Source organism: Populus trichocarpa, chromosome 10 (assembly GCF_000002775.5).
Source record: "Populus trichocarpa isolate Nisqually-1 chromosome 10, P.trichocarpa_v4.1, whole genome shotgun sequence".
Lineage (NCBI taxonomy): Eukaryota > Viridiplantae > Streptophyta > Magnoliopsida > Malpighiales > Salicaceae > Populus > Populus trichocarpa.
In genome coordinates, this window is record NC_037294.2 from 11031536 (window position 1) to 11161060 (window position 129525).

General features: G+C 34.0%; 15 protein-coding genes across 29 annotated transcripts; 12 read left to right on the forward strand and 3 right to left on the reverse strand.

Annotated features, from left to right (window-relative positions):
• Nucleotides 1–518: 518 nt before the first annotated feature.
• On the forward strand, nt 519–6703 carry LOC7474175 (sulfate transporter 3.1). 6 transcript variants are annotated; one of them, XM_052456503.1, is made up of 15 exons: nt 519–1150; nt 1262–1469; nt 1631–1802; nt 1926–1991; nt 2373–2486; nt 2894–3010; nt 3598–3724; nt 3979–4265; nt 4356–4546; nt 4644–4729; nt 4831–4907; nt 5001–5814; nt 5914–5985; nt 6084–6344; nt 6422–6703. In XM_052456503.1, exons 1-12 carry the CDS (start codon nt 832–834, stop codon nt 5196–5198), a joined length of 1962 nt encoding a protein of 653 aa, XP_052312463.1. In that variant the 5' UTR covers nt 519–831; the 3' UTR covers nt 5199–5814; nt 5914–5985; nt 6084–6344; nt 6422–6703. The 6 variants fall into 6 exon arrangements, with proteins under 6 accessions (XP_052312463.1, XP_052312462.1, XP_052312461.1 ...); XM_052456502.1 differs by having other exon boundaries at nt 5001–5985; XM_052456501.1 differs by having other exon boundaries at nt 5914–6344.
• A 1134-nt stretch (nt 6704–7837) lies between these two features.
• LOC7474177 (U-box domain-containing protein 70) lies at nt 7838–12406 on the reverse strand. Its single transcript, XM_002315719.4, has 8 exons — nt 12056–12406; nt 11035–11128; nt 10896–10946; nt 10604–10777; nt 10162–10341; nt 9901–10020; nt 9018–9151; nt 7838–8273 (listed from the first exon to the last, which is right to left on the reverse strand). The coding sequence occupies exons 1-8, from the start codon at nt 12229–12231 to the stop codon at nt 8198–8200; spliced, it is 1005 nt and encodes a 334-aa protein (XP_002315755.1). The 5' UTR covers nt 12232–12406; the 3' UTR covers nt 7838–8197.
• Nucleotides 12407–22022: 9616 nt separating this feature from the next.
• On the forward strand, nt 22023–23679 carry LOC7498063 (leucine-rich repeat extensin-like protein 6). Its single transcript, XM_002314633.4, has one exon. The coding sequence runs from the start codon at nt 22127–22129 to the stop codon at nt 23393–23395; it is 1269 nt and encodes a 422-aa protein (XP_002314669.3). The 5' UTR covers nt 22023–22126; the 3' UTR covers nt 23396–23679.
• Nucleotides 23680–30370: 6691 nt separating this feature from the next.
• On the forward strand, nt 30371–31746 carry LOC7474178 (leucine-rich repeat extensin-like protein 6). The gene has a single exon (XM_002314634.4). It carries the CDS (start codon nt 30482–30484, stop codon nt 31580–31582), a length of 1101 nt encoding a protein of 366 aa, XP_002314670.3. The 5' UTR covers nt 30371–30481; the 3' UTR covers nt 31583–31746.
• Nucleotides 31747–34327: 2581 nt separating this feature from the next.
• On the forward strand, nt 34328–37166 carry LOC7474179 (40S ribosomal protein S3a-2). The gene is made up of 7 exons (XM_002314635.4): nt 34328–34481; nt 34591–34638; nt 34717–34822; nt 35634–35771; nt 35878–36063; nt 36437–36637; nt 36890–37166. The coding sequence occupies exons 1-7, from the start codon at nt 34471–34473 to the stop codon at nt 36980–36982; spliced, it is 783 nt and encodes a 260-aa protein (XP_002314671.2). The 5' UTR covers nt 34328–34470; the 3' UTR covers nt 36983–37166.
• An 8172-nt stretch (nt 37167–45338) lies between these two features.
• LOC7474180 (protein NETWORKED 1A) lies at nt 45339–53620 on the forward strand. The gene is made up of 5 exons (XM_024611179.2): nt 45339–45701; nt 46366–46455; nt 46546–46834; nt 47556–51667; nt 52127–53620. The coding sequence occupies exons 3-5, from the start codon at nt 46732–46734 to the stop codon at nt 53351–53353; spliced, it is 5442 nt and encodes a 1813-aa protein (XP_024466947.2). The 5' UTR covers nt 45339–45701; nt 46366–46455; nt 46546–46731; the 3' UTR covers nt 53354–53620.
• Nucleotides 53621–54964: 1344 nt separating this feature from the next.
• Nucleotides 54965–60241, reverse strand: LOC7474181 (protein tesmin/TSO1-like CXC 2). The gene is made up of 10 exons (XM_002315720.4): nt 59917–60241; nt 59135–59295; nt 58376–59042; nt 57142–57578; nt 56957–57025; nt 56241–56421; nt 56064–56159; nt 55917–55983; nt 55594–55765; nt 54965–55512 (listed from the first exon to the last, which is right to left on the reverse strand). The coding sequence occupies exons 1-10, from the start codon at nt 59971–59973 to the stop codon at nt 55173–55175; spliced, it is 2247 nt and encodes a 748-aa protein (XP_002315756.2). The 5' UTR covers nt 59974–60241; the 3' UTR covers nt 54965–55172.
• Nucleotides 60242–69166: 8925 nt separating this feature from the next.
• Nucleotides 69167–73247, forward strand: LOC7498064 (serine/threonine-protein kinase STY13). 2 transcript variants are annotated; one of them, XM_024610081.2, is made up of 6 exons: nt 69167–70471; nt 71007–71128; nt 71512–71717; nt 71804–71978; nt 72264–72402; nt 72858–73247. In XM_024610081.2, exons 1-6 carry the CDS (start codon nt 70141–70143, stop codon nt 72947–72949), a joined length of 1065 nt encoding a protein of 354 aa, XP_024465849.1. In that variant the 5' UTR covers nt 69167–70140; the 3' UTR covers nt 72950–73247. The 2 variants fall into 2 exon arrangements, with proteins under 2 accessions (XP_024465849.1, XP_002314673.2); XM_002314637.4 differs by having other exon boundaries at nt 69169–70471; nt 72264–72398.
• Nucleotides 73248–75651: 2404 nt separating this feature from the next.
• Nucleotides 75652–79526, forward strand: LOC7474182 (homocysteine S-methyltransferase 3). Its single transcript, XM_002314638.4, has 7 exons — nt 75652–76007; nt 77728–77784; nt 77876–78102; nt 78263–78392; nt 78506–78709; nt 78826–78897; nt 79199–79526. Exons 1-7 carry the CDS (start codon nt 75825–75827, stop codon nt 79340–79342), a joined length of 1017 nt encoding a protein of 338 aa, XP_002314674.2. The 5' UTR covers nt 75652–75824; the 3' UTR covers nt 79343–79526.
• Nucleotides 79527–80307: 781 nt separating this feature from the next.
• Nucleotides 80308–83807, forward strand: LOC7474183 (pentatricopeptide repeat-containing protein At3g22690). Its single transcript, XM_002314639.3, has one exon. The coding sequence runs from the start codon at nt 80379–80381 to the stop codon at nt 82914–82916; it is 2538 nt and encodes an 845-aa protein (XP_002314675.1). The 5' UTR covers nt 80308–80378; the 3' UTR covers nt 82917–83807.
• Nucleotides 83808–84699: 892 nt separating this feature from the next.
• Nucleotides 84700–86821, forward strand: LOC7474184 (pentatricopeptide repeat-containing protein At3g22670, mitochondrial). The gene is made up of 2 exons (XM_024610052.2): nt 84700–86543; nt 86620–86821. Exon 1 carries the CDS (start codon nt 84784–84786, stop codon nt 86476–86478), a length of 1695 nt encoding a protein of 564 aa, XP_024465820.2. The 5' UTR covers nt 84700–84783; the 3' UTR covers nt 86479–86543; nt 86620–86821.
• Nucleotides 86822–87931: 1110 nt separating this feature from the next.
• On the forward strand, nt 87932–90327 carry LOC7474185 (pentatricopeptide repeat-containing protein At3g22670, mitochondrial). The gene has a single exon (XM_002314641.4). It carries the CDS (start codon nt 88156–88158, stop codon nt 89860–89862), a length of 1707 nt encoding a protein of 568 aa, XP_002314677.4. The 5' UTR covers nt 87932–88155; the 3' UTR covers nt 89863–90327.
• Nucleotides 90328–92268: 1941 nt separating this feature from the next.
• Nucleotides 92269–94082, forward strand: LOC7474186 (pentatricopeptide repeat-containing protein At3g22670, mitochondrial). The gene has a single exon (XM_002314642.4). The coding sequence runs from the start codon at nt 92313–92315 to the stop codon at nt 93972–93974; it is 1662 nt and encodes a 553-aa protein (XP_002314678.3). The 5' UTR covers nt 92269–92312; the 3' UTR covers nt 93975–94082.
• A 1644-nt stretch (nt 94083–95726) lies between these two features.
• Nucleotides 95727–104758, reverse strand: LOC7474187 (DExH-box ATP-dependent RNA helicase DExH16, mitochondrial). 6 transcript variants are annotated; one of them, XM_052456328.1, is made up of 17 exons: nt 104159–104758; nt 103819–103900; nt 103516–103648; nt 102684–102805; nt 102372–102562; nt 101780–101920; nt 101088–101210; nt 100717–100794; nt 99736–99904; nt 98449–98561; nt 98278–98358; nt 97600–97665; nt 97392–97456; nt 97128–97173; nt 96930–97046; nt 96210–96301; nt 95727–96129 (listed from the first exon to the last, which is right to left on the reverse strand). In XM_052456328.1, the coding sequence occupies exons 2-17, from the start codon at nt 103880–103882 to the stop codon at nt 96012–96014; spliced, it is 1719 nt and encodes a 572-aa protein (XP_052312288.1). In that variant the 5' UTR covers nt 103883–103900; nt 104159–104758; the 3' UTR covers nt 95727–96011. The 6 variants fall into 6 exon arrangements, with proteins under 6 accessions (XP_052312288.1, XP_052312289.1, XP_024467013.2 ...); XM_052456329.1 differs by having other exon boundaries at nt 103516–103645; nt 104159–104492; XM_024611245.2 differs by lacking the exon at nt 104159–104758 and adding an exon at nt 104022–104095 and having other exon boundaries at nt 103516–103645.
• An 18239-nt stretch (nt 104759–122997) lies between these two features.
• On the forward strand, nt 122998–128413 carry LOC18102510 (type IV inositol polyphosphate 5-phosphatase 7). 4 transcript variants are annotated; one of them, XM_024609735.2, is made up of 14 exons: nt 122998–123685; nt 123778–123862; nt 124345–124413; nt 124497–124584; nt 124689–124793; nt 124887–125568; nt 125686–125879; nt 126170–126278; nt 126402–126550; nt 126727–126964; nt 127190–127262; nt 127648–127719; nt 127809–127986; nt 128084–128413. In XM_024609735.2, the coding sequence occupies exons 2-10, from the start codon at nt 123796–123798 to the stop codon at nt 126947–126949; spliced, it is 1686 nt and encodes a 561-aa protein (XP_024465503.1). In that variant the 5' UTR covers nt 122998–123685; nt 123778–123795; the 3' UTR covers nt 126950–126964; nt 127190–127262; nt 127648–127719; nt 127809–127986; nt 128084–128413. The 4 variants fall into 4 exon arrangements, with proteins under 4 accessions (XP_024465503.1, XP_024465500.1, XP_024465501.1 ...); XM_024609732.2 differs by having other exon boundaries at nt 122998–123650; XM_024609733.2 differs by having other exon boundaries at nt 122998–123650; nt 127809–127912.
• The last annotated feature ends 1112 nt before the right edge of the window (nt 128414–129525 follow it).

A 129525-nucleotide genomic window follows, 5' to 3' on the forward strand; every position in this document is an offset into this window, starting at 1 on the left:
ATATATACAACAGTAAACTGTAAAACAAATGCAAAATATAAAAGATTTATAGAATGTAGAAATGCGTATGGGACGTTAATGAACGCAAAAACTCTTGACTTGTACTTCTTTTTTATTTTCTAAACATGAAAAATCCTCAAGAACTTCACCAATTCTCCATTTATTTTTCTTCGTGACCTTTTTTATTTTGATATAGTTTCTAATGGATGTCATTGCTGAAATTTTCCAAGAAAATATTTCCTGACAATTTAACTAGAGGATTACAGCTATATGAAAGTAAGAAAAAATAATTTAAATATTTAACTCCAATCTGAATAATATCCTGAAAATCAGAGGCATGGCCACTTAGTTTTGGAAGAAAAACGAGGAGAGTCACTAGCTAGTAATGGGTCAAGGTTTTGAGGGCGTGACACGTTTTCATCCATGCGTGGGCCCCATTAACCATTTTGCATATTCCCTCAGCTGAAGCCCTCACCTCCCCCGACCTCTTTATATATAGAGGCTTTGCTAACCAGCTCTTCAATACTATCAAAGCTATAACTCGAGCGCAATATCATCAATACAATATTAAGCTCTTCAATTTCTTCCTTTTGTCTCTCTATCCTCTAGCAACTTACGTTAGTTCTTCAATAGCAAGCAAAACTTGCTTTACGTCACCGAACTTAGCCAGCCAGCTAGCTAGCAGCATTTGCACCCTAGCCAGGACACCAAAAAAAAGTTGAACTATCACCGTCTCTCTATAAATCATCGATCATATTATACCCAAGATTATCCAAAACATCGACCATTCCTTGTGAGATAGATAGGCCAAACAATCCGATTTAACAAATCATGGGTAATGATTACTACTATGAATGCCCACATCCCGTGGCAATTCCTCCAGCAAAACCATTCATTGAGTCAATAAAATCGGGTATCAAGGAGACTCTTTTCCCTGATGACCCTTTTAGGCAATTCAAGAATCAGCCAGCATCTAGGAAATTCATTTTGGGATTGCAGTACTTTGTACCTGTCCTGGAATGGGCTCCTCGTTACACCTTCGAGTTCTTCAAAGCTGATCTAATAGCTGGAATTACTATTGCCAGTCTAGCAGTTCCTCAAGGGATAAGTTATGCAAGTCTTGCTAACTTACCTCCAATCCTTGGACTATGTGAGTGATTGAATCTATTCATTTCCTTTTAAATATTGTTGGTATATATATAGCTATGCTGATAATGTTTGCTTTTTGAAAATTGGTGCTCACAGTTTGCTTAATGTGTAGATTCAAGCTTTGTGCCACCTTTGGTGTATGCCATGTTGGGGAGTTCAAAAGATTTGGCCGTGGGTACAGTAGCTGTGGCATCACTTCTCATATCTTCCATGTTAGGGAAGGAGGTTAACCCTAATGAGAACCCTAAGCTCTATGTTCAGTTAGCTTTAACCGCTACCTTTTTTGCTGGAGTTTTCCAAGCTGCTCTTGGCTTTTTAAGGTCAGTTTTTTTAACACACCAATCTAAAACTGTCCTCTCCAGCTCCCTCGGTACTTGGGTTTTGTCTTATTGCGCAAGTGTTCAGAGACATCTCTTAAACATAGCATGATTCATGCATGTTTTCTTTTTCGCAACCATGATTTTAATTTGTTCAATTGCAGGCTTGGGTTTATTGTGGACTTTTTGTCCCATGCAACAATAGTGGGTTTCATGGGAGGGGCTGCCACGGTTGTTTGCCTTCAGCAACTTAAAGGGATCCTTGGGTTAGTTCGTTTCACTCATGGGACTGATCTTGTATCGGTTATGCGTTCAGTCTTTAGCCAAGCACACCAGGTACATATTTCTTGCTAGCCTTGGCTTTTGTCTGCAAACTTTATAGCGTATCTTAACCCACTTCTCATTATTCCTTCTATTTTAAAAATAATGATTATATTATTGTGGTGGTGGTGGTTGCAGTGGAGATGGGAAAGTGGCGTCTTGGGTTGTTGTTTTCTCTTCTTCCTCATTCTCACAAGATACGTTGTAAGCAATCCAAAAATTCTTTCACGCTTCTAATTAACGTGTAAAACGTTCACATCATCTCTCTACCTCCTTGTTATTGTCAACATTTAAGAAATTTTAACACCTCGATCCACCAACACCAATAATTATATAGGACACATTTGGAAGTTTTTCTTTAACAATAATAAGGTTGCTTTCACTATGGAACATAATTCATATTAGAATCTTGAATTTCATGATGAAAAGTATAGTTCCTTGATATTTTTGTATTTATCTTGACCTTGATTTACAGTATTAATCTAACAAATTAAGAAACTGTCTATTTTTTCCCCCTTTTTATTTACAAGATATTAATTTAATTTGTTTTTGCACTCTGCAATGTTACAATTTGATGACAAGTAGAGCAAGAGAAAGCCAGGCTTCTTTTGGATAAGTGCGATGGCACCCCTGACATCTGTTATCGTCGGGAGTGTTCTTGCTTATTTGACCCACGCTGAGCAAAACGGAGTTCAAGTGGTGAGTTTTCTCTCATCAACGCATAGAAATAATTTCTTATACATGCACATTTTAAGATTTGGAGTCCCAACTCCTCTATTCACTACAAATTTTTGGAAAAAGAAATCGCTCATATAGTAAAAATCTTTTTTTTTTCTTTTTTGAGAGAGGGATAAAATATCAATGAACCGTGTACAGCTTATAATCCCTAACTAAGCTTCCGATAATATCCCACCAAAAGGAATAACATTCTTTGTTGGATGGATTCATTGTTATGGGTACGATGGTCAAGATCTTACCTGCTAGGTAAAAGGAAAGAAGTTCAATGTTATCGTCAATTAAAGTCATGATTTTGTTATAAAAAAACCATGATTTTAATCTTTAAAAAACTAATAAAATGGAATGTTGCATTTGTTTGTTTTGTCCAGATCGGGCACCTGAAGAAGGGATTGAATCCGCCATCTGTGTCTGAGTTGGCTTTTGGATCTCCATATCTGATGACAGCTATTAAAACTGGAATCATAACTGGTGTCATAGCTCTTGCTGTAAGTAGCAGTAGTAGTACTGGTTTCTCCATCCTCACTCACACATATACATCAAACTCCACTCCCTCACATGCTCCCCATTAACCATCAGCTCTCTGGCATGCGTACGACATCGTCAGTGCACAAATTGGCCTTAGTCTGTGGACACATAATCATGTTGTGGTGGCCAGGAATATTATGCATATGATCACTAGTCGATTTAAGGAATTCCTCAATGAATAAGTTGATGTACACAGCTTGAATATGTATGTAAAAAGAAAAAGGAAAAAGGAAAAAGGAAAAGGAAAGAAAAGTCTCTTGTTTAAGATTGTGGTGTAAGATGATTTTGAAAGTGATTTTTCATGAAAAATAATATATATTTTTAATATCAGCACTTTAAAAATATAAAAAAAAATACCAAAAAAAATTAATTTTTAAATTTTTTTAAAAAATTAAAAATGTTGTTTATCCACACTCCTAAATGATATTTTATTTAATCGCCTAAGCTCGATGATATTCATTTATTTTCGGGTTAATACATCGGGTCTAAAGCCCAAAAGAAGAAAATTAAAATAATTAACAAAAAGGGTGGCTTGATGGATATTCAGGAAGGAGTAGCTGTTGGGAGGAGCTTTGCCATGTTCAAGAATTATCATATTGACGGAAACAAAGAGATGATTGCTTTTGGGATGATGAATATTGCAGGCTCTTGCACCTCCTGTTATCTCACCACAGGTACTGATTCTATGCTGTACAACAAGTTAAGGCCCAACCCAACGGGACTGAATCATGGATCCATTGGGGACTGGTTTGGTCTAATTAAGTTGCTTCACTTGATTTTAAGCCCCTTCGTAAATACTCGATCCAATGAGTAAACTAGGCAAATACTTTCCTAAACACTGATTTTTATGGTTATATTCAACTTATTGGTAATGCATAAGCTCCTCTTACAAACAAATTCTATTGATTTGGATTGGATTGGATTGCAGGACCATTTTCGCGAACTGCGGTGAATTTCAATGCAGGGTGCAAAACTGCAGTCTCTAACATAGTCATGGCAACAGCTGTGATGATCACGTTGCTATTTCTAACACCTTTGTTCCATTATACCCCCCTAGTGGTTCTCTCCTCCATTATCATTGCTGCAATGCTCGGCCTAATTGATTATGAAGCTGCAATTAGCCTCTGGAAAGTTGATAAGTGTGACTTCATTGTTTGCATGAGTGCATATTTTGGTGTTGTCTTTGGCAGTGTGGAAATTGGCTTGGTCATTGCTGTGAGTAGCATAAACACCAGCCAGTATTTATTCCCGTGAAACAACTGTTAGGTTGAATATTCCTGATATGATCAGCATTTGCCTATGCAGGTCGTAATTTCTTTGCTAAGGATGCTCATGTCTGTAGCAAGGCCAAGGACTTTTCTTTTAGGCAACATTCCCAACTCCATGATTTACAGAAGCATAGACCAATACCCAATTGCAAACAATGTTCCAGGAGTTCTCATTCTCCAGATTGATGCACCAGTCTACTTTGCCAACGCAAACTACTTGAGAGAAAGGTATGCAAAATAATACATTTAGATATTAAACGATAAAATGTTAAACAATTTGCACCATCACTCGAATCTTCTTTGTTATTTAAATTTTGTTGTTCAGGATATCAAGATGGATATATGAGGAGGAAGAAAAGCTAAAATCCACAGGAGGATCAAGCTTACAGTATGTGATACTAGATCTGAGTGGTAAGTGTCTTAACTAATCATAATCAGCCTAGCCATCAGACTTATCTTTTGCCCCTGTTAGCTTAATTTGACCCTAATGTTTCCGTCTATTCAACCCACAGCTGTCGGCAGCATAGATACAAGTGGGATCAGTATGCTTGAAGAAGTAAAGAAAAACATTGATAGAAGAGATCTCAAGGTACAATTAAATAGTTTTCAGTCTTCCATATTTTAGCTTCTGTGCAACCAGTCCTGGGTTATTAAAGTATGGATTACTTTGCTGTTGATCTAGCTCGTACTGGCGAACCCAAGAAGTGAGGTGATTAAGAAGCTAGAGAAGTCAAAGTTCATGGAAAGCATTGGTCAGGAATGGATCTATCTTACAGTAGGCGAGGCTGTGGCAGCATGCAATTTTATGCTACATAGAAGCAAATCATCAAATAATCCTGCCACAGAAAAAGTTGAGCTTGACGCACACGATAATGTCTGAGGTAAAAGTGGAAGAATTGCCTGGTATGCTTATGGGGTCCAATCACAGCTTTGGTGTGATGGTTCACTGCTGAAGAACCCCTCCTAATCTGATTGATCCAAGCATTGAAAAACCAGATGATTTTGTGGTGCAGTGGTTACAAGTTAAAGGTCTAAAAAACTTTGTGTATCTCCTTACATCGAATATGATAGCATGTGGTTCTTTCTAGAAATTATAACTTGTTAGTTCACATCTATGCTGGCTCTCTATTCCCTTCACATTTGATGTTTCAGACTAGAATCAACGTTTCAAACCCATACTAAAACCGACGTGGGCCTCCCCTGCTGATGCATCAACAGTGAAATCATGACATAAAATTTGGTTGGAAATTCTACCAGAGTAGCATAGTTTGGACAAAATGTGAAAGGTTCTGCCTATCCACAGCACTAACAGGAAAAGAAAACGCTTGTGCCAAAAATCTCTAAAAATTATGACTGGCGTTGTAATCCATACACACTTCGACAATTTAGTATATCGATAAGTCCTAGTTTGAAGCTGCTAAGAGAGTGGAATAGATTAGAGCTCGCAGCTGGTGTTTCCCAAATTGGTACCATGTGAACAAGCTCTAAAGAACAAGGTGCCCCGTTGAAAAACTAGCTTCTTTTTTATTTTAGATAATCTGCTATTCAACGGATTATTTTGACTGACCAAATACTAACAATAAATAATGCTGCAGAAGGATTAGGTGTTGAATAGCACAAGGGGTTTCCCAGATTGTGTACCATGTGAACAAGCTCTAAAGAGCAAGGTGCCCCTTTGAAAAACTAGCTTCTTTTGATTTTAGATTATCTCCTATTCAACGGATTATTTTGACTGACCAAATACTAACAATAAATAATGCTGCAGAAGGATTAGGTGTTGAATAGCACAAGGGCGATCATTTTAATAAAAAAATAATAAAAAAAAAAAACTACATGCCCAAAAGGCCATTCTTTCTGTCTTCTTAATAAATTCGTTCTCTCCAAGGGACCGCAATTGGAAAACAGGTGTTCTTTCAGACCCTACCTGGGCTAGTTCTCTGCTCATGGCCAAGAAAATGAATCTTGTTTCTCTTGTGCTCCAGTTGCTCTTCCTAGTCTCTCTCTTGTCTGGAGTAACTCATGGCAGGTATTTACTTTCCATGAACCATCATAATCCTACATGTTCAAATTTCCATAGATGAGACACTGAAAAAACGTGAGTAGTGCTTACAGGTTCAACCTGAAGGAAGAGTCCCCAGGAGCTAATGGCAGAGATGACAGGCCAAGACCACCATCCCCGAAAGGATGGGATTCGGGAGAGATATCTGCACCCCCATAAAGTAAAACGAAGGAAAAAAATGCTGCAGCAGCAACCCTACGTGCCTTGCAATAGTGGTACGCTTATCTTGTTTCTGTTGAGTGATTTTAGTTTTATGGGTTTTAAAGGTTCGATGTAGTAGCTTACATTTGGATTTTGCATAATAATGGTGGCTCATGTCCTGTACATCTTGAAGTGCGTGTTTAGCAGTGTGGTTGCGGATGTTTTTCAAATAACTTTTCGTGCCAAAATACATGCCAATAATATTTTTTTATTTTTTAAAAATTATTTTTAACATCAGCACATTAAAACAATTCAAAATACACAAATCATATTAAATTTTAATAAAAAAAAAATTAATTTTTTGGGAACACAGAGCCGCGTTCCCAAACGTTATATTTTGTGCCTTACTAAAGCTATAGTATCGGATGGGCTATGGAGAACGTATTGGCTGCGAGAAATTCTAAAAAATTACGCCGAATCGGACATACACAATTCCAGCCGATCACTGATTTCATGCTCTCCAGTCTCCATCCTAGGCCTACTTGTCTTCAACCAATTTGATTCTTTGAAACCTCCAACAATTGTGACTTGATGTCCACCATTATCTAATAAAAAAAAAGGTATTTATGCAAACCAGGGAGTCACCACTGCCTTTCCAGACATACACAGATTGATGATAAACATGGCTTCGCACAGCAAGGTGATTTTTAAAATTTAATTATCCTGGAATAACAATCACTTTAAAATTCAATATTCCAGAGAATGGTGACGGAAGTAACCTCTCATCTCCCATTTCATGTTTGGTAATACAATGTAAAATATTTTTATAAAAGTACTTTTTAATTGAAAATACACTATAAAAATGTTTTTTTCATTTTTTTTTTTACTTTAGCACATCAAAATCATCGAAAAACATTAATTTTTTTTTTTTAGGTGAAAAACATCTAAAAAAAACACTTTGAAAAACAGGTTAACCGCATTAGCAGACGGATATGACACATATTTAGATGTCACTTGATTCATTTATTGGTGCTAACGAGTTATGACACAAGCTAATATAATCTTGAAAGCAAAGAGGTTTGAATCCATCATTTTATCCGTTATCTGAGCAAAAGGATAGTAGAACAAAGAACTAAAATGCACTGCTACAATAAGTTAAAAATAATATTCCTATCAACAATCACAGCAATAAACACGGGGCTGAGAAATGGACTGAGAAAAATGATATAGCTCAGGAAAAAAGACTCAGAAATGGCGCCTGTCATTCATAGATATGCATTGATTACAAGAAAATAAGTTTTGTGCTACTCATTTGCAAATTTTCAAGGCATCAACATTAGCATTTTATACCCAAGATGGAGAATAACTCGCTCAATTTACAAGCAATGCAAGGAAAGCAAACCATAGAAGAAAGAGCATCTAGAAATGCAATAACTCAAAAGAAGCTCACAAGATACTATTAAGAGTTCAGAACTAAACAAATGCACATTATGGCTAACAAAAATCAACTTCTCACATCTGTTTATCAGCTATCACGTCTAACCAGAAACTTCAGTGCAGCATCAAGGCAAACAAGAAAGGCTTGTCGCTGTCTGTTCTCAGTTCATATATAAACTTCCCATTGAAGAGGGCATTGTATTGTCCTCCAGTAGATAGTCAACAAAATACAAGTAAAGGAATTAAGGATTGGTCAGCTTTTCTTTGAATAGACGTGGAAGCACTTCATGAGCACCAATATCTAGAACCTCTGGATCCCTGGCAAATAAGGTATGCAGAGTTGGGCATGTATAAGGAAAAAAAAAGCATCGCTATTGACTAAAGAGAGAACCATTTCAAACAAAGTACAATGGCATGTATTAAGCATTAAAATGATACCAGATGACTTAGCATATTGCACATGTTTTCCTTTTCTCTGAAGATGAACTCGGGGTAAGGAAAAAAAAAAAAGAAATTTCCTTTTCAACAAAAAAGAGAGCATGAAATAAATCATCACCATTGAAATGGTGACCCCCAAATGGAGATGATTTATTGTTGTCAGCTGTTCCATGTCCAGTTTTTTTATATCTAGCATGATGCTAAAAACTACAAGTCAGAGCTAGCTAGAGAACATTGTCACAGTGTGTGAGTTCATCTACTTCCCAATCTCCTTCGTATCCACAAATATCCTAATTCAGCCAGTTTAAGCAGCTAAGAACGGGAAATGTTAAATATCATATATTTATGGATAAAACACATAGCATGTGGGAGGCCTGTCTGTCCAGATGATTGACTGCAATCACTGGGTGTACAATAAAAAACTAGGTGATTGCGTTCGTGAAAGAGTATATGATTTTATATGCAACAATAATCATGAAACATGTACATGCACCGGGGTTCAGATGTTATATCATTTATACACAATTAAGCCATCTATAGAAGGATCTATATCTATTCAAATAAAAACTTCAATAACAAATTAAAGAGTAGATATGAGAGAAGTGGAGAGGAGAGGAGAGAAACCTGCAAAGTGTTTGCCCCTTTTCATTGGTGCTAGCAATAAACCATATTTTTCGCATTAAATGTGACTCATATTGAACAAAGAAACCATCATGCTGCCCATACTTCCACTTTCTTGATCCTTGACCTTTCCAAACCTGCAAAAAAGGCATGCAATGAATAAGACCTTGTTGTTGAGTACAGTATTATATCCCACCACAGAATAGGCAAATCAGCTAGGACTGGTAAAACATAAACAAAAGTGACATAAATAGTCTTAGAATTGAACAATTTAAGTATTATATATTTGATTATAAGCAAGTCAGGCTCGTCTGTCTTAAAGCCATAAAGCCATTGAATCATTTGCAGTGCATCTAATATAGACTTGATATAATTAGAAAACAGCTTGCTTATTAATTAGCAGCCTACATGATACATCACCACTTGGGTTCTTCAATTTTACCATTAAAGGTTAAACTCAAGCAAACTGCATACAACACCTTACTCGCCCAAGCTCATTGACTGATTCAGCTGTGACAGCATAAGCTGATGTTTATGAAATCAAGGATCATTTACAAATCTCAGCCCGTAACAAAGAGAAATATAGGACCAATAAAGGACGGTAAATGAGAAAGTAATCTAGCACCAAATACACTACTTAAAAAGAAAAATATGAAAGAAGAGAAACCCTAATATTCCATGTCCGCAGCAAGTTCCTCTTCAAAGCCATGTCATCCAAAGTCCTAAAGTAGATACTATGCCTAGGATCATTCTTATCAATTCCCAAACCACAAAACCTACATATGAACACATCTCATTATGTGCATGTCTGGTGTCCAAGAAAAAGAAGGGCTTGCTTCTTGGGAAGACCTGTATACCCAACACATGCGAAGAAGCAAATCATTACCTGTGGGTAGGATATGATATTTTTTGGCACCACTAAGCAAGCTGCCTTGGAGAAAGAATCATCCGCATACTGCCTTAGAAATGAGAAACAATTGCTGTGTGAATGGGGCGATTCAAAGGCCTGCAAAAAGAAACAAGGTAAAGGTAATTGCTAGAATCACGAAGAATTCTATTCATTTATATCCTCTTTTTACAAGTACATATACCATACATCAGAGAATGATGTCTCCAAAGAAGATAATACAGTTTCAAAAGTGAATACCTTATCAATATTAACAACTGGAGCATATTTATCAGTTTGTGTCTTTTCCTTGTCAAGAAGAAAGTAGACTCTAGGATCCACTTTAGAAGCTTCATGCCATGATTTCACAGCTGTCTCCATGGTCTCAACAAGAAATGAGAACATATCTTTAAAACATTCTTCGGATCCAAGCTTTTCAAACTACAAAATAAAAGGCTAAATTAATTTTTTTTAACGGAGAGTATTATCACATGCACAGAAAAGCTTAAATAATTAATCTTCTACATGAACAAGAAGAGAAGATGACAAATGAGGTTATCCAGATTCAATCTTCCATTAAAAGGAAATATGGTGAATGGGAAATGACCACTTCCAAAATGCATCTCACTCCCACATACGTGTTTCAAATTATAAGGTGAAAAACTTGGACATCATGACTCTTTGCTAGATAAAATACACTCACCATTTCAGATTTCAATGTTTCCAAGTGTTTTGCCATGTCAACATTGGATCTCATGCTCTGCACCTCTTGAGCTCGTTTTTTGTCTCTGGCCAACTGGGATATCCTCTTGATCTTTCTTGATACTTCAGTGCTCTGTGGATTGTGTTGTAAAGCTATTTGGAAAGTAGCCAATGCCTACATATACATGAGCAGTCAAAATGTATCAGCAACAAATCAAAATCCAAGCAATCTTGTCTAAACAGCTACCAAATAGCATGAAAAGCGAACATGATCCTTTAGAGTTCAGACATACATCATCATACCGTTCCATGCCCTCCAATACACACCCTTTCCTGAAATATCCCTGAAATTGTAACAAAAAGCCACTGTTATAGAAAAATCTTAGGAAGTCAAGTAGACCAAATGATAAATGGTTGTGCATGTCTGTGCACCTTTTCCCATTGAGGGTTCAATTTGATAGTTGTCTCGGCATCAGCAAGTGCTTTATTAAGCTTGACCAATTGCAAAAATGCTGCAGCACGGTTGCTGGTGAATGATAGAATCATAAAAAGGGAAAGAAAGATTAAGGGATTTGAGTGTTCGAAATATCATTGAGCATAACTAAACCTCTGATAGACAATTGTAGTTGATGGATAAGCATTAAGAAAGCCAGTCAATTATCATAATAGGATTGAGAGACTATCAAGGTTCAAAACGCATTGAACATTCAACTAGAGCTCTTATAGACAATTACAGAAGTTGCGTAAACATAAAGAAAACAAATGAACTACGATAACAGTATCAAGAAAACCATATGGATTCTAATTTAGCAAGCACAAATGTACTCTATGATTCTGGCATGGTATTCATAAATTGCATAACTGTTATTGGGAATAACAATGCCATTAAGCAAGACAAGAGAATAATCCATTGCAAAACACCTAATCTCAACACAAGAAAGCGGGCCTAAAGAAATTATTTGGAAAGTTAAAAAGTTTGTTCCCTCGCCATACCAGTTCTGCAAAATCAATTCGCTATGCATAATACAAAATGTTAGAGATGGACAGAAAACACAAAAGTGCAGCTTTAACACTGCACGATTAAACATTTCTAACTCAGGTATAAGGTCCCTATCTTCGAATTTGATGAAGATTAATATAGAATTACGAGCACAATAAGATACTATGCTGCATCGCACCTAATCATCATTAATACAGTGAATGAAGGCGAGCAAAAAAATTAAGAACAACCAACTCCAACTAGTTCTAAGAAATGGCAAAGCATCAAACTTGAATTCCTAACGAAACTTGAACCGCAACAATCACAAACCAGCCAAAACCAACAAAAATATAACTGAACACCTAATTGAAAAATGAATCAAATTTCACTAAAAATAAATGAAGAATGCATTTTGATAAACATAATGATTGACCAAGCCAACAAACCCTAATTTGGGGGTCACTTTTTTTTTACCTATAAAGAGTGGGATTTGAAGGGTCAAGCTTAATAGCCTGAGTGTAAAGAGCAGCAGCTTTGAGATAGTTCCCTGCTTTAAAGAATTCATTGCCTTTGTCTTTCAATGATATCTCCTCCTTGACATTGCTTTCTTTGGACCCTGTCGTAGCCGATCCTTTCTCTGCTTCAGCCATTGTTACCGGGTTCTTGCTAGAGTTTATGTGAGCGAGATCTTTGGGTTTTTTTTTTTTTGAAAGTTTGTAATACTCAGAGAGTGTAGAAGGAAGTGAAGCTGAGTGATTCCTGTCGACGGGTCACGCTGGTGATACCTGTGCAAAACTTAGGTTACGTTTCATTTCGAATCGATTTAGGATTAAATTCCAATGAGGCCTGATTCAACTCCAATAATTTTTTTATTTTTATTTTAAAAATATTATTTTAGTTTCTTAAATATTAATAAATTAATATTCGATAAATTACTAATTTTAATTAAATAATGGCTCCAATAAATAATATGTGATTAATTAATAAATTTTTATTATTCCAAAATATTAATTTATAAAGATTTAATTAATATTGTTTTATTTAGAAAAATAAAAAACAAAATAGTGTGTTTTTTTATTAACCTAATAAATTAACAACCCAGACTCACACAAATCACACACCATAGTAGGTAGTATTTAAAAAAGCTAAATGTTTCATTGTACCCGTTAAGAGAACACTGTAGATTCCCAGAGGTGTATCTTTTTTTTCTGTCCTAGTCCTTTTTTTACTTTGATCCCTCAATTTTTTTTTTTTTTAATTTGATTCTTTAACATTGTTTTTCTATTGATTGGTCATGATGATTTGTTTTTATATTTATTTACAGATAGTGTCACGAGAATATTATGTTGCTCAATTGATGCTTGGTTTGGCAAAATAAAACTTAATTTTATTAAATTATAAGAATTAAAGCTTCAGTGACTAAATTTAAAGTTTCAAGAAATATCGAGTTCTAACATCAATGTGTGGTTTGCACATGCAAGTTAAGGTTTTTTTTTCCAATCCTTGGACTTTTTTCTTCTTCTAATTTGACCATTTCAAATTAATTTTATTTAGGATTTGACTTTGTAGTTTATTTTAGTTACCTTGATAAATGGATCTTGTAGTATCGAAGGAAATTTTTTATGCTTGTTTGATACTTGATTTTGTAAAATAAAATAAAATTTGGCTAATTTAAAAAAAATAATTTTGAGGGACCAAGATTGAAACTAAAACAAATATAAGGACTACAATAAGCGGGCAAGAAAAATAGGCTAACGCATGTAATGTGTAGGAAGCTTCCATCGTATTTGGACGACGTATGAGGCATCATACAATGGCCAAACAATGTCTTATATGGCAACGTTGGGAGCAACTCGATGTGATATTCTTGGTGGTCAGATGTGTGTACTTGACAACGTAGTAGTGAGGCTCCAATTAACTTTTTTTTATTTTCCTCCCTCTTTTCATTCTTTTCCTCTCTAGTTTTGCACTAGCCTACCAACATTTAAATGTGTCTTGTCATTTATTTTTTCTATCAAATCTGGTTTTCATTCACTTCATTGTTATTTGTTTGTTTTTATCCTTTTTTTTATTGATTTTTTTCTACAATTATGTCCCTCATCACTTGGTTTCGTTTAATATTTATATCGAATTTGATCATCATTTTTTTTTATTGATGTTTGTTTTGTTTTGGAACCTTTTTTTATTGAATTATTTTTTTCAATTACATCCCTCAGCTTTTAGTTAATTAAGAGTTTTTCTTCACGATTTTTTAAGGTTTGCCTTATATGAGACTAATCACAGGTGTCCAAGATTAGTTCAGGTTGACTTTAGTTTTTTTTAAAGTTTTTTTTTTTAATTTTATCATTCAACATCTAATTGGTTGGGAATTGATTCTCATGCTTTATTTTTCACTTTTCTTTCTATAGGGTTATCTTAATCTTATATTTTAGGTCACAAACCTTATGAGTTATCCCAAGATGACTCGGGTATTTGTTTCATTGCTTTTAATTTTATTTTTTTTCTTTTGCTCTTCAACATTGGATTATTTGATAATTAAGTTTCATAGTTTTATTTAATTTGCTTTCAATGGGGTTACATCAGTATCACAATCAGGTCGCAGACTTGACATACCAACTCAAGTGTGCTCGAGTCGGGTTTTCATATCCTTTTTGAAATTATATTTTTTTTCTTCAACCTCATCCTTTAACAACTGATTTTCTAAAAAATAAGCTTCAAATTTGTTCTATATTGCTTTCCATGGGGATATCACATTCTTATTTATTTTTTGCTTCATTATCAAATAAGATCAAGAAAACCTTTTAAGAGTATTCAGAGGATATTTTTCTGTGGTATTTGCAAACGATCATTTTTTGAGTTTGTCGTTGTCAATTATTCTTGGCGGTTTATTTGTTGTCGTTGTATTTTTTATTCATATTATTAAATTAGTCAAGTCAATGACTTGGATCTTGAATTTTTTTTTCTTTTCTAGGAATGCTTGGGTTGCTTAAGCATTTTTTTGTAGTTCTAGAAAAAAATTGACTCGACCCTTGGTGTAACGCATTCCACCTATCTAGTAAGAAACTTCACACATGGTGGCATAAACACAATAGACCCAAAACATCGTGCATGCGCTCACATTTCACTATGGACTTAATGTGTCAATTTTTTTTTCATTATAGTCATCAAACTTTTTTGAGGTCGATTGCATTCTTTTATTGGCCAAATTGAATCCCAATTGCTTCAAATTTGTCGAGAAATGACAAGATTGGAAGAAAGAGAACAAAAATGAAAAAAAGAGAGGAAAAAGGTGGTTGTTTCAAAAAATAATGCGAAAAATTCACCTTGCTCCTCATAATTCACCTTACTCCTCATAATTTTTAGGTTATAAATATTCAGTCCCTTGAATTTCCAAAAATGCAATTTTAGTTTGAAACATTATTTTTCTTATTTTAAGACCCTTGGTTTGAGAGAGAAGAGAGAGTGATGAGATTCTCATTAAAAAGAGAGAAAGTCTCAGGTTATAATGATTTTTGTCATGTAAAAGATTAATTTTTGTGTCGACGGGTTCTTTTTGACAAGCGGAGTCACCTAAGTGTTTTCTTTCCTTCCCCTCGCCTGAAAGGGTAGATTTGAGCTTGGAAAGTTTTTTAATTTCAGGTTTCTAGATTAATTTTTTGGTTATTTGATGCCACAAACGAGTTTATCAAGGTGTATAGAGTGTTTTATGAATTTTCACGTCAAGATGAGTTGGAAATTTAGTTTTTAGGTAAACAAACACCAACCTTGATTTTCTAGTAACCAATGTGTTTGAAATCTTAGAGAAGTAGGCAATGCATTGATTGCTTTTTTTTTTTAAAAAAAAAAGAGCAGATCATAAGTTGTTCATCCTTTAAAAATAATAAAAAAAAAAATAGTTAGCTCAGGTGTGCATGTTTAGGCTGCAATGCCAAAACCTATAGGCTTTTTAACGCCCTGTCGTGTAATTGGGCCACCCAGGCTAGCGCTCCTGGACTTCTTCTTTTTTTGCATTTAGTTTTTTGGTCACTTTTTTCTTTCAGTCTCATCATTCAATCTTAGTCTTCCATTGAACTTTTTAAGTATTCACAAATTTTTATGGTGATTTTAACATAGTACATTTTATTTTTACTTAGTTTACAAATAAAAATTTAACATTTTTTTATTGGAGTTTTTTTTTGTAGCCCTGCTTATTTTTTTTTCTTTATTTTTGTTCAATCTCTTCCCTAAGATTTTTTTATCATCATTTCATCAAATAGAACACTAGTTCCAGTAAACAAAGTTATTGAATAGAATCGAGTCTTTAACTCATGTTTTGAAATTGAATATTTACATCCATATTTATCTCTCAAACTTTGAAGATGGTATTTGGTTAAATATCATTTAGGTTTTCTTGATTTTTATGTAAAATGATAATATATTTTTTTATATGTGCGACATTGCATAATATTTCTCCCTTTGATTTTATTATATCGTTTTCATGTATATGTTTATTTCTATTATAGTTTGATTAGGTAAAAAATTGATTATCATACATAAAGTTATTAAATACAACCAAAAACATGGTTTGTGTTGCCATATCAAATATCTTGAACCATACTTGTCTCTCAATTTTTCCAGTTAAGCTTTTAGTTATCGTTAATGACTTTTTTTTTCATTTATTAACACATATGATTCTTCATTAATTTAATTAAATGCAAGAGCCAACTTTTCAATTTACAATCAAGTTTTTTTAATGTTAAATAACATGTTAGAAAAACATGCATATTTATTTTTTTAAAAAGAAAAGAAATTATCCGACCAAAGGCTAAGTGCAAGTCAAATACTAACTATAACAAACTCTAAACTGCGTGGCATATTCACTGGAAAAAAAAAAAACATTATTCAGCTCTCACACTTCACCATGGGCTTACCATGCTATTTTTATTTTTATTTTGGTCATTAAAATTTTTTTTCAGGCAATTTCATCCTTTTTGGGGACAAAATAAAATCTAATTCCTTCAAATTTATCGAGGAGTGACAAGGTTGAAAGAAGGGGGGTTTGAGTGACAATGGCAAAGAACATAGATGCCCATTTTGAAATTGGGTTAAAAAATTTAATTTGATCCTAATTTTTCAAATGATAAACTTATGGTACCTAAATATTTTGAAATTTTAATTTTGATACAAAACTTTGTTTTATTTATTTTTTAGTCACTAGTTTGAGTGAGGGAAGAGAAAGTGGTCGGATTATGGTGGTCAAGAGAGAAAGTCTCAGCTGACACTGATTCCAACTACGAAACAAACGATTTTGGTGTTAATGGATTTCATTTGACAAAGAGAGTTCAGCTTGAGCGTTCTTTTCCCTAAACCTTGCATAAGATGATATATCTGAGATTTGAAAGTCTTTTAGTACTAGGTTAATTATGGGTTTTTAGGCTGATTTTTTGGTTGTTTAAGGGCATTGATAGGTTTGTCAAGGTCTATATGGTGTTTTAGGTTAAAAACAGGTTGAGTATCAAGTTTTTTTTATATATATACAAAAAGGGGCAAATGACAGGTTGTATGCCCCTTGAAAAAAAAAAACTCAACTCATTTGCGCGAGCTTGGGCTTTTTTTAAGCCTGGATGCAATAAGCCACCCGTGCGCCTAGGCTTTTTTTTCGTCCATTTATTTGCTTTCAATTTCATCTTTAATTATTAGGTTTTTGTTGAGTGTTTTTTTTTCTATTTTTGCAAATTTCTACGATGTATTTTAATAAATTATGATTTGTTTTTTACTTAGTTTATGAATATGCTTTTTTTTCTTATCTTATGAGGCATTCTTGTTGTGCAGCTCTACTTGATTTTTTTTTATTTTCAGTTTTATTAGATCACTTTTCTATGTGTTTTTTTTATTGTTTTATTAGAAAAAAATTGATTTCAATAAACAATGTTATTAAATATAATGAAATCTATGACTTGTATTTCGAGATTAGATATCTACATCCATATTTATCTATCAGCTTTCCAATTTATTCTTTGATTTTTACTTGGTTTTCATATAAAATGACAGTATTTTTATCTATTATATATAACCTTGCATAATATTTTTTGACTTTGATTTTATTCAATTAATTTCATATGTTTGTTTGTTTATATTATCATTTGATTAAATAAAAAATTAATTTTTATAAATGAAGTCATGAAACACAACCGGATAAATGATTTTTGTTACAAGAATAAATATTTTGATTTACATATATTTCTTGATTTTTTTTATTTTTGTTTATTTATTTATCGAAACAAATGATTCTAAGTTTATTTAATTAAATATATACATAATTTTTTTTATATACATTTTAAATTTTTTTATATAAAAAAAATACATTGAAAAAACATATTCGTTTTCTTTCTCTGAAAAATCTATCCGATTTGTAGCACATCACAGGTCAAGTCATAACTTTATCGGGGAGTAGTGGACTCGGTGCAGAAGAATCTGACCGTTAATTACAATTTCTTTTTTCATTTTTCTAACATTAATAATAATATCCCTCAAATAATTGACAAGGGCCGAGGCCCATTAACTAAATATGAACGGTGCTAGTTTGGGTAAATGTTGAAAGCTCTAAGCAATCAAAGCCACTTAGAATCAATCTAATCAAATGAAGAGACGAGACCACAGCCCTCCTTCGTAATACAATAAAACGCAAAACTCTTAATTTAGTCCTAAACTTATACCCATTTTCAATTACATCCCAAATCTTCAAAGTTTACCAATCAAGTCCCAAGAACTCTTATGTTTCTGAATTTCATTCTCTTATAATTTGTTTTTAATAATCAAAGTCTATTATGTATACTTTACGCACTAAAACGGTTTAAGATTTTTAACCTAATCTGCATATTTATATACTAAAACATTATTTGAAGAACATTTTATGAAAATATTCACAGCATTGATTGATAGAAAGACTCCATTTAAAAATCTTTTGACAATATCGTTTTATAAATTTTATAAGTTTGACTAGTTTATTTCTTCGCGCTCCACCCTAAGCCGAACTATGTTTCTAAATACATAACAAAAAGTCATCAAGCTCCGGAAAAAAAAACATTTAAATTTCTTATCTCGGATAAAGTCATGATCATTTAACTATTTTAATTCACAATAATAATATCTAGTTTTTTTAATGATAAAAATCTCATTTTTATTGTTTTAATCCATAATAAACAAATGCATATCTACTATTTTAGCTTCTTTTGTTAATGGGAAATGAGTATATAGGTTTGGAACTAAGTTATTATTATTTATTTAAAATAAAAAGGAAAATGAAACCATTCCATCGACCAAGTCCTTGCCCGTTTTAAAAGATATTTGAAAAGAATTAAACGAAGACGTAAACAAAGGGTGAGATAGAATACCGTCCATGATACATATTTAATTTTCTAAACTGCCCATTTCCTCGAATCAAAGCACAAACATCCAATTACGAAAAACAACAACAACAACAACATATATCTGTTGACCTTTTCCTTTCTTTCCACATCCCAACCACTATATGCATAGGCAAGACAGCAAATAAAAACTTTAGGTTCTTCTATTACATTAATATTGATTCGGGCACCAACCTAAGCATGCCAAGAAACAAAGAAAGAGACTGTCTGCTTCGGTTGACTTGTATCTAAACAATCAAAACCACGCATGACTTTGCCAAAATGTGTTTGGTGACATTATTTGTTTCTTAATTACTGCATTAATTGATTTAATTAGGTTCTTCTTTTCTATTATATTCCTAGTTTCCAAATCGATCTGCTTTCAGTTATTTTCATCTTTTTCATCAGAAAGAGAGAAGAAAAGGCTGACACTTCATAAGACAGCTGACATTGCTTGTTAGAAATGTGGATTAATGTGTTTGGTATGTGCATTGACTTGGCCATAACATTCTAGAACTAATTTAAATTAATTAAATACATGAAGGTTTATTTTCTGAATATCAATTTTAAACCAAGTCTGCTTTCTAAATTTAGTCTCATTACACAGTGGATTAATTTGCTAATTACTAGATCTTAAGATATATACTACAAAAAGATGTACAGTTGACTGGCTGTGCATACAGCTTATATATACACGTATAAACAGATTAGATTTTTAATTTAAACCTCATTTGAAAAGGAAGAAAAAAAGTTGATTATTTAAATGAATTGGTGAAAAAACTATATATATACACGAACGAGTAAGGCGGCCGTTAGGGTATTATTTTAAATTACATGAAGGCAAACAAAATGATTGGCTTCCTAGCTTGTCTTGCTTCCATTCCTGCTTTCTTGCGTTCCTCCTTATGGCCATCTGTTTGAAGGATATGTTCATTTTCTAATGGTTTCTTGCTTCACTGTTTTTTTTTTTTTTTTGCCTCTCCTTATCCAAACTAATGATATATACTTGGCATGGACCTATATCCCTTTTCGATCCTGTCTACGAGTACATTTTTGTACAAATTAATTTCTTGCGTGTAGTTTTTCTTGTTTTGATCTTTGAAGCGTGTTTCCTTTGCAACCTAACCTTGTTGTTGACTTTAGATCTCGCTCTCCATATGGTTTCAACTTGCACAAGTGGAATTATATAAAACCAGATATTACAGTCACGAGCAAAAAGAATTCAAGGACAAGGATTTCAGTTCAAACATCCTTAAATGGACCTTGGCAAGTTTCAATTTGACAGCTCTTAAATCCCACCTGCTCTATAATTAAATGAATTTAATCAAACAGCCATCGATCTTTGGCCTGGCTAAGTCCCATTGTTAATACGAAAGCCTTCTTAATTTGTACAGTTAATAAAAGTCCAATTAAACTCAACAATTTATAACGAGAGGCAGTAGTTAATGACGAACAACACGAGCACATAAATGCTCGAGAGCAGGAATTTGGTATACATGTCTGACACAGAGGCAGCCTAGCGGTGTTTTGTTCCTCGAAACATGCATCCAAACTAAAGGGAGTTAAGATTCAGACTCGATCCAGTCGGATCCTTAATTATTTCCTCCCATTCGAAAGAGAAATAGCATTAAGCATGCATATAGTACTGAGCTGGCTACTGCAATTGCGAATAATCGTGTCATCAGATGCCTTCTATACAAGCCAAGAGGATGAACTTCGTCGTGACAGTTTTTTCCATTTACTATTATGCACCAATCGATCAGCTGGAAAAGTGGCATCTTCAAATCTGTACAATTGATAGGCTTTAAAATTCACTCTTGGCCGATCTTATCCTTGATCTTACACGCATGCATACACAAGAAAAGCTTTCGTGGTCCCAAATGCAAGTCCAGCTTGTCACTGATCAATCTTCCCCAGACAATCACTTCTGCATATATATGATTACAGTATTCTTTCTTACAATAATTTCACATGGATTTACTTCGTCGTCCACATATACAAAATGTTATGCCAACAGAAATCTCCAACTTATGGTACTTATTAATTGGTGTCTTATTTTCTTAATTAGACGAGTCTCTTTTCAAATTTCCAACCACCAATATAATTAGAAATATTGATTTTCATTTGTGTGTGTATATGATGGTAAGATTTGTGGATAACCAACCGCAATCTAAAATATATTTAAAATATATTTAGGGTATGTTTAGAAATATGGTAATAATTGTTGTTTAAAATGTTTTTCACTCAGAAATGCATTAAAATAATATTTTTTTTATTCTTTAAAAATTATTTTTGACATCAACACATCAAAAAATATTTAAAAACATAAAAAAATAATTTTAACTAAAAATATATTTTTAAATTTTTTAAAAAACAAAATTTTAATTGCATCATAAATATTGCGAGCAAAAATTAATTTCTTCTGAGACAAGAATACGTTATTTCTAATACATACCCGATGTATCTTCATGTTTCACGTACACATATATTTAATTAGCATCCACTGTGCTGATGTATTATTGATCATATTGTTTTTAGCCCACTTGCACTACCTACAGCCCCAGTCAATAGATTAAATTAAGCTGAAAACTTCATACTATTGCAAGTTTTCTTGAGCAGTCTCTTTCCAAACTACCATATGTATATTAACTTATAATAATCGAAAATGGTAAACACCGTGTTTTTGGTGAGATCAGGCACCGAATTCCTTCCAAACAAAAACCATAATTAAGAAACTGATCAATATTGTCATCAAATTACAATATTTACCGATAGCTATAATGCCTGCCAGTGCACTAGAAAGAGTAACAAAAAAAATTAAGTATACCTAGCTAGCTAAACACATATCAAGAAAATTCGTGTTACTTTCTGAAATCAATGATCAATGAAGTCAAATTAATCAAATATTAAAGCCTTTTCGTATTCCTGATTATCATATATATATATATATATATATGACCTCAACTAAAATGAGACAGCCAGAAGTCTTAATTACTAATTCCCATAGTGCAAGTACACGTTATTTTATGGTATAAATCATTGATAAAACCATCCTACCTTGTTCAACAAATCCTAATATATTCTTCCCTCTTCCCTCAACCTCTCGATCGTTCCATAAACCTCGAGTACTTCATCACTTGTTGCCATTTCCTTCTCAAAAATGAAGAACCCATGTCTCACTCTAGCCTTCTTGGGCATCCTCGGTATCATAGTATTCTTCCCTAAACCCTCTTATCAACTCTCTGTAGATCTAGATCTTCCGCCCATCCCAAACCCTAGACTCCTGAAGGCTTACATAGCTCTCCAAGCCTGGAAGCATGCAATCACCTCCGACCCCAAAAACTTTACCTCAAATTGGTGTGGCCCAAATGTTTGCAACTACACAGGAGTCTATTGTGCACCAGCCCCAGATGACCGTGACACCTTAACAGTTGCTGGTATAGACCTAAACCATGCAAAAATAGCTGGTTCTTTGCCAGAAGACCTTGGCCTCCTCACTGACCTAGCTCTCTTCCACATAAACTCCAACCGCTTCTTCGGCTCCATCCCTGGTAGCTTTTGCGAACTCAACCTCCTTTATGAGCTTGACGTTAGCAACAACCAATTTAGTGGTAAATTTCCTTCTGTTGTTCTTTCCCTGCCTTCACTCAAATTTCTTGATATAAGATACAATGAGTTTCGAGGCAAGATCCCTTCTAAACTTTTTGATAAAAATCTTGACGCACTTTTCATTAACAACAACAAATTCCAATCATCCGTACCTAAAAACTTAGGCAAGTCTCCAGTTTCGGTCATTGTATTGGCAAACAACAATTTTAATAGTTGCTTCCCTTCAAGTTTGACAAAAATGGCAGGGACCCTTGACGAGATAATCCTGACGAACATGGGATTGACTGGTTGTTTGCCATCAGATATCGGGTTGATGAACCAATTGACAGTTTTCGATGTAAGCTCCAACAAGCTTGTGGGTTCACTGCCAGAGTCTATAGGAGACATGAAAAAGTTGGAGCAGCTGAATGTGGCACACAACATGCTTTATGGTGACATTCCACGAAGCATATGCTTATTGCCTAGGTTGGAGAATTTCACATACTCTTACAATTACTTCTGTGGTGAGCCACCAGCGTGCCTCAAGCTACAAGCCAAAGATGATACGGAGAACTGCATACCCTATAGGCCTTTGCAGCGATCACCTCAGGAATGCAAGTCCTTCTATGCTTTTCCTCCCAGCTGCAGTGCCTCCGGGTGCTCACCCCCACCCCCACCTCCTCCTCCTCCTCCTCCACCACCCCCACCGCCTCCACCCCCACCGCCTCCTCCACCTCCACCGCCTCCACCTCCTCCTCCTCCTCCTCCACCCCCACCCCCACCTCCTCCACCCCCACCCCCGCCTCCGCCTCCGCCACCACATAAATTTTATTATCCTTGACCGTCGTAGAGACTTTGATTATAAACAGGTTGATTTCTTTCTTTTCTTGAAGGGGAAAAAAAAACAGTGATTTCTTGATTTCTTCTACTGGCCGATCTCTTTTGATAGCTACACCAAGGGAAAAAAGAGGGGATGTAGAATGCTTGATTTTGTTTCGCTTTCATTTTCATTTACAGGAAAATAAAAGGCTCAATTGCGTTGTCGTTATTAATTGGTCTGTATATTAGTATATATATTTCTTGAATTGAAAAAGTTATGCTTCTGTGACGCAGGATTTCTTTTAATTTCTTTCTCTCTCCCTCTGTCTTTTTTTTTTCATGATTGAGGATTAATTAGTAGAAAAACATACATGGTGTTGTAGGCGCGGACATAGCTTTGACCCCCTAAATTTGTGCCAAACTTGTGTATATATGTAATTAACACCTGCTAGCTAGCTAGTTGAAAATTGAAGATTTAGCCAAGTCCATATATAATATTAGTGATCACAAACTAAAATGTAGTTAATTATGTACCAGTTACGTGCATGAATCTTGCTAGCACTCGTCGTTGAGCCGATAGTGATTAAACAAGCAAGCATTAGTTATCTGCAGGCCACCGTAGAAAGAGAAACTAAATTCGACGCTTCATTAGTATCAATGCATGTATCTTTAGGACTGTACGGACGTACGTGGTATTGAATCATATATATATATACTAGTTAGAGAATAATAGGCTTTATAAGAAATATATTTCAAACTGAAGCTATATTGTTTTATCACCATATCAAAAGTAAAAAGGCAATTATATATATATATATATATATATATATATATATATATATATATATATATATATATTCAAGCTCAAGCAACAGTACTACTTATTAACCATATCAAAAGCAAGATCGATCCCTCATCATGATATACTTAATTTTACCTCTAAATTAATTTTGATCCCGTTTTAGCTTCAAGATAAAACTTAACGTGATGAGAATGCATGTCTAGACGATAGCAGACAAGAGAGAGGAAGAGATTTTGCACTTGGCTTTCTTCATTACAACTCAGACAACCAGCCTTCCTTGCCTCTAGCAACTAAGGCACGAGTTATATCACGTGACTTAAGAGGAAAATCAAGTTCTAGCACGGCCTTTTTCCTCCAAGATAACAATGGCCACCTAGACTTTAGTCATAGCCCGCACGAGAGATATAGTTCTTTTCAAAATAAATTTTATTTTACTTTATTATAACAAGAAATTTCAAAATATAAAAGATATTTAAGAAAAATTTAGAGTTTATATAAATTTAAATCTATAAATATTCAAAATAAAAATTTATAGTAAACAGACTTTCAATACAAATATAATAATACAATTCTAGTATACATACAATTTATATATTCAAATTTCTAATTAATATCAAATTAAAATCCTAGCATATATATATATATATATATATATATATATATATTAAGATAAAGAATTATACTTGCTTGTTGAAACCAAATTTTTATCATTATCAAAGGATAAATTCTTTATCCTTATAGATTTATTTCTCCTTATTTTATGCAACTAAACAAGGTTTTCAAACTAAAATAAAATGACACAGTTATACTAAAATATAAAAAGAGAAGGAAAACACTAAAAATGAGATGAGAAAGACAATGTAAAAAAACTAGAAAAAACCTATTTGAAACTCTTCATTCACCTATTTTTTTATAGTGGATTTTGATTCTAATAATAAAAATAATTAGTTCTCATTATTATTAACTTTTGATTAGCCACTATAAATAAATAAAAATTAAAGCTCGATGTTTTGGCCATAAATCCAAATTTTTAAGCTGAAAAAATTGTTTAGATTTGTAAAAAATATTTATGGAAGAGACTGTTAATATTTATAGACTGGATTGAACAAAATAATATGCTAATATATATATTTTTATATGGATCAAGCCCAAGTATAAATTTTAATTGGCGAAAATAATTTTTTGTAACCCAAAATATTATTTTACAATAAATCAAAACTTATACCCAAGCCCAACCCAAAACCTGAGCAACCAAAAACTCACTTTGCTTATGTCTTCTTCCTCTAAAAACTTAGGTGCTTTTTAGGTTTAATTTGAACTTTTTAACTCTTTTATTTAATAAACCAAGTTTTGTTTTTTAATTTCTAAGTGAGATAAAAAAAATTTAGAGTTTTGAATTTTACCAAAACTTATCAGTTCAAGGGATCTCTGAGATCAATTTCTCATTCACTCATAATTTATTTAAATTATGTCAATATCCCATTTTAAATGACTCGTGTTAAATATTAAATTTCAACAAATTTTTAACCTGAAAAAATAAGAGAACCCTACTTTTAACTTAACATCAAATATATCTATGTTCTTAAGTAAACTTTTCCAACAATAGTGAACATAGTGAGTGATACATGTTTAGGATTTAAAATATGTTTGGTATTGTTGTAATTTGTTTTATTCTTTGATATTGTGTGGTGGGGAGAAAAACGTATTTGATATATTCATTGTTGTGTTGTGCTTGTAATTAAATATTAAAGCAACTAAATAATATTTTGTTAAATTATTTTATTGTGCTTTTAAATTAATGTAAAATGACCAATAGATGTTGTAACATATTAAAAATACTCTTAAAAATATATTTCGTTTATATTAAATGTGTGATATGACTTCTTAACCTCATATGACTTATGTAAATATTTTTTATGAGAGTAATCCTTGATCAAGAAACTAAAAAAGGGTTAAATAGAATGATAATATGTATAGACATGTCATTTCAATAAAATCAATGATAATAAAAAAATAATTTTGAAATAAAATTATATAAACCAATTAATATCGCATTTTTATTATATGTAATTAAAAAAATAATGAAAAAACTTATTATTTTAATCAAAACAAAAGTAAAATCCACAATAAACAATTGTGTTTTTTTATTAAAATTAAGTAAGAGGTACATTGCTTTGTCTCAATTAAAGCTCTTTTAAAATGATAATTGTTTTGGTTTCAAAAGCAAAATATATATTAATTAAACATTGTTTTTAAATAAAAAAACTAAACATAATTATGCTTTAAAAACGGAGTAATATTAAACAAGCACTGAATGATGTTGAAATAATTGAGATATTTTCTCAAAATTATTTAAATATTAGTTAATATATGCATGTATCAAACAACTTGATCTATTATGGAGGGAAATTAAGCAATTGACACACAATCTGCCACTGCAAGGGAAACCATTACTTGACCACGTCTTTGTTATACTTTTCGTCGAATCATAAAAACTACTCTCAAAATCTCTGAAATCCATAAAATAAGCTCAATGTCTACGGCACTTCCAGAAAATTCATACTTTATTCGTCAAGATAAATAAATAAAAAAAACGCTTCTTGGTTTCGAAAAGACAATAATTCTTGACTTTAACATTCAAGTAATATCTAACTACTCTCGCATTATATATATATATAAAGCAACTACCAGAACGCGTACGAGGGGACAAAAAGGAAAACAAAGGAGAAAAACAAATCCACTTTATTATATACCTTTCAACAATCAAAATGGAGTTCAGTGCTTTCATGGCGGAGCAACTTCAAGCTAATTCTTATCTGGGTAATTGTCAAATGTCTGCACTTGATAAAAAAATATAATAATAAATAAGATATATTTACTATTTATATTTTATAAAAAAAAATTTGTTTTTAATTAACAAGAGATCTCAAATACAAAATGAAAATTGCTCCATCTTCCACTTATAAACATACATAAAAAAATAAAAAAAATATTTTAAAAGGCATCATTCACCTTAAACTGTTTTTGTTTTAATACTTCAACTTTTAAATTAAAATAACTTTATATTTGTATTGTATAATCTGAACATATTGTTTGATATTCTTTTATACACTTCCTTTTTTCTAAACTATACTTTCAAATAAAAGTTTTAAAATATATAATGATTTTATGATTAAAAAAAATTGTTTTTTTCACGGAAACCATTTTAAGTAGCTTACTATAATATTAAAATATTTAATGAATAATATATTAATAATCATAAATAAATTAAATAATGGAAATTTTAATTAATAAGATGTACTAATCAATGCAAAATATTGAATTTATCAATGTTTTTAGTAATTATATTAAAAAATATATAATAATAAAAAGTAAAACTCCGTGTGCATCAAAGAGCCGTTTTAACTATTTTCTCTAATTAATTATAGCTTAACTAGTATTTAATTCTCCCCTTGCCCTCCAAAAAGATCTCGATTTTTGAAAGCCAAAGTTAAAACAAAAGGAGGTGCAAATTCTCAAAATTAGGGATGATAAAAAAAATCAAAAAATTGAGAAAACTAAGAAAATTAAAAAAACCGAACTGTGAAAAAAACCTGATTAAACCAATTAAAATTTTAAAAAAACCAACTGGTTCGATTTGGTTTTGATTTTATAAGACTCAAACCGAAAAAACCGGACCGAACCCAAACCGGAAAAAACCCGAGCCAAACCGGTACTTTTTGTCCTAAAAAACCGATCAGTTTGAACCGGTTTTGGTTTTTTTTTTAAAATTTCAACTTGATTATTTTTTTTATAAAAAATTAACCGAAACCAAAAATAATTATTCTCTGCTAAAAAATAGTGGACTCTAACCTATATTCAACAAAGTGGTTGCTCAAGACAGTACAAGAGAGTAATTATCAATGATAGTTGCTCCATCAAGAGAAAGATATAACGAGAGAAATTCCTTTAAAACCCACCAAAAATGACACTATTTTCCCTACATACAAGAGAGTAATTTTTGTTCTGTCTCTTTTTTCTCTCTCTCTTCTACATTATGTTCTTCTCGAAGGTAATGCATATGCGAATTTCTTCGTCAAAAAACTATTTGTTTTTTAATCCCTTTGATTATTTGGCAGACCACTAGATGAGCTCTCCTTTTTTCTCTTGGCGTATGCTTATGATGTTTCTCACCTTAAAGTTTGGTTGTGTTTTTCTTTTTATCTGTCTGCCGGAACAAAACAAAATGATCTTCTTATGTGGTGGTTCTAGATTAGATTCTAAGAGTTTAATAATCGTGTTCCAAAAAATTATCCTTGTTTTCGATTAAATTATATATTTTTTTAATAATTGTATCCAGCTCTTAAATAAACTCAATAAACCCAAATTAAAAAAAAAACTAAATTATTTTCATCAACATATTCTGGTTTCATTTGTTGTTTTGCTGGAATTTCTTGCCGTGATTTTGTTTTCCCATTGGTATGTATTTTTTTATCATATTTTTATTTACTTTTTAATATATTTAGAGGTGAGTAAAAAAATCAATTAAACTCAGAAAATTAGAAAATAAATAACCGAAAAAACTGAACTGTAAAAAAAAAACTGATTAAACTAATTAGAATTTTTAAAAAATCGACCGATTTGGTTTTAGTTTTATAAGCCTGAAACTGAAAAAACTGAACCGAACCCAAGCAAAAAAAACTGAAAAAAACCGAGCCAAACCAAAAAAATTGGTTTTTGTTCTAAAATAACCGAACCGAAACTGGTCAGTTTGAACCAATTTCTGTTTTTTAAGGGAAAAAACCGGTTTTATTATTTTTTTTTAATAAAAACCGAATAAAAAATGATCATTCATGTATGTACATGTGAAGTTAATATAACGTGCCCATGTGATCATTAACTCTCATTACTGTTCTTTTCCACTGAGCTTCTTTAATTCTTTCCATTTTGTGTGTAGAACCTGAACTCTAGAGCTGCCACCGCCCTGTCTCTCATGAAAATAAATATTTCCTCTCAGGTTAAGTTTTCGCGGTGCTTGAAATGGAGTAAGGGTCATGGTCCAAGCAAATGAAAGTAACTAGTCCTACTATGATACAGTAGAAGAAATTAATGGGCCATGCAAGCCAGGCGTGCTAGCTTTTAAAGCCCACCTACTACCCCATGTGACATTAAACCCACAATCTTATGTGTGGTTAAAATCCTTTTCATAAGGGCATTAGGGCTGCTGGCTCCTGCTGGCTACTGGCTGCTGGCTGCTGGCTACTGAAGAATTATATATTCATTAATTTGAATTAGTTGAGATATATGGAATTTGACCGACTATTTATATTAATAAAAAAATAAAAAAAAATCGTTTTCATCAAGATGCTCTGCGAAATTCGAAAGTTAAACTTCAATATCATAGTCAAATACTGTATGGCGATTGTTTTCATTGAGATGAAAAGGAAACTGTGTAGTGAGTTTTTCAATCTTCATAAACCTTTAGAAAGGGATTGCAGAAGCCCTGGGCATGGGAGCAGTCACGCCGGGGCTCAACAACTCAAACAAACCCGGCCGTTGGGTTTTACTAGTGTTCGTTGGGAGTTGCAACATTTGTGGAGCCATTAGAGAGCTAAGAAATCTAGATACCAGACAACTTGGCACCTGGTATGTGTCTTCTTGACAACGATAACATGATAGCATTGAACACACGGCAAGCTCTGTACTTTTAATATCATCACTTGCTCTTTCTTTACTACCATAACAAGAAAACCATGTCGTCCGAAGTATACAGCTCATCGTCATCTTGCCTCAACAGATGCTATAGACCAACTGGTTGAACATACATAACCCAAGTAGCTAAGCGCTGCTTCGAAGTTTTTGATGACATGATCGACTGGTAGATTGACACTTTTCTGGGATGATTAATTCCCACTTCAATTTCCAACGACCAAGATCTATTGATAATGTTCACTGCTAATCGAAACTCGGAACAATTAATGATTTTAACATTATATAAACTTCCATGTGTAAATTGAAACGATTAATTTGTTTTTTACTGAGATCTTCATTCATAATCTAGAGTCTTGCATCACATCGATTTGATATTTAAATAGCTGCCGATCGAGTAAAATATTTACGAGAAAATTGATCAACTAGACTAAATTTTACAGGCTATTAATATTATAAAATTAATTAATACCCATTATTGCATTGCCCTCAACTTATATAAACCTTCCAAGCCTCTATTCAATACATGAAGCACTGGAGTGCTATAGTACCTGTGACTTTTATATTTACACCACAAGAAAAACAAGCAATTATCACCGGAGGCATATCCTTCTCCAAATGAAGAGCTCATATCTCATCAATCTAACCCTCTGGAGCATCATCAATATCATGCTCTTCCTGTCCAAGGTCAATTCACAAACTTTTTATCCACCTGATTTTCCCATCGTAAGCCCTCAACTCATGGAGGCTTACATAGCTCTCCAGGCTTGGAAACAAGCTATAACCTCTGACCCCAACCATTTTACGGCCAACTGGCATGGGCCACATGTATGCAACTACACTGGTGTCTATTGTGCCCCAGCCCCATATGACCCTTTTATCTTGACGGTTGCCGGCATAGACCTAAACCACGCCAACATAGCCGGTTTTTTGCCTGAAGAGCTTGGGCTCCTTAAAGACCTTGCTCTCTTTCACATAAACTCCAATCGTTTCTTCGGTGTCATCCCTGATAGTTTTATCCATCTCAAATTTCTTTTCGAGCTTGACATCAGTAACAACCGCTTTAGTGGTCCGTTTCCAAGTGTTGTTTTCTTCTTGCATTCGCTCAAATATCTTGATGTAAGGTTCAACGAATTCGATGGAAAAATCCCACCACAGCTTTTTGAGCTAAAATTAGATGCTCTTTTCATAAACAATAACAGATTTCACTCAGCCCTGCCTGCTAACCTGGGAAACTCTCCAGTTTCAGTGTTTGTAGCAGCCAACAACGACATCAGAGGCTGCATTCCTCCAAGTTTGGCAAACATGGCAGAGACCCTTGACGAGATTGTTCTCTCTAATATGGCGTTAACAGGTTGTTTACGACAAGATATTGGGCTGCTAAGAGGCTTAACAGTTCTTGATGTCAGCTTCAACAATTTAGCTGGGCCTTTGCCAGAGTCAGTAGGAGCAATGAGGAACCTGGAGCAGCTAAATGTGGCACATAACAAGTTTTCCGGGCAAGTTCCTAGCAGTATATGTTCCTTGCCTAAGTTGGAGAATTTCACATACTCGTTTAATTACTTTTCTGGTGAGTCACTGGTGTGCCTCAGGTTGCCGGGGAATGATGATAGGAGGAATTGTATTCCGAATAGGCCTTTCCAGCGCACACCGGAGGAATGTAGTAACTTTTATGCACATCCCATTAGTTGTGGTTCCATTCAGTGCCTCACTAGCTAGCTAGAACTCCAGCACCAGCGTATGTAACCACCGCTTCCTCCACCAGCAAAGCCACCACTGCCCTTGTAGGTGCACTAATATTACTAGTACTATTGTATTTGACAAAATTACTACGACTGATATGATTAATGATAATAAAAACAGAGTGCGTGCTATTAATTTTATTGGATCTGCAATTATTTATGGAGGTGACAGGTTCAAATTTGAAACCTGCAATATTGAAGTAGGCCCGTACAATATATTGCCAGTAAATTAAATGTTCACACCTATCTTAGCCAAACATTTAGAAATACATTCAGAAATACAATAATTTTTTTTTGTTAATAAATGGTATATATATATATATATATATATATATATATATATATATATATATATATATATATATTAAGAGAATTACAATAAAAAAAATGAATGAGAAAAAAATCAAGAGATACGATGACGTGTCGTTTTTATAAACAAATTTAAATATGTTAATTAAATTTATTGGTAAATCTATCAGTAATATTTAATTTATGACCTAACGAGCGATTCTCCTCTCTCCCTCTCTCATTTCTTTTTCTTTCTCTATTTTTTTTTTGCAACAAACACCACAACCCTCCACCCAATTTTATCACAAATCAACATTTCACTACAAATTTCAGCTATTTCAATACTTAGTTTGTCAGCATTCATGTTCTGATTCAAATTTTATTGAAGATTCTCCATTTCAAGGAAGCAAAACTACTTATTTTTTATTTGAACTCAATTTCAAAACGTTCATTTTTAATGTATATTTTTGTAGTATATGAATAATAGGGTCCGTTTTATATTTTATCAATTTTATTGTTGAGTTTAAATTTCCAGTAAATGTTTAGAAATTTAAATTTATATAGATAATTAATAGTGAATTAGTTGTACTATTAAAATAGTTTGAATAAGTTTGAGTTAAACCAATATTCTGTTATTTATTTAGTTTACATAATTAATTAATACATGTTGTCATCAATATTCTATATATGTTTGACATAAGTAATGAATGGTCGTTCATGGATATATCGAGATTCGCCTATAAGGTTGTGTGGGATGAATTATTGTAATAGAGTTCAGGGTTTTATTAATTGTACATTATCTAATATGAGAAATATTAGCGGAGGCAATATTAGATGTCCATCTAATTTGAACTTCGCAAATTGATATCGAAGATAAGATCACATATGGATGTTACATCACCATACATATGCTCTTTCTTATTCACCCCACGGTTCAGACGAAGACCCCCCCTCCTCCAGCGTCTCTATTTTAGATTAATTGTATTTGAAATTATAAATGTTTAAATTTGTAATAAATATTTGAATTTATATCAATTTATTAATTTATGTTTTTGTTTAATAGATTTTTTAAAAATATATATTTTTAAGTTGTTTTAAATTCCAGAGAGTTAGAAAAAAAAATTACTGCAGATATCATTGTCATTGTTTACTCACTGCGGAATAACAAACAACCTGTTTGACGGTTACATGTTAAATTCATCGACTGATGAAAAAAATCATCGATAGAATGACATATGATTTCTTTGTCTATGATATACTATATTCAACGATGGAAGTATCAACAAAATGAAGTAGGTAAAATTTTTTTTGACTCGCTTTATCTGTTAGTAAATTCATATGTAAAATTATTACTGATGGACTCACTGACAAATTACAAATCACCACTAAGAGTTTTTCCGACGAATCATTTTTGTCCATGATCACATCAACAAGGTTTTTACTAATAAACCATCAGTATAAAATTCCATCAGTAAATTTACATTTTTTTAATGTATTTTGATCTATGCTACGTATTAATTCTTATTGTTTTAATTTAGTTAAGGAAAATATATTACAGTAAGAACAATACGATTACGACATGTTTAAGGAATTGAGTTAAAAACCTGCCTGCAGCTTTAGAATAAAAGGGGCCGAGTTAAAATGAAAATACAAATTAAATAGTATTTATATATGTCTTATATGCTAATCAATTAGTCATAGCAGATTATTATTTCACATAGTATTTTACTTTCAATTTAAACGGTCTCTTTATCTTACAATCTAATTAAATCCAAGCAGGCTTAGAGTGATATAAATACAATCTAATTAAAGCACTAGTAAATTACTGATAATGTGTCGTGATAATGAAATGGTCTAATAATAATAATAGTAATAGCAATAATAATAATAGTGATAAAAATAATGAAAATAATAATAATAAATAATAATATTAATAATGAAATGATAATTATAATATTTATAAAAAATAAGATGATAATTATAATATTTATAAAAAAATAACGAAGATAATGATGATAAATTTATGCTAACCTGATTAAATAATAATAATAATGATTGAAATAGTTGTATAATGAATATATTGTTGTTGTAAAATATTTTTAGATAAATAAAAAATATTATGAAGGGAGAAAATGTGATAAAATTACTCAATATGGTGACAATTAACAAACTCAATATGAATGAATTATAATAAAATATATTTTTTTAGGTTAGAAAAAAAAAAAAGCAGCACCCACCTGAAGCCTGAAGGTACTGAACGAGCCTTTTCAGGTTACCCGTTAAGGTCCCTTAAACAATGCTGTTTGGATTTATATAAAACTGTGGGCTTGTAACTTTGTAACCATTTCAAACCATCTAGCCTAGTCAGGGATGGGCTTTCTGCAATTCTCAAAGCCCACAACAAACCCAAAAACAAATGACCCTAATTAAATGACCACACCATCCTCACCAAAATAGCTATATAAAATAAGGCAGCAGCAGGTAGGGTTTGCGAGTTTTCCCTTCCCCAGCCGTCCATCACTATTTCACTGCTACCCTGCAGCTCGCAGTTCCTCGCGACCACCACAAACTCCAATCATGGCCGTCGGGTACACTTCCCTTCTCTCTTTCCCATTCAACACATGGAGGCTTATGTTTATATGTTCAGGGTGCCTGGAAAATATTTTATTGATGAATTACTCGTATGTTTGTCAACAGGAAGAACAAGAGAATTTCCAAGGGAAAGAAGGGAGGAAAGAAGAAGGCGTGAGTATTGCAGACTAAACTTTGTGTCTTTCTAGATCTGCTGTTTGATTAATTATTGTTGTTTGTTTGTCTTTACAGAGCTGATCCATTTTCAAAGAAGGATTGGTATGATATCAAGGCTCCTTCAGTTTTCTCGGTCAAAAACGTCGGCAAGACTCTTGTTACTCGTACTCAGGGTACCAAGGTATATAACGTTTTTTAAATTTATGAACATTTTTCTCTTATTTTTTTTTCATAGTTTTGCATAATTGTTTGCGTTTTTTATGTTTGGTCGTTGGGTTCTCTTAGAAAATGAGAGTGCATAATTTGGGGCAAGGTTTTTGTTTAAATTCATAGATTCTAGGTGTTCTACATAGTTTTAGCCTGTATAAGAGGTCACGATGATTGCCATGATAGAGAGGCGAGTTTCTAGCAATTTGTTACTTTGTTAACGCGTTGATTGAGATTTTGTTGGTTGGAGCTCATTTTGCTCAATAAATCTAAGTTCAGTGGCAACTTTGAGGTGGCCTGCTTAAAAAATTAAACCTTGAAAGCATGGAAGTACAGTGTATGAATGGCATATGGTTTGTCCACGACACACTTCTTTTCCTGTAACAATTTATCCCCACTTGTAGAGAAATATTAGTCGTGAAGATTTGACTCTTGAAATTTTTGAACCTTTTCTCTTGTCATGTTCTCTTCCGAACTGCAATGTGCTCTTTTTTTTTTCTACCAGTTCTATTCACAATTTAATTTCATTCATTCTTATCTTTTTCCTAGACTTGCTGGCTCATGTCTAGAAGGTCATCTTTAGTTGTTGTGTCATTTTCTTTGTAAATTAACTAACAGAAATTTGTTTGTTCTAGTCGCATTTCTTGTGCTGTATTGGGATTTTGCATTTTTTACTTATGGTCGACGTGAAATACTACAACTGTATTTTTTTTATAGATGCTTGATCATTGAGAGGTATCCATGTGTTGCTGATGTACTAATGTGTACTCTGTGGTCTGTAACAGATTGCTTCAGAAGGTCTCAAACATCGTGTTTTTGAGATCTCACTTGCAGACCTTCAGGGTGATGAGGATCATGCTTACAGAAAGATCCGTTTGAGAGCTGAAGATGTTCAAGGAAAGAATGTTTTGACAAACTTCTGGGTATGATTATGGAAGTTGTATTTTTCTTACATTATTATATTTTAATTCTATTGACAATGTATTAATTTAACATTGCAAGTTCTAATCCTCTCCTTAAATATTGCAGGGAATGAATTTTACCAATGACAAGTTGAGGTCTTTGGTGAGGAAATGGCAAACTTTGATTGAAGCTCATGTTGATGTGAAAACCACTGATAACTACACTTTGAGGATGTTCTGCATCGGGTTCACTAAAAGGCGTCCCAACCAGATCAAGAGGACTACCTATGCTCAGTCCAGCCAAATAAGACAAGTAAGAATATCATATCATAATATGTAGTTGCTCACTGAATTTATGTATTAGGAACTTAAGTTTGTTTTTTCAGGGCACTATGTATTTCTTGTTTTTATTTAGTCTTTGCTGCAACAAGATATAGAATGTCCTTTATGAGAATCTTTCTGGTATATATTGGTGGTTGTGTATTACGCTACTGATTTGAAATCTGAATTATTTAGTGGCAACCAAAATAAAGTTATTTCATCAAGAGTTGTATATAATTCTTGCATTTGTAATGATGGATACGGAGACTGGAAAGTATTGATTGAGTGAAAATTGTGCTGAATTAATTTGCTATTTGCTGTTTTGTTTCTGCTTATGATGTGAGTATGCTTTTGTTTTCTCTCAGATACGTCGCAAAATGAGGGAAATTATGACAGCCCAAGCAACTTCTTGTGATCTCAAGGAATTGGTCCGCAAGTTCATTCCAGAGAGCATTGGCAAGGAAATTGAAAAGGCAACTTCAAGCATCTACCCTCTTCAAAACGTTTTCATCAGGAAAGTGAAGATCTTAAAGGCCCCAAAGTTTGACCTTGGAAAATTGATGGAGGTTTGTCTCTATAGGCTTCGTATTACGTGTTTGATGTTTTGATCACCAAAATTATTCCAAAGATAAATTTTTTCATCAGCTTTCTGTCTGCATTTAAATCTTTAGTTTTTATGTATATAGCCAACAATGGCAGGTGTTCTATCATATGGTTATTTTTATACTTCTGAATTTTGTGAACTTTTTAAGCAATAGTATATTTGGTTCTGGCTGGTTGTTATATTGCAAGCTTCTAATATTCTTTGCTATGTGCAGGTTCATGGGGACTATTCCGAGGATGTTGGTGTGAAATTGGAAAGGCCAGCTGATGAGCCAATCGCCGAGGCCCCTGCTGAAACTGCTGCTTGAACTTGAAGGGAATTTTTCTTAGTTGTCTTGCCCTTTTTTGATTTTTTACCAGTTCTCCATAACTGTTTATTTTAAACTCTGGATGATAGTTGTTCGATGCACTAGTTTATCTGAGATCTAGAATGTTTTCATCGAGGACTTGATCTGTGCTTTAATCGAGTAGGCTTATATTTTGCCTGGCAAACATTGCGATGCATAGTTGATCAGATTGTTTGCTCATGTATTTGTGATTTGCCTAATTTGGTTTTTTGCAACCGACTTGCTTGTGAATTGCCTAACGTGGTATGATGAAAATTGTGCCTCATTGGCAACTTTGCAGGTTGGAGGTCTCTCCTTATTGTCAATGGTAAACGTGATTATTAGTCTTTCAGAAGTGGAGAGGTTTGGAGTTTTATTCTTTTTCATCCTTGGCTCGAATCACGTACAAACAATTTTTATTTCTCTGCTTTCAACTAACGAATGTTTAGAGCCAAAATCGAAAATTGAGGAATCTAATACGAAGGACCAGCCCTAATAGTCCCACAAAGAGAACCAAGTTTGTAAGGAGACTTACTTTAAATGCAAGGGTTTCCTATGCAAGATGACAGTTGAGTTTGGCCTAGCTCAAGGTCAAAGACACTCTCTCTGGCACTATCTTTTCCGAATCATTGCACCGAGGAGTGCATTACTTGGAAATAATCCTCAGATTACCATAAGCTTATCTGGGGTTCTCTTCATATTTACAGGACGCTACTTGTTTTTTATTTTATACATGGATCAGTCGTTTTTCTCTTGTAGTCTTACAAAGAGAACATGCCAGTGCATTCTGCATAGGAGTAGATTCCACAAACAATTCGGGGACTGAAATAGAACTTGCTTGGGCTACCGTTTGTTTGTTCCAGTCTTGCATGGGCTGGCTCGATATGTATAGTGTTTGGAAGGAAAAATATAAGAGGATTCAAGGACAAGATGAAGCTGAACTGAATACTATTGTAAATTATATTTCAGATTTGCTCGGCAGAACCTCTTCAAAGCAAATGTTTTGTTAGAGGCTCAGTTTAATACTAAATATTCTAATATTTGCAGAAACGAGAATCTACAATTAGTTTCTTTTGAATCTGTATTTTTTTCCCTTTGTAACTTGTAAAAACTTTGTAACAAAATCTATTCTTAGTTGATTTTGATTGATGAAAACTTGCATTAAAAAAAAAAAAACTATTAATGATCCAAGCCTGCAGATTCGACCTAACTGAGACTTCATGATTAATCATACGCAGTACTGTAGTATGACACTGAGTTTATTGATTTGCGGTGCTCGTGACCACGTGTCAATACTTCACCTTTTTTTTTTTTTGCTAGATGGATCTTGATAAAAAAATGAAATTAAAATTTGAAATATCTATAAAATTAATTATAAATCAAATAAAACAATCGTTGAGACAATTAGAATAGAGAATCTAAACTTCTAAAAAAATGAAAAGTCGATTAGAGATTCCCTGTTCCTCATTCAAATCTAAAATGAAGACCAAGTTAAAATTGAAAGGAAACAATGAAAAAAAAAAAAAAAACTAAGATCCAATTTGTTTTGTTTGGTTCTTGACTTGTGAGTCTAGGTTAATTTTCAAAATAAAATTACAAAGTTTAATTTGTTTCAATTTTAAAAATAAAAAAGAAATTCAATTCTATTAATTGGATTTAGAGAAGTATATGAATTAAATGAAATTAAAAATGTAAAAAAATGAAGATTTTTTCCTCTTATATCTCGTTAAGCCCATTACTCTCTCCTGTTCTGTAGCCCAAACTTAATACATTCTTGAGTATTTATTGGACATTAGACCCATTGCTAGTTTAGAATTACAAGAATTGTACACTCGATTATTAATTATCATATGTCATATATAATGATTTTAAAAGTGTTTTTTTTTTTTGAAAATATACTAAAAATTATATATTTTTTTATTTTTGATATCAGCACATCAAAATTATTGTAAAATATAAAAAAAACCCATCAATTTAATATTTTTTCAAATGAAACGTACTTTTAAAATATATTCAAAAGCAAAAGCTACTATACTCATAAACACTTTTAGTTGCACAAATGAGATATTAAAGTATATTGAGCAATTTATGTTTTTTTGGATTGTTTTTTTTTAACAATTGTATCACCATTCTTGTTTTAGGGTGTGTTAGGAAGTACGGTCAAACCGCGCTTTGGAAAATTTTTTGATTTTGATTTTTTTTAAATATTTGTTTTTGGTGTTTTTGAATCATTTTGATGTGTCAATATTAAAAATAAATTTTAAAAAATAAAAAAATATATTTCCGGATAACAAATATGTTCAAAAGCAAAAGCTTGTAACACACTTCCATATAGCGCCTTAGCCTTGAATAACAAGAGAAAATGTGATATTTAGCACCGCATTCCCCCCTCTTGGTTAGAACCAAATGTACTCAAAATTTCGTGTTAGAAGATCTCATGGAACAAAAGCAGACAATTAACTGTTTTTATTTTCCTAATGCGGTGAAGTCAATTGAGATGGGAAACTTACACATAAAATCACGTTCTACTAGGATATCAATTACAAATTATATTGCACGTAATCAAGCTTTTGAGATTGATTTTTTTTGTAACAACAAGAAACACGTGCGAAGGGGATGGCACAAGAGGGGCTTACTCTCCATATATCAAGATTAATGGCAAGAAATCAAGAGTTAGCTCTGATTAATTAAGCGCTTAAAAGAGAAATGATGATTAGCATTTTTTTCCCTTATCCTTGCTTGCGAGACGAAGTGGTAAAGAGTTGCACACGGGTGAGACACGGTGAGCCATGCTTCTCCTTACAAATGTGACAATCTTACGTGGGGGCAATGAGTTTTGTGGCAATTTCACTTGCTAGCACAAAACCCAGCAAAAACTACGTAAAACTTTTCATCAGCTTTTCAGAATCTTGGGAGGCCAGGAAACATGGGTGGCATAGCTGGCTGCTCCACTAAAAAACAGGAACATAATCTGGATTTATCTTTTCTTTGGGGCCCATTGCATCTCCTATTTGCTCTCTCTCTGCGTTTGCTTTTCGTTTTTTTCAAGATTTTGAAGACAAATTCGTAGTTATAGTGGTGGGCTCCGCTGGGTACGGTGTTAGTGTGAATGAAGAGATGGAGGTAGACGAGCTGAAGGTCTTCCACAAGATCCATTCACATGTACAGGCTAGAGAGTCCTGGTAGCTCTTATCTACTTTTCTTACACAATAATTTAGGAGAGAGATGCAGACAGATCACATCACTTGGGTTGGTGATTTCGGAGCTCTAGTGCCTTAAAAGCATGGTAGCTATGGTAGGTGGTGGCATCAAATATTACTTTGAATATTGGCTATACAGTTGAACTATACAATAATTTACATGTTTTGTCCATGGAGGAATTGTCTCAGCATGATAAAAATAGTGTTCCCACTTTAAAATTAAAATTAAAATTATGATCTATTTTTTTTTTCCAATAACAACAGACACTGCCTTGATAAAATGGCTACCTGTAGCTTTATTTGAAAACTATATGATATTACCGGCAAAGATAAGGAACACGATAATTTTCTATTTAGCATGAAACACCGCCCCTTTAATATTTGCCTGTCCCATCACCCATCACGCTGATATGCCTAGGTAACGCATGCCACTGCTTTTTTTATTTTTTATTTTTTATTATTTTTTGGCCTTTTGATAATGATGCTCTAATCATATTCAGATTGAAAACGCTGTCGTAGAATAATAATACCCCAAACATGGAACAAAAATTTATCAGAGAGAAACTGAATCTAATTCGAAATTTTATATAATACGATTGGTTAAATATTTTGAGCTGCATTTTTCTAGAGAATTATCTTCAGCTAATAGTAAGATGTTTTTTAAAATATTTTTAAAATACAAAAGTAAACCAGCTTTAATTAAATTTAAATGTGATAGTATTTATTTCAGGATTACTTTAACTAAAAATAAAGATTAGCATGAGTACAACACTAAATGACAACAAATAAGATGCTGTTTGGGAACATAGTTCAAATGGTATTTTACAGAATTATTATTATTATTATTCTTATTATTATTATTATTTTAATATGTTAAAGTTAAGAATAATTTTTTTTTAATTTTTTTTAATATATTTTCAAACAAAAAACCATTTTAAAAAATAATTTATGCACATTCTATTACACTAACTACTAACGCCGCTTAACACAGTTTCATGGATCTAAGTGATGCAATTTTTAATTATCTCCAAAAAAAAATAAAATGAAGAAGAAGAAGAAGGTGGCAATCATACGCCTTTTGATTCCCTTCGTCGTCTGCAATCATTTTTTTTTCGATAATAAACTGCCATGCATCAACAAAAATTCTAAAAAAAAGGACAAACAAAAGCGTATACATTCTTGTAAAATAAAAATAAAAAATGAAGCAGACTCTTCATGAAATTCTGCAGTCCCAATATTAATTACTGTCAAAACTTCACCTAAATTAATACTCGTACCGCCATGCTTTCTCACCCAGGTGAGGAATGGAAAGAAGTCAGAATGGTGGCTCGTTCCATGACAACCCCCACAAATTAACACGCACACATCCTATCTCATTGAATAACATGCGTTCCAAGAAAAAATGAACATCATTTTGATGATTATCTGAAATCCACCATGGAATTTTAGTTTTTGAATGTCTGGATAATGAATGATTATCTGTTCACGCATATTAATCTTCTATTTCTCACAACTGCTGGTGTACATGTTTGATGCCGAGAATAGGTAGTAAAAAAATGAAGATTTGAATCCCTACATGAGTTGTACAAAGAATATTTATAATATTTATACCTTGAATTTTCTTTATTTTATTTGAGGGATCATAAGTTTTTTTTTCTTTTCATTCAAGTGGGGAATAAGACCATTACATCAACATTAAAATTGATGTATGTGTCTCCTTAAACGACATTAATGTTGATATGTGTATCATGTGTCTGTAGAAGACGATCATACATCATTCTATACATAATATTAATATTGATGAGATCAACCCTTATAATTAATATTAATATTGATTGGCGTACGAAGGACTCTTATATGACCTTTTGTCTATCTAGAATATAGAGAAATGATGATTATAGATTTTTATGTTGGTTGCTTGGATTCGAAGAAACCCTAGGTCCAAGGATCTTTGAGCTTAACATCTTACCGGACTCGCAATCACTTGAGCCTAACTTAGCTCAACTCGAATGAGTTGGATCTGATATCTTGCTAAACCCGTAAATGCTTGAGTCTGCGCGTAGCTGAGCCCGAGAGAATTAGATGATCTGACATCTCTCTAGACCCTTTTCTCATGGGTCTTGATTTTTGTCAGGTTTTAATAGTAGATATTTTTTTTCCTCAGTTTCTTCTAACATGGGCATTGGGAATGAATGAATTTCAGAATGAAATACATTGATACATCACATTTGAACATATAAACGAAATTAAAGAGAAAAACAAGAGAATTAATTCAGCTATTTTACAATGGTCTTAAATTAGCTAAAATCCCCACTTTGAAAATTGGATTTTTATTTTTCTTTTGAATGGAAGTATCGTGTATCTTCTAGTTTTACTCTTGATGCAGCCACCTCCTCCGCTAGATTGAGGATTTTGAAAGAAACAAGGTGTATTTGAAGCTCAATAATGAATATTTCTAGTGTTTTTTATGTGATTGATTGGGTTGATATCAAGTGATGACAGAGATTGTACAGATTAAACAGCCCATCTCTCAATCTAACAACACACATCACATTAGAACAGATAAACAGGACACCCTCCTCCACTTCCAGGACGTGGCCAATCCAAAATCAAAATCATGTTTTTCTATCTTAATGATGATATTTTCTTTTAACGACAGCTCAACTCCTCGATAGAATGAAAGATAAACAATCCCACCTTCATAATTCGTTTATCTGGGCTGCTTACATGCCACCCTCCTCTAATTCCCTTTTTTTTTTTTTAATTTATTAAATTTATTTAATTATCATGGGCCATGTGAAACTACTAACAGAAGCAATCATGTCACCGTTAGTTTATTGTTGAAAGTTATTAATATAAAAGATGAGAACGGGCATGAAATCAAAATCATAATGGAGCAACCTTCAACAGCATTTTATAATGTCATGTCCGGTACTGATTGAGATTCAATTAATATGTTAGTCCTAGTCCCCACTGTCACGGGTCATACCAATTTTTTTTAAATGTAGAAATGAATGCCAAGGCCACTGGAGTTGTGTGATTAATTTTGAAATTTGTAGATTTGACTCTTTATTTAGTTTAAATTTTAAATTAAATTGTGTGAAAGATGTTTTAATATAAATAGATCAACTTCACGAGTTCTAATATAACCGAGACAACTCGCAAACCAGATCATGGATTCCACGAAGTTTAATAACTTGATTTTTCTTCATAATCATTTTGTATTTAAATATATGTTGAAAAAATAAATTATCACAAAATCAAGCATCAACCCAATGGAGGGATGTTTGCTTGAAATCACAATAATCTTGTAGAAAGTAAAAGAAAATGAAATAAATTATAAAGTTTAATTTTCAATCAACTCAATATTGAATGATGAAATAAAACAAATCAATTAAAAAAAATTAAATCGAAGTAGTTTTAAAAATTGAGGGTCTAAAATGAAAGAAGAAGATGAAAGTGTCTTGCGTGTGCAAACACGAACTAGGGCACAAGGAAAGCTTGTAACATTTGAACGGCACATGGTCATTCCTCCATACTCCAATCAATGTTTTTTTTTATTTCATTGAAATCATCGCAACATTTTTTTTCTTGTAAAGTGGTGCGTGGTGTAGAATGAGGTCCGGTGGCTCTGACACCCTCCTTATTTTTTTCTTTTTCTTTAGCTTTTTTTTTCTCTCTCTCTTTTAGCTTCGGTTTCCATGTTTCGCTTATGCTATTCTCCCCCTAGACTTTAATGTTTTTCCATTCTTCAATTTTAGTTCCTTTACTCGCAATCTTTAGAAAAATGAAGAGTTTGGACAATATCTTGAAAAATCTACCATCAATCTGATATCAGGATAATTATTTGATACAACAATGAGCACATAAAAAACAAATAAAAAAAATTGTCAACAAAAAATCCTAATCAACACAACATCGAAGAGAGAAAATAAAATAAAAAAATTAATAACTAAAGAAAACAAAAAAAAATGAAGGACTAGACTTGAAAGCATTTTTTTCATAAAAAAACAAAACTATGTTTTTTAAAAAAACTCAATAACCAAAGCAAGAAAGAAAAGACTAAAACGCAAAAAAGAAAGAAAGAAACTAGAGTGGATTACTTTAATCTTAATAATTAGTTGAATCTCTAATCTTTTGTGCCAATAAGTCAATGGCCATCAAGTTTGCTCGAGGAGCACGTGTTCTTTCACACTAGAGACTTCTCAAGGCTCGATCCACATGAAAAATTTACCATGGCCGCATTTCATCACACTATTGTGTGCAATTGCAAATGTTGGAAAAATGATAGTAAATCTATAATTTAAATACCAACGTTTTACCAGAAGACAGGGCATGATTTCTTAATTATTACAGAATTTCTAAACCAAGTGATAATTTTTCTTTTCAAGTTCCAAAACTGTTCAAACTAGAAAGATGTTCCCTTCCTATATATTATTTACATTCCTGGCATGCATAAATCAGACCAGCATGTTCTTACGAAGACCTCAAGTTGCTGGTCTCTTGAGATCCTGCCTGATATTTGCAGATCTGTTCTTGCTCAGCTCCTTTCAGCTCAACATCTTCTCTTACGTTTTTCACTTCTGTGTATACTATTTGCCTGATATATCACCTTGAAATATTTACTTCAAATTAGTCTCTTAAACAATCTAAAATAATGAACCATTTGACACCAACAATTAAATAGTTAAATGATAGTATATATTATTAGAAAAAAAAACTCGGAATGGATGTTTCATACGAGTAGCATCACACTCCTCACAGAAATTCAAATTGAAACCTGAGACCTTCCATCGTTAAGAGATTAATGAAACCGAGTGACTGGTTAATAAAGGTTTCTTTAATGTCGAAAAGCAAAAAAAAAATTCTAACATTAATGTACAGTGCTGTACGAGAACAAGGCAAGAAAGTAGACAGATTCAGGAACCCAAGAAAGAACATCATTGAGATCTTAAGCAATGGCAGATTAGTTATTATAATAATTTTCTTTTCTTTTCCATGGTAATTTTGCCATCTCAATTTCTCTGAAAAAGGTAACGACAAAAGACCGCAAAGAAACTGCGGAATGTGACCGTTCATCTGTATCCTCAATTAAATCAAATCTTAACCACAAATTAACAAAGATAATCCCACTCTTAATTCTCGTATTCCTCGTTCCCTAAACTACACTTATTTACGTATGAGGATGACATAAATCTTCTCTACTGCAAGTGGAAATATCCACCAAAAAAAGACTTTTAAGTTTTTTACTTCACCTCACCTGCTGCTTCATTCTCTGCTAACTTTCTCTTTTAACAATTATTGACAGTGTGAGGATACCAAATCTAAAAGAACATAATGCACAAGTCTCATTCCAGAGAGAGAGAGGGGGGGAGTGTGTGCTTGTGAGATTGATAGAGAAAATGGGGTGACTAGGAAGACATGTAGCTGGGGGTTTAGTATCACAGCCGCTGCCGTCTGCCGATCACAACCCCATTATTCTACCGGGTTTCATTCTTTTGGTATGTTCTTGATCTGTGATGTTCATAAAGGATTATTTTTTTTGCAGTCTTCGTAGGTGCCCATTTGCTTCAAGTTTGTGTCTTTTGTGTTCTTTTGGACGGTAGTTGGTAAGTTTGTTCCTTGCTCATCAAATCCCAGAACTAGAATTCTTCGCCCCTCCTCCCGTCATCAGATTTTATTACTGAACACAAAGGATCTTTTTTGTGTTTTTGTAACTGTAGTCTTGCTTTCTTTTGGTAAGCTCTAACTTCCAAGTCTCGTAGATATCTCTTGAGTTCAAGTTGATATCAGTCTACTTCAAGATTGTGCTTTTCTTTTCCTTTAAATGGTAGATTGAGTTTCATGAACTCTTTCTGGGTTTTGGATCGCTGGGTTGGCTGTTCAGTTGTGTGTTTCTTCTGTACGATTATTTGCATCGAGACTATTGCTGGGCCAGTATTGGTCAATCATGTGCAACGCTGCATACTACTATCACTTGCATCCTGGAATTTGGGAAATCAAACAATGCAAGCTTGATAATTTTAGTATCTGACTCCTTGCATTCTCCTGTTTTATTTTCTTTTCATTTCTTCGAACTGCTTGGCTCTATCTTGCGTGGTTGTCTTTGCAATGTATGAGTTTGGAAGATCTGATTTTCCTTTTATTTCATTTATGGATTTGAAGGTTATTGAAGCGTGGAGTTCCATTCGCAACATAAACCGTGATAAGAAAGTTCCATTTGCAACACAAACAGTAGACTGTTTCATTGAGCAGGTAGTCTGCATATCAACTGTTTATATATTTTTAGAACACGTAAAGAAAATATTAAATTCTGTTGTTACTCAATGATCTTGGTCTGTGTAGGTTTATAAGAAAGGACATATGAAGTGAAGATCCTGAAGGGACCTTTAGTTATTGAGTGGCTGGAAGCCTGGAATAACTTAAATTGTTATTCTGGCCTGGATCCACTACTTGGGTTTCTATTGCTGGTACAAAGACCAGGCTTTTGTAAAGTCCAAGCCAGTTGCTTTATTGTTCTTGGCTGGAGTCATGGCAACACTATTACATTCTGAGTCCAGACGATTATATTCTTGGTGGTGGGACAGCCACATTAGTCCAAAGAATTCAAAATGGCTTCAAGAAAATCTCACAGGTCTCCATTCTCTTCTTGTATCATTGTCATATAACTTGAACACTGTTTGCTTAATACATATGCTCGGTGTGGAAGAAGTAATACTTGAATGTTCTTTTGACTGCTTTCTATTATAGATATTAAAGTCAACAAAACTTTGCTGATTCAAGAAAAAAATCCAATTATCATAAATCTCATACATGGGCAGTTTCTTCCTTATTAGTTAAAGCCTCATCATCAACTGAAGGCAAGTCTGGTTTGAATCGTAACAAATGCATGAGTATTCTTTCTATTGCGATGCACATAAGAGCCTGTTCTCAATTACAGCTAGCTGGTGTGCGCCTGCATATGTTTGCTTGTGTTCATCACTATCCTCCAACCAATTAAACCTTGAAGTCGACTGTCCACCATCCTTCACATATCTATTAGTTATCCCACGTTAATTTCTCTGAATGCAAAAGATGCCCCGGATTTAGTTTCCATAAAATAATTACCCATCCACATCATTCAGGGCATGTTTAAAAAATGTGGTTATGGAAGTGGATAATCAAATAGCACATCATGCTTTGTTCTGCATCAAGAACATTTTAAATGCACAGGCTCATATTCTAATTGCCATAAGTTCTAAAAGGTCACAGGGCGTTTAAATACTGTTCATCAATAACAACCAAGCTGCTGTTTGCATATATCAATGACTGATTTATGGGCCACATTCTCAATGAGCATGGATTTGTTTCAACAGATATGGATGCCAAAGTCAAAGCAATGATCAAGCTCATTGAAGAAGATGCCGATTCTTTTGCAAGGAGGGCAGAAATGTACTATAAGAAGCGTCCTGAACTGATGAAATTGGTGGAGGAATTCTACAGAGCTTACCGTGCATTAGCCGAGAGATATGATCATGCAACTGTGGAGCTCCGCCAGGCTCATCGAACCATGGCAGAAGCATTTCCCAACCAAGTATCTTATGCACCGGGTGATGAGTCACCCTCAGGCTCTTTTGGCCCTGATGGTGAGCCGCACACCCCAGAAATGCCACATCCTATCTGTGCATTTCTTGACCCAGATGGTTTGCATAGGGATTCATTTGGACTCTCTATGGAAAGGAATGGGGGGTATCCTGAAGAATCAGACTCTGGAATAAACAAAAAAGGTTTAAAGCAGCTCGATGAGTTGTTTATGTCACGAGAAGCGGCTTCTCAAGTTTCAAAAGTCGCAGATGGAAAAATGAAAAAAGGCCTGAAGGTTCATGAAGCAGCAGAAACTGAAGTTCAAATCTTAAAGAAAGCTCTTTCAGAGATTCAAACTGAGAAGGAAGCTGCTCTTCTTCAATACCAGCAGAGCTTGCAGAAGCTATCCAGCTTGGAGAGAGAACTCAAGGATGTCGGAGGTCTTGATGAAAGAGCAAGCAGAGCAGAAATTGAAATTAAGATCCTGAAGGAAACTCTTGCTAAATTAGAAGCCGAAAGGGATGCTGGTCTTCTTCAGTACAATAAATGCTTGGAAAGGATATCTGCTTTAGAGAATGTGATCTCTCAAACGGAAGAGGATTCCAAAGGACTCAATGAACGAGCTATTAAAGCTGAAATAGAAGCTCAACATCTCAAGCAAGAACTTTCCGCATTAGAGGCTGAAAAGGAAGCTGGTCTTCTTCAGTACAACCAATGTCTTCAACTGTTATCCAGTTTGCGGAAGAAAATCTTTATTGCTGAGGAAAATTCTAGAATGCTTAATGAGCTAACCGAAAGAGCAGAAACTGAAGCTAAAGCACTGGAGAAGGCCCTCGCTAAATTGAAGGAAGAGAAAGAAGCTGCAGAACTTCAGTATGAGCTGTGCTTAGAGAAAATAGCTATGATGGAGAGTGAAATTTTTCATGCTCAAGAGGATGTCAATCGATTAAACAGCGAAATTCTGACGGGGGCAGCAAAATTGAAAACTGTAGAAGAACAATGTTTCCTGTTAGAGAGATCAAATCATTCTCTGCAGTCAGAGGCAGAGAATTTGGCACAGAAGATAGCAACAAAGGATCAAGAACTTTTAGAGAAGGAAAATGAGTTGGAGAAACTTCAGGCTTCACTGCAAGACGAACAGTCACGTTTTATTCAAGTTGAAGCTACTCTGCAGACCTTGCAGAAATTGCACTCTCAATCTCAAGAGGAGCAGAAAGCTTTGGCATTTGAGCTTCAAAATCGTCTCCAAATCTTGAAGGATTTGGAGATATCCAACCATGATCTGCAGGAGAACCTCCAGCAGGTTAAGGAAGAGAACCAGAGCCTCAATGAACTGAACAGCAATTCCGTTATTTCAATAACAAATTTGAAAAATGAAATTTTTAGCTTGAAGGAAATGAAAGAGAAACTTGAAGAGGATGTTTCCCTACAAGTGGCTCAGAGCAATTCCCTACAGCAAGAGATTTACCGTTTGAAGCAGGAAATTGAGTGTTCGAACACAAGATATTGGGCCTTAATGGAGCAAGTGGACTTGTTAGGTTTAAGTCCAGAGTGCCTTGGTTCATCTGTGAAGAACTTGCAAGATGAAAACTCGAAGCTAAAAGAGGTCTGCAGAAAGGACTCAGAAGAAAAGGAAGTTCTCCATGAAAAGTTGAGGGCAATGGATAAACTTATGGAGAAGAATGTGGCATTGGAAAGTTCCCTCTCAGATTTAAATCGCATGCTGGAAGGGTCAAGAGAGAAGGTTAAAGAGTTGCAGGAGTCCTCCCAGTTTCTTCAGGGAGAAAAATCCAGTCTTGTTGCTGAAAAATCCATCCTGCTTTCTCAGTTACAGATTATGACTGAGAATGTGCAGAAGCTCTTGGAGAAAAATGACTTGCTGGAGAATTCTCTCTCTGGTGCAAATATTGAGCTCGAAGGTCTGAGGACAAGGTCAAGAAGCTTTGAAGAACTCTGCCAGACGCTAAAAAATGAGAAATCCAATCTTCAAGATGAAAGAAGCTCCCTGGTCTTGCAGCTGAAAAATGTTGAAGAGAGACTGGGAAACTTAGAAAGGAGGTTTACAAGATTAGAAGAAAAATACACTGGTCTGGAGAAGGAGAAAGATTCCACACTTTGTCAAGTAAAGGACCTGTGGGGTTTTCTTGGTGTAGAAAAACAAGAGCGTTCATGCTATATACAGTCAAGTGAATCTCGACTGGAAGATCTGGAAAACCAGGTCCATCAACTAAAAGAAAAAAGTAGGTTGAGTAAGAAAGATTTCGAAGAAGAACTAGATAAAGCTGTAAATGCTCAGGTTGAGATCTTCATCTTGCAAAAGTTTATTAAAGATTTAGAGGAGAAGAATTTATCTTTATTGATTGAGTGTCAGAAACATGTAGAAGCATCCAAATTCTCAAATAAACTTATATCAGAGTTAGAGACCGAGAATCTTGAGCAGCAGGTTGAAGTAGAATTCTTGTTAGATGAAATTGAGAAGCTTAGAATGGGCGTTCGTCAGGTTTTGAGAGCTCTTCAATTTGATCCGGTTAATGAGCACGAAGATGGGAGTCTTGCACATATTTTGGACAATATCGAGGACCTAAAAAGTTTGGTCCTTGTAAAGGAGGATGAGAATCAGCAATTGGTGGTTGAGAATTCGGTGATGTTAACTTTACTCAAACAACTGGGATTAGATTGTGTTGAGCTCGAGTCAGAGGAAAGCATGCTTGAGCACGAGTTAAAGATAATGGCAGAGCAACATACTATGCTGGAAACAAGTAACCACGAACTGCTAGAGATCAACAGGCAATTGAGATTGGAAATGAACAAGGGAGAGCAGCAGGAGGAAGAATTGAAAGCTCAACTTGAAACCCAGCTTGTGAATCTGACAAGTTTGCAGGGTTCTTACCAGCAATTGAAAGAAGAAAATTTGAAGGCTCTTGGAGAAAACAGATCTTTGCTTCAAAAAGTTTTGGACCTCAAAGAGGAAACGCATGTACTTGAAGAGGAAAACAGTAGCATTCTCCAGGAAGCTGTAGCTGTCAGTAACATCTCATCGGTGTTTGAGAGCTTTGCAACACAGAAAATCAAGGAACTTGAAGCCCTTTCTGAAGATATCAGCTCTCTAAATGTGATTAACAGAGATCTCAAGCAGAAGGTTGAACTGTTGGGGTATAAACTGCAAACAAAAGAAGCTGAAGGTCTACATCTTAACAAAAGAATTGAAAATTTGCAGCAGGAGCTACAGGAAGAAAAGGATTTAACAGATCAATTAAACTGCCAAATTTTAATTGAAACAGATTTTCTTCAAGAGAAAGAAAAAGAGCTTTTCCTTGCGGAACAGAATATCAAGGCTACAAACAACTTAAATGCAGAATTTTGCACCACTATCGAGGAGCTGAAGAGGCAATGTGAAGAATCGAAAATTGCAAGAGATATCATAGAGAAGCGGGTTCTTGAACTGTCGCAGGTATGCACTGATCAGAAAATAGAAATTGAATGCCTTCATGAAGCAAAAGATAATATGGAGTCAGAAATGGCTACGTTACACAAGGAAATCGAGGAAAGACGGACCAGGGAAGATAACTTGAGTTTGGAGCTGCAAGGGAGAAGCAATGAGTCTGAACTCTGGGAAGCTGAGGCTTCATCATTCTACTTTGATCTTCAAATATCTTCCATCCATGAAGTTCTACTCCAAAACAAGGTTCATGAGCTGACTGCAGTTTGTGGGATTCTTGAAGTAGAAAATGCCACAAAAGATATCGAGATTGAAAAAATGAAAGAAAGGTTTGGCATCCTGGAAAGTGAAATTCAAAGAATGAAGGCTCATTTGTCTGCATATGTTCCAGTCATAAATTCGCTGAGAGAGAATTTAGAATACCTTGAGCACAATGCGCTTCTACGGACAAGTCGAGGACAAACGGTACTGTTCTTTCTTAAATATCAACTACTAGAGCAATTCAGCATATCAACTCCAAGCTAGATATGTAGATATTTTATTTCCCTTTTCAAGTGGCTTAACAAGAAGAAGATGAATTTCGACACCTCAATAAGCCCTTTTTAAGTCCAACCAGGGCAGATATATCTTCTTCTTCTAAAAACTCTTATCATCTGACTTGAAAGATACAAGGTTTAATTTAGATTAGAAAATATTTTTCACATCTTCTCAGCACAAATTTCAAATATCGAATTTTAAATTATGGGCTTATTCTCTTTGTTCATAGCAAATTAAATATAGTGATGTGTCTGTGTGTGAGCATGTGTTGTGTAGAATTCAAGCATGCTGAGCCAATCATTTAAGCTGTTTCCTAGTCTTGTTCTATTCAACTGTTTTATGTAGATGGTGTGCATTCTGATGATTGACTTCTTCGTATGTATACAGGGAGTAGAAACGACTAGTCAACTTCATGAAAAGAGCCCTGAAGAACTCATAAATGATGAAAGCACTGCAGAAACAGATGGAATTTCAGATTTGCTGAAGATGAAGTCTAGAATTAAAGTAGTTGGGGAGGCTATGATTAAAGAAATGGATAGGCTTGCAGCTGAAAAGGCAGTGGTGAAGGAAATGGATAAGCTTAAAATGCCAGAAATGGGAAACACTGAGAAACCCTTAATAAAAGGCGCTGAACGGTTACAGTTGAGATGTTGGTCAGCTGCAGAAAAGGATGTCAGGAAGGAAAAAGTGGAGCTTGCAAATGAGCCCGCTGATGCATCTAAGCCACAGAACAAAAAGCCTGAAGTTTCTGAAGTGAGGAATGGGATTTTGATGAAAGATATTCCTCTTGATCAGGTCTCAGAATGTTCATTGTATAGAAGCAAGAGAGAGCATCCTAGGAAAGATGATCAGACGCTTGAATTATGGGAATCTGCTGAGAGAGACTGCCTTGATCCGATGGCTGACAAACAAAACCAGGAAGCTGCCTCACTGGAGAATGCCACTGCACGTCGTCAATTCAAAAATGCCAAACGAAAGAGTCAGGATCGCTCTTTGGAATTGCAGATTGAGAAGGAGGTGGGCGTTGACAAACTAGAGGTATCAACTAGCATCACTACAGAATCTAATCAAGAAGGAAACGGAGGAAAGATCTTGGAGAGACTTGCTTCCGATTCTCAGAAATTAATTTCTCTTCAAACAACAGTGCAAAATTTGAAAAAGAAAATGGAGTTGATGAAGAGAAGCAAGAGAGCCAATGATCTTGAATTTGAAAGAGTGAAAAGACAGCTACAAGAAGTTGAGGAGGCTGTTCATCAGTTGGTTGATGCTGATGACCAGCTAACAAAGGATGCTGAAGAGAGCCCCTCGTATTTGGAGGGAAACACTTCAGTAGAAGTGGAAGAGCATGACTCCATGCGCAGAAAAAGAGTGGCAGAACAAGCACGGAAAAGGTCTGAAAAGATTGGAAGGTTGCAGTTTGAGGTGCAGAGCATCCAGAGCATTCTGCTAAAACTGGAGGATGGAAAGAAAAGCAAAAGCAAGCGCAGATTCTCTGGAAGTAGAACAGGCATCCTCTTGAGGGACTTCATATACAGCAGTGGCAGGAGAAGCAGCAGAAGGCAGAGGAAGGGTTGCTTTTGTGGGTGTGCAAGACCTTCAACTGAAGAAGACTGAGGTAACACGACTTTAAGGAAAGCCTGTTGTTAATTGTTATTGCTAGCTACAGCTCTCTAAGTATTCCAAACTACATGTATCTTAAGCGATTAAGTTAGAATGAAGCTATTCATGTTAGCTTAGTAGAAACCTGAGAATAGGCTGATCTAGCAAAGTAATAAGCTGTTTCTCCAGCATTCTTACCATTGTAATCTCAACTGAACTATGCCACTGCAATCTAAGCTTCTTATATATACATATATCCAGAATGTCTCGTTGGCAATATCATCCTAGCGAGTTGAAATTGAAAAGTTTTCAAAAGACATTTAAATTTGTTTTGACAGGAAAGCTCCTGTTTAGACTTCCACTCTTCAGTTATTCGCAAATGGTTATCATCAATGTTTAGAATTCTACAACTTAATCATCAGTACTGGATTGAATACTTCCCCAACATGGTCCAAGTCTTCATTTATCTTCATGGTCTTCTGCGTACCGAATGGATATCCTTGCTATCTTCTGCGTACCGACTGAGTTTGTTGGCAAGTTGACTCGATGCTGCTCACACAAAGATAAAAACAGGGAAGAATTACTTCCCTCGTGTAAACCATCTATGAGACGAGAAGAATTATCTACAACATTTGATTTCATGTACTCAACCTTTTGGTTTAATGGGATCGACCATGTTTATTAACACTTTGAACTCGAGGGCCAGGATTGCAGACTGGTCATCGTGCATCCGCTGAGTCCATAAGAGCCACGTCTAAACAATTAGCAAAGGCTTCAAAACCTGCGATGGATAGACTGTTGTTTGATGTGCTTTATATTCGAGCTTGTCTCTTTGAAATTGGACTAAGTTTTTCATGTGCTTCCTGTCTTCGACCTCTTTTCTTATCTGGGCTTTATGCTCCCTTTCAAGTGCTTCATTGTTAGACAAATCTAACAAAAGAAAAGGGATGCAATCTGAGTTTTTTTTTGTAAGGTCTTATCAAGGAAATATAAGGAAAAAAGGGGGTATATTTGAAAAATAATTTTCAATGTTGATTAGAATTCATGTAGCAAATGAGAGGGGATTTGTTTTTGTTAATTTTTTTATAAATTAAAATCCTTTTAGAATTCAAATAAATATCCTTAAAAAATCTAAATGAAGATATCGTAAGAATCGAATTTAATTTACAGGTTACAAATAACTTGTTAAGCTTTCAAGTCCTCGGAAGTTTTTTTACTAAAAAAAAGAGGCTCGAAGCAGGGATGCAATATTTGATTCATTGAAGGGTCATCTTTACCAAGAACTGCTTAACTTCTGAAAACTAAGAATGGTCTTCTTCCAGAAAGAAAATGACTTACTCTCTGTGCAGCATATCTCCTTTCTTACACATGTACATTCTCTTTTATCTTTGCCTGGAGAAATTTAACCCACGATGAAAGTTATCCATGAGCATAAACGGATCTATCAATTAGACTAGTTGATAACAGCCCAGAAAAAACACGAGGACCAGAACCACCGAGCTTAGATTGCTAATGCTGCAGAACTGGATTCTGTTTTCAGGTATGAATTTCGAATTTCGATCTACTAACCCATGAAGTCTTGGGAATAACGTTCAATTACTCGTAGTCTTTGATAACACAATGAAGTGTTGAAAATCAACCTTTATAACAGAAGATGAACAAAAATTGAAAAAGAAATACAACATTATACAACGGCAGTTGGATTTTATGACCACAAGATAGCATTTTGTTATACAAGCAGAGTGGAAAAACTAACATACGACAGAACTACCACCTAACATGCCTCTCAACGCTACAAAGGTTTAAAAAAATTTCATTCGAGCTAACATTCATTTCAATGCTGGGGAGTGAGAGAAGGAAATGAGGGTATGGATTGCAGTATCAACTTCCGACCACTTCGAGGACCGGGGGATGATCCAAAGTTATTTTGAGGAGGAGAGACTCTCTTGCTGTTGGGAGAAGAAGTCTTAATGCCAGAGCTTGGAGAGTGGTTTTCTTGAAGGATCTCAGGAATGTCATCATCCGGGACATTCTGGCATTGTTTCTCAAACTTTGATTGAGGTCGAAGAATATTTGGTTTTCCATTTCTTTGGCCAGTATATAATCCACAAGATGATCCAACGCCAAGAAAGGATCTTGGTGGTTTGCCCTTGGACGAAAACTGAACCAGTGGTCTGGCATCAAATTTCAAACATCATTAAAAATCTAATGAAAAAATTTAACTTTTAAGGCGGTAAATGGTTCAGAAAGTAAACCTGCAAAACCGTAATGGTGTTGTGGGAAGAGCAGAATTTGGATTCTGCTCATCATTATTCTGGATTTCAGTTTTCTGTAATATTTTATCAACCCCATTCTTCACACTTGCTTCTGTTTCATCTTCTGGTTCATCTTCCATTTCCATTGAAGCAGCTCCTGAATTCGGGAAGTCTGGCACAAAACATTTAGAATCAATATTAACATCAAAAACAACAATTAATTTATTTATTTGTTAAATCATTTAAAGCCACAACATGATTAGAGAAAGGTTTGTGTGTACTAAGTAGCAAATATGTATGAAAGCAAACGTTCGGGTACTCACCATCCTTTCTTCCAAATACATTCTTGCATCCTTCACATCTGCAGTTAATGGAACATCCAACACCACCCTTCGCAAGAGAACCATGATATGAGGAATCGATTTTTATTAAAAAATAAAAAAGCATACAGAATATGCCAAGAAAACTACCTGATAGCATTCACAGTATTTCTTTAAGCAAGTTGATTTCTTGCAGTTGCATCCTCTTTTATGCCGGGCAGAAGCAGGCGTTTTGATGGACTCATCCTAGTTTGAAGAAAAATTCAAGTTAAAAGAAAAGTTCGACTGTTGCCTGAGCAAAAGGTGAGATCAGATTTAAATTATAACCCTAATTTCAGGTGCAGATTCAGAGCTCCTAATCACTTTGGGAGCAAATGCAAGTGGGTTGCGAGACTCGATCTGCTTGCGAGTTGCAAGAACAGTATCTTCATGAATAGGCTTGTTGAAGCAATCTTGACATGCGCATGGCTCGATGCAGTAGACACCAGCAGCAAAACATTCACAGTAACTGCATGGAGTGCATATGACATGAATATATGATCATAATGACACCACGTAAAGGAAATGTATAGACATGAATATATGATCATAATGACACCACGTAAAGGAAATGTATAGACATGTCAAGAGCCAAAGAAATTGTGGAGAGGAAAGAAACGGGGCAGAAAAAACTGAAGTATCCACCTCAACATACTAAATTAGAGGATATCGTCAAATTTGAAACTATATGATCCAAGTCTGAAACTTATTCATGGTAAGGGCCCTTGGATCAGGAAGCTTCATTGATAAAGATTTTTTTTTGTTACCTAAAGACAGCTGCATTTACTTCCATGGATAAGAGAATTCAGATAAGATACAACAGCAGTCAAACTGTGACATCTTGCTCTACACAGGATAAAAAATGCTAATGTGTTTAGGCCTACGTCAAGAGACCTCCAAGTACTGAGATCTATTTTTGAATAGCACATATGATTATATTTATTTGGGTCACAAGCTGGAAACAAGATCCCTGATTGAATTAAACTTCACAGCTAAGAACTTACAGTTTCAAACACTTAGATTTTTTACAGTTGCAACGCTTGCAGGCCTCAGGTTCTCCTTCCAACCTACGCCTGGAAATACAATTTAAAAAGCATAGCATAAAAACGTGAGAAGTGCATAAACACAGAAAAAGTGTAAAACTTATGAGGTGATAACTCTACAAGAAATATATAGCCAAAGAACATGCCTCTTCTTTTTTGGGCTAGTCTGGCTGAAATCTTCCACAAGCGGGACAACATTTTCATTGGGGTCATTGTCTCTTTCAGAAGACACTAAGGTCAATGATTCATCAAGTTCTTGATCAGTTGTTCGGGAGTTAAAAGAGGCAGCAGAACCAGGCAAAGTAATGGAAGAAGAGAAAGTTTCAAGCTTGATTTTTTTGCTATCCTTGGAATTTATTGCCAGAGCATTTAAGTGCAAACCAATTCCAGGTAAAATGCATCTTGAAGAATCACCACCGGGCTTAACAGGTACCAATTGCGTATTTTTAGGGGTAGTTTTCTCATCCAACTGCACTAACACTGAACTAGAGCTTGAACCATCATCCATGTTCTTCCTACGGCTTCCAACCTTCTCAAAGTCAAGACAGCGCCTTCGCATGCCACGATGCAAATTAGAAACAGCCTACAGAAAAATAAAACAACTCAACTGTTTTCAGACCAGTCATAAAGTTCCTCAAAAATTAAGAATTTGAGAACAAGAAGAAAACAATTTTGCTCAAGTAAAAGACAAGCCTTCAAAATTACAAAGGGGTCAGGATCTCAAAGAAAAGAAAACTTTGAACAACGTGTTTCTGAAGTTGCAGAGCTATAGTGCCATCCAGGAATTGAACATGCAATGGAATTGATGATGCAACTTCAGGATATCATGCCACTTTAAGAATTACAGCTGAAATCTTGGTACAAGTTTATTCATCACAGATTGATTAATGGCGCAAATATTTGGTTTGCCAATTCTACATCTCTGCATAATTGTTATATTTTATATGATAAGCTGCTAGATGGAATTTATGATGAATGTAGTGGAGCATGTCATTACGAAATTGAAAATGGTTTGGGAGGACATTCTTTAGTACAAATTACAAGGTAGCAAATAGGAAAGGCTTTCTAGGTTCCCTGATAATGCTGTGGTTGAGAGAATAGCTAACTGACTCTGTGTACTTGGGTGCAGTATGACCCGATTGTTTTACACTTGCCTAGTTACCCTGAGAGTTGCAAAGCACAAATAGGTGCCAGTGCTCCCTTTTAGGATGTTTATAAATAATTCTTCCTGCAGGGTTTACAGTTACTCTAGTAAGTAGATGGGAGTTCATGCTAGCATAACAAAAATAACAACTAAGCATTCAACAAATAAACAGGATGCATTCCATCAATTAGATAGGTGCAAATTATACAGCAGAAACAGGAGTTGCATCTTTTTACCTTAGAAGCATTACTAATCATGTATTTGTTTGGATCCTCGTTAGCAGCAAGATTGTCCTGTGTCGGGTCCATTTGTGTCAGCTCAATGGTTTCTCCAGGTTGAGTGGAAGGGTCTCCCATCTCATTTTGTTCACCAGAACCAAAGGGATTGACTATTTGCGTTTTGTGCACCTCATTAAAAGAGGTGCAAAATCCTACAACAGGGTTTGGTGATTTCTGAAAAAGTTCCTTAAAACCGTCTGCATCAATGGGAGAATTAAAAATTAACAGATCAGCGGCATCTGATATCAAACTTTCCCAGTCACATTCTGTAGCCTCTTTTTTACTCTCAAGGAAACTTTTATGAGATGCCTCGTTTGCAAATGGAACAAGTGACAATGATGTGCCAGCCGATTCAGACACCATATCTGTCTGAGTACCACAACGACTGTCAGGGCTTCCACAACCATATTTTAACGTTTGTGGCAGTTCAGTTGCGAACTTCAAATGTTCACTAGGAGGTTCAACTGAAGACTCTCCAATGGACATCCCAGGATCAAAATTCTCCTGTAACTCAGCCGAGTTATCATACAGCTGAGCCGCATCTACAACTACCCCTTCATCTTTACAGACTTCGTTCCCATTTCCGGAGGAAAACTCAGGTTTTGAGAGATCAGAGTAGTTATGCCTGAAAACAGAAAGGTAGAAGTTGGACAAACATACATACGCTTTTCTTGGTGTCTAGATTGATGAGAATGGTCGAGAAAGCAATTCGATTACCTTTTAAGGAACCTAGTTTCCTTATGAGAGCTGACATGGGGCGAAGTGAAAACGGATGGAAGGGATGCAAAACTAAGCGAGTGGAACGTTTGAGCAATGTTTATGGACTTCACTGGCTTGATAGGAGAAAGACTATTGATATAGTTAAAAACAGGAGAATCCTGCAACCAGTAGCAAAAAATCATCTCAAATCATTGAGCAAAGAAGCAACCAGATAGAACAAATACAAAATCCCAACTTACTGATCTAAAATTCAGCGAGAATATCATTTCAAACAGAAGTGGAAAAAAAAACTTATTGATAAATAAAAATACGGTGTTCTTTTTACATTGACCATAAAAAGAAATAAAAAGAGAATGAATTTTGTAAGACTCAATATAAACACCACATAGATCCTAACAAATGAGGAGAAATTTTTTGTCTTTCACAAAAATGAGTGTAAACTAAGATCTCGAGCTTGAAATGCCACTTCGTTCTCTTTGTAGTTGAAGAGGCATGAAGACAATACAAAGAAAGAACCAGATTGCAAAGATTGAACTTGAATTAGAGATCTAAACCACATGAAACTCAAAATTCAGACGAAGAAAACTAACAGGACAGAGGATTGAATCGAACAAGACAGGAGTACCAGAACAACCCAGGTATGTCTTTTTTTGACAAATCCAGGTAAGTCAACTCACTAAGACACCAAATCAAAGGGCATGCATTGAATCAAATCACCCAAAAACCCCATTCACCAATGCAAAGGGTCAAAGAGGTCAGAAAAGGAAGGAGAGATGCACCTCGAATTTAGAAAGAGGAGTGGTGATCTGGGTCTTCTCTGGGGTATCCATTGCCATAGAAGAAGCTGCTCCACATAGCTAGAGAAAGAAAAGGAAAGAAAGCAATTCACACAAACAGCTACTGTTTTGTTTTTTGTTTGTTTTCTTTTTAGTTTTTGTGTAGGCAGAGAGAAAGAAAGAAAAGAGAAAAGGATTCAAGAGAAGAGGCGGGAGGGAGTGGATTATTCTCGTAGAGATAACTTTATTGACCCACTCACCTCACCTCACCTCACCTCTATACTCTCAAGTCTCAAGACTCTCAACTCTCGCAAATCGCAACCCACCAGACCACCATAGATAAAAGCCATGAGGCAGCCCCACAATGCCAACAACTGTCTACCTATGTGGTAATTTAGTACTCGCTGTGTGTCACTGTCTTGTCTCTGGCTCTGGTTCTGTTAAAAAAACCTACGGAGGAGCGACTCCCTCGCCTTTTACTTTTCAAAAAGTAACGTCTCTCTCTTTACTATTGTAAGATTTCTCTTTTTCCGTTTTTTTATTGGAAATTATTAAAGCTGTTTTACTTGCGGTCTGCTGCCATTGACTAACACTGTTCTTGCGATTCTTTTGAAATTAAAATATAATGATGAAATGGATTTTGTATTCTAGTTTAAAAGCTCTGAGAAATAAAAATAAAATAAAAAAACAGAAGAAAAAAAATAATTCGAGGTGATTTTTAAAAACAACAAAAAAGAAGAAGAAAATGATATTAATTTGCATTTATAACCGGTAGGTTATTTACAACTAAAGCTTTTTATTACCTCCATTATGGTGGCCATAATTGGTCAGATCCATCAATAATTGAGATGATAAAAACACATCTTCCAAAATCATCTAAACAGAGATTAAATAATAAATTCGTGACAACCATATTTTATAAAAGAAAATGATGGTTTGCCTATGATTTTGATATTGGTGTTTGCATCATTTTTTTTAATGGAATCTATAGAATTGTACGAATATTGAAGATTGTATCGTTATTTTTTATCTATATATATGAACTCGGAATTCTCACTTTTTTCTTCGAAATGTATTTAAAAATAGCTTCGTTTTGTGCTTCTCACGATTTAATTAATTATTATGGCAACATAAAGTGTCGTTGCATTAGGTTTTCTTTTTTGTGCTCCATTAATTAGAATTCGGTAGTATATATGTTAATGAAGGGGAGAAGATTGATCGAACAAAACGTCTAAGATATTGAGAGTTGGATTATTGAGGCAAAAAACAAGAGGCATTAATGGTAGATAGCAACTCTCTCGTATTCTTTGTAGGTAGCCCCGCCATGCCAGGCCATTTAGGGCTTCATGAAGCCTCTGTCAGCAAAAATAAACCCTCCACCTCTAATCTAGTGAAAGAGCGAGACTTTAGCTTATCGAAGCGTGATTTAGTTTTTTGAGGGTATCAATTTATGAGCAAATTTCTAATTAAATTGTGTTTTTAATGTACTTTTATTAACTTACCTGCCTTGTTAGAGGAGTTGTACACGATCGATGTGCAATCAAGTTCCAACCACGTACTGTCTATTGTTTTTTTTCCGACCATTTCTGTTCTCTAATTACCTGCAACAACCTCAAAGTCCAGAAATAAAATGGGCCATTTATTTTATTGTTGTTGTTTTTTTTTTTTAAAAAAAACTATGATTTGAATTTGGAATTCTAGATTTTTAAAGACATGTCTTTAAAATAGTTTCACTTTGTGTTTTTTTAATATAATTTAATTATTTCAACAACATAAAATGAATTTGAGTATGGAGGCCACCTATATTTCACACCCAAACCTTCAAAGTTAAAGAAACTTCAAAAACTTTATTTCCTCTTTACATAAATACAAGTATCGTGCATGTTTATCTGAGAGATAGATAATAATCATGCTTGCAATGGTAATTGTGGCCATGAATAGAAGAAAATGTTCGGTTAACACATAGGGTTAAAAGCTTATTTATTTATATTGTAAATAGCTACTTTTTACTTTTTATATATTTGTCCACGCGCGTATGTGTGTGTATACGTTTTAATATCTAAAAAAATATTAATTTTTTCATTTTACAATAAAAATAAAAATTCACTGATTATTTGACTATAGGTACACTAAAATTAACATGGAAATATAAATTATCATTATAATTATTTGAGACATGCATGTGAAAATCTATATTTAGTTTTTAGACATTTTTTAGTGAATAGTAAAATTTTATGGTCTTGCTAAAGTGAGGAAACACATCAATACGTAGCGTGTTTGACAGTATGGTTGCGGGTGCTTTTCAAATAACTTTTCATGCCAATGATGTTTTTTTATTTTTTAAAAATTATTTTTGACATCAGCACATCAAAACGATCCAAAACGTACAAACTATATTAAATTTTAGTAAAAAAAAAATTAAAATTTTTGGAAACGCAGCCATACGTAAACTTTCGAAGCCAGTTTTTTATATTATTATTTTTTGTTCGTAGTAAACTCAAAAGTCAAAACGATGACAAGGAGATACAAACGGGAGCTCTCCGAATCTTTCCCAGATTTCAACACTAAATTTATTTACTACAGAACCAGTACCTCGATGGATCATCATCGCCACAGGGTCAACATGTTGCATGTGATGTTCTTGATGTTGCAGGTTTCACCTACAATGTGCCATATTAATCTGGTATTTTAGCAGCTGTACATGTAGTCTTGAACTGGGAAACATATGTTTCGTCGAATATCAACTAGGTGAACACAACCTTCCCGTGACCAAATATTGAATTTTATTGCAAGTCTAAAAATCCCTACCACCCTGCTGCTGGCCCTTACAAGTGGCTGTGTGATCATGTGGAAATTAACACTATACTATTGTCCACAATTTAATATAAGGTAGGTCCATCCAAAGGCTTGTAGCCTTACTAGTCGATATACAGCACCGTTGAAAGGATCATCGTGGCTGACGATAGTGACAGCTGGAGATATTAGGCTTCGGCGCGCAAAGATTTCAAAAGGTAGGTTATTTGGTATTGGCCGGTTTCATGTCCCCCACGGGTAATAATAGACCTTAACCGATTTTCTACCCATAACACTCCTTTTAAAAGAATTCATTTAAACCTTTTATTAAATATGGAGAGCAAAAAAATTTGACTCGGCCGAGGTGTAATACGAGACACCCATATATGGCCTGTATTTCTACATTCCAATCGGCAAATTATTTCAAATTATACTCAGGATCGAGCAAGAAAGCATCAACTGATCAGGACATTAATTATATGGTTTGTTGGCCCTTCACATCAAAGTTTTAAAACCTCTCAAGTGATTATCATCTACTCATATTTACGCCCCTTTTTATGTGCTGGGTGAGTTTGTTGCGCATTGAAAAGGTAATCAACTCGAGCATCTATATATCATCTCTTATATTTATTTACCTTTACAAGCCGTTCACTTTCCCAAAGTCGGGTGTCTAGCAGTAACAGCAGGGGAGGGTCTTTTGTTAGGGTACATGTGGTCCCTTAAACGTGAAGAAAGGCGTGTCACGTGAGACCCCATCCTCGCATGAAAGCCCAGGCCTAACAGGGTCAAGCAAATTAAAGCAAGAACTTCTTGAAACAATGATACATCCGAAGATGGTTGCGGTTGAATTAATTAGATTTTAGATTTTTTTTTAAAATTTACTTAAGTGTTGCAAATTTTTTTCCTATTAAAAATTTATGTGATAGTTAATTTTAAAATCTTAAAAAATTAATTAAAATACATGTAAGGGAGTCCGGTTATCCATAATTAAATATATATATACACACACGAACGAACGAATAGAGAAATACATTGTTTTTTGTTCTTTCCCAACTCCCCACATTCTCTGGAATATGAACTTCATGCCCAAAATCATGGTGTCGACTAACATGCGTACTTTATAGCATGTTCTTGCTGGAAAAACAACTTTGTTTTCACTTAGTTATCTGACACGACATTGACAATATTGTTAGCATTGAAATTGACACCCATGTAGAACACACAGCGGGAAAGAAAATCAGTGAAAGCTAGCGGCAAGTACGCTACACTTGTTTTTATATATATATATATATATATATATAAGTATAATAATGCTATAGTAATTGTGTATAAATTAAGAAAATGACTCCACAGTTTTTAAGACCTTATGTGAGTGTCAGATTGTGGATTGATAGAATAAAGTTTGGTTGACCAACTATTAAAGACTTTAATTGTTTAATTTGGGATGCTCTTGCAGTTTACAAGCGACCATAAGAAAAGTCACAGTCAAAGTAATCTCGTTGAGGCAGTGTCTTAGTACTGCTTACTGAATACATACAGAGACGGGCAAGTTCCTCGTAACATTTGCATCTTTTCTTGTGAAGCGGGCATTGCTAGAAACTTTCTCTGGGTTTTGAGTTTTTTCTGGTACTGACTTCATTAATTAATGTTCTAGTTATGTGGTTTAGTCAGGATTTTGGATTTTTTCCTTTATATTTTGCTGAAGGAACTTTCCTAATTCCCAGAAACACAAGGTCGCCGGAAGAGGATGTAATGGAGAGCTAACTTTAGTCAGTATAGGCCGTAGTGAGCCAGCTAGTAGCAGTAAGATTAGGAGTGGCTGTCTATTTTCTGCCTGCTAATCACCGCATGTTTAGTTTGGTCCTGACATGGCAAAATGGAAACCCATAATTATTAACCCACCCTACTCCTAATAATGCGTGTTTCTGCCCATGTTTTTTTTCTCGAGTAGGAGAGGTCCACAGTTAGATTAGGCCTCCCGAAGATGTGCACTGCACTCATGGCAAAATCAAGATTGCAAGTGCCAGTTATAATCACGCTGTAGTTTTTAACGTAGAGTTGGATTATTGGAATCCCATCTGCCACCATCAAGTAGCTATTTGAATTTTGAAGGGGACATTTTTATTCTCTTTTTTTTTCCATGTTTTTTCCTGAAACATGTAACCTCCATTTCAATGGACTTGGAATGCTCTCGGAATCCTTGAATGTCCGCTATGAGTCCTATAATATTGGGCCTAGTCTATAAGAGGTCCATCAATAGCATATCTGTCCTGCGAGTTCTATCATCGCAACTGGAAAACCTTGTTGGCCCAGTTTCGAAACGAATAAACAGAAAATACAAGGCAACCGTGGATTAAATACAAGTTTGAGAACCATCAGACTGCATTCCAAAGGCCACCCCCATGTCTTGAAGAAAGAACAGGAAGCATGCCATTGACCTATCATTGGTTCCTTATGAGCACCTTGCTGGGTTTGCTGCAACTTCAAAAAATGAGTGTTTTGGTAGGCTAGCCCGCTAGAGGATGTAGCGGTCTTGGTCATGTATGGAGGAGGGTGTGAGGTAGCTGATGCTATGATGATGACTCAGGGTCTTGGACTCCGCAATCCTATCCGATATAAACACCAATTTTCGGATGGATTACCTTTGTTGTTGTTGTTGAATTTGTGTCCCGTTGCCTGTTGATAATACAATAAATAAATAAATAAAGTTTGTTGAAGCTGATGATCAACCTAGCTTCATGTGAAGCTCAATTGGGGCACGTCTAACCAAGCTTTTTTGGATTGGATTGGTTAGGCATGGCCCAATTGAGCTACCATTTTCTCTATATTTAATTCTTTTGTCTTCATCTCGTTTCACTTGGTTTGCAACAACTAAGCTGAAGCTTGGTTTGGCTGATGTCCAATCAAGCTCAAACTCTAGTTATTTTTAGTTTATTATCCATAAATAGTAATATCCATGATATTATTCAAGAATAATAAATTGAGATGAGCAAAAAATAATCCAGTCAGATCGAAGTTTGAACTCGTTCATAAATAATATTTTTTTACTAGTATCTTTTTATTTTTTTTCTAGATATTTTACATATATTTTTCAATATTATATATTCTTTGAAAAAGAAAAGAGGATAATTCATCTAAATAACATTATATAAAGAACACTCTCAACAAATAGAGATCATACATCTTTTCTCTACACAAAAAATACTATTTTTATTTTTTTTAATTTTTACCTATTTATCATTTAAGAAAGAAGCTTAAATACTAATTTAAATATCAGAATGTATCTTGTTTTATGAGGAACTTGTTTTATAGGTATAACTCGGACCAAAAACTCATCATTCAAAAAGAGTCTGAATATTTTTCTTTGAAGTTTTTTCATGATTTTTTCATCTATCTTTACAAACTTAACTGGAAATCCAAGTTTATTTTTACTTGAGCAATATGATATTACACATGAAGAAAACTCATGAGTATCATTCTTCCTTTTTTTTTTACTTCTACCCCTGGTTCAGGACCCAAAAATACATGTCATTTAATTTTATATAATTACATATAAATTAAAATTTGATTTTACTTATATATATTAGATTTATTATTAGTCTTGCTAAACATAATTAATATTTTAATTGGTTTAGCACACGAAGTTATGTTATGTGATGACTTTTGATATTTCATTATGTAATTATTCATTTTGATATTTAATTAAATTCATGTACATAATAGGTGTATGAATTTTAAGTAGCACTAGATATAGCCATGGCTGTTATATAATATCCACGATTTAAAACCACGCCTCGTCTTTATATTTTATTTTTTGAAATGTTCATATTTAAATTTTATTTTTTAATATTTCCTCTCTAATTGTTTCATTCCCTACCAATCTCAACGTGATATTTGGGATAATAAAATCAAGAGTTAAGACTACAAAACTTTGGCCTTATGTTCTAATAGGAAACAGATAAAGGTCAAGCACAAATCCACCCTTTCAAGAGGCAGTAGACATGGGAGAATCTCAAATCCTCTCACTAATAAATCTTAGATGCCAGTAAAATTGTGTGGTTATTACTAATTATGAATGCCAGATGCATGCCTGACTATGTGGGAACGAGCTTGTTTTGTGTTTTTAGACTGAAAACAAACATGAAATATTTAATGTTTTCGGAGCAGTTTCAATGATCTTGTATGGATCAAAACCATTAAAAAAAAATAAATCAATTTCATACGAAAGCACTGGGAAAAAAAAGCATATGGAATCGTGTAATTGTCGATAGAATTAAGTTATAGTTAATTAACTTGATTTCCAAAAAAAAGTTAAATTTAAAGAAAATGTAAAACATAACTTGGGTCAAAGTAGAAAACATAGGACAATATACGTATCACGATTAGAGGTCCTCCACTGCCACACATCTCGTTCATTTTTTTTCCAATCGAGTTTTTGTCTGAATCTGTTGAAGGATACATCCCCAGGTAAAGGATGCTGGCTGCATAAACAGAAGACAACTTCTCGCAACTCAAAATGCCTTTATTTACTTACGCCATGCTTGATCTCCCACTGTACTTGCCTTGATTTGAACCAGGCTCGTCAAACTCTAAGAACAGAAGACGAAAATAGAGAAACAATTCAGAGTTCAAATTAATTTGTGTTAAAACTCGTCTGCTTGGGTGTTTGTATGCATGGATATTCTTTTTACTTAAGTTGTTGACAGTTGTATATTTAATTTATAAGCTCAACCTAGCATACATTAAGTACAATATGTATACATTTCTCTCGTTCGAGGACATGGATATAATTACATATAAATATATATTTTTTTATTAATATGGATGTTCGGGTCAATTTACATATATCTCAATTATTCCTATGAATCCTAAAATTAATCATCATATAAACTTCTAATGAACTAAAATAAACTAGAATTTATAATTATTAAAAAACAAATTTAAAATTTAACCGGATACGTTACACTCAAGATTTGCATAAAAGTATTCTTATGCTATGATTCATTGCCGCTTGTTAACAAAAACCTTAAACTATCCAAGCCTTGTTGTTGTTTCAGTAAATTAACAGCAACATCATTATCATAATATTGGTCTTTACAATGAACTTAAAGGACGGCAGAGTTCGGACATGAGTCCAGCCGAATGTTAGTTATTGTCGTGTTAATTTACGACATATGCTCATTGTTCGACTTCGATAGTGACAACATAATTAAGATCTCAGGTGTAATTGCCCAGCTTCAATATTCACAATCCATATTAATTAAGTACGCATAATTAAATTCATGTAAAAACTCTTAACGGACTTCTTAATTACTTTTTTACTTTGATAGGTTGATTTTAGAAGACTTGAAAATGTTTTTTTTTTCTAACTCCTAATCCAAATAGGACGATAATCGATAACAACTTACAAGTCAGAGAGATGTAGCTCAAATTCTACGATTAAATTTCATCCTAGCTACTTTCCTCGTTCTAGAAAAAGAAAGTTCTGGTAGGATTAATAAAAATGGCGTTATAATTAATATTATAGAATATCACGATTTAATATGCTAATTAAAATTTTAAGAATCATGGGATTTTCTTAATAAAACAAAAATGAAAGAAGCCAGAAAAACCTTTGGGCTAGATAAACATAGCATTTGCAGAGAAATCCTTGCTGGTAAGATGCGTTTTGGTGGCTCCGAACATCCACGGTGTTGATTGTTTTCGGTAAAAAGGTTAAAAACCACTTGTTGTCCCTTCACTTTTGACATTTGGTCTAAGTGAACACTTTACAAGTAATTTGATCAAATAAATCCTTTTGCTATTCCACCTCTAATTCGAAACGGGAGGTTCGATGTGATCAATTCATTTGTGGAGGGACCAAATTGACAAAACACCACCGCCTGTAAGTTTTAGCCAAAGAAAATGTTTACTCCAATCACGGGAAAATTTAATCCTCCGGTCCTTTCAGGATCTTGCAATTCTGATCTCTGTTGGATGGTGCCTTTTGGCCATTGACTCATCACAAGAACATGCCCAATTAAGCGCATTGAGGGTCTTGGCCTGGCGGTGGGAGGGGCTTGTTCCTTTCCGCTGTTTCTGGGTTTGAGCCTTCATGTGCACGCTTATCACCCTTGCGGTGCTTTACATGTTCACTGGATTTGCAGGATGTTCAGTGAGCTATGGGATTAGTCATGGTGCGCGCAAGTTGGCTCGGACACTCATGTAAATAAAAAAAAACTTATCCCAGATAGAATCAAAATCGATTTGGAGAGGTGATGGCCATTTTAAGAATCATGGTTGTATTTAGCCACCTTTAATTTGATTTTTTTTCTTGAAAATATATTATTTTTTATATGATATATTAAAATAATTTAAAATTATTAGAAAAAGATTAATTTGAAAAAATAAATGTTTTTTATTTTTTAAAAAATACAAAAACAAAGCTTTAAATACAGTTTTGTATGTTAGATTTTGAAATACTCTCTCTCTCTCTCTCCAACCATCCACAAGAAAAGCCATAATTTTGCCAGCCAACCCCCGTGCTTCTCTCGTACTTCTCTCTATTTGGTTAACAACAAACAATCGTTTTTTTGTTTACTATTTGCTCTTTGAAATTCTATCCACGAAACCCTTCTTCTCTTCTTCCCTTTATAATTGCGTGGAAGAAAACAAAGGGAATGTTGATGATGGTGGTGATGAATATGACATCATTGAGCTTTTTCCGACTCTATCCTTGCTCTCTACATTACTTTTTAGAGCATTCAAAGTCAACTTTATCGTCTTTTCTCTGAAGTTTTCGCTCTTTTTTTTTGGGTTTATGGGTTTTGCTTGCTTGCATGCGTGCTGTTTTTTTTTTACTTAAAGGTTTGGTTTTTCAGAAATTTTGCTAGCTTTTAAATTCTGGTTCATTCTTATTTTATTGCTCCTTGTTTAGATAATGGTTGGAATCGGGTCGTTTTCTTAGGGTTTTCTTTTGTTTGTATTTGTTTGTAGTTTTGCTTCGTTAGGAGACGTGATATGAATATATAGTTGGTGATGGGGAATTGGGTTTTTGAACCAATGTAAGGGTCAATTCATAGACCGCAAAACAAAGCATTTTTGTTATTCTTTTTTCTGATTGGTGGGCAATCTATTACAAATATTGTTCTTTTGGTTATTAGGTCAATATTGTAGGGAACTTGAATAGGATTTTGGGTTCGTGAAATTGGGTTTCTTTTTGTTCAAGATTTTTCGTTGTTGTCTTTGATTAGTAATTCAATTGGTAATTGCATAAGGATCTTGATAATTTTTCTGTTCTTGATCATTCAAGTTTTGATCAGTTAATGCGAATTCGAGGGCAATGAGCATGGTGATGAAAAACTGATTTTTTTTCCTTTTACTATTCTTGGATTTTCGTCTAGAATTTGAGGTTGTCTTTGGTATTCACGGTTATTGCATTGTATTTGGTTCTTTATGATGGATTCAAAAACAAGTGGTAATGCTGGAGATGTCATGGTTGCGAAGAAACCGGATAACCAAGAAGGTGGTGCCAATTCAAATGTGAAAGGTATAGGAGGTGCGAGTAGCAAAGATATGTATTTTCGAGCTGATAAAATCGATCTTAAAAGCTTGGATGCACAGCTTGAGAAGCACCTGAGCAGGGTATGGTCAAGGGACATTGAAATCCAAAGGCCTAGAGAAGAGTGGGAAATTGATTTGTCTAAATTGGATATAAGGCATGAGGTAGCCCATGGGACTTTCGGGACCGTGTATCGTGGTACTTATGATAACCAAGTTGTTGCTGGTAATTGCTTTCTGTTTCCCAGTCCTCGCTCTGCATGTCTGTGTTTTTTTTACGCTTATGTGATTGTTCTTATTGTTTTGATTCTCAGAGCTCTTAATTTTAATTTTATTTTTTGGTTTCTGTTTCTGTAAAGGTTATACTGGGGAGTAAATAAGGATATCTTGTTTTTCCTATCCTCCAAAATCTTTATATGAGTTGCCTTTATACTGCTGCTTGTTAACATGCCCTAAATTTTGTAACGCCTTTGAAATTTATCATCTTTTTATTATTGACTATCATGTGATTATTTTAGGATGTTTATATGGCTTCTCTGTTCTTTCCTTGTCTTTTTCAAGAAATCGTTGGAAGTTCAGAAAATTATGCCATGCTTTGTCTGGATTTGGTTGTTTGATACTAATGCCTGCAAAACCTTTTCTCTACAACTCTTGATAAGCAATGATGAAATTGCAGCCTGTTTCCACTAGAGAGATTAGTAGCATTCAGCACTGCGTGTGTTGATGTTGAATTCTCACTGAACTGTTGTTGGATGTCATAGTGAAACTGCTGGACTGGGGGGAGGATGGTATGGCCACAGCTGCTGAGACCATGGCTGTCCGGGCATCATTTCAGCAAGAGGTTGCTGTTTGGCACAAGCTTGACCATCCTAACGTTACAAAAGTACAAAATTATTCTTAAACTTCTTGTGTTCATTATATTATGAGCATCACATAGCATGGAAGTTGGCTTTTTTGGGTTGTGCAATTTTCCATGTTGTATTACCCTACCAATAATTACATAATGGATTCCTCTTGGCAAGCATGTTTTCTTGATACTTTGTTATAAATGTAGTTATCGTGTGTGTCTTACCATAGTGGAATTCATAAACGAGATGTAAATGTTAACTTATATTAACAAAAAATAACTTGCCACTTACTTAGAAGCCCTTTTAGTTGAATCCATATGCTTGGAGGATCATCCTCCCAGCCATTGTAGACATCATCATAAGCTTATCATTCATGTTATTTTTATTTCTGATGCTTTAAGTTCCAATTTTCTAACAGTTTGTTGGAGCATCAATGGGAACTCTCAACCTCAAGATTCCTGCCAAAAACCCATCTGATGATAACATCAATCTCCCTGCTAGGGCATGCTGTGTTGTTGTTGAGTATCTCCCTGGCGGTACACTAAAACAATACTTGATAAGAAATAGTCGAAAGAAACTTGCTTTTAAGGTTGTAATCCAACTTGCTTTGGATCTCTCTAGAGGGTGAGTTTCTATTTCCATTCATTTTCTTTTATTGAAAAAATTCCCTATAAAAATTGTAGTTACTGACTAGTGTTACTAATTTGCAGTCTTAGCTATCTACATTCAAAGAAGATTGTACATCGTGATGTCAAGACTGAAAACATGTTACTAGATTCTCATAAAACTCTTAAAATTGCTGATTTTGGTGTTGCCCGTATTGAAGCTCAGAATCCATGTGAAATGACCGGAGAAACTGGCACCCTTGGATACATGGCCCCTGAGGTAATTCATGCTTTAATGAAACCTTTTTTTTCCCTAGGCAGAAGTTTTTTATAAAGAAATTTTGTATATTATCAGGTGATTGGTTATTTAAACAAGTCTGGGATGCATGTAAATGATGTGTAATGATTACTAAGTCAATTCTTGTGGCATGTTCAACATGGACTCCACAACGGCATGCTTTGCTGTTAATTGTAAATTTATAACCGTATGGACATGGAATGCAATTGAATTGGCATGTTTGAATTCTTATTGAATCACACCTTTCTAACCAGATACTTTATGCAGGTTCTTGATGGCAAACCATATAACAGAAGATGTGATGTCTACAGCTTTGGCATTTGCTTATGGGAAATTTATTGTTGTGACATGCCTTACCCTGATCTTAGCTTCGCTGATGTCTCATCTGCTGTTGTTCGACAGGTAGGTTAGTAATTTAGTAAACAAGTCACATGCCTAGTTTTTATTATTTTTGTGTTTATGGTTTTTTTTTTCCTGTTATATGGTGGTGACCTGAGGAGGTTCAAAGTGAATGTTATCTCACTGTTCATGATTATGGATTTAGAACTTTGTGATCATATTGTTTATCTACATGCCATATGATTTGCCTCTTCTTTGCGAGGTAGCCCGTGACAGCAGTTGATGAATTGGTCCCTTTCTTCTTTCAAATTTTGGTGATGGACATGCTTTTGTAATTAATTAACTGTACAAGCAAGGAAAAGGCTAAGTTTAGTTGTAAACTGTAAAGCTCTTGAGAGAGCTGATATCCTGTTGTTAAAATAGTTTTTTCTTTTACTAAAACTTTTTACGAGACCTTAAAATCTAGCAACCTGCCAAAGTTCATATATATCGGTAATTTATACTGCATGATTTTATTGGCAGAATTTGCGTCCAGATATTCCAAGATGCTGTCCAAGTTCTTTAGCAAATGTCATGAGAAAATGCTGGGATGGAAATGCGGAAAAACGTCCTGAAATGGATGAGGTGGTGAAAATGTTGGAAGGGATTGATACAAGCAAGGGAGGAGGGATGATACCTGAAGATCAGAATTCCGGCTGTTTCTGTTTCAACCCTGTTCGCGGTCCCTAAGTTGTGCTCTTTCCCCTTTCCTGTTTTTGTCTCTCCCTCGTTGGTTTTGTAACCAGTTGGAGTCGTGATCTAGCTCTTGGCTTGATTGGTTGCAAGCTTTTTCTTCACAGGAATGAAAAACATGTCTCGTGATTGTGCATGGATAGTGAAATAAGGTTTATTGAAGTTTTAACCTTTTGCTTATTACAAGTTATCGTGCTTGTTGCATGCACGATGTGTTGGCATTGCAAGGGCTTAGCCATTCATGTGTGATATCAATTACATGATATGGTAGATTTGTTGGGATGTGCGTGAATGGTTAGTGACATGGAACTGGTCGTTTCGAGGATGCAAGTCTCTGAACACATTCTGTGGCAACAGCTCTTACCGCCGTTGCCTTTCCTGGATAAAATCCAACCCCACCTGCAAATCTTGGGCATTGACGGAAGCTTTTTGGTACGAGCCATTCAGATAAAATCTGAATGGCCTTTTTTTTTTTACCTTTATTGAGCCTGAGTAGAGCTCATATCTCAACTTTGAGCGTCAAAATATGGCTCTGGTTAGTATAATAAAATGATCTAAAATTAGTGCGAAATCCCAATCCCAATCCATTAGTGCGAAAACTTTAATCAATCGGTATTTTCTAAAGGAGAGTGATCTCCATTTTGCCTCAACAAGATAAGCTTCTTATCTCTCTCTCTCTCTCTCTACATTACTTGTTTGTTACTACACAAGTTCTTCAAGAATTTCCAAAAATAAGTGGGAAGTCCAGTCGAACCAATTGATGTTGCCCGCCCACCACTCAAACGGACAAATTCGTGGTCATTTCAAACACCGCTTTCTATGATAATTGACAGGTATGTTAATCCAAATCAAACCCTCTGATTTTTCTCCTGCCTTTAATCACTGACATTGTTTGATATGGTCCTCCTGCTTGTACAGAGTACTAAAAGGAATGTCATTTCCACATCGATATACTGTCTTGTGTGTGTATATATTAACAGATCACTAAGCTTCGAGGGGGGTTTTATTGAACTAAATGCACAATGCATTTCATTATGGATTTGCATGGTGAAATTTTTAATTATAAAACTTTTTTTTAACAACTTCATTCTTTTATGGGTAAATTGAAGACCATCTTCTTTCAATTTGTTGATGAAAGGCATGATTAAATGTCTGGGGATCAAAGTTAAAAGCGGAGAGAAACTAGATTTTTCAAATTGATAGATTTTTAGTCCATGTAGTTTTTTAAAATTTAATTTTGATATAAAATTTTATTTTTAAATCCCTGAATTGATAAAAAAAAAGAGAGAGACGTCGGATTTTAATGAAAAAGAGAAAAACTCTTTTAATATCTTCGTATTATCAAAATATTCAATATTGATGTTAATAGGTATTTGGAATGTTTTTTTAGGTGTTTTTGAATTAAAATAAATTTTTAAATATAAAACACTTCCGAACTAATTTTCCACCAACAAAGGAACGCGAAAATCTGGGTTGCAGAGAATGTTTTGTATCCAGTTTTTTTTTTTTTTTATATATATATATATATATATATATATATATATAAAAGGTTTACTAAAACAATTTAAAGTCCAAACGGATGTTTTTTTAGGTTCAGACGCATTGTGCCTTGGCTGTTTTTAGGTCCGCTGTTGCTGATCGCAATCAATCTGTGAGTCACTATCACCGTTCATGAAATCTTGCGTATAACAGTGCTGGAATCTTTGTTTTTCAATTGCGCAAAAGTGGAGTCTCTCTTTCTCCATTTCCACAGTTTCACCTTTAAGATAAGGATTTCACCTCATCTATAAAGATTTCTTTTTCTTTTTTTTTGGACGAAACATGGTCAAAATAAAACCTCAGTAACTGGACTGAATTTAGATCAGATTCAAGCTGTAATCTCCACAGCCTTAAGATAGAGTTTGAGATAGTATTTTAAATACTGTTTAGTAAATAAATGATTTTTTTATTATTTTTAAATTACTTGGATGTTCTTGTATTAAAAATAAATTTTAAAATATATATTATTTTAATATATTGTTTTTAAAAAATATTATAAAAAACCACCAATACTACCATACGAAACGCTTATTTAACCTAGCGAACCTGGACTTTAAACCGGCTGGATACATGCTGTCGTAGTGAAATTGGAAACTGTGTCTAGTTTTATATTAGGCAAATAATAAAAAAGGACATGCTCCTCCAAAATTATAGGACAGAGTACACAACGTCCCTCTTCCTTAATTTATCTATCTATTTATTGTTAATCTTTTCATGATATCTATTTAATCACTTTTTCTCTTTTCTATTTTAAAAAAACAATTGGGGGAAAATATAAAATGGAAAAAAGGAATAAATAATTAGTTTTTAACATAAAAAACCAATTAAATCAGGGATTAATTTATAATTTACACTGGATCTGGTGCAGTTAATTTAGGGATGAATTGCGGAGATGGTCCTAAAAATCCTCCACCTCTATTTTGCACGTCCTTTCCATCCAGCAAGACACGTCATTCATGGTTGCAAGATAGAACGACTCGTCGGTTTAAAGTATAGTAATTAATTTATCAACATTTACAAGTACTATGGGGGCAATACAATAACTTTGACAGCTTCACTTCCACAGTTCCACTTCTCTCTATAAAATGGTTGCAGGAATTAGGAACGCATTAACTTGGTGCTTCCAGTTTCTTCTGAGCAACCAAAGACGTGCTGGCAACTCGCCGTCCCTCGCTTAACCTCTTGTTTCTTCCGTCTTCATCATCAATAACTAACAACATGGAACTGGGAAACGTTGAAAATTCGTCGACGACGTTGATGACGGATTTCCTCAAACAATGTGGTGGCTATGCTGTTGTTGACGGCGGCTTAGCTACTGAGCTCGAAAGACATGGTGCTGACCTTAATGACCCTCTCTGGAGTGCCAAATGCCTCATCAGTTCTCCTCACCTCGTTAGAAGGGTACCCTCGATCTCTCTCACTCTCTCTAAATGTATAAATAAATCTTACGCCTTTCTCTGCGCAGATTAGTCGTTTTTTTTTTCCTCTTTTAGTGAAAATAAGAGAAAAATTAACAAAAATGTCGAGGCTATTAAAAATAGAGCACTTCGATTTTTTTACAAAACCAAAATACAAAAATTAAATTTTATATTCAAATACAATTTTTTTATTCAGAAAATTGAAGAATTTATTTTTTCAAATTTTATGCTAGCTTGAAAAATATATATTTAGAAGTTTTTCATGGTTTTTTTTATAACATTTTCTCTTGTTTTAAATAAAGAAAAGAGAGAAATAATATATGTGTGTGTGTGTATATATTGTACTCAAGCGCCTTTTAATAATATAAGAAATTAAAATTAAAATTATTTTATTTTCTTGTATTTTTATATTTATTTAATATCATAAATTTAATTTTTATTATAAATATAATATATATCTTAAGCTAACAATATAAATTTCTTATGGTAATTCTTAATTTAAATAAAATAAAATTAACATCCTATATTTAGATTATCAAAAATATAAAATAATTATTATAAATTATGATTATGAATTTTTTTAATAAAAAATAGTTATAATCTTGATATATTTCTATTTTTTATGAAAAAAATTCATCTTCATGAATAAATCTTAAAAAAATAGAAAAATAATGAAAAAAATATTTAATTTAATGAACAGACCTGTCCATTTTAATTTTCTTTCTTGTTTTCCTTTTTCAAGGCTTCAACTTTCAATGTCTTTCATCGGACAAATATGATTCCTTTTGTCACGTGTTAATGTTGATGTTTCCAAGCATATATATATATATATATATATATATATATATATATGGAAAAGAATATGTTTAAGGAAGCATGTTATCAAGATAAGTTATAAAACCCATACACTACGTGGAAGCATGTTATGTTGTGTTCGTTTTTACTATGCACCTTGTTTTAAAAAAAGAATTGATTTTTTTTTTAATTTTAAATTAAATTTTATTTTTTAAATTTTTTTAATGTTTTAATATCATAAATAAATTTTAAAAATAAAAACATATTTTTAATATTTTTTATTTTACCACAGCAAACATTAGATGATATATGCGCACAAGCTACGTTTATAGTTGTTTCTTTAAGCAAATGACACGTTTCCATTCCATGAAAGTTAAAAGGTACAAATACATATAGACACATGCTCACGCAAGGTTTTTTCTTTCTTTTCTAAAGATGCAAGAAAAAAGAAGAGAGAAGAGAAGAGACCATATATTTTTCTTGGTTCTTTAAGGTATCCCAGAGACTAATTCTTTGAGGTTCTATTTAAGATAAAAATCTCTTCAAAGAAAATTTATTATATCAACAAGAGTTTGAACCCGAAATTACTTGTTTAAACGAGCAGAATCTCTTCCACTCAGGCCAATCTTTGTTGGTAGAAGATTGAACCTAAAACTACTTGTTTAAACAAGCAGAGCCTTTCCCTCTTAGGCCTGGACTTTGAAGAAACATGAACTATGCCAATTGTTTGTGGAATTGAACTAGTTAGACATTATGGATCTCATGTACATGTTCTCGGGTCTGCATGCTTAAAACGTTCATGGAAAGCTAAAATTGGATAATGAAGTTGTGTTCTCCGTAGCATTTCTTTCTTGATCATGAATGTTCTTGTTGGTAATAGACAATAATGGATGTGTTTAACATGCCAGGTTCACCTAGATTATCTTGATGCTGGTGCAAATATCATACTATCAGCATCTTATCAGGTATTTTTAGTACCGATAATCCAATTATATCTAATTTTTGCGGGGATAAAGTTTCGGCTAACATTTTTTTTTCAAAATAAAAATGTGACAGGCTACTATTCAGGGTTTTGTGGCTAAAGGCTTGTCTGTAGAAGAAGCTGAATCATTGCTTAGGAGAAGTGTTGAAATTGCATGTGAGGCAAGGGAAATTTACTATGACAAAAGTACCAAAGGTTCTTGGGATTACATTGAAAGTGGAAATATCTCTAGACGTCCTGTTTTAGTTGCAGCTTCCATTGGCAGCTATGGTGCTTATTTGGCTGATGGTTCCGAGTATAGGTAAGTAACTAAAAGATTAACATATTATTTGCCCGTGTCATCAGATTATGCGACGGTCTCTAATGCAATTAATTACCAAATATTACATCAAGCTTGTCGTTCCTTCTTGCAATTCCCTTTCTTTTACCCGACAACAATCTGATGCTATCTCTCTTTACAGTGGGAAATATGGGGATGCAGTTTCTCTAGAAACACTGAAGGATTTCCACAGGAGAAGGTTACAGGTTCTACTCAAATCAGGTGCTGACCTGATTGCATGTGAGACAATTCCAAATAGGCTTGAGGCAAAGGTAGTTCATATATTTCTTAGTAGATCATAATTCTGTGGCATTTATTGAGAATGTCGTAACACGTACTTTTTTCTGGCACTGTCCTCATTATTTTGCTTGGTTTTGTTGATCAGGCTTATGCTGAGCTTCTAGAGGAGGAAGGGATAAATATTCCAGCATGGTTCTCTTTCAATTCCAAGGATGGAATTAATGTGGTCAGTGGTGATTCTATACTGGAGTGTGCCTCTATTGCAGATTCATGCAAACAAGTTGTTGCTGTTGGAATCAACTGTACCCCTCCTAGATTTATCCATGGACTTGTTCTCTCCATCCGAAAGGTCTGTTTCCTGGTTAATAATTTTTCCAACTTAAACTAAATTTCCAAAGGAACCTCTGCTATATACATCTAAATTAACCTGTGGGACTAATGCAATTCGGCTGATTAATCTGGCAGGCAACAAGTAAGCCAATAGTCATATATCCAAACAGCGGCGAGACATACAATGCTGAGCTTAAGCAGTGGACGGTGAGCATCCTGATGGAGTTCTTTTTGTTTCAAGTTTTTATTGCTTGTATACCAGGCTGTCTTGTGGACTTCTCCACCAAGCACTGCCTTCTCAGTTCCTGAAGCACTGCAAAGTTGCTAATTCGTTATTTAGAACTACTGCGTATAATTTTATACAAACTAGTCTTTTTAGGACAGCTGATGTTCTTTAACGTTAGATTATCATTTCGAAGCAGTATTTGTTCCTGTTTCTTGATCAATCACTTGCACCATTTCTTTAACGTCAGCGATTCATAAGTTGAATTGATGTTTACTGCTGCAGAAATCAAGTGGAGTGGTAGATGAAGACTTTGTTTCATACATAAACAAGTGGCGTGAAGCGGGGGCTTCTCTATTTGGAGGATGCTGCAGGACTACCCCAAATACCATCAGAGCTATAGGCAATGTGCTCTCCAAAAATCCTTAAAACTTCTTCAGGTGCTAAAACTGAGATGCGATCTCGTGAAGATTAAGAAACCGGGAATAAGAATCTGAAAGCATCTTTGTTCACCAAAAGCCTTGGAACCCAATGTTACACTTTCGTGGGTACATGTAACACTGTCTTCTCTTTGTATCTCAATTAAATAAATAAAATTTCCTCCTTTTCTTTCTTTCTGGTCAAAGTTTTCAAGTGAAATTGGAATAGCAGTAAGTTAGGTGCAACCTTCAATTCAATTATCGATTTATGCAACCTGGCATTTGAACATTGGCTCCAAGTAGGCATAAAAATGATGGCCATTGATAGATAGTTTAACTTTTCGTCTCCTCAGAAATTTGTTAATCTGAATCATTGAAACCTTGTAGAACTTGGAAATCTTTAATCACGATAATGTCAATCTAATTTTAGTTGGCATAACCTGGAAGAATTTATCATGTAAAAAACAAACCGATTTTATTAGAGGTGGTCATTTTCGGTTAGGTTTGGTTTTTATCTAAAATAATAATCAAATCAAATTTATAAAAAAAAACCACCGAAACCGATTCAAATAGACCGGTTTCGTTTCGGTTCGGTTATTTTAGAGTAAAAATCGAAACCCAACTGATTGGCTCAGTTTTTTTGATTTGGCTCGGTCGGTTTTTTCCGGTTTGGCTCGGTTATTAATTTCGGTTCGGTTTTATATTTTGGTTTGAGGCTTATGAAATCAAACCAAACTAAATCAGTTAATTTTTTAAATATTCTAATCGGTTTAATTAATTTTTTTTATAATTAATTTTTTTTATAATTAATTTTTTTTATTTTATTTTTTATTTTCTCTGAGGTTTTTATTTTTTTTCTCACCCCAGATTCTTATCATAGGATTGCTCGTTTACTTCCACATAGGCCTTGACCAAAACTTAAAATATAAAACTTCTATATCGAAAAGGAATATAAAAGAAGGGCGAATCAGCACATAACCGCTAGCAATTTTAAAATTTCAGCTAATCTAGTGAGCACTTCAGCTGCAACACAGAGTCCAGACCAAATGGCTGCAACACTTCATCTCTCTACTCTAATTCCTGCTACCCCAACCTCCGTAGCTCTACCCAACCAAAATGAACTAAAAATTTTGACCAAGCACCGCTCTTCTCCAACTGGGTCTTTCAAAAAATGCAAAACGATGACAGAACTCAAACAACTACACTCTCAAATCACTAAAAACGGCCTAAATCACCACCCTTTATCTCTAACCAACCTTATATCCTCTTGCACTGAAATGGGCACTTTTGAAAGTTTAGAATACGCGCAAAAGGCATTAGAGCTCTTCATAGAAGATAATGGAATAATGGGTACTCATTATATGTTTAGTTCTTTGATTAGAGGTTTCTCTGCATGTGGACTTGGTTATAAAGCCATTGTAGTCTTTCGTCAACTGATGTGCATGGGTGCTGTCCCTGATAATTTCACATTTCCCTTCGTGCTAAGCGCGTGCACGAAGAGTGCTGCGCTTACTGAGGGGTTTCAAGTCCATGGAGCAATCGTTAAAATGGGTTTTGAGAGAGATATGTTTGTAGAGAATTCTTTGATACATTTCTATGGCGAGTGTGGAGAGATTGATTGTATGAGAAGGGTGTTTGATAAAATGTCTGAGAGAAATGTTGTGTCATGGACTAGCTTGATTGGTGGCTATGCTAAGAGGGGCTGTTATAAAGAGGCTGTTTCTTTGTTTTTTGAGATGGTAGAGGTGGGTATTAGACCCAATTCAGTTACGATGGTAGGAGTGATTTCAGCTTGTGCAAAGTTGCAGGATCTCCAGTTGGGAGAGCAGGTGTGTACTTGTATTGGTGAGTTAGAGTTGGAGGTTAATGCACTGATGGTTAATGCACTTGTTGACATGTACATGAAATGTGGAGCTATAGATAAGGCAAGAAAGATTTTTGACGAGTGTGTTGATAAAAATTTGGTCTTGTACAACACAATCATGTCAAATTATGTGCGCCAAGGGCTGGCAAGAGAAGTTCTTGCTGTATTGGGTGAAATGTTGAAACACGGTCCACGACCTGATAGGATTACAATGTTGTCTGCAGTCTCAGCATGTTCAGAGTTGGATGATGTTTCTTGTGGAAAATGGTGCCATGGTTATGTTTTGAGGAATGGATTAGAAGGTTGGGACAATGTTTGCAATGCCATCATTAACATGTACATGAAGTGTGGCAAACAAGAAATGGCTTGTAGAGTCTTTGATCGCATGTTGAACAAGACTCGGGTGTCATGGAACTCACTGATTGCAGGTTTTGTTAGAAATGGTGACATGGAGTCCGCTTGGAAAATTTTCAGTGCGATGCCAGACAGTGATCTTGTCTCTTGGAACACAATGATCGGGGCTTTGGTACAAGAGAGCATGTTCAAGGAAGCGATAGAACTTTTTCGGGTAATGCAGAGCGAGGGAATAACGGCAGACAAGGTGACAATGGTGGGTGTTGCATCGGCCTGTGGGTATCTAGGAGCTCTGGACCTTGCAAAGTGGATCCATGGTTATATTAAGAAGAAAGATATTCACTTTGATATGCACCTTGGCACAGCCTTGGTTGATATGTTTGCTAGATGTGGTGACCCTCAGAGTGCAATGCAAGTTTTCAACAAGATGGTGAAAAGAGATGTTTCAGCCTGGACTGCTGCCATTGGTGCAATGGCCATGGAGGGAAATGGAACTGGGGCTATTGAGCTTTTTGATGAGATGCTGCAGCAAGGGATCAAACCAGATGGAGTGGTTTTTGTGGCACTCCTGACTGCATTGAGCCATGGTGGGTTGGTAGAACAGGGTTGGCATATTTTCAGGTCCATGAAGGATATCTATGGCATAGCTCCCCAAGCTGTCCATTATGGGTGCATGGTTGATTTGCTTGGCCGAGCTGGGTTACTGAGCGAAGCTCTTAGTCTCATAAATAGTATGCAAATGGAGCCTAATGATGTGATCTGGGGATCGCTTTTAGCTGCTTGCCGGGTGCACAAAAATGTAGACATCGCAGCTTATGCAGCTGAAAGGATAAGCGAATTGGATCCTGAGAGGACTGGGATTCATGTGCTTCTGTCAAACATATATGCCTCTGCAGGAAGATGGGATGATGTTGCAAAGGTTAGGCTACACCTAAAGGAGAAAGGAGCCCATAAAATGCCTGGATCAAGCTCAATCGAGATCAATGGCAAAATTTTTGAGTTCACGACTGGTGATGAATCACACCCAGAAATGACCCACATTGAACCTATGTTGAAAGAGATTTGCTGTAGGCTAAGAGACATTGGCTATGTTCCTGATCTTACGAATGTTCTGCTTGATGTTAATGAGAAGGAAAAGGAGTACCTGCTCAGTCGACACAGTGAAAAATTGGCAATAGCTTTTGCACTTATCAGTACAGGTCAAGGAATGCCAATTCGTGTTGCAAAGAATCTCCGAATATGCTCTGATTGCCACTCATTTGCCAAACTAGTATCAAAATCATACAGCCGAGAAATCATTGTTCGGGATAACAACCGTTTCCACTTTTTCCAGCAAGGTTTCTGTTCTTGTGGTGATTATTGGTGATTGAAATGTAAATGTTATACCCAGTGGCTACATGTTAGAGATGCCGGTGAGCAACAAAAACCCAAGTTCTTTGTTTATTACAGATTAAACTAGAATTTCCAGTTTGGAAACAGCATGTCCCAGCAATTTCCAACCTTCAATCCGCAAGAACATTATTTGGAATCATGAACAAGGGTTGAGAAAAAATGCTGAACATGGCTATTAATGCAAGAGACAATTGTACAGAAGAAAAGAGATAATTAATGAATACCATAAGATAAGTTTCTGTTCCATTGTAGATGCTGGTTATACAGTTCTAAGCTCTTACCCAAGACATAAAGGAACGTCCCACAGAATCAGCCCAAACCCGAGACGTGCTTCATAACTGTCGAAAAATGGAGTCTACAAAAGCATGGTGCATTGGGTCAGATTCCCAGAGTTTAGGTTGATGCGCGCCTGTGAACTTCCTCAACAAGCCAGATGGTGGCTTCAGCTTTACAAGGATGATTCATGATATCCAAAGGCTTGTGCTTGTCTCCATTGCCAATTCGCTGTTGATCCCACTGTTGATCAATTGTAACATCATTGGGTAACCGTTGGCTCAACATTAATCTCTATATCAGCATCTGAGAAAGAAGATTCATCCGATGATATAACATCAACTGGGTCAGCCTACGGTATTGTCCTCTTCATGTCTACACACAATGAAACCCTGCAAAGAGCCAGCTCACAATGTAAACAAGAGTCCTCAAACACACCGAAAATTGAACCCCATTTGACACAACACAAACAAGTTGAGGTGCATTACCCTTTTCCCCTTTCTGGAGGGATGAAGATGGATATGTAATTTGCTGGAGGGATGAAGATGGATATGTAATTTGCTGGAGAGCTTTAAATTTCTTATTTTTCTAAGGATTGTTTTTTAATTTTTTAAAAATTTATTTTTGATTTCAGTGTATTAAATAATTTAAAAAGATATTAAAAAAAATTTCATTTAAAAAAATTTTAAAACTTAATAAGAAGTCAGTTTAACTATAGCTCCAAATAAAGTCTAAAGCACTGTTTGTTTTTAGATTGGACAAGATTTTTAAAATTTTGAGTTTTTTTTATTTTAAATAAGGTTTTTTTAGGTGTTTTTATGTTATTTTAACATGTTTATGTTAAAAGATAAAATTCAAAAAATATAAAAAAAATTTAATATATTTTAAAATAAGAAATATTTTTTAAAACAATAACCACCACTCTATCTTAGTTAAATTGAAGATTTTAACTTTCAATTTGTAGTTTATGATGTTTGCTAGAATTAAAGAGTTGTTTGTAATTATACTTCATGATATTTTTAAAAAGTTTTAATTTTTTTTATTTAAATTATATTTTTAAATTGTTTTGATATATTAATATTAAAATTAATTTTTTAAAAATATATTTTTTAATATATTTCACATTAAAAATAATTATTATCATCTTACTCTAAATCATCCAAAAAAAAATGATTTTTTGGTAAAAAAAACATATTCAACCAAAATTCTAATTCTCAATGGGGTCACGACTCCCGATTGGACCCCACCGATTGGACAGTACCCACTTAACTCTGTCCCTGTAATTTTTCCTTTCTAAAACGACGCTGTTATTGTTATGCTAGATTTTAATGATGGTTTAATTGGGTAATGCTTGATTGATGGGTATCCAAATCTAATGGAGAAGATTATTTTTGTAAGGAGCCAGTTGAGAACCACGTGAGAGTTTCGGGACAAATGTGTCTTTTGAGCTATTATTCAAGGCCCAAAATGAACCGAACAACCTCTCGGCCCAACACCCACCTTCCCGGCTGCTTCGTTTCGCCGTTCAGTTCCTGGTATGTAGTGTAGAGAACTGAAATAAAGAATTAATGCTTTCTTCTGCTTCTCAAAGAAAAATGCAGCCAAAACTCCAAATGCTCAAGCTCTATCGAAAATCCCTCTCTCCTAAACCCCTCCTAGCCAACTACTTACTACCTAAACTCCTATGCACCCTGACCGAGTTAACTCTCGCTTGTGACTCACCCAACTCTCCTCAGCCCCGGCCTTCTATCCTCTCAACTTGGCTCTGTAACGACCAGAAACCAAAAGTCGGAAAACCGACCAACGGACATTTTGTTATTCCTTCACATGCCAACTGCGACAAATATCCCAACATCGAGTCCCACAAAAATATTGCTAGTCTCTCGCTATTATCGGAAGCAAGCGATAGTGATGCGCATAAAGTGGGTGAAATCCTAAAGAAACACTACTTATCTGAGGATGCTGTTGTCGAAGCGTTAAATGAGAGTGGTATCAGTGCAACACATGATTTGGTCTCGCAGCTTTTGAAGAGATTTAGCAATCAATGGTTGATCGCTTTGGGAGTTTTTATTTGGGCAAAAAATCAAACAGGTTATGTGCATAAACCTGAGATATATAATTCCATGATTGATATATTAGGGAAGTCCAGGAAATTTAGTCTTATGTGGGATTTAGTTCAGGAAATGAGTGGACTAAATGGGTATGTTTCATTGGTTACCATGGGGAAAGTAATGAAGCGGCTCGTTAGAGATGGCAAGTATAATGAAGCTATTGATGCATTTAGAGGATTAGAGAAATTCGGTTTGAGTAAAAGCACAGAGGCAATGAATGTGCTGATGGATATTTTGGCTAGGAACGGTCGTGTTGAGGATGCTCGTGCTGTGGCTTTAGAGTTTGAGGGTTGTTTAACTTTAGATTATCGTAGTTACAATATTTTGTCATCTGGATATTGCAAAGCAAGGATGTTTGGTGATGCAAGAAAGACTATGGAAGAAATGGAGGAACGTGGTTTTCATCCTAATGTTGTTTCGTACACCGCTTTCATTGAAGCATACGGTGAGCAGAAGGATTTTCGAAATGTTGAAATCATTTTAAATGAGATGCAAGAGAAGGGTTGCCCGCCTGATTTGATTACATATACTGTTTATATACGTGCTCTTGGGAAAGCGAGGCAAATAAATAAAGCTTTGGAGATCTGCGAGGAAATAAAAAGAAATGGTTTCGTGCTTGGTACTCAGTTCTACTGTTCGTTAATTCATAGTTTATGTCTGTCTGGAAGGCTCAAGGATGCTTGGAATATTTTTGAGGACGTGGAAAAGCAAGGAGTTGGTCGGGATTTGGGGATGTATAAAGCCATGATTTCTGCTGCTTGTGCACTTTCGCAGGATGAGAGTGCTTTAAAGCTGCTCCACAAAATGGAGGAGGACTCTTGCAAACCAGATGTCCAGACTTATGCGCCTCTGTTAAAGATGTGTTGCAGGAAGAAGAGCATGAAAATGCTCAAATTTCTGCTGAATCACATGTTTGAGAACGATGTCAGTATTGATATTGTTACATACGACCTATTGGTGCACGGCCTCCGTAAGCAAGGGAAACTCAAGTACGCTTGCTTCTTCTTTCAAGAAGCAGTGTTGAAGGGAATGGTCCCTTGTGATAAGACATACAAGATTTTGTTGGAGGAACTTGAGAGAAAGAATATGGCAGAAATGAAGGGAAAGATTGAGAAGTTGATGTTACGGGCAAAGGAGCTAAACAGGATTTAGGCCTTGCAGGATGCTTACATTAAACTTAGCCCAGCAGCATGCTTGTTGAGATTCATGATAAACCGGTTAGTTGCTTCGTTTTCATCAATCTGATTTCTACTTCGAAATGGTTCTTGACCCTGTGCTTTATTCTACTCTCAGTCGATTCTATAACTGTTCGAACTGAACCCGAATGAAGAAAGCGATCCACTGGTTAAGAATATTACACCGATGGCCAAACTAGAGACAGTTTTTAACTGTACACATAATGAACAGCACAATTGTTTGGTGAGAAAGCCTTGAACTTAATCTAAGGTTATGTTAAGTATGTTTGGTTAAGAATAAATCTTGACTTAAATCAAAAGTTTATTGTAAATTTGAGTAAAATTCTGATTTAATTAAAAAATAAAAGTTTAAACTGTCAATGAATTCTAACTTATACTGCATTTATTTATTTTTTAAAATCTTATAGGTTAATTTAAAAAAATACACTCTCAATTTAAAGTCATTCTAATTTATTTTTACCAGAAATTATTTATAAATTTTTTTAAAAAAATCATGACTCAAAATTAAAAATTACTTTTTATAATTCATGACAAACATTTCTTGTTCCTTTGGATGTGAAGAGCATCTGGCCCAACTTGATTGGTCAGACTGGAAACTAAATGAATCGGGCCTAGTCTACAGCCTGATCGTCTAGGCAATTAGCATGCCCCCTGGTTTTTTTTTTTTTTTTCTCTTCTTTATATAAAGCACTAACTTGTCATGATTGTTTTTTTTATTTTTTATTTTTTTTCAAAACATCATGGTTTAGCAAATGGTATAGTTGGAACAACAATAATTTTAAAAAGTCATTGTTAACGGCTTGTTTGGTGTCGTGGTTAAATTGTTATTTTTTTTCTCTTTTAATATATTAATATTAAAAATAATTTTTTTAAAAGAAAAACTATTTTGATACTCATTTTCTCTCTATATATTTTTCTTCTCTCTCTATCTTTTTCTCTCGCTTTTATTTTCCTTGTTGGTGACAATTTTAACATGCAGCACACGATTTTTCTATCTTGTAAATACAAATTTTTTACACCGATCAATAGCTACATTTCTACTAACTCATTCATATTTATAAATATGACACTAACTTTTTCTCCAATTACATATCAAACACAAAACCCATGACACACTATCACATCAACTAATAAGAGTTTTTTTATAGATTATAGTAGTGGTGGTGATTTAAAGTATTTTTTATTTAGAAATATATTAAAATAATATTTTTAAAAAAAAATTATTTTTAAAATTAATATATCATTTAAAAATATAAAAAAAATTAGCAAAAAACACTTTAAAAGTTAAGAAAACTCAGTCAATTTATAAATCACAATGACATGATCATATTTTATACATGTCATATTTTATATTCTAGATGCATATTTCATTTTTAAAAATTATAAAGTTGTATTGCATAATTTCACCACTATGTTAGCAGAGGATTTAATTAAAAAATAATAAGGAATTAAACGACACATAATTAAATTATTATATTACCATAACCTTTAAAATAATTTAAAAGAATAATTCTACATTTTCGAAATTGGAAAAGCTCTTGCTAGAGTGAAGAAAATAGCGCAGCAGAAGGGGACTGTAAGATCGAGATTGGGCCTAATATATACACAACGCATCAGGTTGGCCCAATAAGTCATGCTCCTTACTTCCTTCTCTTCAAAGAGCGTCCGGCATGTTCTTACATTCTGCATCCAGATTTCAGAGGGGAAAAAAATGCAGCCAAAACTCACAATACTCAAGCTCTTTAAAAATTCCCTTGCTCCAGTGCCTCATCAAATCAATCGCTTGTTAGCCAAGCACCTATCAACCATTACCCAGTTTCCCCTCACCCACGACTCACCCTTCTCGCCTGAGTCTCCCAGCCGACTTACTAGGGACCCAAAACTCTCTGATCCAGAAAATGGAAATTTTTTTATTTCTCCACTTGCCAATTGGGTCGATAATCCCACCCTTGAAAACTTCAAAAGCATTGCAGCTGAGAGTGGCACTGGCGGGGACATTGATAAAGTAAAAGGAATCCTTAAAAGACACTTCCCATCCGAGGATGCTGTTGTAAAGGCGTTGGATGAGAGTGGAATAAATGCAACAAATGATTTGGTTTCGCAGCTTTTGGAGAGGTTTAGCAATCAATGGATCACGGCTCTCGGTGTTTTCATCTGGGCAAAGAATCAAACAGGCTATGTGCATACACCTCGGTTATATGATCTCGTGGTCGATATATTAGGGAAGTGCAAGAAGTTTGGTATTATGTGGAAAGTAGTCAATGAAATGAATGAGTTAAACGGGCATGTTTCATTTTCCACGATGAGCATTGTAGTGAGGCGGCTGGCTAGTTCTGGTATGTACAAAGATGCTATTGACGTACTTAGAGGGCTGGAGAAATATCGTGTGAAGAAAGATACGGTGGCATTGAATATGGTAATGCATGCACTGGCGAAGCAAGGTGGTGCTAAGGATGCTTATAGTGTGTTTTTAGAGTTTAAGGATTCTATAACCTTGGATTCTCATAGTTTCAATATTTTGATACATGGGTATTGCGAAGCAAGAATGTTAGATGATGCAAGAAAAACAATGGAAGAAATGGAGAAACACGGATTTCGTCCTGATGCTTCCTCGTACACTTGTTTTATTAAAGCATATTGTAAGCAGAAGGATTTTCGAAATGTTGAAGTTATATTGAATGAGATGGGAGAAAAGGGTTGCGAGCCTGATGTGATTGCATATTCAATTTATATTCGTGCTCTAGGGAAAGCAAGAAAAATAAATGAAGCTTTGGAGGTTTATGAAAAAATGAATAAAAATAGTTGCAAGCCTGATGCTAAATTTTTTAGTACACTCATCTACGTGTTAGGTCGGTCTGGAAGGCTTAACGATGCTTGGTATGTATTTGAGGATATGGAAAATCATGGGGTTAGTCGAGATTTGTGGACGTATAATGCCATGATTTATCATGCTTGTGCAAATCGGCAAGGGAACAGTGCTTTAAAGCTGCTTGAGAGGATGGAGGTGAATTCTTGCAAGCCAGATCTTGAGACTTATCAGCCTTTATTGAAGATGTGTTGCAAGATGAAGGACATGAAGGTGCTCAAGTTTCTGTTGAGTCACATGTTCGATAACAATGTTCGCATTGATCTTAGCACATATGCTCTTTTGATTCGTGAACTCGCTGAGAGCGGGAAGCTTGAACATGCTTGCTTCTTCTTTCAAGATGCGGTGTTGAATGGAATTGTTCCTAAGGACAGGACATACGAGATTTTACTGAAAGAACTCGGGCAAAATAATATGGTTGAAATGAAGGGAAAGATTGAAAAGTTGATGTTACAGGCGAAAGAGCAGATATGATATTGACTCTACTTGCCTTCTAACTTGTTAAGATTCTTGATTAGAGAAAAGATTGAGATATTGGCGTTGCTAGTGTTCCAGGATGAAACGCCTGGTTGTTCTTCTGTCAATTTCTTAGTACCTAACTGTTTTTCTTGGCACCGTTCTTGTTCTATGATGCATTCCCAGTTCCTCTTCCACCTATCTTGTCAACTTCTGTTACTAAACTAAGATGAAGAATGTGATCTATTGGTAAAGAATGCACCATTGACCAAACTGGATGAGTTTTTCACTTGTTTTGTTGCTAGATACTCCATATTGACTAGCCCTACTCGAATTACTTATCAGAATCCTAATTTATAATGCTGCATGCCCTTCTAAGCTTGAGGCCTATGGTAGCCAAAAAGATGCATAAACTGTGCTGTGTGACACTATTACACTGTCAAATTCCAGCTATGAATGCTAGTTGCATAGCATCCCGTGTTGTACATCTGATTGTCAAGAGTTTTATCAATGCTAATTGTCCATCTACTGTGGATCCCGGCCCCTGAGTTTTCCTTCTACAAGAATATATTTTTTCTGAATTTTCCTTGTTATTTTGATTGTGTTTGTTCTCGTATCACTATAAATTATTACATTGATTTTAGTATTTGATCAGTTTAGTATTATCAAAATTTAGGATACTTCGAAGAGAACTAGGCATGACAATTTTATTCTATCCTTGTGGTTGGTTTACCACCTCTGTTAGATTGTCCATATGCTCAAATTTGGATATCACGATGTTCTTTTCTAGTCGACACTGCGCTTTTCTTTAGGATATGGTCCCCTTATATATATATATATATATATATATATATATATATATATATATATCAAAGGTCTGACAATCAATCATCAAAGCTACAAAACAAGTTGTTGAGCAATGGAGGAAATGGAGTAATATCCTTCATATTTTGTTCATGCCTTACTTTGGAAGTTTTATGCTAAGTTGTAAACACCGTTCCATGTGAAATATTTTGGTTTCGATTCATTTTGGCATTCTACAGCGGAGATTATAATAACATATAAAGTAGTTTTAATATATTTAAATATATTCATTTTATATAAATTCATTATCTAAGGTTATATATAACACCCAATTACTTAATCAGAAAAATTATAGTTGAGACTAAAAGAGGTGGTGTTTATATTGTGCACTACCTCATAAAATACTATTTATTTAAATATTTTTTTCTTTGTTTTTTTTAATCTATATATAACTTTTTTTAATTCTATACTTCAATATTTAGTTTATTAGTTTGCTTTATATGTAGTGAGCTTGGTTTCGAGTTTGATATGTTAATCTAGTTGACTTTAATTTTTTTTTTGTCTTTTTAATTGGTATTCATTTATATGTTATCATTCGATATTGAGTTGATTACTTCATGATTTTTTTTGTTTGCTTTTTGTGAGTTTATCTAAGTCTTATGTCATTAGTCACATGTTTTGTAGGTTAATCCAAATAAACTCAGGTCGTTATACTATGTCATGTTTGTAGATTTAACTTCTTCTTTTTTTCATTTTCCACCTTTAATAAATGAGTTTATTGAAAATTGAGTTTCATAATTTGTTTTTTTATGAGGTTATCTCAATATCATGACCTGGATTACGGGTTTGACAGGTTAACTCATGTCAAATTCTTCTGTGATTTTTGAAATATTTTTTTTAATTACATTCTTCAACATTGGATTTATTAATAATTGAATTTTATAATCTGTTTTGATTTTCTTTATATGAAATTATCATGGTCTCATTATCTAGATTATGAATTTAACAGGTTAACTTAGATTGATCTCAATCGATCCAATATATAGCCGTTTCAATATTGTTTTTTAAAAAAACATTGTCTTGAATTTTCAAACTATATTCTTATTGGTGTCTGGGTTGTCTTTGAATTTATCAAATTGATTAGGTCATATTAACTCAATTACACACAATTTAAATTTTTTTCACTAGAAAAGTGTTAACAATACCTCAATATTTCTTTATATGTTTTTTTAAAATTTAATTCGACCCACAGCTATTCCGAGTTAATAATTTAGCATTCACTATAACATATAATATTATTAAATTAATTAACAGTGCGAGTAAAGTAGTAAAAATTTCTAATAAATTTTTTAAAAAAATTAATGGAATGGAACAGTTGGTGAAATATCTCGAGCATTTCATCTTGACTCATCTCAAACAATATAAAATGAAATTTTAAATGATATAAAACAAATAAATATTTTTATATTTTTTTAAAATAATTTGAAACTTCTTAGATACACCGAACGAAATGGAAATGGACTGAAAACCCTAGAAGTAAATTGTGGGTCAAATGTGTGAGGCCCAAATAGTGTTTACATGGGTCTAGCTGGCCCAAACTGTTGTTACAAATTTCACGTCTTTCTTCTCCTTCCTTGGCGCCCATTCTGGGGATTGCAGTGGAAATGGCAGTAAACCTCCAAATTCCCAGGCTCTTTCAAAAGTCCCTCTCTCCAAAACCTTACCAAATCAATCACTTATTACTCAAATATCTATGCACCACACCCGATTTTCCCCTCACTACTCATGACACATCCAACTCGCCTGAGTCTCCTGATCTCCCAACTTGGCTCTCCAACAGCCAAAACCAAAAACCCTCTGACCCGGATGATGGAGATTTTGTTATCCCTTCGCTTGCCAGCTGGGTCGAGAATCCCAACCTTGAAACGCACAGAAACGTGCCCAGTCCCTTGCTATTCGAACCACAAGTTAGCAATGCCGATAAATTGAGTGAAATCCTTAAAAAACGCTACTCATCTGAAGCTGCTGTTGTGAAGGCGTTGAATGAGAGTGGTATTGATGCCACAAATGAGTTGGTTTCACAGATTTTGATGAGATTTGACAGCCATTGTGTCGTGGCTTTTGGGGTTTTCATTTGGGCAAAAAATCAAACAAGTTATGTGCATACACCTGAGTTATATGATTACATGATTGATATATTAGGAAAGTTCAAGAAGTTTAGTCTTATGTGGAATTTAGTTGAGCAAATGAAAGGGTTAAATGGGTACGTTTCATTGGCGACAGCGAGCAAGGTAATGAGGCGGCTCGCTAAAGCTCGCAAGTATAAAGATGCTATCGATGTATTTAGAGGAATTGAGAAATATGGTGCTAGCAAAGACAGAGAGGCATTGAATGTCCTAATGGATGCATTGGTGAAGGAGGGCGATGTTGAGGATGCTCATAGTGCGTTTTTAGAGTTTAAGGATTGTATAACTCTGGATTCTAGTAGTTTCAATATCTTGATACATGGGTATTGCAAAGCACGGATGTTTGTTGTTGCAAGAAAGATAATGGAAGAAATGGAGAAACACGGGTTTCACCCTGACGTTGTTTCATACTCTTGTTTCATAGCAGCATATTGTGAACAGAAGGATTTTAGAAATGTAGAAGCTGTTTTTGATGAGATGCAAGAAAAGGGTTGCAAGCCTAATGTCATTACATATACTACTGTTATGCATGCTTTAGGGAAAGCAAGGCAACTAAATGAAGCTTTGGAGGTTTATGAAAAAATGAAAAGAAATGGTTGTCTGCCAGATTCTAAATTTTATAGCTCCTTAATATATGTATTAAGTCAGTCTGGAAGGATAAAAGATGCTTGGGATGTATTTGAGGACATGGAAAAGCAAGGTGTTTGTCGGAATTTGTGGGTATATAATACCATGATTTCTTCTGCTTGTGCACATTCTCAAGGAGGGAGTGCTTTAAAGTTGCTTGAAAGAATGGAAGGGGATTCTTGCAAGCCAGATGTCAAGACTTACGCACCTTTATTGAAGATGTGTTGCAGGAGGAAATCTATTAAGCTGCTCAAGTTTCTTTTGAGTCACATGTTCAAGAACAATGTCAGTGTTGATCTTGGTACATATACTCTTTTGGTGAATGAATTTTGTAGGAATGGGAAACTTGAACATGCTTGCTTCTACTTTCAAGAAGCTGTGTTGAAGGGAATGGTTCCTATGGTTAAGACATTCAAGGCGCTGGTGGAGGAGCTTGAACAAAAGAATATGAAAGAAATGAAGGAAAAGATTGAGAAGTTGATGTTTCAGGCGAGAGAGCGAAATTTGACTTAGTCTTCACCTTTCGGGAAACTTGTTTAACTGTAAGGATTCATGAATTTTTACTTGAGCCTTAAGGAAGCTTGCTTTCATATTCAGTATGAACAGGTTGGTTGATTTTCAGCACTTTTTGCTACTTAACTCCTGTTCTTAACCCTATTACTTTCATGGTTCAATCTAGCACCTCAACAGCTGAAACTGAGCTCAGATGAAGAATGTGATGCACTGGTGAAGAGTACATCATTGTAGGCCAGCACTTACACTTAGCTTGTTTGTTTTTATATTTAAAAAGTATTTTAAAAAAATTTAATTTTTTTTAATTTTTTTAGTTTAAATTAATATATTTTTGATATTTTAAATTATTTTAATACATTAATATTAAAAATAATTTTTTTTAAATAAAAAACACTTTAAAAAAATTACACATACTATATTCCAAGTTTCTCGTATCTTCAATCCTTATATATATATTTTTTTTTCCCTTTCCTCTTCTTTCCTTTCGTGCATAGGACGGGGCCCGATGCCCAATAAAAAGACCGAACACCTCACAGATAGGGTACAGTAACACCTTTTATCCAATAACAGATCCAACTCCCATGGAAGATTATCTTAAAATCCAGGCCTCTCCCCTTCAGAGGCTCCCAAGTTGATCGAGAAACCCACCCTAAAATTGTGTCAAACCCGCACCCTTCAATCTCGAACAGAGCTTGACCTATGGAACAAAGCAAACATGGCTCTGGAACTGTATCTTTCTTTCTGGAACATTTGAATCACAATACTAGAGTCCACTTCCACATTAACTTGTCTAAGACCCAAACTTTATGCCAACTCCAAAACTGTCTGAACTGACCATAACTGAGCTCTGCAGCTCAGGAGGAACCCAACTAACCTGCATATGAGCATAGAGAGCGCGAAGCTTGATGTAGCAGCCCTCCTGCGTCTTAACTCATCATTTGCCAAACGATTGAACATGTTTTGAGAGTTGGGACAGAATACTACAGCATATCGTCAACTCTACTTCTAAATGAACCTGATTTATTTTCGTTGCCTTTTTAAGCTTGAAGCACTGTAGCCTTAATCCAAGGGATAGGCTTAACTCCATATTATTGCGGTCCAAAAGATGTTTTTTTATATTTTTAGATTATTTTAATTTATTGATATTAAAAATAAATTTTAAAATATAAAAAAAATAGTATTTTGATATATATTTTTTTAAAAATATTATAAAAAAAAACAGCTATTAATACTTTAAAAAAACATTAGTGGTCAAGAAAGTTTGTTTTATGTCGTGACTTCTTTAGTTTGAATTTTGAGATCACATTCAAGAGAAATTTTCTCTGAATTCATCTAACCAATGTAGGAGTTATGTCCTTAGTCTCAATTAATGCGCCAAATAGTCCAAAAATATTTACTATCATTAGAAGAAAAAAAGCCTGCCGTAGCCTGAAGATCCGTCCATGCTTTAAATCACACAAACCTACCAGATTCCAAGCAACGAATGACTACCACCAGTGTGGTCAGTCTATTAGTCGACTTCACTCTGGTTTTGTACTTGCAAGTCCTCCCTACTTGTTCCAACAAAATTGGGAACTTTTTTTCTAAAAGTATCTTCAGGGTTGAGAACTATCCATTCTTGAAGTCTACAACTCTACAGGTCCAGTAACAAATTCCATCAGTTTCCGAACAGAAGATCCACAGCTGCGCGCGCACAATCACAATAAAGGAGGGTCTAAGGAGTTTAAAAGCTTTTGTCTGCTTCTGCCATCATACAAAACAAAGGGGGAATTTGTATATTTTCATCGTTGTAGACAAATTTTTACATTTGAGTTTGTGTAAAAATTACTTGTACATAATTTGATAAAATAAATCATGGAAAGGGAAGGAGAGGAGAGGACATTCGTTTGAGTATTGGAGGAAAAAGCTACGTTTAATAGCAAAATAAACAGTGAGGATGGGAAGACTGAAGTCTATTCATTGACAACGGAACAGCCATTGAAAGAATACGTTAGGAGTGAATAAACATTCTACCACCAGTACAATATGAGAATCATTTCATACATATTGCCGCGTTTCTTTGGATAACAGAAAACCAGAGTTAACACGTGATGGTAACTTTCTTGTTTTTGGCTGCTTCTGCCACCCGAATCTTTCCAGGAATTCCTCGATCAACCTACAAATTGGAGGTGGAAGATAAGACTCGGATTACAAGCTAAATGAACACATAGAGATAAAAGACCGAGTCACACTCACAGGCCACATATAGCCTTCTGGGAGGCTGCGAGCTCTCGGTCAGGAAATGAATCCTCCAAACGGAAACTTAACCATACATAGAGATCCAAGACCTGCAGTTTAACCATAAAAGACAGCATTATCAGCATACACATTTAAGTTTAATAGTTCCAAAAGGACCGGATTGCATCCTTATTTTCAGTAACTTAAAATGTCTAACTCAACCATCATTTTCAAGGACACTTCCTCTCCAAAACCAAAACTGCTGTAAATTTTGCTCTGGGTTTTTAGGAAAAACTTAAAACAGAACCATTGATTCCCTGTGCTTGAAAATTTTATCAAAAGATTTTTCCAAGATAAAAAAATTTAGATCAGCTCGAATCAGAAAACAGCAAACCAAGATGCTAATGTGCTGCACGGAAATAACTTCTGCAAGACCAAAAGGGCCAAAATGTCTAAATAATTTTGTAAAATGGGATGGTGCCCAAAATCACCCAATATTGGTTCTGATGCCAACAGCAAGTTTCAAGTGAAAATGCAGAGGTGACTTGCTAACTACCTTTACCCTAACTGTGAAAAAATAAATATTGATTTCCTATTCAAGTGCTCCATTTTTCTATGTTGAGGAGGCAGAGCTGCAGAAGATTTGGTAAACTTTGGTGCATGAGAATTTCAACTGCTGCAATTTGGAAACTCCGCCTATCATTATTTCTCAGAATGTGCAAACGTACAAAGGTCTACCTTGTGAATAGATTCAAGCTCCTTGAGTGCAGACTCTGTTTTTGGCACCTGAAGTGTCCCCGGTGTAAATATTTCTTTAAGTCGAACGATGCCTTTCTGTGCATAGTTTTGGGCAAACTGATCCATCACAAGTAATAATTAACCTTTCCATTCAAACAAGCATATTAAACAAATTCAAGAGTGAGATATAAAGTTCACCTGCGTAAGACCCTGAGATGAAATTTCATTGCGCATGTCAACAGGACTGCACATCAGAAATATTAATAAATTTGAACCTGATTGTCATAGTTTACTACCCTAAACTGCTTCTCAAATAAGTTGAGCTAGTAAATAAAATCTAGCAATAAAAATAGTTTTGCTTCATGGCATTTGCTACTCAAATAACTGTTGCCGAAAGGAGGATCATCTAGGTAAAAGCTGTCATCTGAACCATTTTATCATTGACTGGGATAAAGATTTTACCTGATAACAAAAAGGTATTTATCATGCAATGAAATGGGCAATACATCAACAACCGCAGCAACTTTCTGATGTCAAGCATTTTAAATGAAATTAGATGCCAGGTAATTATATATCCTAAATATAATACCACTAAAAACAGCGGTATCTTTTTTGCCAACAACATGCTAAAACTATACAAGCATATTCTGTTGTAGGAAAGGGAATGTACCAGCATTTCCTCACAGTTGGCAATGAAATAGTTTTCAGATAATTTGGCGTTCTCCAGAAAATGCTCCTGTGCAAAAAGGGAAGCCCAAAAAAAAAGGGTCAGATGCATTGTACATAGTAGAGGAAAAATCAATGGGAAAATCGTATTTGCAGGTAGGAAAGTTTGAATTCTGACTCAAGTTTAAGTCTTAGCAATCATGCTTAACTCTGAGAAAGTCTCAAACTTCAACACCATCAATTTGTACAGGTCAAACCAAGCATGGCGGATGTCAATGCAATTCTTTACGTAAAGCTAGAAGACAGTACTTTAGAATGAGCATTAAATGTAACTGCAGGATGCCCTTTCTTTAAGTTGGCTAGTATTTTTGTACCAGGAGAAAGCTATAACCATATAAATCAAAGTTGATGCTGTGAAAAGTGTGAACCATTTAGGTCATAGTTGTCATTTGACTACTGGTTCACACTGCATTCACAGAGCTCCTCCGAAGTAAATAAAATCTCTCAAAATTGCAAGCGATAAAATTTAGTTAGAAACAATTATTTAAAGCATTTGTGCCTGAAGAGATCAAAATGAAGCAGCCAATAATTTCAATTGACTGTGGAAAGAAGTCATATATTGATGTTTTAATAGATGAAAATGTCGATACAATAAAAACAGAGATGGTCAAAAGTAACCCACCATTATCCGGTAGAGGCCTTTTTTTGGGTGTAAACGTGAATACATAAATATGAGATCAAAAGTGGGGAATAATCCGGCACACTGCAATGTAGAAGTTAATCAGATTCAGAAACAAGTATCATACTCGTATGGTATGAAACTATCGCATGCAAGCTTGTTCATATACATTACCTCCAAAATAGGAGAAGGCGATTTCAATGATGAATGAAGCAAGGGTAGATCATCCGCATGTAAACAGGTCACTTCTCCAACTGGAAAGTCTGATCCATACCTGCCAGCTCTCCCTAAAGGCGTAACTCTTCAGCCATGAGAATGAAACCAGCCACCACACAAAGGTTGGCATGCAATGACAATACAAATAACAGCATCTACACATTAATACATCACAAAAACATAACTTAAGAGCAAATGTTATGACCACGATCTGTTGTCTAATTATTTTCAATAAAGTAACTTCTATTGAAACCAGCTACCCAATTTTTTATCCCTTTTTTCCCTTCTTGCATCAGCTAAAAACTATAAATTCCTAGCTCCCAAAAAGGATAGCTGCCAATCAGATAAGAATCTAAAAAGGCAGACATTTATGCATATGCAACGAGGAACATTTGAGATGAGGACCGTTGGATTTAAAGCAGCTGACCCAGCAAAAAGTTTGTCAAACCATGAAAAAAAAACAATTAATTGAGTTAAAAGTAGAAAATAGAAGAATCAACAATATTATGGAATCGGAAGGGTAGAGAAAAATAGGGCACAGAAGCCGAGTCCTTGGGGAAGTAAAAGACAGCTTTTAAGCAATGAAACCTGTTGAATCCAAATGTCTGCTCTATAGGCTCACATAGCTACAGGCAGGGTCTCAGGACATTAGTGCTTAATCATGTGTTAACAGGTCTAGTCTTGATGTGATCCTATCTAGCCAGCATCCTGACAAATAAAGCTATCTGTCATGAACGTTTTTTTATCAAATGATACACAAATAGAGATAATTAATTAATGCCCAGAAAGTTGACTTAAAAATTGTGTCTGTTTGTGATTTATTCATTCCGTTTTGTTCTTGATATGTACCATCACTCCATACTGACACCTCAATCCACAAACAAAACTTGATGTGTATTTCAATCATAAAAGCTCCCCACTAATTGAAATTGTACAATCTGCAGGTACAAATATTCAGCATTCCACTCCGTGAATCTTGCACCATAAAGCATGCAAGACAAACAATTTTTACAGACTAACAGATGGCACGAAACTTGTTTATTAGTTTTTAAGGTATTCTTAACGCAAATAGATTACAGCACCGTTCAATGCAGAAGAAATCCACAATTTATCACAAGAGGCAGCATTGTTTACTCCATACTTTAGGAAAGTCCCCATGCCCAGAATGAAATTGGCACACAAAACCAGTTATACTAATAATTTAGCCAAACAGTTTAACGAATGAAATTCCACATAACGATGTACCTGCAATTTGTTTAACCTCTGATATCGTGAGGTCCCGCATCTCAACACCGTCAAACTTTTTCATAGTTGAAAATATGATCCTAGAAATATTCAGGTTTAGACCCATCCCAATGGCATCACTAGCCACAAGAACATCAAATTCACTGCTTGCATCATTGAACATTGTTGCCTGCAATCCTAGAGAACACACTAGTTAATCCATTCCTAATATAGATTCATAGGAGAGGACATAGATAAATAACCTCTTAACCGCATAGACATATCAAATTTTAAAGTTATGAACTATAATACAGATTACAATTAAGATCAATTACATATGAAAAAATAATCAAAGATTTAATAAAAAGGCTAAAAAAGGTTGGTGATAGGCTAAAATAAACCATTGCCTCCCCTAGTCGACGATCAATCACATAATTGCATTAACATAAAACTGAAATGCACGTTTAATTATTAAAAAGTAACAGCAGAATCATGGAAGCTTCCACAACAATGGCTCATGGAAGGAGAGCAGTTGTAAAAGCCAACACTTTTTTCATGGAATGACAGCTCTCAAGACTTGAACACCTTGTGGTTGCAAGTCCAAGGCTGGATTTAACTCTTAGAGTTAATTATAACTTAGTTCCTGTGTTTTAAAGAAACAAATAATTTAGTCCCTCTTGTTTAAAAAATAATAACTTAATCCTTTGACCATCAAATCAGTCAAGAACTAACAGTAAAGTAATTGAATCGATGACAGCTGATCAACTCACTAACAGAAAACTAATGGAGGGACCAAATCATAAATGGAAAAAACTACTATTACAAAACTACAGAGATTAAATTATTTGTTTCTTAAAACAAAGTGACTAAGTTATGATTTACTCTTAACTTTCAATGGTAAACTTAAATAAAGGGATAAGCCACGGATGCTTATTTGGACTTGTGCGTTCTATCTTCATCAAGTTAAAACAACAATTCTTGAAAGTAAGAAGGAATCAACACCTGTCTGGTTCGAGTTTCAGGTGGCAGTGAACCATAAACAACAGAACAAAGATGCTTCCTCCCTCTTTCAATTTGTCCCTGGCATCAACAACAAAGATGGAAATGCACATAGAAAAGTTAGCATGCTAGTGAGAGAGATATTGCATGTCTAGAAATCATACCCAATTTCAAATACGGAGTATTGATTAAAATATTGTAATATGACCACAATTGCATGACCAGTACATAATCAAACAAGACAATGCCATACTAAGGTGCAATGCAGTACTGGAGCCTGACAGACCCCAGGGAGAAAAAACCACAATATTTGTGAACATTAAAAAAAACATAGAATAGAAACCAAGTTAAACAAAATTGAAATAATCACTAACCTTCAATTTGTATATCTCGCGACGTGAAAAGGTTACAATGCAATCACCTGTTTGTATATTCTTAAATGATCCAAGAGGTTTCTGTGATGGAACTAAAGGTGAAAGTCTCTCATAGTATTGAACCTGGGACATCATGGCACACAAGAAAGGTTTAAAAATCCAATTAACATGACATGGACAGCATAACAAGGGTACACGTAACATGTATTGACACAGGCTTAAACTAGTCATTTACGTTACTACAACAAATTGCCTACACATAAGGACATGACTTTGAAATTCTGCAATCATTAATAACAATTAGCACATTGCCATTCTTACATTAGATGGAACAGTCCTCAAAATCTTTACAAGTTTGTATTCCATAAATGTTCAACACTGTCCCTGCAGATGTGGTTCTCTGCATATGTAAAACAAAGTTGATGGCTACAAACTGCAGAGAGGGTTTTCATCTCTCTATCCTTTTTTTTTTTTTTTTTGACAAAATAAACGAAAAGAATGAAACAAAATATTATTACATTGAATTTCACAAATTTTCCTCATCATTTCTTCTCAAACCATAAAGTAGCAACGTGAAACAGAGGTAGGACCACTAAATATAATGTACATCTGTGTTTCTACAGTGCATAAAAAATCCTCATGGTGAAAACCAATTATCATAAATATTGTCTTGCAAGTTTGAGAAAACTAACATGGATATCATCGCCAGTAGGTTTTAGTATTTCCTGAATAAGAGGAACTGCAGCAGGATCTCCACAGAGGTGGAGTTCATCAGCAGAGATACCTAAAAGAGCACGTGTAAATGAGAAACCCCTTGTCATGCACCCCAACATCTGAAACAAGAAGAGAGAAAGACTCAGAATAGTTAGAAATCCACTGATGCTCAAGTATGATGGCCTAGCAACACAATATCTTGACTCGGTTCACTACCACGCTGTTGTACTTTGACAATAAGTTGTCATGACAAATTGAGGACCATTCAACAGCCTATCATCATGTAAATCATTTGGCAGCATTATTGGTAAACTGGTTCATTAAAAACTTTATAAGTTTTCAGAACAAAACTTCAGCTTTAACAACAAAAGAGAGACTAGAAGCAAGTTCAGATTAACCCCCCTCTCTCCAAAAACGAGATGAAAAATATTAAAGAGGGAAAGTATAGTGTGTTCAAAATTGGCTACTCCAGATTGGCACGAACAAGACCCATTCATTATATTCACTGGCATAAGAATCTCAGATTTTTCATAGTGTGCAATAAATCTTTCAATTGAACCATCAATATACCTGAATTTCATCAACAACAGCGCAGCTATAATTTGAGGTTACATCAGCCATTTCAACTGTCACAGCTTTGTGCTTTGCCCCGTTAACTTCCTCTCTCTCTTGCCCTGTTATTAAATCACAAGGAACATTTGCCTTGTTCAACCTTTTTGCCACCTCCCATGCAAGCAATCTCAAAGGACCACAATAGACACCTACCAAGTAACAAAACCAATACAAAAATAATTTGAATGTATAGCTGATGCACCTCAGTTTTAATATTTCTCAGGTGGATACGGTGGTTAAATTTAAAGTAAATCATGATAAAAATTATACCAGAAGGACTTGACTCAAGCTGCTTCAAAGCATGGTATGTTTTACCACTATTTGTGGGGCCCACATGCAGGAAAATCTTGCGATTCTTTCTTCGTGCAACAGGGTACCATGCATGAGGACAACTGAATCAACCAAAAAACTCAATCAACATGGCAAAGAACAGATGATATAAAACAATTCTTCTTTGACATTTACTTTTTACCCACAAACAAGTATCGCTAGAAGCATAACCGTATCAATCAAGAGATAGAGCATCACTTGAAAGTAAGAGCTGAAACTGAGACTAAGATGGCTTCAGATGATTTCAAACCAAAATAGTAATTCCTATAAATTACTAAAGATATTTTCAAGCCGAGCCTAGGAAGGTTTAGATATTTTCTGAAAAATAAATCTCAGACCCAGTGAAATAATACATTTAGTTTGAAAAATCAGCAATGCAGAATATCTTGGGGAAATTCATTCCAGAGACAGAAAAGATGATAGTGATTGAGCTCCACAAATCAAGAACTTAAAACCAATCACAATATTGCAACTACTACGAATTCCCATACTAAACCTTGTAATTCCAATCCCCAATTGAAAAACGAAGCCAGGTTCAGTTTTCTAAAAACCCCCCAAAAGTAGAAAAGTGAAATAACGAATCCATCAGAGCATTATATTCCAAATGAACTATATAATGAATGGAAGTTCAATCCTTTATTACATAATTTCATGTACAAACACATTAGCTTTCAGTTTTTAATAAAGTAACAAAGTAGTTGCAAAATTCAACCAAGAAAACAAATCTTCGCGTGAGAAATCAGCAAGGGAAAAAAAAGGGAGAGTTTCTTACGTCAAATCCAAAAAATCAAACTTGTGGGCACGATTGTCGTTGCTGGTGCTGTACTCCCTTAACAAATTGCAAACACCAGCTAGAGCTCCAAGCCTTGATTCTACATGTGGCCGGGATGGATCCAATTTATCTGCTAAACATTTAGAGAAATAAAAAAGAACAACAACATAAACAACTCAAAAGAAAAAAAACCAATATTCTTCAAAAACCAAGAAATCACACTCTACAAGCTATTAAAAAATTGCTATCTAAAAATAATTACGAAACAAATTCAATCAACCATAAAAGAGAAGAAAAATAAACCTTTTAGAATGCCAGAAACTCCCAAAGTTGAGACCTGTCGATGGCGAAGTAAGAAAGCAGCCATTTATTTTTAAATTACTAGCTGGGTTGATTAAAAGAAAAACATTAGAGCTTTGAAAAATGAAAAAGCAACAAGAAGAGCTGCTTCCCGTTATGCATAAAAAGGGAGAGAAACAACAAAAGCAACGAATTTAGAGGGCAACATGCGGTTGATGGAAGAATAGAAAAGTTCTGGTGCTGTGAGTGTTGGCCACTCCAGCTGCGAAACTCATTAATTTGGGAGTTTTGCGGTATTTAATGCTTTCCGTGATCCTGAAGCTCAGGCCAATTATATACTTACCTTACTTCGGATTTAGGGTTGTTCTGTTTTGTTGTCTCGAGAAGGGCTAGCCCAGTCCATACTCCTAAGCCCAACCCTGTTTGAAATAGTTTGCCTTCTCTTAAAATCTTTTAATAAAGGCATAATCTCGAAAGGACACTTATTTAAAGGGCTCGAACTAGCCCATATTATTGCTCAGTGGGCTGTTGTGCTGATTGTTTCTGAACCAAAAACCATGATCTTTCTTCTCTTCCCACATGCACTTTCAAACCAGGTTTGTAGATTTTAACGTAGGAGGAAGAAATCAGGAAGATTATTGTTGACAGCCAGTAGATTTCGCAATATTCACCTACGCTGTGCACTCATTCACTGGGAGTTCGAAATGTAACCTACGCTGTGCCCCTGCTATATATGAAGTCATTACATCCCATGACATGATGAAATTCACTTCGAGTTGTTTAGTGTGGATATTGCGATGATAATTGTATAAAATAGTCCGTTAATAAGGTTAGTCGACTGAATCTACCTGACAATTCCTGGATGATGAAGACAGCAATATTTTTAAGCTTCGGACAAGATTACCATGATCAGGCTGAAGGACTTGACATGGGTGCATAGCAACTTGAGAAAAAAAGTTGGATATGGGAAGATATGCGTGGAGGATGCCACCGTTGAAACTCCTATCAATCAATTCTAATTAGGGGGGTCTGTGGAGGGCGATGCACGAAAGGGACAGAAACCTTGTGATTTGATAGGGCAACATGGAAGGTGGTATGAAATGCTTTAGAAAACGGGGGGAGGGGGGGCAGTGACCACCAACATATATCAATTTGTCAATGCAAGTGAATGGGTGGTCGCTCTTTGTCACTGATTTTTAGGGTTTGTGAGAATATATATAATCATAGTTATTTTATAAAATATTTTTTTATTTATTTAAAAATTATTTTTAGTATCAATATATTAAAATAATCTAAAACACTAAATTTAATTTAAAGTAAAAATATTTTTTTTTTAATTTTTTTCAAAAATATTTTTGAAACGGTATTGTACCTCTATCCCTCTTGTGCTCTCTGGACCTATAATCATACAGAAACATCTACATGTATTCACGACATTTATGAGATCATTTATACTGTGACCTTTCATATGCTTTTGATTGAATTCCTAGCCTCACAAAATATAGTACGAACGAATTCATCATACAACCTAGGAATTCAGTTCTTAAAAACTCCTTTTTTTTCCTCTTAATTTTCTTTTTACCCTGTTAAATGTAGAATTTACTTTGATCTTACTTAACAGTGCTACTTGCCCTTTACTCGAAAACATTATCTGATTATTTTTTTCCAATTTTCAAGTCTTACATACAAATAAAATAATAGCAACTATATTTTATCATCCTGATTAAGATGATGTTTGGTATTGTGATTTGACTATATTTTTTTTAAATTAGTTTTAAATGGATTTTTTTTTATTTTGATGTGCTGATATCATAAATAAAATTTAAAAAATAAAAATAAATTATTTTAATATATTTTTAAAAATATTATAAAATATAAAGTTCTAAGTTGTTGTTGGTGCTGCGTGCAGTTGTAAACAATATATATATAATAGTTGCAGCTTCCCTAAAATTAAATATTGGTCCAGCATGATATTGTAATTATTTAATATCATTATATAACAGCAAAAGGAACACTTCCGTTAAAACTCGAGGTAACACTTGAAAAGGCCACAAAAAACAACACTTCTCATGATTAAGATACAAAACGGTAATAATTCCAATTGGCCAGTATGTTTTACTAATTATTACAACCTTTTCACCATTTAAGATCTCAGTGAAAGTGGGCTCATAAAATGTGAGGATGTTTGATTGTTTGTAAACTAGTAAGCAGAACCGTGCTGGCATGCTAGAGTATAATTACAGTTGTTTTTTAAAATATTTTTTATTTAAATATATTAAAATAATATTTTTTTTATTTTTTAAAAATTATTTTTGATATCATTGCATCAAAATAATTTAAAAACATTAAAAAATATTAATTTAAAACAAAAAAAAAATAAAAACAATTTAATTTTTTTCAAAAGCGTTTTTAAAATATAAAAACAAACACCTGTTATTAATGCTAATTTGGAAAATCGTTTCAGAGCCCAGGTTATGAAATTAGTTTTGAAGTTGACGGAATTAAAAAGAAAAAATCATTTACATTGAAAAAAAAATTGTGTATGCACTAAGATGTAGATTTTTTATTTAGAATGGTACATTATATGAGAAAAAAAATAAGATTTATATGAAATAACCTCTAAACTTTAAGGATCATTTTGAATTTTGGGGCTCAGCTAACCCCTAGTTACACAAGAAGTATCCCAACTTTAATTACTTATTCTAGTTTTATTTTCAGTATATTGCAATTAATTGTTTTTAGTGGTCAGACAAACTACGACCCAATTTTTTGAATTATTTTTGGAGAATATCAAGAGAACTAATTTTACTGGATTAAACTAAATTAATTTTTAATATAGGATGGACTCCTCGCGATAATAAAGAAACATGAAAGAAAAAAAAAACTACTCCTCACTAGAAGACACTTCGACATCAGAAACATAAAACACAAAAAAACCACGTCATGGATGACATGACAATACACATGCATATAAAAGTATGGTAAAAAATAAAAATAATGTTTCCCAAAAGAGAGAAGAGTAAATTTAGACCTAAGCAAATTAAAATTTTTGACCGTCTAGTTTAGGATTGTGGTCAGAGGCGGAATCAAGGGGTGGCAAGCAGCGGCCTGAGCTCCTGCAAAACACCCCTGTAAAATATTTTTTTAGTATTTAAATATAACAAGTAATTAGCTTTCTAATAATAAATTATTATTTTACTACTTATTTTTAAATTTAAAACTACCTCTCCTTATAAGTAGAAAAGAAAACAAATAATTTTTTTTAATTTAATTACTTTTCTTTACTGTTTCCTATCTTCATTCTCTAGAGTCCTAACCAAAAAATATTTTTTATTAATAAATGCATCAAAATAATATTTTTTTATTTTTAAAAATTTATTTTTGATATCAATATATCTAAACGATCTAAAAATACAAAAAAAAAGTAATAAAAAACAGAAAAATCTTTAAATCTTTTTAAAAATATTTTTACCACATGAAAATAAATCAGACCTACAATCTACTTGCGAGTTCAGAGACTGTTGGAACCGTGGTAGATTCTCTCACCACATGTAAGTGAAGAAAGACTGGGTCCGTACACTTTGAAAAGGAAAAACAAAAGATAGAAACCCAATTTGCCTTAAAATCCATAAAAACGTTGGTAAAGAGAAAGATAGGAATGGGGTCTCTCTCCCTTCGAGCCAAAAAAAAAAGCGGAAGGAAGGAGGGGGAAAGGAATCTCACAGAAAGAAGGAAATCAAAAACATGCTGCTGCCTCCTTTGACTGCCTCGTAAATCTTGATGTTAGATTCACCGAGAGAAGGATAGAATGGGAAGAAAACAAAAAAGACAAAAGACAAAAGCAGAGATCTTCTCATAATTATTTGTGTTGTTTTGACCTATTGTGGTATATCATTGCAGACTCATTTAGTACAAAGATTATGATACCTGATTACCAAATCTTATTCATATGATCGTGAACTTCGCTTTTTTAAGGGATTAATCGGGCGATTAGTGTACAAAAAAATAATAAAAAAATAATGAATTAACATAAAAATAAAAAAATTTGGTGAACTAATATAAAGGTTGGATGTCATGGTTTTAAACCATTAGATATTTAATTAATATCACAATTTAAAAATATAATATTTGTTAAATATCATGGTTACAAACTACAACAATAAATAAAATTTTAATTGATGTTGCGATTCATATTCATGATATTAACTAAAATTTTATTTTTGAAAATTTATTTTTATATAGCACTACTTTAAAATGATTTAAAAACATTTAATTTAAAAAAATATAATAAGCAAAAACAAACACTATCTTAGTTAATAATTATATCTGGTACCAGAGAACACAAATTGTCTTACAATTTGGTTTTTCAGTAAATCCAATCTTTCAAGTTTTATCCCGTGATTTGTTTTTGATATTTTATTTTGAATTTTAATTTTTTTTACTGTTATCAGAGATTTTTCTAGATGCTTTTTGTCTTTGTTGTTTTTTTTTCCAACCATTTACGCTTCTCATTTACTAATCGTTTTTTTTATAGCATATTATCCTTTTCATATGCTTTAATTTCTTATTTATTTAATTATGGTTGAAGAATTTTCTTAATTAATTATGTAAAAATTCCCAAAACCTAGCCCATGCTAATATGCATCTTTCTAGTTTTGTCTATCTTTGTTAAGTAGTATTTTTCTTTTTTGGTTTTTAATTCCGAGTCTTATTTTATTCAAAAAGATTAGAGTGTTATTATGTCTGATCTAACTTCCAACGATTTAAAATTCCTCCATTGCAATATAACGAGAGAATTAACGTTCTTAATTTATGTGGTCTCAAGTTCTCTAACCTTCCGATAAAAAAAAAAAAAAAAAAAACTGTGGCCCATCAGATATGACAAAGATGGTGGCGAGTTTGTTCGTGCTGTGAGGCTAATTTTTCCATGCGAAAGATACGTAGAATCGTCAGCTCATTATTCCCTTGTTGAATTCCTGAACGCGGTGTTTCCTTGGACCTCTTGATCGAATTGCTGTCCTTTAGAGTTCCTTCGTAAATGGAAGGAGATTTGACTACCAGTTTCCGATGGGAATTTTGATTGGAAGGTGAAGGGTGGGTAGGACAGGGACGGGTCCTATGTATTCCTTTATTGAGCATTTCTCCGTCGTTCATCTTCTACAAGAGCTGCGCTCTCTGTATCCACCCAAGTCTCATATACAACTTCTTATAGGAATTTATTATACTTTAACCTTCCTCTTCCTCCTTGTTCTTTTTTTCTTTTGAAGTTTTGTTCAAACGGCTACTGCTCCGTCGTGGACAATTACCACTCCGTGCTGTATAATCCGACTCTCTTGTAATAAAACAAATAAGCAAGAAGAGCAGGTAACTTTTAAAATATAACAGGCCTAATTTTTTGTGCATGAATTAGAGTGTGATTCCTTGTGTCAACATGCATTCTTACTTGTCTACCCTCGAAGTGAATGGCCTTGAGTTTATTTATGTCGGGCGATTTAAATTAGATGGGTTGTTAAAGCAAAAAGTTTAAACTGTTAAGTCATCTTTTATAATATAATTTATATTATTTTCTAATATATACTCATAAATTAAAAATAATTTGATTCGAAACTTACACAAACTCACCACTATCTTATAGTCAATTTATTAAATAGAATGAGAATTATGAGATTTAAATTTGTTTGGTAAAAAAAAACTCTGATATCTTATTAAAAAATCATTTCAATTAAAAACATAAAATATTAAGTGAGATCTCAGAATATGATTTATATTATTTTTTTTAATTTTTTTATCAAGGGCTATAATGATAGAAAGAGAATGACAAAAACAAAAAAAAAATTAAGAAAAGAAAGTAAATAAAGATTAAAAAAAATACTGACGAACACATTACCATCTCTCCAATATCCCATACATTCATAAAAAAAAATACATACCAGGAAATTGCATGCTCTTTCATAATGTTGTCTTGTAATTAATTACAAGTATCTAATAATTTATAAGGTAATTATCTTTATATTACATTAAGAGAAGCGTAAATATGCAAAAATTAATGCCCAACAATATAAAAAGTTTAACAACTTAAAAATAAAATAATCTATTCTATTCTAGCTTATAAAAAACACAATCTGTTTATAATCTTTTTCTGCATAGAAAATCAAGATGTTCTTTCCGTTGTGGAGATAAGATGCGCTGACCATCCATATAATAATCTTCTCACCTGTTCATCGATCTCCCGCACTTCCTAATTATGGTTTTCTTATGCATATCAATAATTAATTGTGTTTTAAATTATCCTCCTGTAAGTCTTATCTATGAAACGTTTGCCTAATTATCAATGATTAATTGAGTTTTTTTTTTTTTTTTAGTGAAAGTGGTGTTGTTAATTAAATTTCATACAATATGGATAATTAATGCACTTGTTTTTTTCCCGGATGCTACTAATAAAAAAAAAAGAAAAAAAAACATTTTTTTCATGGAATCTATACAAACGCAAGCTCTCTTTTAATTTCCTTCCATTCAATAAAGCACGAAGAAAATATCCATACAACACCTTTCAATTTTCATCATGTCCTCGTTGAATCCAAGACCCCGGAAACCCCGAGATACCATTTAAGCTGCATCAAGGTTTTCAAATGGAAAAGAAGAAGAAGAAGAGTGTAGCATATTGTAGGGCCATCTCTTTAATTTACGCTTTAGATATCCGATTGCCAAACATGGCCCATCATTTCTCTTTAGTCTTTGATACAAGTCTCCACTTTGCAAATTTCTTTGTATTATTCAAGGCTCGCTTTTGCACCTTACTGCTTGAAATGATTCCCGAAGACCCACACTAGAAGAAGCAAAAACGACTATGTATTTTTTTCTCTCTAAATTTCATACAAAAGTAAAAGCACATCACCAACCATTTTCATGAAGGCAATCGATTCTCATGCTGATTAGATAACCTTGATTTGGACACAATGGAGTCCACTCATCATACATGTTTAGAAAAATACACCTCTCAGGTCTTTGCCACTTGAGGTTCAGCTCGAACTACTGCCCTACAAACTCCTCCCGGGGCTACAATATGCCATGGATTCAATAATCATCATTGCATTATATATATATATATTTGTCAAAGGGGTATGCTAATTATTTAACCATTACAATTTATTAGTACTCGAACTTAATTTAAGACAAACCGTAAAAAACAAAATTGTCATCAATTTTCCATCTTTGATATAGATATCATAACCATTGATCGGATCATAGAAGTGAATTCGGTGCGTTTTTTTTCTTTATTAAGCTTGTATAACTAGGAGTAAATCTTTTTTTATGATCGGGTTTCAAGCATATTATTCACACACACACACATATGGAAGTAATTTATTGAATTTTTTTTAAAAAAATTGAGTATTGAAGAAACAAATTTATCAGGGGTAAACCTTCAAACACGTAGCATTCATTTTTTTTTTTATAAGAATTAGAGCATTGCTAATTTGCTATTATATTGATAAACGTGAGTTGCTGAATTTAAATTTCATGACTTGTGAATATGCCAAAAGCGCACAAATGTTAATAGAGGCTGTACATTCCTTGTCCACCTGAAATGCTCCGAGGAATAAAGTAAAATCAGACACCATGTCATGGGACAGCTAGGTGTGATTTATTTTGTTAGCAGAGGACAACAAGACACCTTTATACAAGCCCTAATCATCTCTAATTGGGACCGAATGGCAATAACACCAATCAGAACTCTACTAGGTGAGTGATGATGATCATAAAGGATTTCCATTTGGAATGTGGACATTCTAGTTTACACCTCGTGCTACCCCAACCGGCCGGCAACTACAAATGATCCGCCGTCGAGTCAATAAATTTAATCCTCAAATATTAGTATGATAATCGTTGCTAATCGATGTTCAAGGCCCATCAATCATGAGGGTTAGCAACGAGCCGAATGTAAAGAGTCTAACAGACACGAGACACTACCCTCTTGGATGTTTAGACCAGTCAAGTATAAGTTCGAACTAAAGGAGCTCAAATCCAAATACATTTTTTGTTTAATTATGGTCTTCAGTATAGGATCCATAGATTGGATTGTTGAATGTCTGAGGAGGAGCCGCCCAAAAAGCAGCGAGCACGGGCGGCGCATCAAGCAAGATTAACCGATTTTTAAGACACTTTGTCCGACCGAAAGCACAAAATTAAGATCCGCTATCTTATTCAGGACAGGTCTATGTTTAATATTAGGATGTATGTTTTTTTTCCAAAATAATTTTTTATTTAATTTTTATATTAGTATGTCAAAACCAACAAATCAATTTAATACTTTTTTAAAATAAAATACATTTAAAAGTAGATGCTATCACATTTTCAAACTGTAAGTGCATTATCCCAAGAGATTTAAAGCTAGCCCCCCATTGCTAAAATTTTTTGAAAGCAACCAATAACCACATTGATGGTCAAAAATCACATAAGATGTACCACATGCTACTAGTTGGTAATTTCAAAGGAGTGCAAGGAAGAAAATAACATATGCATCTAAATATATAATAAAAAACATTACAGCAATCCATAATATTTTGTTTATTTTACCATCCTCCAAACAAAATTAAATACGTGAGGGTGTTTTAATCTTTTCACAAAAATTTATTAATCATTGCCATAGTAATTAGGGTATATTGATTTTTTTTGCATTTATTATGCATATTAAAATGACTTTATTTCTCATAGTATTAAGATTTTAAAATTGATACCCAAGGCCTTTTTGTGTTTGTAATTTTCTAAACACAATAAAATGAAACATATAAGATTAAAAAACAATTTTTCTATAACTTTGTGTAGGGGTGTTTTTGTCTTTTCATTCGATTTTTTTTTTTTTTTTGTAAATATCATATTGATGAAGGGGTGGTTTTGAATTCTAAAAATATAAGTATTATTAAAGAAATTATTGACGCGTGCACTACATGAGTCAGCGCATAAGCGGCCTCCGCTCCCTTTGGGAAATGTGTGCGAGGTCATTCGATGACCAAAAATTTCCTTCCACGACGATGTTTGATTCTTCTTGGTGTTCCCTTTGTGATGGGGCAACATGTGTGGCCAACGAATAATTGGTTAGGTGTCAACAACCTTTTGTTTTATTTTCTCTCTCTCCTCCTCGATTCTCATGCACGCCCCTTGAAAAATTCAAAGAAGTCATTCAATTTTTAATTCCTTCAAATTTGATTCATGTTTTTTTATTATTATTATTTGTTTTATTTGAAATAATTTATAATTTTCGTCTCCTTTCAATTTTTTTTGTTAGATATAATTCTCGTTCTTTTTATTACTATTTATTTTATTTGAGATAATGTTTAAAATTGATTTGTTTTTACAACCTCATCCTTCTTAATTTTTTTTCCCAAACAATTTTTATCCTTATTTTTCTTATTGCTATTTTTTTTCACCTTGATAATTTTTTAAATTGATTTTTTCTCAATTTCATCCTTTAACATTAAAATAATTGAAAAATCAAGCTTTCTTGATTGAACTCAGGTCTAGGATTTCACAGTTTTGAATTTTAAAGATTAACTCAGGTTTAGAAGGTTCATCCGAGTTTACTTGTTTTTTTTTTTTCTGAGCTCATGATTTGTTTTTATTTCAGACTTCAATATTTATTCAACTGAAGATGGAGCTCTATTTTTTTTCACTTGCTTTTATAGGATTTTTTTATTGACTTTAAAAATGACTTGAGTTGTCTTGGGTCTTTTTATTTATCGTTCTTTGTTAAATTTAATTTTTTTTAAGAAATATATTTTTAATTAAGTTAAATTAATTGATTAAATATAAACATGAAAAGTTTACTTCATGATATTTTATTAACTCATGTTTTTTTAGTTTCATCATTTAATATTTATTTAATTAGAACTCCGTTTTTTTTTATTTTCTTTTTTTAAAATTTTTCACTAATTTTAAAAATAACACGGGTTATCCCGAGTCTTTTTATTTAATGTTCTTTATTAAATTTAGCTTTTTATAGATATTTTTTTTTAATTAAATTAAATTAAATTAAATAAATAAAAGTATAAAATGTTTACATTTATAATATTTGATTTTATTTGATTGAGAATAAATTAGGAGATCTCAGTGAAAAAAAAACCCTTGGTGTAGCCCACTGCGCAGCGTGTGCCCATAGCTAGTTTTTTTTCCTTCTAAAATTTGGGATATAGCTCATAAAATAAAGAATTGTCTGGTAAGTAAGGTTTCCTCACTTCCACTGAACTCTTTAGAAAATCTAAACTTACGTTAGTTTAGTACTGTACGTCTCTTGCTATCTCTTGCACCTTAGCCTTTCTCTAACGTTTTTTTTTCTTTAACAGTGAAAATTAAATCAATTAAAATGAATGATTTTGATATGAAATAAGAATAGAAATAGAAATAGAAATTATAAAATATTTAAAAAGATATTTATAAAAAAATAATATAGTAATGAGTCTTAAAATCCAAGATACTTAGGAATAAAGCTGATGTGTTAGATAATTGATTGATCTCTTAGTTCTAGTAATCTGATTCATTTTCTATAGTTAAGGTATATGGTGACTTGAAATGAAAAACCCAAAGGGTTGATAACTGGTAGCAGATGATGTCTGGTAAGTCAGGTGACCGGTAGTTGGTACTTACAAAAAGTCTCATTTAATAGAGGTGAGGACTCTCCGATAGTAAAGTCGGTAACTTTATAGCGAGAGATCAAATGCAATAATATTTTAGAAAGAGATGCTCTAAAAATATATATTGAATCAGTATAAAATACTGAGGGACCCGCATGGGGTTCAAGAAAATTTTTTTGGCAAGTGTTGGACTCGAACAAGGTGTCAGAGCCCATTAGAGGTGAAAATGGATTCAGGCGCGCTGCTTGAACCCAAACACGCTAGGCTTGGGCGTGATAACCCGAGCCTACAAGAGGTGAAAGTAGGTTCGGGCACATGTCTGGACCCAAACACGCTGGACTCGGATGTAACAGCCCAAGCCCACGAGTGGTGAAAGTGGGTTCGGGCGCGTTGCCTGGACCTAAATACGCTAGGGTCGGGTGTTTAGAGGTGAGAAATGGGTCTAGACGTGCTGCTTAGACCCAAGCATATTGGGCTCTAGAGCGCTCCTAAGCTCGAGCCGGGTGGGCTTGAGCATGGAAGCCCAAGCACATGGGGCGCCCTACATGGGCTTGGGCTTCTTACCGGAGCCCATGCCCTCTAGGGAGTTGGGTTCAGATGATAGCTCGAGCCCAGGCTCCTTGGGTGTTATTAAGCTAGGGCTGCCACACCCGAGCTCGCTCTTCCTAGGTCCTGTAGTGTACTTTGGGCTCAGGATATAAAGCCTGAGCTCAAAAGATGTTCTATTTGGGCTTATTTTGAAGGAATTTTTTTGATCTATTTTTTAGGGTTTTTTGGGTTCATTTTATTTGGATTCATTACATAGTTTTGTCTTTTTTTTTTTCATCTATATCTTTTTTTTAAAAAAAAATAGTTAAAAATTATTCTTTAAATAAAGATAAAATCTCGTTTTTATTTCATCAAACATGTTTCTATATTAAATTTCTTCGTCTCTTCCTGCAAGAACACAATCAAAAGCTAACTAAAATACTTCACGTGGTGGTAACAAAGAGAATACATAGCTCTGATAAGTTCCCTCACTAGCAAGATGCGAATACCTTTTGGTCAAAATACCTGAAGGTGAAAGTGTGGGTCACTGTTTGAACGCTGTCTGTAGCCTTTTGATACAAGTCACCGAAGCAATCTATCAAAACAAAAAAAATACGAGCTAGGAGTATCTACCTTCCTTCACTCTACCTCATAAATTCCCTCCCTCTCTCTTTCGCTACCTTGCTATATCAATATATGAAATATTAGTGCTAGATATATATTGGCAAAATTATTTGTGTTTAGATTCATTTCAACACACACATACACCCACAAAAATACAGACTCTCATCTCTATCTTTAACTTCCTCTCCTTGCAAGGAGTTTTGGAAGTGTATGGTTCAGTTTCTTGAGGACAAGACTATTTTGGTCACGGGTGCAACTGGGTTTTTAGCAAAGAGTGTAATAATTCATATCCTATTCCTTTGTTCCTTTCTTTCCCTTTGATTACAGCATGGATGATTATATATATCTTCTCTTGCAATTGATCAATGCAATTTTTATGGAGAAGATGTTAAGGGTGCAACCAAATGTGAAGAAGATTTACCTTCTTTCAAGAGCTCCTGGTGCCAAGTCTGCTTCGCAACGCTTGCAAAATGAGGTATATATAATACCTGTGAGGGAAAAACAAGCAAGTAATTAAAAATAACAGAAAGGAAACTTAATTCGTAGACCGTACGAAATTAAGTAAAGTACCCTATCTTACAAATTTTATGTTCTCTTTCCAACTTCGATGGAAGGGTGGCAACTGGCAAGGATCATTGACTGCTTCTTCTTTTTTCCTTCTTTTGTCCATTTCATTAACAAGGACTGAAAAGCGAAGCAGTTGATTTTCTGTTTTTTGGAAAATTTAATGTAGGCATGATGTTGCTCTTGGCATCAACACAGTGAGAGCTGAGAATGTCATTTGTTTTGCCAAGAAATCTGTTAAGCTAAAGGTTCTTGTCCGTATATATATCCCCACCGGTTAGTATTGATGTTTAATCATTTCCGTCACTTCAGCCACCTCCATTAATTTGTTTATGGTTATAAATACGAGACTCTAAATTAACTTGATTATTTTCAATTTAGTTTTTATTAAAAAAAATAATTAAATTGAATTAAAAAAAAACCGAAACTGGTTCAAACCGACCGGTTTCGGTTCGGTTCAGTTTTTTTGGATAAAAACCAGTTCAAATCAATTTTGGCTCGGTTTTTTCCGGTTTGGCTCGGTTTTTTCAGTTCGGCTTGGTTTTTTCAGTTCGTCTCGGTTTGGGTTGGGTTCGGTTTTTTCGGTTTCAGGCTTATAAAACCGAAACCGAACCGAACCGAACCGATCGGTTTTTTCAAAATTTTAATCGGTTTTTTTCACAGTTCGGTTTTCTCGGTTATTTTTTTCCTGGTTTTCTCGGTTTTTCTACCCACCCCTACTCCAAATCAAGACTTTTTTCAGAGAAGAATAATATGCTAATATTAAATGAGCTGTAACTCGTTAATTTGATCATATTACAAGATTGCTACTAGCTTGTAATTAATTATTACAGCTTAATTAGCAGGTGATTCAGAATAATTGGAATTGAATTTAATTCTAATAGTTAAATTAATTCTTTAATTTGGAGTTTTTTTAAAGAGTATTGATTTGCTATAATAATTCTAAATAAAAAATATTGTTCTAAAAATACCCCATTTCTTTTCTCTTGAAAACCCTACACCACTTGTCTTAATTTATCATCTCTTTCTTTTCTTCAACAATAAGGTGATGGGGTCATGCATTATAATAAAGTATTTTGATTAGCCAATATCTGTCAATTAAATGATGTTAGCTAGCTACTTAATTAATTGAATTAATAAACTCGATATCATTCAAGAGAGTCGAATTTTTTTTCAAAGAGAAAGAAAGAATAGTGAACTTTTTAAAAAAAATCCAGCCGTTAAAATTAAAACATAGAAAATTCTATATTTATTTTCCCATCATTCATTAATCAAAAAAATAAGAGGGATTAGTGAAAAAAATGATGCTCCTTGTTAATTAAGAGTAAAATTATCAAGATTGCCAAATCAATTTTGATTGATTTTTTAAGTATATTAATTGAATTGAGAGGGCCAAGGTTTTTGGGATAACTGTTTGTGTTTATCCACTATTTTTAATAGTTATTATTTTCGAACTTGTTATTTTTCTAATATTTTTTTAATAAATGTTATTTGTCTAAATTTTTTATCAAAGTGTTAGAATTTTAAAATACCCCTTGCTGCCTACATGTTAATTTTTGTATTTATTTAATGCAAATATAAAAAAGAAGATCCAGTCAGCGGTCCTGACTAGTCGAGTGTACAGAACTGCTACTTGCCTTCTCTACTGCCTTACCTTTTGACCTTTATTTACTGTATTAACACTTGACCTAAGACCCACACTTGTAGCCTGTCATTGCCGCATTGCAGGTTTGTAGCTTATTTGGATTTGTATATTTGTTATTTTTTAAAGTGTTTTTATATTAAAATATATAAAAATAATTTTTTTTGAAATCAGCATATTAAAATAATTTAAAATATAAAAAAATTATTTTTTAACAAAAAAAATAATTTTGAAATTTTTAAAAACACGGGTTGACTCGTGTTTCCAAACGCACTCTTAGCAATAAACAACTATTGTACTTGCTAAGCTACGAGTTAAATTAATATGTTTTTTAACTAGAAAAAAATTATATGGAGATAGATTTAAATTACATAAAGATGCCATTTGATTGACTTAATAAATTATAAGATAATTTAACATTATTAATAAAAATATAATTTGATTAAAAAAATCAAAATAATATTTTTTTAAAAAATATTAAAACGACAATAAATTAGATCAACTCAAATTAATTTGAGTTTATCTGTCAAATCTGCTATCTAGATCATAAGACTCTAATAACCCTATAGAAAGTAATTTTTTTTATTAAACTTAATTCTCAATCAACTTAACATTGATGAAATTAAAAAAAAAAATTCAACTAAGAAAATGAGTCTAGTCAACTTGAATTACCTATCAAACCTGGTTCATAAAATTAAGATAATCCCATAAAAAATAAATTGATAATAAAACTTAATTTTCAATCAACCTAATATTAAAAGATAAAACTATAAAAAATCAATTAAAAAATTACAAAAATCACTCAACTCAATTGACCAATCTCGTGACCCAAGTCATAACATCATGATAACCTCATAGAACGTAAATAAAAAAAATATGAAATATAATTTTTAAAATAATATAATATTAAAAGATGAAATTAAAAGAAATAAGATATTATGTTGTTGAACGGTGAAAATTAAAAATAAAAAACATGATAAATAATGTTTTGTGAATGTTTAAAGTGATTCACCAACATTTTCTGTGTTTTGTTAACGAGGTATACGCGTTATGTGGAATCTTAAATATATTACCACATCATTTCTTGTCCCATGTGCCTCCTAGATTTCACTCGGTAAGTTGTTCTATCTAGATTTCACAGTTGAAAACTTAACTGTGCTTGCATGTGGAAATAAATGAGCAAAGAAGAAAATAAAAATGTATTGAACTGATGGCAAAGGTTGATGACCGGAAAAGACAATATTTTGATGAAGTGAGAGGTGGACCTGAATGCGATCAACTGCTGGTGTTCTAGAATGAATATGGACCGTGAATCATAAATGTAGAGATTAACAATTAATTTCATGAAAAATTAGGTCTGTAATTTTATCTGGGAATTCAGCTGAGATAATTGAGTCAATATCAGCTGGGATAACATTTAAATTCCGCGCCTAACCAATTAAATAAGCAAGTGACAATATGGCAGACCCCTTTTTTGAAACTCAACAGTGCAAACAGGAGTGCGAGGTGTTTTAAAGCATGCACCTGCAACAGTTCTACCAAAAGCCTTTCTTGATTTAATGAATGATATATAACATATCAGCAAGTTTGTCTCTTGATGGTCACGAGTTTGAGTTTTATCTATCGAAATCATTAAAACCATTAAAAACTTATATGATTGTTAATTTTAGAATCTATAGAATTAGTTGAGGTTCTGATTCAGACTTAAAAGACTCACGTAACAATATAAGGCTTGCCTTCAGTCTTATAGGACCTATGCTCCTTAATCTCTCTTTGAATTTCAGGCCATCCGACATTGCAAGTGAATGTGATAAAAAGATTCGGATTACCATAATGTCTGCAAATTGCCATGGCTTCATGATAGTTATTGATCATGTATCTGATTTTGCCAGTTGAAGACTGAAGAGCCCTCAGCATCCCCTTCAAGAACAGATTCATAGATGCCTTGATATGTGCCTGTTATAAGATCATTTTGATTCGCCTCAGCATCCCCTTCAAGAACAGATTCATAGATGCCTTGATATGTGCCTGTTATAAGATCATTTTGATTCGCCCTAACATAATCAAGCCGATCCTCCTCAACATCGACAAATGCATCAACTAAAAATTGTTGGTATAACCTGCTACCTTTAACAATTGTATTCTCAAAACCATCTCTTTCATTAATTTATCACATAAGTATAATAAGCCCTCATGGGAACTCTTCGACGTTTTCTTTAAGCACGAAGAGTTTGTTCTGCATGTGCGATATTGCAATGAAACCCGTCCTCTCCAAAAGGAAAAAAGAAGAAGCGGGTATTGCTGGGCCATAAATTTAGAAGGAGAAGACTGCACATTTATAATAATAATAATAATAATAATAAAAGAACGTATTGAGAAGATCAAATAAACATATTCGAGGTTGATTGAGAATTATATTTGATTTGTAAAAAATGAGAGGATGCCTTGTTTTCAAAGACAACACCGAGATTGAGCCAAAAGCAGATTCAAACTGGTCAATTAGTCACCTTCTACTTCTACGGAGGAGTTTGAATTGTCTTTAGCATTGTCTTCGTGGCGAGGCAGCGGTGTGGCCAAAAGCCATTTGCTTTGGCATCGATAATTTTTTTTCCTTGATTTTCACATCACCTCTTTTAAAATTTCAATATAGTTTTTTAATTTATTATTTTTTAAATTTAATCTCTGTTTTTTTAATTATTATTTTTTTATTTAAAATAATTTATAAAACTATAATTCTTTTCGATTTAAATCTCCTTTAATTTTTTCATCTTTTAAATTTGATTATCATTCTTTTCATTACTATTTGTTTTATTTAAGATTATTTTTAAAATAATTTTTTTTACAATTTCATCATTGATTTTTTTTTTTATCAAATTTGATTCTTATTCTTTTAATTGCTATATTTTTTCACTTTGGCAATTTCTTTAATTTTTTTTTTGTTTCGTCATTCTACATTAAATTGATTTGGAATTGAGCTTTCTTAATTGATTCCATGTCTAAGATCTTATGAGTTGCGAGTTTTAAAGATTAACTCATGTTTAGGAGGTTCACCTAGGATGTCTTGGTTTTTATAAATTGAAGTTTTTTTATTCTATCCTTTAATATTAGATTTATTTTATTTTATTTTTCTAGTTTTTCAATTCAACATTGGATTGTTTTATAGTTGAGTTTCATAATTTTATTCAATTTAATTTTGTTAGTGATTTCTTTTAACTTTTATTGGCATGGATAATAGTTTAGTTAAATAGAATATATATTCTGAAACACAAAGTTATTAGACATGACTAAGTATATAGTCCCTGCTGTGAGGTCAAATATCTTAATCCTAGCCATCTTTTTATCAAATATTAATTTAATCAATTAGATGCATGTATAAACATTTTGATTTATGATTAAGAATTTCTTTTATATTCAAAAACATGTTGGAAAAACCTGTATATTTATTTTTCATTGAGAAAAATTATTTAACCTACAACAAAGCGTGAGTCAAATACCTAATTAACAAAAATTAATTGAGGAAGAGGATGATTGTTCGTTTCCTTGTAAACTATTGTTCAGTAGAACAATAGTTGTTTCTTCTTTTAAAATAATTTTTTTTTAATTTCATATTTTAACATTAAAATATTTATTGAGCATTGAGCCTTGTAATTTATTTTAATTTTTTTCTATGAGGTTATCTTAATCTTGTAAACTAGGTCGCAGGTTTGCAGGTTTACCTGATTGACTCAGTTTTTTTTATCATTTTCTATAATTGATTTTTTTAAAAATTTTATCTTTCAATATCTGGGTTTATTGAGAATTAGTCAGGGGTTTAGCAGGTTAACCTAGACTGGTTCAATTCTTTTTTTTTTTTAATTGATTTTTTTCAATTTCATCCGTCAATATTGAATTGATTGAGATTTGAGTTTCATAATTTTTTTTTAATTTTTTTTATTGGGTTATTCCAATTTCATGATCCATATTTGGAAAGTTAATTTAAGTTGGCTCGTGTTTTTTTTAATTGTTTTTTTTTTAAATTTGGTTGGTTGAGAATTGAATTACAATATATTTTTTTAAATTTGTTTCATACGAGGTTATCATTGTCTCATAATTTGAGTCGTGAATCTTTTACATATTAATCTGAATTTACCCAAATTGATCCAACATATTTTTGTTTATATATATATATATATATATATATATTAGGGAAAGCCAATATAGTAGAGGCATCTCTTTGTCAATAGTCCAAACATAAGACTAACGAAAAAGAAAGGTAAGGAAAAATATAAAGAGAGAGAGATAGAGATATAAACAAAATATATATATAGATAGAACTGCTACACATAGTGTCATATTCCTTCATCTTTCTCCTTCTTTTAACTGCTTTCTTTCTTGTGCACTTTGATTGAAGACCAAAATGCGAAGAGCAGAGAGAAGGGCAATATTTGCAATTAGAAATGTCAATTTAATTCAAAACTGAATGGATGAATATTTTAAAATTGGGTGGGTAAATATATTTATATAATATAAATATATATGAAATTCAAATCTGCACAAATTTAATTTAAAATATATTTATATAACATTTAGAATTGTTTTTTTTAATTAAAATATAGTATATACAAATTTTAATATTGATATATATATATATATATATATATATTAATTATTTTATTTTTTATCAAATAATAGTTAAATAAAGAATACATTCTTGTAATATGATAAATAATGTATAAATAACCTTAATTTTTTTATCTAATAAATAATAAATATAATATAAATATTAAAAAATTCAATTCGTGCCCAGTAATATTCTTCGATAACATGTTTGTTTTTGTATTTTAAAAATATTTTTGTAAAAATTTAAAGTTTTTTTAATTATTTTAATGTGCTAATATAAAAAATAAAATTTTAAAAAATATTATTTTAATATTTTTTAAATAAAAAATAATTTAAAAACACAATAATTATTAAAATACACGTCCCCCCACTTTTGGCCCTCTCTCACCCTCTACACATTTGCTGACCGGGGGCAGGTTTTGTTTGCCGTTTTTTTGCAAGTGATCCTACACTAAACGACTGCCCGTTTGTCCCATCATGGCTCTGCCTTGAAATTTGAAGTTTCAATAAAAAAAAAAAAAAAGGAAAAAGAAAAAGGCAGTCCTGAAGACCAAGTCTTTTGTCTCTTCTCTCTCTAACGCTGCACTTTATTCTGTTCAAAATCGATACTTTGCTGTTTGCTGAGAACGAGGCCTCTTTGTTTCAAAGGGAGACATGGAGAGAGAAGCTTATAAGCTTTGTTTCTCTCACTATCTCTCTGTCTAAAAAACTTTGCTTTCCTTTATTTCTCTATCTATGTCTCCTACATTGTCTTGTTCTACTTCAAGAATCTCTCATCTCACTTCCATGCATTAAAGCGTTTGTCTCTCTTGACTAATTGCATTCTCATACTTTGCGGGTTTCTTCTTGTTTCTTGTTCATAAGCGTTTCATTAGCGCATTGACAAAGTCTTACTACAAGAGGAAACCAAGAACACCCATTTGCTGTTCGGTCCCTTTTGATTCATTTCTAGTCGAGACCAAGAAATCCATTCGTGGTTGAGTGTATTTGGCTGGGTTTGGGGTACCTTTCAGAGGTTTTTAGAGTTTGTAGAGAGTAAAGACCTTCCTGACTTGCTTCGAAGCTTGATTTACTGAAAGTTCATAAATTGTGGAAGGAGAATTCCAGTTGTGGAGTTCTATATCTTTTGAGTTAGTGACCTTTTTCTGGTGGCATTAATCAAAGCTTGGGAACCGGGGAGGGGCAGAAAGTAAAATAAGAGCTATATGAATTAACAGTGAAAAATGACTGATGGGAATTCCAAGAAAAGCAAGGTTTTTCACTTCATTTTCCTGTACATCATTGACAAGTATATCTGTTTTTTCCCTTATTTATTATTGAGCAATTATGATGTTTTTTGGATTTCATTAGTTAATTGGTTTTTTGTTTTGTTGGGTAAAGCTCTCCTGGTCCAAGAAAATGGTCAGAAAGTGGTTCAACATCAAGAGCAAAAATGAGGACTTTCAAGCTGATAATATTTACGGAGGTTGGCATTTTCTTTTCTTGGGCTTCTGCATGATGACTACCTTTAATCAAACTTGGGGTTTTTGATTCAATGGAATCAAAGAATCCACTTTATTTATAGTGCAGTTTCTCATCCTCTGGTTGGTTTCTGAGAAAACAGTGAAAAGGAGGAATATCCTTGTGAATTAGATGCTATTGGCATTGTGAATCTCAAATATCACCAACTTTATGCACCTCTGCCAAATAGTAGAACCACCCCGAGTTAGATGGAGGCTTTTGTTTTTGAGTTCCAAGGAGTGAAAGAAATAAAAATTTTAATTATTTCTATTTACATTTGATCCTGCATTTTCTCTGCAACCGAAGTGATACTGTATCTGCTGATGACAATTTTACGTTATTATCTCGTTTTGCTTTTGCTATCAATTCAACTTCTCCACATTCATCTCCAGTTTACCCTTTCTTTAAAAATTAGGATCGACTTTACATGTGATTTTCTTTCATCAGGGGGTGAAGTTGAGTACAGGACTAGCTTCTCAGAGAGGGAGCCATGTACAATTAAAAAGAGCAAAACAGGTGCGGTACCATCAGAATTTAAAGATTTCTTAGGGTGAATATGTGTCTCAATTGGGTTTAAATTATTTTTCCTCGCTCTGAAGCAGAGAAATTTAGCAAGAATCCAGAGCAGTTCCGTCGACGTAGAATGAATCTCGACCATCCTCGTATCATAGACGTTCAAAACCACAGGTATCGTGTCATAGATTTTCTTTTTTCTCACAGTTTTCTTCCTTAAATATATGCATTTTTTCCTGTTTAAGTACCAACTGCTTTTCTGTTTCTATTTTGGGCAGTATTTTTGTAGCTTCATGGAACGTGGCTGGAAGATCCCCTCCGAGTAATTTAAGTCTTGATGACTGGCTTCATGCTTCACCTCCGGCAGATATTTATGTTCTTGGGTATAATTTGGTGGTTATTATCTACGATTCCTATAACTAAATTCTGTGATTGCCCATTAGTGATGGAAATATTTCTACTTATCTGTGTATCAGGTTTCAAGAGATAGTTCCCTTGAATGCTGGTAATGTTCTGGGTGCAGAAGACAATGGCCCTGCCAAAAAATGGCTGGCTCTCATCAGAAAGACTCTAAACAATCTTCCCGGAACTAGTGGAAGTGGTGGATGCTATACACCATCTCCAATCCCTGAGCCAATCGTAGAAATAGATGCAGATTTCGAGGGATCATCTAGACAAAAGAATGCTTCTTTCTTTCATCGCCGGTCATTCCAGACAACCCATAGCTGGAGAATGGACAACGATCCTTCAATTCCACAGCCACGACTTGATCGGCGATTCAGTGTATGTGATCAGGTAATATTCGGTCACAGGGCAAGTGACTATGATCCTAGCAATAGATGGGGTAACAGGTCTAGTGACTACTCAAGGCCCAGTGATTACTCCAGGCCCAGTGATTACTCCAGATGGAGCTCTTTGGATGATGATAACGGGCCCGGGGAATCACCAAGTACTGTATTATATTCACCAGGTTCCTATTCTGCATCTACCGAAGATGGACACGGGAGGCCAGGGCATTCAAGGTACTGCTTAGTGGCAAGTAAGCAAATGGTTGGCATATTCCTGACAATATGGGTGAAGAGTGAATTAAGGGATCACGTCAAAAACATGAAAGTATCTTGTGTTGGCAGAGGATTGATGGGTTACCTAGGAAACAAGGTATTGGTCAAGTGAATCATGGAGTGTCACTATTTACTTTATTACTTGGATTTTCCAAATTAGTCAGAATTACTAACTATTATGAAAACAGAAGTAATATTCTGTTTGATGTCGCAGGGATCTATTTCTGTCAGCATGTCCTTGCACCAAACAAGCTTTTGCTTCATTTGCAGCCATTTAACCTCTGGACAGAAGGAAGGTGATGAGTTAAGAAGGAATGTAGATGTCATGGAGATTCTTAAGAAGACAAGGTTTCCACGGGTTAATAACGCGGGAGATGAGAAGTCCCCAGAAACAATCCTTGAACACGAGTAAGACCACCCTCATCAGCTATCAAGTAACCTTTACAACGCTTTTCACTTTGCTTGGATATCATATGTATTAGTATAATTTACCAAACATTTAAAATGAATCAGTTGTGCTTTTGACAATCCCAAGGAGTTATGTCCCAACAAAAAACCTATCCTGTGAGAATTTTCAACATTTTTAACAAAATTCACATGCATGTCTAAATGAATGATTTATATGGTTCACACTGTCCTTTTCTTCATTATTCCACATTTGTTTTCAAAGTTTTAATGTTGCTATATATTTGTTGCAGTCGAGTTATTTGGCTTGGGGATTTGAATTATCGTATTGCCCTGTCTTACCGAGCTGCCAAGGCACTAGTTGAGATGCAAAATTGGAGGGCATTGTTGGAAAATGACCAGGCATGTTTTACCTATATTCTCCATGATCTCTTCTGTTAGTTTCCTTTCTCTGTTTCAAAAAATATCGATCAATTTTATGACTTGTGTCAGCTTCCGTCTGATTTGCTGATGGTTATGTTGCAGTTAAGGATAGAGCAGAGGCGAGGTCGTGTTTTTGTGGGATGGAATGAGGGGAAAATTTATTTTCCTCCAACGTACAAGTATTCAACTAATTCTGACAGATATGCAGGAGATGATATGCATCCAAAGGATAAACGCCGAACCCCAGCTTGGTAAGAACATCCCTCCTACCTGACTGTACAAGAAAATATGGAACTGAAAAAATAAACATTTTTTTAACTGCAAAAAAAGAATTACGAGTGATTATAGAAGCTATATAAAAAAAGGAAGATTCCAATACTGTGCCACACCTGGTCAAAGTTGCTGATTAAATAATTTTACGCTGAAGGTGCGATAGAATTTTATGGTTTGGAGAAGGCCTCCATCAATTATCTTATGTACGCGGGGAATCTCGGTTCTCGGATCATAGGCCTGTCTATGGAATATTTTCGGCAGAGGTTGAATCGAGCCACGACCAATTGAGGAAAAGCACCAGTTATTCTAGTTCCAGAATTGAGGTAGAGGAGCTTTTCCCTTACTCGCATGGGTATACCGAACTGAACTTTTTTTGAAGGTTGATGAGATTGGTACGTCTTTCTCCCTTTCTGTCTCTCACTAGTGTGCATGTGCATAGACAAACACCCAAATGTGATCGCACAAACTCACTTTTCTGTGAACCAAGTAGTTAGGCTCCAAGATGCTTCACGTAGTCCCTCATTTAATTCTTTCCTTCTTGCTTGTGCTTATGAACATATGCTGTTGCAATTTATTTTATTTTCCCTGATCGAGTGTTTCTCTTGGGCTATAACCAGGCTGTAAATATGTTTTCAAGTATTACAATTTTCTCCACATATGAAGTATGGTTTGGCATCCTCAATCACTCAGGTGGAACTTCCTTCTACTTTTTTATTATCGCATAATGTTTTTCCCTTTTCACCATCTTTCCATTGTAATGGACGGGAAGGGATACGAAAATGGATTTGATGTGAGGAATCACTATTATGGTGGTCCTCAGAGGAGCATCTTTAGTCTGTAGATCTTGAGCCCAGCAGATACCCTTTGTACATCTCACAAGAAACGTTGTTGCTTTTGGTTATCGAGAACATGGACTTTTGTGAATCTAAATGAAAATGAAGGTCAAAAACAGAATATATACTTGGCATATTATTGAAGTATTCCATACAATAAAATCCCTTTCCCTTCTCAAGTTTTCTTGAGAAATTCTTTTGGTTGTTCCTATGCTTATGTAGCATTTGGTCCCCATTTGCAGGCGGGAATCACTTTGAACAAATTTTGCCCTGAAGGGTGATAGAGACATTCCGTTGCCCACTGACTGAAAAAGGTTGATTCTCCTCTCTTTTACCTTTTCTTGGTCTTGATGGGTATTTTCGTTTCCTTGCCTAACCTTATTTTCGCTTTCATTTTTTCCAGGTGTAAATATGTGTAATTTGGTCAACTAATTAACTCCATACATTATCAGCTCGTGTAACTTCGATCAGCATAACGTTCCAGTTGCTGTTTGGTACATAATTGAGGTACCAGATTGACTAAAACCTACCTTTTTTGTCACAGTTTCGTGCAAGCACTATCAGTTTTTCATTATGATTCGGTACAATCTCTTACTTTGTTTTCATGGTTGCTTTTATACTTCAAGATAACTAGGGCCAAGCAATAATGGAAGTTTTTATTTTTATTTTTTTGGGCAGGATGAACTCAACCCATCAGGAACTGCGAAGTCGGTGACTAAAGATCAATTTATTCATGATTCTTTTCTTTTTTTAATCTTTTTTTTTTAGTTTAGGAAACACTCTTAAATTTTGATGACTGAAAGAAGATGAAGGATGCTCAATACAATCATTTAGGGAACTCACCTTTTGTTTTAAATGTAGAAACCAAGTAAAGATCCGATGGATATTCATTACCAAAGTGATAGGAAAAAAATTATATATATTGAAACTTATGATAGATTTGAGAAAGCCTCTTGCTCCTCCTGTCGTTGCTAATGATTTACTGGAAAAGTTGGTTTCTATAATCCACATGTACTCTGCTGTTTGCTTTTTCTTTTTTCTTTTACAGCTTTGGCAGGTGTATTGGAAGCCATGATTTATAGAGAATAAATACTCTTTCGGAGTGTATGCCATGACATAATCAATCACTCCAAACTTTTTTTCACAATCCACAATGTGACATTTCAAGAGTGTGTTTTTCAGGCGAATCAAACGTAAGTGCAGCATAATTCATTATCAGCACAAAGATAAGATTCATTGAAGTTTCTTTCCGACTTCATTAGTAATGGATCTTATATTGGCAACATAGCCCACGTCAAGATGCTCGTCAGGAACGATAATTAAAGAAATAATCTTTATCTTCGTCAAATATGGTGTTCTTAACCAAGAGCGTCTTCCCAGCTTTATAATGAACAGCTTTTTTTCTCCTCAAAATAAATAATCAACGGCTCTCCAGTGTCCTTTCCTTGAGGTTGGAGTTTTAACTCAAGGATCTCCACTTAAACAGGAGAAGATAATGCAGTCTAATGGAGAGAGAAAATGAGGACAACTTTTTCAAATTTTTTTGGCATTTTCTTATATTTTTGACCAACTGTATGGATTACATCAGAAGACACTACCTTCTATTAAATATTACCTTAATTTCTTACCTAGTTTCGCATCTAGTTTTCACCTTCCATGTCAGAATTTGCCTCACCTTTTGCTTTGCCAAGTTTGTCTTAATGCGGGAGTGCTGACTGCTGAGCACCGGAGCACCTCGCTGTGATTAGCTTTCTATTTCGAGTGGTCAAGTTAGTTATGAGCCATCATTATATATACTCATTTTGTTTCACTTTCTATTTTGGGTGGTCAAGTCAGGACAGTTTGAAATTGTATTCTAAATAGTATTTTAAGAAAATTTAATTTTTTTTATTTAAAATTATTATTATTTATAATATACTGATATTACAAAATAAAAAAAATATATTATTTGAATATATATAAAAAAAATTTAAAAACCAACTACTATCATACTTCTAAATATTCCTTTATTACCCGCCCGTTAAATCAACTAAAAAAATTGACTGATTATCATTATTGCAACAGGTTTGTATTTACTTGGTTCAACCGATTTTGTGCCTCCCTTTTGAGTGCAATAATTG

What these genes read in the sequence shown, in the direction of transcription:
- LOC7474185 (XM_002314641.4), top strand. Translation starts at nt 88,156, where the DNA reads ATGCTCCTTACTTCCTTCTCTTCAAAGAGCGTCCGGCATGTTCTTACA.
- LOC7474180 (XM_024611179.2), top strand. Translation starts at nt 46,732, where the DNA reads ATGGCAACACTATTACATTCTGAGTCCAGACGATTATATTCTTGGTGG. An exon ending in GCTTCAAGAAAATCTCACAG is followed by an intron (nt 46,835 to 47,555) that starts GTCTCCATTCTC and finishes TTGTTTCAACAG; the next exon opens with ATATGGATGCCAAAGTCAAA. An exon ending in GGACAAGTCGAGGACAAACG is followed by an intron (nt 51,668 to 52,126) that starts GTACTGTTCTTT and finishes GTATGTATACAG; the next exon opens with GGAGTAGAAACGACTAGTCA.
- LOC7474182 (XM_002314638.4), top strand. Translation starts at nt 75,825, where the DNA reads ATGGAACTGGGAAACGTTGAAAATTCGTCGACGACGTTGATGACGGAT. An exon ending in CTCCTCACCTCGTTAGAAGG is followed by an intron (nt 76,008 to 77,727) that starts GTACCCTCGATC and finishes TTAACATGCCAG; the next exon opens with GTTCACCTAGATTATCTTGA. An exon ending in CAAATAGGCTTGAGGCAAAG is followed by an intron (nt 78,393 to 78,505) that starts GTAGTTCATATA and finishes TTTGTTGATCAG; the next exon opens with GCTTATGCTGAGCTTCTAGA.
- LOC7474187 (XM_052456328.1), bottom strand. Translation starts at nt 103,882, where the DNA reads ATGGCTGCTTTCTTACTTCGCCATCGACAGGTCTCAACTTTGGGAGTT. An exon ending in AGTTTCTGGCATTCTAAAAG is followed by an intron (nt 103,649 to 103,818) that starts GTTTATTTTTCT and finishes CTAAATGTTTAG; the next exon opens with CAGATAAATTGGATCCATCC. An exon ending in AGCTTGAATCTATTCACAAG is followed by an intron (nt 96,302 to 96,929) that starts GTAGACCTTTGT and finishes GTTAAACTGCAG; the next exon opens with GTCTTGGATCTCTATGTATG.
- LOC7474186 (XM_002314642.4), top strand. Translation starts at nt 92,313, where the DNA reads ATGGCAGTAAACCTCCAAATTCCCAGGCTCTTTCAAAAGTCCCTCTCT.
- LOC7474181 (XM_002315720.4), bottom strand. Translation starts at nt 59,973, where the DNA reads ATGGCAATGGATACCCCAGAGAAGACCCAGATCACCACTCCTCTTTCT. An exon ending in CTCCTCTTTCTAAATTCGAG is followed by an intron (nt 59,296 to 59,916) that starts GTGCATCTCTCC and finishes TACTGGTTGCAG; the next exon opens with GATTCTCCTGTTTTTAACTA. An exon ending in TGATTAGTAATGCTTCTAAG is followed by an intron (nt 57,579 to 58,375) that starts GTAAAAAGATGC and finishes ATTTTTCTGTAG; the next exon opens with GCTGTTTCTAATTTGCATCG.
- LOC18102510 (XM_024609732.2), top strand. Translation starts at nt 123,621, where the DNA reads ATGACTGATGGGAATTCCAAGAAAAGCAAG. An exon ending in TGGGTTACCTAGGAAACAAG is followed by an intron (nt 125,569 to 125,685) that starts GTATTGGTCAAG and finishes TTGATGTCGCAG; the next exon opens with GGATCTATTTCTGTCAGCAT. An exon ending in CATTGTTGGAAAATGACCAG is followed by an intron (nt 126,279 to 126,401) that starts GCATGTTTTACC and finishes GTTATGTTGCAG; the next exon opens with TTAAGGATAGAGCAGAGGCG.
- LOC7474183 (XM_002314639.3), top strand. Translation starts at nt 80,379, where the DNA reads ATGGCTGCAACACTTCATCTCTCTACTCTAATTCCTGCTACCCCAACC.
- LOC7498063 (XM_002314633.4), top strand. Translation starts at nt 22,127, where the DNA reads ATGAAGAACCCATGTCTCACTCTAGCCTTCTTGGGCATCCTCGGTATC.
- LOC7474178 (XM_002314634.4), top strand. Translation starts at nt 30,482, where the DNA reads ATGAAGAGCTCATATCTCATCAATCTAACCCTCTGGAGCATCATCAAT.
- LOC7498064 (XM_002314637.4), top strand. Translation starts at nt 70,141, where the DNA reads ATGATGGATTCAAAAACAAGTGGTAATGCTGGAGATGTCATGGTTGCG. An exon ending in TTGGATACATGGCCCCTGAG is followed by an intron (nt 71,979 to 72,263) that starts GTAATTCATGCT and finishes TACTTTATGCAG; the next exon opens with GTTCTTGATGGCAAACCATA. An exon ending in CATCTGCTGTTGTTCGACAG is followed by an intron (nt 72,399 to 72,857) that starts GTAGGTTAGTAA and finishes TTTTATTGGCAG; the next exon opens with AATTTGCGTCCAGATATTCC.
- LOC7474184 (XM_024610052.2), top strand. Translation starts at nt 84,784, where the DNA reads ATGCTTTCTTCTGCTTCTCAAAGAAAAATGCAGCCAAAACTCCAAATG.
- LOC7474177 (XM_002315719.4), bottom strand. Translation starts at nt 12,231, where the DNA reads ATGGCTGAAGCAGAGAAAGGATCGGCTACGACAGGGTCCAAAGAAAGC. An exon ending in AAACATTGAAATCTGAAATG is followed by an intron (nt 10,342 to 10,603) that starts GTGAGTGTATTT and finishes TTTATTTTGTAG; the next exon opens with TTTGAAAAGCTTGGATCCGA. An exon ending in CAGTTGTTAATATTGATAAG is followed by an intron (nt 10,021 to 10,161) that starts GTATTCACTTTT and finishes TTCTTTTTGCAG; the next exon opens with GCCTTTGAATCGCCCCATTC.
- LOC7474175 (XM_002314631.4), top strand. Translation starts at nt 832, where the DNA reads ATGGGTAATGATTACTACTATGAATGCCCACATCCCGTGGCAATTCCT. An exon ending in TCTTTAGCCAAGCACACCAG is followed by an intron (nt 1,803 to 1,925) that starts GTACATATTTCT and finishes TGGTGGTTGCAG; the next exon opens with TGGAGATGGGAAAGTGGCGT. An exon ending in AGCAAAACGGAGTTCAAGTG is followed by an intron (nt 2,487 to 2,893) that starts GTGAGTTTTCTC and finishes TGTTTTGTCCAG; the next exon opens with ATCGGGCACCTGAAGAAGGG.
- LOC7474179 (XM_002314635.4), top strand. An exon ending in AGTCCAGCCAAATAAGACAA is followed by an intron (nt 36,064 to 36,436) that starts GTAAGAATATCA and finishes GTTTTCTCTCAG; the next exon opens with ATACGTCGCAAAATGAGGGA. An exon ending in ACCTTGGAAAATTGATGGAG is followed by an intron (nt 36,638 to 36,889) that starts GTTTGTCTCTAT and finishes TGCTATGTGCAG; the next exon opens with GTTCATGGGGACTATTCCGA.